The sequence below is a fragment of the Neoarius graeffei genome, chromosome 11 (genome assembly GCF_027579695.1).
Source record: "Neoarius graeffei isolate fNeoGra1 chromosome 11, fNeoGra1.pri, whole genome shotgun sequence".
Taxonomy (NCBI): domain Eukaryota; kingdom Metazoa; phylum Chordata; class Actinopteri; order Siluriformes; family Ariidae; genus Neoarius; species Neoarius graeffei.
Window position 1 is genome coordinate 55,040,039 of NC_083579.1, and position 144,179 is coordinate 55,184,217.

The 144,179-nt window shown below is 42.5% G+C and overlaps 1 protein-coding gene across 1 annotated transcript; it reads right to left on the reverse strand.

The window, feature by feature from the left end:
• Positions 1 to 628: 628 nt before the first annotated feature.
• On the reverse strand, positions 629 to 61,803 carry slc35f4 (solute carrier family 35 member F4). The gene is made up of 7 exons (XM_060933066.1): positions 61,587 to 61,803; positions 20,859 to 21,159; positions 16,647 to 16,866; positions 11,069 to 11,194; positions 10,752 to 10,944; positions 5,785 to 5,874; positions 629 to 870 (listed from the first exon to the last, which is right to left on the reverse strand). The coding sequence occupies exons 1-7, from the start codon at positions 61,801 to 61,803 to the stop codon at positions 629 to 631; spliced, it is 1,389 nt and encodes a 462-aa protein (XP_060789049.1).
• Positions 61,804 to 144,179: the final 82,376 nt, after the last annotated feature.

Here is a 144,179-nt window from a genome sequence, read left to right on the forward strand (position 1 = left end):
AGCCGTGTTCATATATATAGGGTAATATATTTCTCCTTCTTATTTACAGCATAATACCATCAGATACAATGTAAATAACATTTGTGTTATATACTCTTCTCTCTCAGACGCATGCATTTTAATACAGTGAGCCAAATTGGCCCTGATTGAGTCTATATTCACAGAATACAGTCCATGTGAGGGTTCAGCAGGCATAGCTGGGACGAAGGCGTGCAAACAGAAAAGGCTATTTACTCCATTAATCAAGAACGTTCATCTCCCTAAAGAAAATGTCCTCCCGTTAATGTGAACGTGAAATCCCAGCAAGAAAAACAAATACTGTAAATAAATCTTTCATAAAAGGAGATTTTCCTCCTCAGCACAGTCTGTAAAACGCTCCTCTGCCGTCTCACCGAAAGGAGCGAAAAATGATGCTATGATCCTCCGATGTTTAGCCCCTCCCACTTTCTACACAGTTGATATTGCGGCTGTTGTCACAGCATGTTATGATTCCAGTTCTTCTTTATCTCCACTTTTGTTTCTTCAACAATCTCCACTCATCCACCCAAAGTACCCATGACTCAGGCACTGCCTCATGGCGGATCTCTAGCACTCTTTAGCTCTACGGCCAAGGTCTAGAGGTCATAGGTCATGCCAAGGGGATCGAGACGGCACCGTTAGCTCTGCTGCGGCTGCGCATGTTGACACTGGACTCTGTGAGCTCCTCTCCGTGCTCCTCTGATTTCTTGTCAGCGAGTGTGGCAAGGAAGCGCAGCGTGACTGTGTCCCACTCCTCAGGAAGCAGCAGCAACAGGAAGCCCACGCAGATGATGCAGGTTGCAGCCAGACGCACCACACTGAAGATCACCTCATGCTTCAGCACATCAATAGCTAAACACAGGAATGTCGGAAAGCACAAGAATGGTGAGGAAGGACAGAAAGGAAGGAATGACTGAGAGAAATCAGACAGTATTTGTTTTTTAAATTCACTCGTGTTTTGCGATTCTACTCTCTCTGATTACTGAGGATACAGTGGGGCAAAAAAGTATTTAGTCAGTCACCAATTGTGCAAGTTCTCCCACTTAAAAAGATGAGAGAGGCCTGTAATTTTCATCATAGGTACACTTCAACTATGAGAGACAAAATGAGAAAAAAAAATCCAGAAAATCACATTGTCTGATTTTTAAAGAATTTATTTGCAAATTATGGTGGAAAATAAGTATTTGGTCAATAACAAAAGTTCATCTCAATACTTTGTTATATACCCTTTGTTGGCAATGACAGAGGTCAAACGTTTTCTGTAAGTCTTCACAAGGTTTTCACACAGTGTTGCTGGTATTTTGGCCCATTCCTCCATGCAGATCTCCTCTAGAGCAGTGATGTTTTGGGGCTGTCGCTGGGCAACACGGACTTTCAACTCCCTCCAAAGATTTTCTATGGGGTTGAGATCTGGAGACTGGCTAGGCCACTCCAGGACCTTGAAATGCTTCTTACAAAGCCACTCCTTCGTTGCCCGGGCGGTGTGTTTGGGATCATTGTCATGCTGAAAGATCCAGCCACGTTTCATCTTCAATGCCCTTGCTGATGGAAGGAGGTTTTCACTCAAAATCTCACGATACATGGCCCCATTCATTCTTTCCTTTACACGGATCAGTCGTCCTGGTCCCTTTGCAGAAAAACGGCCCCAAAGCATGATGTTTCCACCCCCATGCTTCACAGTAGGTATGGTGTTCTTTGGCTGCAACTCAGCATTCTTTCTCCTCCAAACATGACAAGTTGAGTTTTTACCAAAAAGTTCTATTTTGGTTTCATCTGACCATATGACATTCTCCCAATCCTCTTCTGGATCATCCAAATGCTCTCTAGCAAACTTCAGACGGGCCTGGACATGTACTGGCTTAAGCAGGGGGACACGTCTGGCACTGCAGGATTTGAGTCCCTGGTGGCGTAGTGTGTTACTGATGGTAGCCTTTGTTACTTTGGTCCCAGCTCTCTGCAGGTCATTCACTAGGTCCCCCCGTGTGGTTCTGGGATTTTTGCTCACTGTTCTTGTGATCATTTTGACCCCACGGGGTGAGATCTTGCGTGGAGCCCCAGATCGAGGGAGATTATCAGTGGTCTTGTATGTCTTCCATTTTCTAATAGTTGCTCCCACAGTTGATTTCTTCACACCAAGCTGCTTACCTATTGCAGATTCAGTCTTCCCAGCCTGGTGCAGGTCTACAATTTTGTTTCTGGTGTCCTTTGACAGCTCTTTGGTCTTGGCCATAGTGGAGTTTGGAGTGTGACTGTTTGAGGTTGTGGACAGGTGTCTTTTATACTGATAACGAGTTCAAACAGGTGCCATTAATACAGGTAACGAGTGGAGGACAGAGGAGCCTCTTAAAGAAGTTACAGGTCTGTGAGAGCCAGAAATCTTGCTTGTTTGTAGGTGACCAAATACTTATTTTACCGAGGAATTTACCAATTAATTCATTAAAAATCCTACAATGTGATTTCCTGGATTCTTTCCCCCCATTCTGTCTCTCATAGTTGAAGTGTACCTATGATAAATTACAGGCCTCTCTCATCTTTTTAAGTGGGAGAACTTGCACAATTGGTGGCTGACTAAATACTTTTTTGCCCCACTGTATGTAATAGTGGCACATCGGTAACATCAACTGCTTTTCATTTTCTCTTCAATGCCAATAATTCAGAGTTTAAATCAGTGGTGATTTAATATTCAATGCCAATAATTCAGAGTTTAAATCAGTGGTGTCACATAAAACCAACCTCTGTATCTGTTTAGTGCTCCAAATGATCCTATATATCTGTAATTATTTTATCCACATTCACTGGATATGAGCAATCGTGCGCTCTGATTGGCTATTCTACTACTAGGCTATCAGCTCATAGACCATAAGTAGAGAAAAACAAAATAGCGGCACGAATCAAGTCAGCTAGATCACTTTATCAAGTTTTTAAAAGAAACGGAAATGGCAAAAAGAATATTTTCCCCCCCAATATCTCCTGTTCCACACTCCAGCCCAGTCAGTGGCAGTAATGCACCATTAAGTTGGTTTGCCAACCGCAAAAAAAAAACCTAAAGAAGAACAAGAACAAAATGGTGGAGCGTGTTACTGAACCAACTGAGGACAAAAGAAAAATCATACTCAAAAACAAAACCCCCAGAAATACAAAAAAAATCCCCAACAACAAAATATGGAATGAAAGTATTTGATGGTAAGAACATATCTTTTTTTATTTTTCAAGAATTATTATTATAGCATTTTTCACAAATTGCTACTGTCATTTCGCCGGTTTGTTTACATTCTAAGCGGAAAATATTTTGTCAGATGTTTTGTATAAAGTTTTTATTTACTGAATCTGCAAAAAATAAAAATGCTCCGTTTCTCAAAATCCAGTGAATGTGGATAGAATAAAACAGTTATTCCACTCAATCTCATCGTACATGGCTTATAGCCAACTTGGCGCTACGTACCTCATTGACTATCAGTTCATGTACAACTCGACTTCGTGGAATAACTGTTAAATGTATTTGGATTTAAATCCAAAGTGTGCATTTCCTAAACTGGAAGGGATTTGTTTTTGTTTTTTTAAAATTAAATGTGAATATATTTCCCCAGAAACATTGCGAAACACTGGGGGAAAAGGCAGAAAGCGGGTGAAATGCCAGCACAGTCAGCGAGGTCTATGAATGATGGCGCTGACAGATTTTACAAATGTAATTGGTTCTCTCTCATCTCATCTCATTATCTCTAGCCGCTTTATTCTGTTCTACAGGGTCGCAGGCAAGCTGGAGCCTATCCCAGCTGACTACGGGCGAAAGGCGGGGTACACCCTGGACAAGTCGCCAGGTCATCACAGGGCTGACACATAGACACAGACAACCATTCACACTCACATTCACACCTACGGTCAATTTAGAGTCACCAGTTAACCTAACCTGCATGTCTTTGGACTGTGGGGGAAACCGGAGCACCCGGAGGAAACCCACGCGGACAGAACATGCAAACTCCACACAGAAAGGCCCTCGCCAGCCACGGGGCTCAAACCCGGACCTTCTTGCTGTGAGGCGACAGCGCTAACCACTACACCACCATGCCACGTAATTGGTTCTATTTCACAAATTATAAACAAACTACCGTAGTAGCTTCATTTTAACCACCACATGCTCACGACTGCTTATTTGTACCTATATGAAAATAAACCTTCTGCTCACACGACTTTCTAGGTGATCCCTGTGGGATCCCGATGTACACCTCTAATCTTAATCAGATGCCCTGTGGCCTCTTCTGACAACAACAACAAAGAAACAAAAACAGGAACACTGTGCCTACTATTCATACGTATCTATCTGTACTTGTACCTGTTTAGAACACATTATCTGTTCACTCTGAATAATGTATTCATATATTGAGTTACATTCCTAACTTCGATACTCCTTTTCAGAGTTAGAAAGAGTCAAATTCCTTTTAATAATTTCTACTACAGGATAGGAATCACGTTCATTTAATTCTACCTCTGCTTTAATGCTGTCATAATTCACTGGCCCTGACAGGAGAAAAACAGCTCCCAAATTATTCTCATCTCATCTCATTTATCTCTAGCCGCTTTATCCTTCTACAGGGTTGCAGGCAAGCTGGAGCCTATCCCAGCTGACTACAGGCGAAAGGCGGGGTACACCCTGGACAAGTCGCCAGGTCATCACAGGGCTGACACATAGACACAGACAACCATTCACACTCACATTCACACCTACGGTCAATTTAGAGTCACCAGTTAACCTAACCTGCATGTCTTTGGACTGTGGGGGAAACCGGAGCACCCGGAGGAAACCCACGCGGACACGGGGAGAACATGCAAACTCCGCACAGAAAGGCCCTCGCCGGCCACGGGGCTCAAACCCGGACCTTCTTGCTGTGAGGCGACAGTGCTAACCACTACACCACCGTGCCGCCCCCCCAAATTATTCATTAAATTCATTCAATTTGACAAACTCAACCCCAAGGCACTGTTCCAAACTCATAACACAAATGAAAACAAGGAAAACTCAAACACAGGATTAAAGACTAATATCAAGTCACTCAAATCTAAGCATAATATTCACCTAAGTTGAAACGAGCAATTCCTGGAACTTGAGTAATGACTGGATTATGAATATTTCCTGCCCAGTTGGCTAATGACTCTAGTAAATTAGGTCCTTGGAGATGAATTTCAGCTCCACTGGCTCTTGAAGCAGGAAAATGTAAAAAAAAAAAAAGTACAACTGCACCACAGCAGTTATCAGGCACAGATTTAAAAAAAAAAAAAAGTACTTGATCTTAGTGCTGCAGCCAGAACAAATAAGTGATGGGGTCATGTTTGCATTCTAAAAAGCCGAGCCTGAATTAACCTACTGCCCTTGGCAGGCTGCTTTTACAGACAAGTACCTTCATCAAGCATTTAGTGTCGCTTGGCAACGGGTTGTCTTTTTTATGATGAGCATTGCTGCTGGTCAGGATACACATCGCTGATCGGGTTTCTCTCTTTAGTGTCTTAAGGAAGGAGAGATGCTGTGGGAGGCTGGCAAATTTGCTGTGTAATGGTTTGGATGCTTTTAGCAGTCGAGAGGGTTGGGGAGGATGGAACATAAAAAACGTTAATCACTTGAGACATCGTGCTCAGGAGCGTGTGTGTGTGTGTGTGAGAGAGAGAGAGAGAGAGAGAGAGAAATGCTACAGAATGTGCTGTATGTGCTTGGATGGTAATTTACGGATATTTCCTGACAATTAAATGACACCGAATGTGTTTGAGCACACACACCTGCATTCCCTGGAACGCTGAGTAAGGTCCCGATCGATATGAGGATGGGGTAGGTGAGAACCACACCTACATTTACCAGGATATTGAATACTGTAAAATAGCACACACACAGAGGGAGGGTGAGAGAGAGGAGAGAAAATAATTTGTGACACCTCCTTTCAGTGGGAACGCTAAATGTGTGGAGAAAAGAATCGATGCTGCTTACTCCTCAGAGAATTAGTGCTCCACTTCAGTTTTAAAAGACAGTAAACAAGTGGATCTCTTACTATCAGGCCTACGCCTGCTGACACATCACACATCGGATAGCTGAGGTGATGAAATGCTACTTCAGAATGTAATTTGATGAGCTAAACCCCAAATTTCTCTTTTACAAAGCATTTTCAGCACTCTGAAAAGTTTGCAATAGTGTTTCGTTTAGTCCTCAGCAAATTCAGTATATAGGTCAGTGACGATGTGTTCCTCAAGTTGTTTGTTTTTAAATATACGGTGTGCTCCGTGATTATTGGTCCTTGTTCTAAAGATGAGTAAAAAGGGTTAGAAAAAAAATCCACCTTTTATGGCGTATTCACACCTACGTTGTTTGGTCCGGACCAAACGACCAAACGAACCAAATTTCCCTTGGTCCGGACCTTTTGGGTTGGTCTGAATACAAACCACCGAACTCTGGTCCGGACCAAACAAGCGGACCGAGACCGAGCTGCAAGGTCGGACTCGGTCCGGACCAAAGGAACCCTGGTGCGGATCTTTTGGAGGTGTGAAAGCAGACCGGACCTAATCTGACAGTTTTGCTTTTTTGTACCTCGGGAGCTTCCATTGTTTGTCGAGCATTATGGGAAACAGAGTCTTGACACTCCACCGCAAAGTGCAAACACTGTTTCGGTTGTGGTTGTCAAGGGAACCTTACGACAGTCGTTCAGTCATTCAGACCAGTGGTAGGCTAGACTACAGAGTACAAAAAATGAGTAGGGGGCAAACGTGGGCCGAGGAAGAAACGCGCACCCTTGTGGATATATGGGCAGATGTCCACATATCTGAGCTTTTGGAGAGAACACACAAAAATGCCGACGTGTTTGCTGTATTCAGTAAGAAAATGAAGGAGAAGGGGTTCACGCGCTCCCCAGAACAATGTCGGCTAAAAGTGAAGAAACTCCGTCAGACCTACATTAAAATCAGGGACGTTCTTTCAAAAAGTGGCGGTACTAGCGACGCAAAAAAGAAATTCATCTATTGCATGAAGAGCCAGAACTGTCACAACATGATGTGCGCTCATCAGCGCTATCCTCCGTACCCGCCTTGCCCTTTGTCGTCGTCGTTGATAAATTACTTGTACAACAGCATAGTAATCGCACAATTGTGAAAACAGTAAAAACTGGAAAAAACATATAGCTTTGATGACATTAAAAAGAATAACAGCACAGAAAGCCTCCATGACTACTTTTGAACTTAACGCTTTGTGCGCGTGTCGTCTCTGACCAATAGCTGAACGACCTCAGGGCGCGTGGCTTTGTTGACAGATTTTGGTCCGCTTACTAAAATGTACAGTGTGAAAGTGAACTGCACCAAAATGAAAAAATAAAAAAAACATTTGGTTCGGACCAAAGCAAGTGAACTATCGAACTATCCTGGTCTGAATACACCCTTAGTGAAGGAACTTGATCTCACATTGACCAAACTGAAAACAAAACAAAACCAACCTTTATTTGAAATAAACATATTCAAAGAAAAACAAATCTCTCATCAATGAATAATTATTTTAAACAAAAAAAACATGTGCCACTATTATTGGCACCCCTGGGAATTATAGTGACTACAAGTAACTGAAGCAAGTTTTCCATTTCAATTGTACATTTTTGGGTTGATTGGAGTGTGTAGGAACTTTTCAAGTTGCAATCCATGATTTCAGCAGCACTGTGCTCTGCCACATGTGAAATACATTCCTGATACTTCAGTGTGTCTGTGAAGGTTCTCAGGCTACATCCACACGACAACGGCAACGAGATTTTTTTTTTTTAAATATCGCGTCCACATGGGCAACGGATCAGTAAAATATCAGGTTCATATGGCAACGCAACGCTTGCTGAAAACGATGCAATACACATGCCACACCTCTACGTGCGCTGTAAGACGGTCCCATCGGAGACACCAGAACAATACAGTAGAAGAAGTAGACGCATGCGCATAAACCCCTTCTTCTGTAGCATCAGCCACAAAGTTCTGATTATTAATCAGTAGCGTAAAACGAAAGACGCGGAAAGAGGAATGAATGGGGGTAGATGGAAGCCGGTACGCCAACATTCTGATATCCTCCAGAATTCTTTAATGGTCCGGAATAGACTGAATGCTACACGTTGATGGATTACTTTGTTCTTCTACGCCCTTTTTGAGGAATGTATTGTCGGACTTAAACCAACATCTGAAGAGGTGAGATCGCTCCTTTTTTTTTTCCTATTTTAGCTGGCAGGATTGTTTTTGTTTTTGGAAAGCGCACGGGCGGTGCACGGTTTGGTTATACTCAGTACTTCCGCAGTGTTTGGACTAAAGACTCTGCCCTAAGGGCTATTCTCTCTCTCACTCTCTCTCACTTTGCACCATTACACAATAAATATTCACAGTGAAAATATTTTGTAAGCGCGTTTCATGAACCAAGTTCTAGGATTTGTTGACAACTCGCATCGAGTTCGTTACACTTCTACCCGGCGTGAAGCACTGACAGTCATGTGGTTGTGACATCATCGTAAACAAATCCGTTCTACTCATCCAGACGACTTCGCAACGGGGCCGTTGCCAGATTTTTCCACTCTGGAACCCGTTCTCAAAAGATTTCGTTTTGGGGCACCCAAAACGCCGGTGCCGTGTGGACGCCAGGCCGAAACGATAAACAATTTTATCAGATTCACCTGAATCCGTTGCCGTGTGGACAGGGCCTCAGTCATCCAGGTCCATCGTAAACCGTAGGTGCTAAGAAGGCAACTGGACTTGCTTGAAATCCTTGAAGACGTTTCACCTCTCATCCGAAAGGCTTCTTTAGTCCTGTCTGACTAGTGGGGAGTTCCAGGTATTTATTCTCTAGTGGACCAAAAGCAACCCTAAGGAGAGTTGTTGAGGTCACATGGGTCGTTTAAGTGTTAGGGTCAATGGAGGCCGGATGTGATGTGAATGGTGTTAGGTGGTGTTTACATTAGACCGTATCCGTCTCGTTTTCGTCGCGGATGCACTGTCCGTTCACATTAAAACGCCGGGAAACGACTCCACAGGCGGAACAACTTGAATCCGCCAGGGCCCACGTATTCAATCCATTACGTATCTGATCCGGTGCTGTGTAAACATTGAGGAACGAGGATACGCTGTGCTGAGCTCTAGCTGACGTCGTCATTGGACAACGTCACTGTGACATCCACCTTCCTGATTCGCTGGCGTTGGTCATGCCACGTTGGTCATGTGACGCGACTGCTGAAAAACGGTGCGGACTTTCACTTCCTGCTATTTGTCCCGAATCACTGCTCATGCGCTTCACTCGCGCGCTCTGTGAGCTGCGCAGGGCCGGAGTGCACACCCTCCAGAGGGCACTCGCTGTTCAGGGCGGAGTGATTTGGAGCGCAGGATGGCTGCGGAGCCAAGCGTATCCATGTATTGGCGTTGCTGTGTGCACGCGAATCGTGTATTGGCGTTGCTGTGTGCACGCGAATCGTTTTAAAAACATTAATCTGATGATCCGCTGATATGGTGTAAGGCCAAGTTTACATTAGACCGTATCTGTCTCGTTTTCTTCGCGGATGCACTGTCCGTTTACATTAAAACGCCTGGAAACGCCAGGAAACGGGAATCCGCCAGGGTCCACGTATTCAATCCAAATCGTGTCTGGTCCGGTGCTGTGTAAACATTGAGAATACGCGGATACGCTGTGCTGAGCTCTAGCTGGCGTCATCATTGGACAACGTCACTGTGACATCCACCTTCCTGATTCGCTGGCGTTGGTCATGTGACGCGACTGCTGAAAAACGGCGCGGACTTCCGCCTTGTATCACCTTTCATTAAAGAGTATAAAAGTATGAAAATACTGCAAATACTGATGCAAATACTGCCCATTGTGTAGTTATGATTGTCTTTAGGCTTGCCATCCTTCCACTTGCAAGTGGTAAGTGATATGCGCTGGGATCACACACACAGCGGCTCAGTCCCGAATCACAGCTTGTGCACTTCATTCGCGCGCTGTGTGAGCTGCGCAGGGCCGGAGTGCGCACCCTCCAGAGGGCACTCGCTGTTCAGGGCGGAGTGATTTGGAGCGCAGGATGCCTGCGGAGCCGAGCGTATCCGTGTATTGGTGTTGCTGTGTGCACGCAAATCGTGTATTGGTGTTGCTGTGTGCACACTAATCGTTTTAAAAACGTTAATCTGATGATCCGCTGATACGGTCTAATGTAAACATGGGCTGAGAGTGTCAACGGACCCATGTGACCTCAACGACTCTCCTTAGGGTTGCTCTTGGTCCACTAGAGGATAAACACTTGGAACTCCCCACTAGTCAGAGAGAACTGAAGAAACCTTTCGGATGAAAGGTGAAACGTCTTCAAGAATTTCAAGCAAGTCCAGTTGCCTTCTTTAGCACCTACGAGATACTTCAGTGTCTTCACAAGGCTGCTTGGATGGAAGTATAAAAAAGCTTTCAATCAGATTTCATCCTTTCCCTTCTTCGGATCTGCCCTGGAGACCGAGATGATCATGACAAATTTTTTTTCCAAAAATATTTTTTCTGTTTTGCTTCACATATTGGATTCTTGTCTTGTTGCAAGACACCTTTAATATCCACATTTAATTTGTAACATTTAAAAAATGTATTTGTTTGTTTGTTTTGGCATATAATTTGTAAAACTAAAAAAAGTCAATTGGTACTTTTTGAATGGAAAAAAAAAAGTGGGGGGCAAACTTTTGCATTTAACTGTAGAGTTTAAAAGGTTGTGTTTGCTCACCCAGCCACAGGCCAGCCACACCGCACAGGTAACCCCACGGCAAAGAGGACAGCGAGCCCCAGTGCTCCACCCTGGTGAAGTAGAGGATGAGGGGCACACAGGAGATGAAGATCAGGTTGAAGAAGCCCATGGTGGAGAAGAAGTGGGCGACCTCTCCCAGGTTGGCACTGCCCAGGAACATCTTAAACAGAACCTGGAAGTGAAGACATGGCAGGACACTAATTTCAAGTGGCTGTTCCGAATGTCCTCATATTCAGCAAAAGAACACATTTCATAAATAGTTATGCTAAAACAGCGTTGCTACTAATGCCACTAACCTTGTAGAGTGCTGAGGTGGAGGCCGAGCCTACGGCTAAAGCCACACCTATGATTGAGTCTCCATGGAAACCATCAGCATAGGCCATCATGACAATACCTGTGATGGCCATAATGGCAGCTACAATCTAAGGATTGAAAATAAGTGGAATGTTCAGAGGAAAGCTCACACCATGGCAATCTGAACAACCGAAAACATTCATGATCACTGGACAGAGATTTAATTTAATTCTTTGCACCTGTAGAATAGAGTACTAATTTGACCTTGAGTAAGATATTTTTTTATACACTTTTCTGATTAAACCGTAGCACAACAATTATCACGGTTAGGGCAAATTTTAAAAAGTGGTTAAAATGTTAATACAAAAAGTGGTTAATACATTATTAAACAGTATTAAAATTAGATATGTGTCAAGGAACTCCCAATTCTCAGCCATCCTGTACCCGCTTAATGAGTTAGCTGTAAAGTCATCAAAACGTCTCCTGTACACTGCAGGCTAGTGATAGCTGTAGACGAAGGCATGTTGGAGCTTGGGATCCGCAGGGGACCCGAGACTAAAAAGAGTTTGGAAACTGCTGTTTTTGAACATTGCCGTGTCTCCGTTCTTTAAGTCAGAGAGGTGCAGTTTGAATCACATGAAACTAGAGATGTAGAGAGCTGACTAACCATCCATTATCCATAACCGCTTATCCTGTACAGGATTGCGGGCAAGCTGGAGCCTATCCCAGCTGACTATGGGTGAGAGGTGGGGTACACCCTGGACAAGTCGCCAGGTCATCACAGGGCTGACACATAGAGACAAACAGCCATTCACACTCACATTCACACCTACGGTCAATTTTGAGCCACCAATTAGCCTAACCTGCATGTCTTTGGAGCACCCGGAGGAAACCCACACAGACATGGGGAGAACATGCAAACTGCACACAGAAAGGCCTCCGTCAGCCACTAGGCTCGAACCCAGAACCTTGCTAACCACTACTCCACCGTGCCACCCGAGAGCTGACTAGCCAATCTCATTTTGTCAATGTAGGCTCAGATAAAGGTATATAAAACAATTTGTCTTGCTGCTTTGTATATACATTTTGATCCACTGCCTTCGTTTAGATGCATTTTGAAATCTTTTGGCTGTTGTAGGACACAGCCAGTTGGAGTGTTTGTTTCTGAGCTGCAGGTTTATTATATTAGCTGTGGTAGGAGCAGCACACATCTATCATTCTGGCTGATAGAAGGAAATAAGTGTGGTTGGCTTTGTGATAATATACTGTAATCTGTCTGCACACAACTTGCAAACATGTCTCAATGTCTTATAGGTTTCAAAGGGTCCATGGAGAAATTGCAGCCTGAGCTTACTTTAAAATCAAAGGAATTGATACAACTTCATGCCTCAAGACAGCTTATGACCGGAGCTTTTTAGTTTTTTTTATTTTAATTTATTTTTATTTTCTCTTTTGTTTTTCTTTTTTGTGTTTGCGTAGTCTGATGTTTGTTTTTGTTTGAGTGTCTTTGTCCGCCGGTGGTGGTGTGGCTCCAGACCCAGTTTTGGTCGTCGGTTCCCTCCAGCCCATGGTTCGCCTGTGCTCCTTGCTATGGACTGCAGTGAGCTTGTTGCTCATTTTAACATCGTGGTTGTCCAGCCCTCTGTGCAGCAGTGCTTTAGTGCTTGGCATGATGTTCCGAGCAATGTTGCTCGGTGGCATCGCAGTGGCTGTGCAGGCAGTTTGGAACATACCAGTGCTCTGCGTGGCTGTGCGTCTGTGCTCGCTTTGTGGATCCATGACGCGGTGTTCCGAGTGATGTTGCCTGGCGGCGGCGCGGCGGCTGTGCTAGCAGTGTGGGGCTTGTTTTCGTGCGCCTTTTGGTGGGACTGTGGCTGCTACACCACTGGAATGACATCCTGACCTTTATTTGTTGGACTTTTTTTCCTATAATTGTAAAGCGACCTTGGGTTTTGAGAAAGGCGCTATATCATCTCATCTCATCTCATTATCTCTAGCCGCTTTATCCTTCTACAGGGTCGCAGGCAAGCTGGAGCCTATCCCAGCTGACTACGGGCGAAAGGCGGGGTACACCCTGGACAAGTCGCCAGGTCATCACAGGGCTGACACATAGACACAGACAACCACTCACACTCACATTCACACCTACGGTCAATTTAGAGTCACCAGTTAACCTAACCTGCATGTCTTTGGACTGTGGGGGAAACCGGAGCACCCGGAGGAAACCCACGCGGACACGGGGAGAACATGCAAACTCCGCACAGAAAGGCCCTCGCCGGCCCCGGGGCTCGAACCCAGGACCTTCTTGCTGTGAGGCGACAGTGCTAACCACTACACCACCGTGCCGCCCGGCGCTATATCAATTGAACTTAATAATAATAATAATATTATTATGACCTGATGTGGTGTTTATTGAACCAGTTTCTAACAAGAAAGCAAACTTTCTGACACTGTGCCACAATGAACTTTTCAGAGCGAGATACACTTACTGGATTGAAAAAAAAAAGTTCAGAATAAGTCTTATTATTTTTTTCACGGTCCAAATCCTGCGCTCTGATTGGCTGGCGAGCGGGTCCGTATCCTACGGTATGGACCCCAGTTACGGACCCCGGTTATGGACCTCTGGTGACTCGCTCGTTCACAACAACAACAAACATAGTAGCATTTTTTGTCAACATTTATTTTCGCATTTCTCAGGAGAATAGCATTAATTTTACATCATGGATAGTGATAACGACAGTCTTCACAGCGAAAGCGAGTTTTACTACCCTGAGGAAGAAGAAAAAAAAGAAAACATTTCAGGACAAAACTAAAAACCTAACTTGCTAACGCCGAGCAAAAACATGGCTGAATCCTGAATGACTCTTATTTGTATAAACAGGGGACTACATAGGCGGCAAAATGTAGTTTTTTTTCTGCCATGGAAGTGCACTTGTATACCGAGGAGGAAGCAATTTGCATTACAGCCGTGAATGAGGATTCAAAATAGCATTAATTTTACAGCATGGATAGTGATAACGACAGTGTTCACAGCGAAAGCGAGTTTTACTACCCTGAGGAAGACAAAATAAAATAAAACATTTCAGGAGAAAGCTAAAAACCTGTAACTTGCTAACGGCAAGCAAAAACATAGCTGAATCCTGAATGACTCAATTTTGTATAAATAGGGGACTACATAGGCGGCAAAATGTAGTTATTTTCCTGCCATGGAAGTGCGCTTGTATACCGAGGAGGAAGCCATTTGCATTACAGCCGTGAATGAGGATTAAAAATGGTGGCTCGGCTCGGTTTTCCCTTTTGGGCGCTCTCATTTTCTGTTCGAATTTGGTAAAGAAAAAAATCAATATATTATTTATCAGCTTAAAGTCGGTCCTTATGGTAAAATACCGTGACCTCGGCCTTGAATACTGACCTCGGCCCAGAGGGCCTCGGTCAGTACTTTCAAGACTTCGGTCACGGTATTTCACGATACAGACCTCCCAGCTGGTAAATAACATATATTTATTTTGCAGCTTTGTTGATGTTAGTAGGAAGTAAACATGACAGTCTTGCATGTTTTCTGACAAGTTTCAGGAAAAGTCTGTGGCTAGTCATTTACAGTGTGAGTCAGATGTCTTTTTCATGGTAAAATAGACAGTTCTTCATTTTTTTGCTAAAAAAATGTACCAGATAGCTTTAAAGGACACATAATATGAAAAGTTCACTTTTTTAGTGCTTGAGCATATGCATTTGGGTATCTGGAGTGCCCACCAACCCACAAACTTTGAAATAAGTTTCTTCTGGGCTCATATTTCAGAAAATATGTGCTTCAACAAGCCGTTTGGATTTGGCTCCGCTTTCTACGTCATAAGGAGCTCATTAGAATTATTCTGCCCCCTCGTCTGAACATCTCCACTCGTAGCTAGAGAAGTGCCTTTGCAAATGAATATTCATGAGGGAAGTGCTACCTGATTGGCCAGTGAGCAGTGGCTCATCATTTAAAGGAACAGGCACTCTAATCAGCTGTGTTGAACAGGGTTGTTTAGATAGGGTGAGAAGGGAGCTGATGAGTAGCATGCTATAGATGCACAATGGTGTAACATAGGGAAAAAAATTAAAAATTCAGGTTTTGATTTTATGTACTGAAATAACTATTAGGCAGAATTTTTACAATATCTATATAAATTAGTTGTTTTTACCCATTTTAACCTTGAAATCAGCATTTTAATGATTACCCATAATGCATTGTTTATCGTGCTAAAACAAGCAAAAACGTCATAAGACAGTGGAAATACTACCTTTACTACCTTCACGTGGCGTCTTTCTCGATCGCACGTGCCTAGAAGCGTACCTTCTAGAACATTCCTGGGTGGTCACGGACTGTCACGTAGCCTAGTTCGGTTGTGAAACTCGTTAGGATGGAGTATTTTCGCGAGTTTAGTGGCAAACTTTTGCGCTGCAATTTCTCTATTCTCGAAATTTGTAACCTGAAACCCTACAAGAAATGTTTCATAATGTTTGGGATTTTGAAAAATGCTTCTAGCAAGTTTATTTCGCTGTATTTTTCCGTGAAACTTGGCAGAAATCATCCTTAAGTGATGAGCATGACATTATTTTGGTCTGGGTCACGGAGTTAGATGGAAGCGGGAGAAATGAGAGTTTCTCAACTACAGCAGCACTTCTCACCATAGATGGCTGGCGTGTTTCACAGCGTTTGGGATTTACTAAATCGACTAAATCTCTAGATCTACTGAAGCTACGAGGATATAAATCACCAGGATTCTAATTTACTGGGTGAGAAGTATTATATATATTTCTGAAAGGTTTATTCACGCTACAAGTCCATGAAAGTTGGAATTGTTCGTGAAGGGGTTAGTTAGATTTTGGTAGCGTGACGTGCACAACAAGCAAAAGAAAAAACAAATTTTCTTCCGAATTTCCTTGCTTTATCAAAATTATTTTTTGATACATTAAAAGACTGTGTTTATAATATTTAAGCGATTTTTTATTATAGAGAATATTTGATCAAAACTTTCAAAACAGCATTCAAAGTGATTTTTCACGGGTGTAAATGTTACGCGTGACATCCATAATTACGTTAAATTTTAAGAACTAAAAATTCTGTTAAAAATTCTAGATTTGTGCTATCATTCTGGGGTTTTGCTGAATAATACTTTAGGGAGTTATCTTACAATGCTGAAAATTCAATGAGTTTTGGTGAAATTCTAGAAAAGTTATTTACATTTTAACGTGCCTGATAGCGATTGTGCTCACACAGCGTGCTACTCATAAGCTGTGGTGCTTTATCCTTGTGTTGTTTTTTTTTTGACCAAAGTATGTTACAGACATTACATTAAGACCTCAGGGAACTGTGTCAACTTATGCAAAATGGATATAACATGTCACTTTTAAATCTGATTTGTGAGACTAGGATAACTTTTTTTTTTTTTACAAGAATGAATTACTTTCAACCTGGCCCATACATTTTAAAATTGCTATTGTGTGGTAACGTTCTATGCATTCGCAAATATTGGTAGGACAGTGTACTGTGTCTCAAACACATTCATTACTGTTGGTTAGAGACGTCTTAAAGATACAGACCCGCACACCCATGAAGCGGTCTTTGAGGACGATCCAGGACAGGAGGAAGACAAAAGCCTTGTGGCAACAGTAGAGTGCTGAAACATCTGTGGCTGTGAGCTTCCTCAATGCCAGCACATACAGATAATTAGTCAGCGTCCATAAGATGGAGAAAGGTGCTGTTCTCTTCAGAAACAGCCTCAGCGTCATTCCTTCTTCCCCAAACAATCGACTGCACTCCCTACACAATGAAACACAAGGCAGATACAGTTTGCTTTCTTTTACAAGTTATAATATTAAAAAAAAAACTTTCTTTTATTCTTTCTTCTTAAGGCCAGGCACCACACCCTCACAGGCCTATCATAAAGAAACTTACATACATCAAATTACATACGTAATGCACACAATAGCCAAACAAAATGTTGTATTATGATTTTCTATTAAACATACAATACAGTATGCAAATGAGACAATAGATAATTATATGTGTGCTCATTTATGTATGTGTGCACATATACATATTTAAAACCATCTTTCAACAAATGCACCTCACTCAGAATGATTTTTAATACAACCAACAGGAAAAAATAGTCATATGTATGACGAGTGCACAGTTTTTATGGATAAAATGAGACTTAAAGTCAAAACTACTGAAGGTCTGTCCTAATTCTGGTTTTATAACCTGTGAGATTTTAGAAACCGTGAAATTATGTCAATCTACCTCCTTTAATGGCCGAGAAAGTGATCTTGGCTCCTTGGGAAATGTGTTATTTTGAGAACACGGACAATAAAAAGAATTATAGTAAACAACCAAATTGTTCAATTCATCTTTCAGCATGTATCATGTAGCACTTTATTTGAAGGTCTTATAACATATTCATAAGCATTGCATGAATCTTTTAAAAGTGCATGTAAAGGTACTAACCTTTATAATAGTACTAACCTTTAGGATTTGTTAGTGTTATTAGATGCTTCACAAAGTAATGAGGTCTGGTAAAGATACAAAATACAAACTAATACCAGTGTGAAAGCCAACACTAAGCCCATGTTTACATTAGACCGTATCAGCGGATCATCAGATTAACGTTTTTAAAACGATTAGTGTGCACACAGCAACACCAATACACGATTTGCGTGCACACAGCAACACCAATACACGGATACGCTCGGCTCCGCAGGCATCCTGCGCTCCAAATCACTCCGCCCTGAACAGCGAGTGCCCTCTGGAGGGTGCGCACTCCGGCCCTGCGCAGCTCACAGAGCGCGCGAATGAAGTGCACAAGCTGTGATTCGGGACTGAGCCGCTGTGTGTGTGATCCCAGCGCATATCACTTACCACTTGCAAGTGGAAGGATGGCAAGCCTAAAGACAATCATAACTACACAATGGGCAGTATTTGCATCAGTATTTGCAGTATTTTCATACTTTTATACTCTTTAATGAAAGGTGATACAAAGCGGAAGTCCGCGCCGTTTTTCAGCAGTCGCGTCACATGACCAACGCCAGCGAATCAGGAAGGTGGATGTCACAGTGACGTTGTCCAATGACGACGCCAGCTAGAGCTCAGCACAGCGTATCCGCGTATTCTCAATGTTTACACAGCACCGGAGCTGACACGATCTGGATTGAATACGTGGACCCTGGCGAATTCTCGTTTCCCGGCGTTTCCAGGCGGTTTAATGTAAACGGACAGTGCATCCGCGAAGAAAACGAGACAGATACGGTCTAATGTAAACTTGGCCTAAGAAACCACAAATCAAGAAGTGTGAGAGATGTAAGACAAAACAAGAAAAAAGACAAAAAGAAGCACAAATACATCCATTCATTCGATATGCTGCTTATCCATTGAGGGTTGCGGATGAGCGAGAGAGTGGGTGAGAGGCGAGATTCACCCTGAACAGGTCGCCAGTCTGTCACGGGGATAACACAGAGACATGTTCACACCGATGGGCAATTTAGAGTCGCCAGTTGACCTAATGTACATGCCTTTTCGCTGTGGGAGGAAAACAGAGCACCTGGAGGAAACCCACACAGACACAAGGACAACATGCAAACTGCAACACAGAAAGGCTTCAGTCAGTGGTGAGGTTTGAACCCAGAACCTTCTTGCTGTGAGGCAACAGTGTTAACTGCCCAGCACAAAGTAATGTTAATAGTAATGACAATCTACATAACCATCATTTGGTGTGGGTGGGTGTGAAGGATGATTGGTCTCATCTCATCTCATTATCTCTAGCCGCTTTATCCTAGGGTCGCAGGCAAGCTGGAGCCTATCCCAGCTGACTACGGGCGAAAGGCGGGGTACACCCTGGACAAGTCGCCAGATCATCACAGGGCTGACACATAGACACAGACAACCATTCACACTCACATTCACACCTACGGTCAATTTAGAGTCACCAGTTAACCTAACCTGCATGTCTTTGGACTGTGGGGGAAACCGGAGCACCCAGAGGAAACCCACGCGGACACGGGGAGAACATGCAAACTCCGCACAGAAAGGCCCTCGCCGGCCACGGGGCTCGAACCCGGACCTTCTTGCTGTGAGGCGACAGCGCTAACCACTACACCACCATGCCGCCCAGGATGATTGGTCATTCTTGTAATAGTGACCTTAGGGGGTCACTGAGGGAAGTATGTGATGAGTTGTGTCCAGGCAGGATCGAATTTAGTAGCTATCATGGCAGACAGTTTTCCCATTCATATAAAGTCAGTTATTACATTTTCCACTGAGTGAGACTGATGGTATTCTTCGATTTCCAATTCTTCAGGCTGTTTTTCTTGGCTATGCTGTAAGTAGTACTCTGCTGCTTTTCTAACTGATCTTGTGTCTCCAAGCAGATGTGGTGGCGTGGTTCAGGAGGAGGGATAATTGACTATTGAGTTGTTGCCAAACTGATTTAATGGGTGTGCAGTACCATATAACTCCAGATATGATTACTTTGTTAGTGTAAGGGCACTACAATCATTCATTAGGGTTGATATATGAGATTTCTTAAACGTTAACTTGTATTGGAATAATGCTTCATAATAGTTCTGGATGCAAATGAAGCACCAGCAGAAGAACATTGAAGAACAGCCAATTCCATGCTCTTCTAAGAGGCAGACACAGTAAATACACATTCCTACAGATAAGATGATGAACAAAAGATTCATGAACAAAAGATTTCACACCTGTGCTGTTAATAAAAATTAAAGAAATAAAAGTCTCAAACAGTTGAACAAAAATGGTATGAAGACCCAATTTTTATATATATATATATATTGTTATCATGAATTATTACTGTACATTATCATCATCTAAAGAACATACATGCCTATAGACCTACCTAAAAAAGTGAAAAATACAATTTTTATGTTTAGGATTAAAGTACAAAAATAAATATTTACACCAATCTGCCATAAAATTAAAAACACTGACAGGTGAAGTGAATAACATTGATTATCTCATTACAATGGAACCTGTCAAAGGGTGGGATATATTAGGTAGTAAGAGAGCAGTCAATTCTTGAAGCTGATGTGTTGGAAGCAGGAGAAATGGGCAAGTGCAGGGATATGAGTGACTTTGACAAGTGCCAAATTGACAAGCACAAGCTCCTGAAAAAGTTAATGCTGACATCTTTCTGTTTTTGCCAGCTCAGCAGTTTGTACTCCAGTAGCTCTTCTATGGGATTGGAGCATATGGACTAGCCTTCGACACCTATGATCCTGTCGCCGGTTCACCGGTTGTCCTTCCTTGGACCACTTTTGGTAGGTACTAACCACTGCATACCAGGAACACCCCACAAGATGTGCCATTTTGGAGATGCTCATAACCAGTCATCTAGCCATCACAATCTGGCCCTTGTCAAAGTCGCTCAGATCCTTATGCTTGCCCATTTTTCCTGCTTCCAACATATCAACTTCAAGAACTGACTGTTCTCTTGCTGCCTAATATATCCCACCCCTTGACAGGTGCCATTGTAGCAAAATAATCAATGTAATTCACTTCACCCGGTCAGTGTTTTTAAATGTTATGGCTGATCGGTGTATATTAGTAATGAAAGAGTTTTTTTTTTTAAATTGAAACATGTCCAAATATCTAAGAGTTGAATTGGAAGAAACTGGAAGCAAAATCAGAATACTGCCTGTGAGTTCTAGCCTGAATTCTATAAAATAGCTGGACACCAAATATCTTTCCTTTTCACTTCCCTTTTATTGCCTTCACAGTGCATATTGTTTTGATAAACTCACCTGAATTTCTGAATGGGCGTCTGCTTTTCTCTTGTGATGGCCACATGGCCAGAGTAGTAGAGAGGAAAGAAGAGGATGTTCCAATTGGTGCTAAACCAGGAGATGAAGAAAGGGCAAGAGAAGGACTTAAAAGTCCACTGGACAACCTGAGTGGTGCCCACCCAGGACGAGGACACACACAGCACCACCAGCAGGCCGCCTATGACCTTCAGAGCTACGTTAGCACAGGTCTGATAAGCGGTGACTTCGCCGCTCGTCTCACTGGCTGGAGTCTCGATGTGGGAGTCTGAACCTTCATCTCCTACAGATTGCACAATATTATTAATTAGTATAAAAATGGAAGTGATTGTAGAAAAATCACATGTGCCGACTGATCGAGGAATTCGGACTATTCTCGATAATCACCTTGAGTGACTCAGTAAAATAGTGGCCAATCGCTTTGTCATGGTAAGTGAGGAAGAATTACAAATTATGAACGAAAATGCTGTTCCTAAAAGCACTAAACATGCTATGAAGTTTGGTCTAAAACTATTCAAAGGTAAGGTGGAATTGGGATTTATTTTATCCCTTTCAATACAAAGTATTTTATGCGAGTCGGAATTGATAAGTGACACAAGCCTGCGTGCATTACATTTGCATGCTGCTTTTGAAGATTGAAATAAATTATTTTTAAAAATATATGATTTATTTATTTATTTTTTTAAAAAAAAAATCACCTGTGTATTTATACGAAAAGAATGACCTCAACTTCGTCTCAGTTATTATTCACCAATATTCACTTAGCTTTCAGTGAATAATTGTTAAAAGGCAAAATGGCAAGGCTCCACAAACCACTCTGTACTTTTATAAAGCAGAAAAATTCAAACAGTAGAGCTACAAGGTCTGCCATAAGAGAAGACTATGTAGTCCCTCTTAGGTCCAGTTCCTTTCGTCAACTATGTTTCTCTGAAACAGCTTCACATTATGGAACACATAACCAACTGAGATAAGAAATTGCATTTCCTACTCCACATTCACTCACCTTCTTAAGGACTGGCTTCTGAGCAGTCAGAAACGTGAGCACTTTTAACTGTATAGTAATTTAATCGTATTTTACCACTGTGGATACTGGCATCCTACCTGCTGATAATTTTCACCAAGTCTTCTGGTTGTTGCCAAGAGTGTCTGTTGATGTTTTCTGCTGCGCTTGTGATGGTTGAATGTTTTATGGTTTTGTGTCAGCCAATATGGTTGGTGTCTAGTCTTAGGCCCTGTCCACACGGCAATGGATTCAGGTGAATCTGATAAAATTGTTTATCGTTTCGGCCTGGCGTCCACACGGCACCGGCATTTTGGGTGCCCCAAAACGAAATCTTTTGAGAACGGGTTCCAGAGTGGAAAAATCTGGCAACGGCCCCATTGCGAAGTCTTCTGGATGAGTAGAACGGATTTGTTTACGATGACGTCACAACCACATGACTGTCAGTGCTTCACGCCGGGTAGAAGTGTAACGAACTCGATGCGAGTTGTCAACAAATCCTAGAACTTGGTTCATGAAACGCGCTTACAAAATATTTTCACTGTGAATATTTATTGTGTAATGGTGCAAAGAGAGAGTGAGAGAGTGAGAGAATAGCCCTTAGGGCAGAGTCTTTAGTCCAAACACTGCGGAAGCAGTACCAAACCGCGCACTGCCCGTGCGCTTTCCAAAAACAAAAACAATCCCGCCAGCAAAAATAGGAAAAAAAAGGAACGATCTCACCTCTTCAGATGTTGGTTTAAGTCTGACAATACATTCCTCAAAAAGGGTGTAGAAGAACAAAGTAATCCATCAACGTGTAGCATTCAATTTATTCCGGACCATTAAAGAATTCTGGAGGATATCAGAATGTTGGCGTACCGGCTTCCATCTACCCCATTCATTCCTCTTTCCGCGTATTTCGTTTTACGCTACTGATTAATAATCAAAACTTTATGTGGCTGATGCTACAGAAGAAGGGGTTTATGTGCATGCGTCTACTTCTTCTACTGTTCTGGTGTCTCCGATGGAACCGTCTTACAGCGCACGTAGAGGTGTGGCATGTGTATTGCATCGTTTTCAGCAAGCGTTGCGTTGCCATATGGACCTGAAATTTTACTGATCCGTTGGCCATGTGGACGCGATATTTAAAAAAAAATCTCGTTGCCGTTGTCGTGTGGATGTAGCCTTAGTGTTATTGCTGTCTTTTTATAGTGTCCTGAGGTATCCTGGTGTTCTGTTTCGTGTGTGTGCGTGTGCAGATGTGATTTTTTTATTTAAATTTTTATTTTTAATTTGGCTTTAAAGAACTAATCAACGGTTATCAAAACATCTTGCCAAAGGACTACAGTTGAAAATTAGCCTGCTGGCTCACACTGGCACATTTACAGAAATGTCGATTCATGTATGCTGTCCTTATTAATAAATAAATAAATGAAATAAAATGAAATAAATGACATCAGCTTGCACCAGATTTTGACATACTGTGCTCATTCATTTTAACATTATTTTCACAGAAAATAAGCCATGCTCATGAAAGTTATAAAACATGCGACAAGAAATCATTGCAAAAAGAAACCTCAAATTGAATCTATTGAGCATTTCAAGTCTTCAACACTGATCAGCTGCATCTGTCCTGGGTGTATCTCTGAGCTTGAGAAAGATGTGCTGATCAATAGATTGCAGTGTCAGTTATCTGCAGGTGAAGCACTAATGGCAAGTACCGTGAAAAATTGCTTACATGGCACAGTCCAAGCCCATGTCAAAAATAGCTCCACAGGGTTATGAAGCAGCACCACTACACTCTCCACTCATGCTACTTATTCACCATTTAATAAAGACATAAAGAAATGCTGGAGAGCAAACATGGCTTAAAAATAATGAAATGAAATGTTTCAACATTAAAAAAAATACTATAAACAGTAAGCCATAAAAGATGAAACAAAGTCAATATTTGGTGTGAGACGACCCTTTGCTTTCAAAAAAATAATAGTCTCAGGTACAATTAGTGCAGTTTTATACGGAAATAAGCTGTCGGTTTTACTGAGCATCTTGCAGAACCAGCCACAGTTCTTCTGGACACTTTGACTGTCACACTCACTTCTTAAAGCTAAACGGCCTTTCGATTTCATAAAATCAATAAAATTTAGTTCCCTCTGAAATTTGGTCACTGTGATATATGTTTATTCCTGTAATATCTAAAAAAAAACCCAGGCCATTCTGTGACTGGGAAGTTTTTTAATTTGAGGGGATTCCCAAGCAAATAAAGTGCATGAAATCGCTCGCTTTGCGCAGACAGAGGAAGTCCGTGTGCACATGCGCAGATTTACTTCTTTTGGGTTTTACAGCAGCTGGCATCCACAGTGTTGCGCTACTGCCATCTACAGGTTTACCGTACATTTGACCGTACACTGACAGTTACATCATTCTGTCGCTAAATGAACAGCTGATCACACCGAGGTGCTCGCTGACCGCCAATATTTATTAGTTTGGTCCTGCGGTTCCTTTCCTTCGCATCATAACGTCTTTTCTTCTCACTTTTCGTTACTGTAGTCGGTCTTTCACGTTTCATTCTCATACTCGCATCCTCCATTTTTCTCTCCTGTTTCAAATTTGTATCCCACAATGCCTTGCGTGAACAAGGAAAGCCCACCACGTGATGCATGACGTAGTATCTTGAATTGGGTCATGGTGAAGCAGGAAAAAAAAGCGGAGAATTTTGGGCCACGTGGCCTTAACATTACTTGTTACATTTAAAAAACCTAATAAAATTGGAAGTCTGTGATTTGGATTCAGTAGCTTTTGCTCCACTAAACAAAAATAATTGGATGTCAGGGAAAATTATTTTTATGACCTACACTTGAAAAATCTGAAAGGTACTCTAGTTTTAATTTTGCAGTAAAACCCAATAGCATTCATTATGTTTTCTTTTTTAATCTGAAAAGTGGTCTCTTATGTAATATGCTGTTCAGATACAAACTTTTTTCTGTAACTTCAATTTTGAGCTGGAAAACAAACGTTTGGAACTCTAAAATATTTTGTACTGACTTGATAATGTAGAAGTCATAAAATAGAAATCTATAACAAAGTTTGTCTGAAAACCCCCCAAAACAAAACAGGGGGCCTAAGACAGTATTGTAAATGTCTGTTTAACCAGGTCACATCCTACTAAACATAACCTCCTGTATGATTAGGCCAAAAAAAAAAAAAGATAGTGTGTTTCAGGTAACATGAAATACTAAAATAAGGTCGGTACGTAGGAAAATTTTCTTTTTTTTTCTTAATTTTTTTTTAATTTTGTTTGAAAAAATTAACACAAGTAAACATCTTACAAAATAGTATTTTGGCACAGAATCCTTTATACCACACATCATAATAAAATAAAAGTGTTTTAAATCTTTAAACGAATAAAAAAAAATATCGCAAGAGTTCGAGTTATGATCTACGGAAGCGTATTGCTGCCACACTCAAAAAAATTGGCTTAGAATCAAGTAATTACGTGAAAAGATATTGTTAACAAAGTTATCACGTTTTTACAATATATTTATCATGTAATAACATAACATCACGTAATTTCATGATACGAAATTATCACGTTATTTCATGATATTTTCATGTAATAACATGAAAACACCTTATCAAGAAATAACGTGAAAATAACGTCCTAGGCTAGGCTACTTCCATTAAAAGCAGACGGCCTAGCCTAGCCTACTGTAGAACTTGGGTCGAGCAAAAACGCCGAGCAAAAACATGGCTGAATCCTGAATGACTCCTATTTGTATAAATAGGGGACTACATAGGCGGCAAAATGTAGTGTTTTTCCCTGCCATGGAAGTGCACTTGTATACTGAAGAGGAAGCAATTTGCATTACAGCCTTGAATGAGGATTCAAAATGGCGACTCGGCTCAGTTTTGCCTTCCTCCTTCAGTATACAAGTGCGCTTCCATGTTTATGCAGGAGGGCTGATAGAAGTGGTGAAACATTTTACTTTTTATCGTTTCTTTCACAACTTGAATGCGTTGAAACAAAAAATTATGACAAACTAACGCCGCTTACACTAAAATATCGAGGGAAATTTGTAATAAAAACTTTACGGTCGGCAATTTCGCCACCGAAATTCTCGGTCGGTCGGGTTACCGGAAACACACTATTTTTTTTTTATTTGGCCTTATCTCTTCTCCTGCATTTAAACAAAACTGGTCACCTGGGAGCAAGGGGTGTGTGTGTCACTTTGACTCTGGGGACACAATAAGAGTGTTTCAACTCTTCTGAGCATTCTGAACTCAGATATGCTTTGCAATATATATATATATATACTGTATATATATATATATATATATATATATATATATATATATATATATATATATATATATACTACCGTTCAAAAGTTTGGGGTCACTTTGAAATTTCCTTATTTTTGAAAGAAAAGCACTGTTCTTTTCAATGAAGATCACTTTAAACTAATCAGAAATCCACTCTATACATTGCTAATGTGGTAAATGACTATTCTAGCTGCAAATGTCTGGTTTTTGGTGCAATATCTCCATAGGTGTATAGAGGCCCATTTCCAGCAACTCTCACTCCAGTGTTCTAATGGTACAATGTGTTTGCTCATTGCCTCAGAAGGCTAATGGATGATTAGAAAACCCTTGTACAATCATGTTAGCACAGCTGAAAACAGTTGAGCTCTTTAGAGAAGCTATAAAACTGACCTTCCTTTGAGCAGATTGAGTTTCTGGAGCATCACATTTGTGGGGTCGATTAAATGCTCAAAATGGCCAGAAAAATGTCTTGACTATATTTTCTATTCATTTTACAACTTATGGTGGGAAATAAAAGTGTGACTTTTCATGGAAAACACAAAATTGTCTGGGTGACCCCAAACTTTTGAACGGTAGTGTGTATATATATTAGTCGAGAGCCTACACCACATCATCACCATTTGAAAGGAACACCTGCACTGCTGCTCATTCATGCTTTTCTCCAATCAGCCAATCTGGCAGCAGCAAAGTGCTTAAAATCCAGCAGATACGGATTAAAAGCTTCAGTTACTGTTTAGATCAAAAATCACAATGGGGAAAAACATGATCTCTGTAACTTTGACTGTGGCATAGTTGCTGGTGCTAGACGGGCTGATTTGATTATATCAACTCTCGTGGGATTTTCACACACAACTGTCTTTTCAATTTATACAGAATCATGCAAAAATAAATAAATAAATAAATAAATAAAACAAAACAACAAAAAGCATCCAGTGGGGAGTAGTTTTGCAGGTGGGAAAATGCTTTTTTGGTGTGAGGTTAGAGGAGAATGGTCAGACTGGTTTGAGCTGCCAGGAAGGCTATGGTAATTCAAATAACCACTGTGGTGAGCAGAAAAGCATCTCAACACATTGAACCTTGAGGCAGAAGGGCTACAAAAGCTAGAGGTGTGACGATTAATCGATCCCCGGTCTATCGATCCATTTCAATCTGTGATTCAAAAATCGATTAAAATGTAATGAATCACGATTCACTGATGATTCACTAACAATACAACCTAATTTCATCCCGATAACCCTAGATGCATAACAAATTTTGACAAACGGCATAATTTTGATATTAAAAATTTGATTCGGTATCTGGAGCTGTACGTGGGCGCAGCCATGTTTGTGGTTGCTATAGCAATCTCGCGCGATCACGCGTTGCTTTGTGAACAACATGGTGGACGACTTGGAATTCCTGAAGCCACCGGCTTTTAAAAGCCCAATTTGGCGGCATTTCTTACAATCTCAGTGCTTTATGTCCTCTCTGGACAGTGAACGTTGTACCTCAAGAGGTGGTATTCATTTTAACACAAGTGACTGTATCTTTGTGTTTTAAAAGATTGAGACAAAAGCCATAAAGTTTTCATTGCTTTTTTGTTTCTTAGGCCCACTTTACACGGGGACGGTCTGAAACAAAAACGCAAAAGTCCGTTTTCGTTCTCACTTTTTTCCGCGTCTACACGACCGTTTTCAAGGAGGAAATCTGCGTCTATACGGTGACGCATAAATGTGTGGAATTCAATTGGATGTGCATGCCAGGCGGCTAGGTGGTGCTGTGAAAGACCTCCGCTATGTCTGCACACATGCGCAATGTCTTCCGTCTTGTCTGATCTGCACATCTGCGCCGCGAAAACTTTGACTACTTTGGCTATGGCTACTCGTGAGGTTAAGAAAAACTTCCTCCGACGAATTGGTGTATCCAAAAATTCATAAAGGTAATTGCATACCCGCCTCTGTTCATTAACGGTATATGTGCAGATTCGGTATAGATGTTCGAAGGACTCCTGGATGTTTATTAAAGCTGCCAGAGCAGCTTGAAGGTCCGTTGGATCGATGTAATCAGACATGCTCTTACTTTTTTACTTACTTTCTTACTTCCCGGGCTGGCATGTACAGTATATGACATATGTATGACGTAAACGCGTACCCGACGTGAGCAGATCCGAGCAGAGTTTCGCGTATTGGGTAGTTTAGACGGATATGCAACGGGGGCTGTTTTTAATTTATCCACTCTGGAAGGCGTTTTCAATTTTTTCCGTTTTTCAGCCTCGGAAACGCCGTCCCCTTGTAGACGAAAGGCACTTCTGATAAAATATTTAGTCGTTTTTACCCGACAGCGTCCTCGTGTAAACGGGCCCTTAGTGTTTTGCGGTTTGAAAATGAAAATGTGCCAAAAATGACTGAACTGTGATACATTCATAGTTACATTCAAAGTCAATGGAGTGACTGGAGTCTGAATAAAGACTACAAAGGCAACACGACTTGTTTGTTTTTAATTGCTCTACATTTCTAGGCTGACAGTTAACAGAATATTGACAATGATTTGCATCAGTTATAAAATAGAGGACAAAAAATGTGACTTGTGATTCAAATTGAATTGAATCGAATCGGAAGGTCAAAATCGTGATTCAAATCAAATCGTGAAAAAACTGAGCTTTATTAGAGGCGTGATGCGCTTTGTCGGCTATCAGCTCATATATGACTCGATTTCGTGGAATAATTGTTAAATATGTGGTGTGTCACACCTCTAACAAAAGCAGAAGACCACATCGTGTTCCACAGCTGTCAGCCAAGAAAAGGGATCTAAGGCTAGAGTAGGCACAGGCTCAGCCAAACTGGAAAGTTTAATTGAAGACTGGATAAACTGGTCTTTTTCCAATCTTCAGCTTTACTTAAGTTACCATAGTCTTACTTTTGGCTGGAACCAGTCTGGCTATTCTCCTTTAACCTCCTCTGATCAGCAAGGCATTTCTATGCACAGAACTGCCACTCGCTGGATGTTTCCTATCTTTGATGTGAAAATTAACTGAAGCTCTTGACCTGTATCTGCATGATTTTATACATTGTACTGTTGCCACATAATTGACTGATTGGAAAACTGCATGAATGAAGAGGTATACAGACTGTTTTTAAATGTTTAGTGAAGTAAGAAATGTTAGAAATGACTACTTTAGAAATGGCACTTTAGGCACACCACATATTTAACAATTATTCCACGAAATTGAGTCGTACATGAGCTGATAGCTGACAACGACAAAGCGCGTTGGGCCGAGTTGGCTATAAGCCATGTATGACGAGATTGAGTGGAATAACTGTTTTATTCTATCGATATTCACTGGATTTTGAGAAACAGAGCATTTTTTTTTTGCAAATTCGATAAATAAAAACTTTATACAAAATGTTTGACAAAATGTCCCCCCCCCCGGTCTGTCCCTCTGAGTTACATGTCAATCCTGAGATCAAGATGTTGACCTCTGTCTGATCCATCCAGATGCCCTACATCTGGTCGGAGTCTCATCACATTGCTCCTGTGGAGGACGGCCCCATATGGACAATTGAAAGTCACACTTGGAAGACACTCTGGACACTTACAGTAATGTTTTTACGGCTGAGGACTACAGTTGACTTGCTAACTTTAGGACTGGAGTTGTCATGAATAGTTTTGCACTCAAGTTTCTATCAATGAAGAGATATAACATCAACGAAACTGACTTCATGTTAAAACTGTTAATGTTATAGTCATGTTGTCTGTTGTTGCCCAAATGAGGATGGGTTCCCTTTTGAGTCTGGTTCCTCTCGAGGTTTCTTCCTCATGTCGTCTGAGGGAGTTTTTCCTTGCCACCATTGCCACAGGCTTGCTCATTGGGACTAGATTATGGATACAATTAGCTCATGTTTAAAGTCATTCAAATTCTGTAAAGCTGCTTTGCGACAATGTCTATTGTTAAAAGCTCCATACAAACAAACTTGACTTGACCTGAAACTTGAAAATCATTTCCGCTTTCGGCGGACTTCTTATAAACCTATCAACAACTGCACGAATGGACTTTGGTGTTGTTGTTTTTTTTGTAGAAAGTGCCGTCTTGCTGTCATGCCGAGGTATAAAATAGCTTTAGACATTTATTTAATTCTTCTTGGACATTTCAGTTATCTAATTTTCAAACTTCTTTGAGCTTTTGAGTCAGTCTAAAAAAAAAAATCAACAAATTTTAATGCTTAAAGGTGAAGAATGTAAACAAGCCAGTGAAATGACAGTAGCAACTTGTGAAAAATGCTACAGTAATAATTCTTGAAAACTAAAAAAAGATGCATTCTTACCATCAAATACTTTCATTCCATATTTTGTTGTTTGTTTGTTTTTGTTTTTTTGTATTTTTGGGGGTTTTGTTTTCAAGTAGAGTTTTTATTTCATCCTTGGTTGGTTCAGCAACACGCGCCGCCATTTTGTTTTTCTTTACTCACAATATATAAGCTGATAGCCTCATAGTAGAGTAGCCAATCAGAGCGCGTGATTGCTCATATCCAGTGAATGTGGATATAATAATTAGGTTTATACCAGTTATAACAGTTAATACCAGCACTGTGTATGAATCGATAGGCTTACCAGGTTTTCCCTCCAATTGTGTCTGCCTTTAATAAAGCACTCATTTAGAGTCAGTCAGATCTGAGAGGACGTAATTAATAAAGTTTCACAAAGATTTACATTTCCTTATTTAATAGCTAGGTTTCCAACCCTGGTGCTGGAATAACCCCTGTCCTGCACATCGCTACTCCCAGTGCACCCACTTCAGGAAGGGCTGTTAATTAGCTGATTAGTTGAAGTGGGGGTGTTACTAAACTGTGGATGGCAGGAGTTACTCCAAGACCAGGGTTAGGAACCTGTTGTCTATGGCAACAATAGCGATTACACTGTAATAAAACATTAGAAACTACAGGTGTTCAACATTTGGCTGGCACTGGATCTGAAAACAGCACAATGACACTTCCAGTTGAGAAATAGCTTACTGAAATAAATAATAACCCAAAGAAAAATGGCAAAACCAACACAATAACATTTTCCATGACATCCAATTCATCCTCCAATTTATACAATAAGAAGTATGCCTATTCACAGAAACCACATCATAACCCACAAACTTTAAGGGATTTACTTACAGTAATACATGCCCACAATGCTCAGTCATAAAAGATGATTACGCTCATGTTTTGGTTTTGTTTATACCTCCGTTTGGAGGTCAAGGGCAAGCTATCTGAGATCCTTAACCTCAGCATCTCTATATGCACCAATTACAGCATTACTCTGTGACATCTCCACATTATCAACACTTGAAGCCCTTCATATTTTATCACTAACTATTGATATTAATATCAACAGACTACATACTATTGGAAGCATAAAACAAAGAAACAAAGAGCCATAAATATATTAATTAAAAAGTACAAAAATTCACAGCAAAACTTAGAAACGATATTCAGCTCTGGGCTCTGCTTTTTGCTCTCTCTCATTATTTATCCAAACCTTTGGATTGGGTGGCACGGTGGTGTAGTGGTTAGCGCTGTTGCCTCACAGCAAGAAGGTCTGGGTTCGAGCCCCGTGGCCGGCGAGGGCCTTTCTGTGCGGAGTTTGCATGTTCTCCCCGTGTCTGCGTGGGTTTCCTCCGGGTGCTCCGGTTTCCCCCACAGTCCAAAGACATGCAGGTTAGGTTAACTGGTGACTCTAAATTGACCGTAGGTGTGAATGTGAGTGTGAATGGTTGTCTGTGTCTATGTGTCAGCCCTGTGATGACCTGGCGACTTGTCCAGGGTGTACCCCGCCTTTCACCCGTAGTCAGCTGGGATAGACTCCAGCTTGCCTGCGACCCTGTAGAACAGGATAGAGCGGCTAGAGATAATGAGATGAGATGAGACCTTTGGATTGTTGTTCTTTATTAATGTAATATACAGTTATTTGTACCTGTTTATCTCTGCCTTTGTTTTAACAATGAGAAACATAAGAACAAGAACAAGCCTTTATTTATCACATGTATACTCAAGCACAGACTTGAGCACACAGTGAAATTTCTCCTCTGCATTTACAACTCCAATTCCAAAAAAGCTGGGACGTTGTGTAAGCTGTAAATAAAAACAGAATGCGATAATTTGCAAATCATGGAAATCCTTTATTTCACTGAAAATAGTACAAAGACAACATATCAGATGTTGGAACTGAGAAATGTTATTGTTTTTTGAGAAAGATATGCTCATTTTGAATTTAATACCAGCAACATATTTCAAAAAAATTGGGACAGGGGCATGTTTACCACTGTATTGCATCACCTCTACTTTTAACAACACTCTGTAAACATTTGTGAACTGAGGAGACCAACTGCTGTAGTTTTGAAAGACAAATGTCCCATTCTTGCCCGATATACAGTTTCAGTTGCTCAAGTTTGGGGTCTCGTTTGTCGTATTTTGTGCTTCATATTGTGCCAAATGTTTTAAATGGGAGACAGATCTGGACTGCAGGCAGGCCAGTTTAGCACCTGGACTCTTTTACTACGGAGCCATGCAGTTTTAATATGTGCAGAAAACAGTTTGGCATTGTCTTGCTGAAGAAGGAAGGCCTTCCATGAAAAAGATTTTGTCTGGATGGTAGCATATTGCTTTGAAACATGTATATATCATTCAGCATTAATGAAACCTTCCCAGATGTACAAGCTACCCATGTCATGCGCACTAATGCACCTTCATACTATCACAGATGCTGGCTTTTGAACTGTGCACTGATAACAAGCCAGATGGTCCCTCTCCTCTTTAGCCTGGAGGACATGATGTCTAGGATTTCTAAAAATAATTTCTAATTTTGATTCGTCAGACCTTGGGACAATTTTCCACTTTGCCTCAGTCCATCATAAAAGAGCTTGGGCCCAGAGAAGGTGGCAGTGTTTCTGGATATTGTGTATATATGGTTTTAACTTGCATTTGTGGATGCAGTAATGAACTGTTTTCACAGACGATGGTTTTCTGAAGTGTTCCTGAGTCCATACAGTGATTTCCACTACAGACATGTCTGCTTTTAATGCAGTGTCGCCTGAGGGCCTGAAGATCACAGTCATCCAATGTCAGTTTTCAGCCTTGTTTCTTGCATACAGAGATTACTCCAGATTCTCTCAATCTATCAATGATATTATGTACCATAGATGATGTGATCCCCAAATTCTTTGCAATTTTACATTGAGGAACGTTATTCTTAAATTGTTGCACTGTTTGCCCATGCAGTCTTTCACAGAGTGGTGAACCCCTCCCAATCTTTACTTCTGAGAGACTGAGTCTCTCTGAGATGCACTTTTTATTCCCAGTCATGTTACTGACCTGTTGCCAGGGTTTTTTTTTAGCATTACACAATTTTGTCAGTCTTTTGTTGCCCCGTCCCAATTTTTTTGAAATATGTTGCTGACATCAAATTCAAAATGAGCATATTATTTTTCAAGAAACAACATCTCAGTTTCAACATTTGATATATTGTCTTCATACTATTTTCAATGAAATGTAGGTTTTCCATGTCTTTCAAATCTTCATATTCTGTTATTATTTATGTTTTACACAGTGTCCCAACTTTTTTGGAATTGGGATTGTAACTCATCTGAAGCAGTGAACACACACACACACACACACACACACACACACACACACACACACACACACACACACACACACACAAGTGAGCATTGAGCAGCTATGCTACAGTGCCCAGGGAGCAGTTGGGGGTTAGGTGCTTTGCTCAAGCACTTCAGCCCAAGGCTGCCCCATGTTAACCTAACCGCATGTCTTTGGGGAAACCCAGAGCACCCAGAGGAAACCCACGCAGACACGGGGAGAACATGCAAACTCCACACAGAAAGGCCCCTGTTCTGGGCTTGAACCCAGAACCTTCTTGCTGTGAGGCGACAGTGCACCTACACCACTGTGCCAGGATGGAATAACTGTGACAAATATTTATGCATAAGTTTTTCAAATTAAAATTTCGGCACGATGGTGTAGTGGTTAGCACTGCTGCCTCACAGCAAGAAGGTTCTGGGTTCGAGCCCAGTGGCCGAAAGGGGCCTTTCTGTGTGGAGTTTGCATGTTCTCCCCGTTTCTGCGTGGGTTTTCTTCAGGTGCTCCGGTTTCTCCCACAGTTCAAAGACATGCGGTTAGGTTAACATGGGACAGCCTTGGGCTGAAGTGGCCTTGAGCAAAGCACCTAACCCCCAACTGCTCCCCGGGCACTGCAGTATGGTTGCCCACTGCTCTGTGTGTGTGTGTTCACTGCTTCAGATGGGTTAAATGCAGAGGATGAATTTCACTGTGTGCTTGAGTGTGCATGTGACAAATAAAGGCTTTTTCTTCTTCTTCAAAAATCTATAAAAATATCAAACCAAGGGTTAACCTTAACAGCTTTGAGGGGGTTTACATTTGGAAATGTCAGGGTTTACTTGTGATATTTATTCTCTTATATGCAAAGCAGGAACAGAGACTCGTGACAGACTGAACAGAGAGGAAGACAGTTAGTAGCACAGAGCCAATTTTGCAGCAGACACAGAATGATCAATTTACACCAGGCCAGGAATAAAAGATGACATGCGCTAGACCATCATTGCTAATGCTCGGTCAGCACGTGCACTCACTCACACACACACACACACACACACACACACACACACACACAAAATGTGTGGTCGTGGCTTTCTGCTTTCTAGCAAAACTCCATGTTAATTTAAAGGCACTGTTATATCTGGTCACTTTTACAGTGTTGCATTATCCCCAGAGACTAAATGAATATTTTAGAGATTGTGGAGACATACAGTAAGATCCAAAAGTATGAGACCACATTCAATGGTGTCAGACTGCTTTTTTGTTGATGTTTTTTTTTTCATTTAAAATAAAATTTTTGCCGGAAATAAACAGAGTTTATATAATTTTATAAATTTACATTTATAGTAAAGAGAAATGTTCAATATATTGGATTAATTATTCAAAATTTCTTAGTCAATCTTTAAATTTAACCAAATTTGTGATATTGACCATGATAACTCCTTTTTATTTTTTTCGCGGTCCGGTTTCCATCAAATCGTGCGCTCTGATTGGCTCGTGAGCAGTCCGGAATCCTACGATACAGACCCCGGTTATGGACCTCTGGCGACTCACTCGTTCACAACTACAGCTAACATAGTAGCAATTTTTTGTCAACATTTATTTTCGCATTTCTCAGTATAATAGCATTAATTTTACAGCATGGATAGCGATAACGACAGTGTTCACAGCAAAAGCGAGTTTTACTACCCTGAGGAAGACAAAATAAAACATTTCAGGAGAAAGCCGAAAACGAGCTTGTAGCAGGTTTGTTCTAAATATGGTTTCCCTTTCGGGCGCTCTCATTTTCTGTTAGAATTTGGTAAAGAAAAAAATAAATATATTATTTACCAGCTTAAGGTCAGTCCGTATTGTGAAATACCATGACCTTGGCCTTGAAAATACTGACCTCGGCCCAGAGGCCTTGGTCAATATTTTCAAGACCTTGGTCACGGTATTTCACAATACGGACCTCCCAGCTGGTAAATAATATATATGTACAGAAGGCCAGATCTTTTTGAGTCTTATCGCTTCCATTGAAGCCCATATTCAGACACCAGTGGTGGACCTGGACTGATGGAGTTCTAATGGATTTGATGAAACATGGAGCATGAGGTTTTACACAAACCTGTAGAGTCCATGCCAGCTCAAGTTCCATATAATAGGAAATTCTGAACTTTATGTAAATATTTTTAAGATTACACTTTTCACTAAAGTTTTTGCCACTAATATAATTTGTAATGAAAATCTTTGCATGGGGGCGGCACGGTGGTGTAGTGGTTAGCGCTGTTGCCTCGCAGCAAGAAGGTCCGGGTTCGAGCCCCGTGGCCAGCGAGGGCCTTTCTGTGTGGAGTTTGCATGTTCTCCCCGTGTCCGCGTGGGTTTCCTCCGGGTGCTCCGGTTTCCCCCACAGTCCAAAGACATGCAGGTTAGGCTAACTGGTGACTCTAAATTGACCGTAGGTGTGAATGTGAGTGTGAATGGTTGTCTGTGTCTATGTGTCAGCCCTGTGATGACCTGGCGACTTGTCCAGGGTGTACCCCGCCTTTCGCCCGTAGTCAGCTGGGCTAGGCTCCAGCTTGCCTGCGACCCTGTAGAACAGGATAAAGCGGCTAGAGATGATGAGATGAGATGAGTAATTAATAGTGTCAGATTTGTGGAAAACACTATGTTTCTTGTGGGGACGAGACTCTTCTATTTAATTCCTCTAGTCTGACATAGAAATGTGTCTGAAACATCTATTTCTGTTCTAAGTGTCTAATTAACTACTAAGTACTGTAACTATGGAGAGGTCAGTATTGCTTGTCAGTTCAGGCATAAAAAAAGTTTTTCAAATGTTTTAACCTAACAAACTGAACACATTTGCTTTAAGGATGAAATTTTTACAGCAAACCTTATTTTTCACACTGCACTCGTCATTTATAAACACAGACATCACTGTCCTGCATGTGCCAGTGTTGTAAATCAACTGCATGAAAATTTGAATAGAAGGAATAGAAGAATAAATAAGATATATGTGTTTACTGAGTACTTCTAGTGGTTGCAAGTGAGGAAAAGCAAGAACTGTAAGTGGCTACAAAATAAATAGCAAAATTGAGGATTATTGAATCAATTAATGTAACTTTTAAAAAAGAACATTTAGGATAAAAAAAACCCCCAAAAAAACAAACAAAAAACTTCTTTACATTTTGCAATGTTGGGCAATTCTTTGGTCTGATGACAATGTTAACTATTTTAGCCTGAAGTTCATTCTGGACTGTTGGTCTTCTTAAGAGACTTCCTGCTACGCTTCCTCATTCTTTAACACTAACTCTACTTCTACCTTACATTCACTTCTTCTTTCTTTTATTTTTTTTATTCAGGTGTGCATTGGTGTCCACTAGTCCTGTTTGGAAGCTCATCATCTGAACCTTAAGTGTAAATACTTCATACCGTACATTATTGTGTGTTTTTCTGCATAAAAATAACAGAATTCTCCTAATAGTTTGTTCGGGTGTTCTCCATAAATACGGTAGTTTTGACCGAAGCTGCCAAAAAATTGTTCTATTTGAAATGCTTTCTCACAAGGAAACACTCTGTTGCATGATTCCATGTATAACCTTTAAGGTTTCTCCTGGAAAAATAACTATAACACCTGGAAGAACAACATTATTAGAGTAAAAACACTCATCTCTGACTTTCTCAGTCAGTAGAGAAGTGTACAGACATATAAAGAATTTTTTTTTATCTTTCTTTCACTGAAGTCAGTGTTCTTTCCTTGAATTTATATTCCTAAAATATGAAACGAGCAGCTCATGAAGCTGTAGTTTGGATGCAGGGAGCTGTGTGAAGAGTTTTGCAAAAAGTATGTCAGGAGTTTGTAATAAGATTTTCAGTTAAAGTGCTGGGTTTTGCACAAATATGTGAAGTAACAGTATGTAAGAAGTTGCTTAAAAACTGCAATTCTGAAGGAAGCCTTGAGTTGGCCTCCAGTTCTACCAATGAGATAACGTGTAAAGGGCTGACTTTGTTTTGCAATGAAATTGGGTTAATGATGCCTAACCTACACTCTTAGAAACCTATCCAAAGTCTTCTTTGGATGGTTAATGGGTCTAGTCTTCTAAAGAGGTTCTAATAAAAAACTTTTTCTGAACGGTAAACCATAAATTAGTGTTCTATAAAACCTCTATGTGTTCACCAAGTGGAACTTCTGCATGTTCACCAAATGGAACCTCTAAGTGTTCACCAAATAGAACCTCTGCATGTTCACCAAATAGAACCTCTATGTGGTCATCAAATGAAACCTCTGCATGTTCACCAAATAGAACCTCTATTTGTTCAACAAGTGGAACCTCTATGTGTTCACCTAATGGAACCTCTGCATGTTCACCAAATAGAACCTCTATTTGTTCAACAAGTGGAACCTCTATGTGTTCACCAAATAGAACCTCTGCATTGTTCACTGAATAGAACCTCTATGTGGTCATCAAATGAAACCTCTGCATGTTCACCAAATAGAACCTCTGCATTGTTCACCTAATAGAACATCTATGTGTTCACCAAGTGGAATCTCTGCATGTTCACTGAATAGAACCTCTATGTGTTCACCAAGTGGAACCTCTATGCGTTCACCAAATAGAACCTCTGTGTTCACTAAATAGAACCTCTGCATGTTCACCAAATAGAACCACTATGTGTTCACTAAATAGAACCGCTATGTGTTCACCAAATAGAACCACTATGTGTTCACTAAATAGAACCGCTATGTGTTCACCAAATAGAACTTCTGCATGTTCACCAAATAGAACCACTATGTGTTCACTAAATAGAACCGTTATGTGTTCACCAAATAGAACCTCTGCATTGTTCACTGAATAGAACCTCTATGTGGTCATCAAATGAAACCTCTGCATGTTCACCAAATAGAACCTCTATGTGTTCACTAAATAGAACCTCTGCATTGTTCACCTAATAGAACATCTATGTGTTCACCAAGTGGAATCTCTGCATGTTCACTGAATAGAACCTCTATGTGTTCACCAAGTGGAACCTCTATGCGTTCACCAAATAGAACCTCTGTGTTCACTAAATAGAACCTCTGCATGTTCACCAAATAGAACCACTATGTGTTCACTAAATAGTACCGCTATGTGTTCACCAAATAGAACCACTATGTGTTCACTAAATAGAACCGCTATGTGTTCACCAAATAGAACTTCTGCATGTTCACCAAATAGAACCTCTATGTGTTATTCTCTGAATAACAGACCGTTGCTATGGATCACATCATTAGCAGAAGCAATAAAATTATTTTTATATCAATATTTTGTGTCAAATTATTGATTTCTTTACTAAGTAGCCATGTAATAAGCAGGAAAATGTACAGCAAACTGATCACAAAATAACTCCCTTCAGGGTGATTCAAGACCCTTCCACCTTACGTGGGGGTCCTGCACCACACTGTCAGCATTTATTTTGCAATAATATCTGGCTCTCCGTACTACGTAACACATCAGCACGAGCAGCTTTACGTCCTGTTTGTTTCTATCCACAAATGAATACGTTCCAGTTGTTAAAAGAAGTATATTTCTGTGTGATACATAAAAGGCACTTCCCTAAAGCACTATCTACCTTAACCATAGTGATAAAAAAAATGCTGAAATAGTGATGAAACACTTTCTGCTGGTGTTATGACTAGTTCCTGCTTCAACTAAAGTGTTAACATATAATTTTAACATTAAATTATGCGCAATAAATCCTTTTAGAGCACCAAAGATTTGGAAGGATGATTCTACTAAACAGGATTATGCCATAACCAATAATAATGGCACAGAAATCAATGAACATCCTGCACATACTGTATTCCATTTAAAATACAGGTAAGCAACGTACCACCCAACTTCCCACAGGTCTTTAATATTCCAGCTCCTTCTTCAGTCTGCACGAAGTCCTATTAGCAAAGTTTCTACATGATTTGCAATCCAGTAGCAATGGATATTTTTTCATAAAGGAAAAGAGAGCCTATGTACACCCAACATTACATCATTTACATAAGCTTTTGGATCCCTTACACGAGCAACCTGCAGAAATGAACTTACAGGACAGACATCACAGCAGGTACAACATGGCTTCCATATTCTCAGCTTCCGCAGTACTCATTCATCACTCATTCATCTTCAGTAACAGCTGCCAACAGAGATTTGGTACGTCTCTGATATAGACAAGCAACCCTTTCTGCAAAAGTTCCACAATTCTATGCATTTAATAAATAAATAAATAAATAAATAAATAAATAACCTTTAGTCTGTTTGCCAAGTCTGAATCAGAGTGAAATTGATAATTTAGGTTTGTTTGTTACAACCCCGATTCCAAAAAAGTTGGGACAAAGTACAAATTGTAAATAAAAACGGAATGCAATGATGTGGAAGTTTCAAAATTCCATATTTTATTCAGAATAGAACATAGATGACATATCAAATGTTTAAACTGAGAAAATGTATCATTTAAAGAGAAAAATTAGGTGATTTTACATTTCATGACAACAACACATCTCAAAAAAGTTGGGACAAGGCCATGTTTACTACTGTGAGACATCCCCTTTTCTCTTTACAACAGTCTGTAAACGTCTGGGGACTGAGGAGACAAGTTGCTCAAGTTTAGGGATACATTCTTGTCTAATGTAGGATTCTAGCTGCTCAACTGCCTTAGGTCTTTTTTGTCGTATCTTCCATTTTACGATGCGCCAAATGTTTTCTATGGGTGAAAGATCTGGACTGCAGGCTGGCCCGTTCAGTACCCGGACCCTTCTTCTACGCAGCCATGATGCTGTAATTGATGCAGTATGTGGTTTGGCGTTGTCATGTTGGAAAATGCAAGGTCTTCCCTGAAAGAGACGTCGTCTGGATGGGAGCATATGTTGCTCTAGAACCTGGATATACCTTTCAGCATTGATGGTGTCTTTCCAGATGTGTAAGCTGCCCATGCCACACGCACTAATGCAACCCCATACCATCAGAGATGCAGGCTTCTGAACTGAGCGCTGATAACAACTTGGGTCGTCCTTCTCCTCTTTAGTCCGAATGACACGGCGTCCCTGATTTCCATAAAGAACTTCAAATTTTGATTCATCTGACCACAGAACAGTTTTCCACTTTGCCACAGTCCATTTTAAATGAGCCTTGGCCCAGAGAAGACGTCTGCGCTTCTGGATCATGTTTAGATACGGCTTCTTCTTTGAACTATAGAGTTTTAGCTGGCAACGGCGGATGGCACGGTGAATTGTGTTCACAGATAATGTTCTCTGGAAATATTCCTGAGCCCATTTTGTGATTTCCAATACAGAAGCATGCCTGTATGTGATGCAGTGCCATCTAAGGACCCGAAGATCACGGGCACCCAGTATGGTTTTCCAGCCTTGACCCTTACGCACAGAGATTCTTCCAGATTCTCTGAATCTTTTGATGATATTATGCACTGTAGATGAGGATATGCTCAAACTCTTTGCAATTTTACACTGTCGAACTCCTTTCTGATATTGCTCCACTATTTGTCGGCGCAGAATTAGGGGGATTGGTGATCCTCTTCCCATCTTTACTTCTGAGAGCCGCTGCCACTCCAAGATGCTCTTTTTATAGCCAGTCATGTTAATGACCTATTGCCAATTGACCTAATGAGTTGCAATTTGGTCCTCCAGCTGTTCCTTTTTTGTACCTTTAACTTTTCCAGCTTCTTATTGCCCCTGTCCCAACTTTTTTGAGATGTGTTGCTGTCATGAAATTTCAAATAAGCCAATATTTGGCATGAAATTTCAAAATGTCTCACTTTCGACATTTGATATGTTGTCTATGTTCTATTGTGAATACAATATCAGTTTTTGAGATTTGTAAATTATTGCATTCCATTTTTATTTACAATTTGTACGTCGTCCCAACTTTTTTGGAATCGGGGTTGTACTTGGTTTGGTTTCATTTCACACAGCAACGGAAAAAAAAAGTACTCAAATGCTTTCATTCATTCATCAGGAACTTTTTTTTTTGGTGGTAAAGCGTCCTTGGGTTTGTGAAAGGCGCTATATAAATTGAACTTATTATTATTATCTCATCTCATTATCTCTAGCCGCTTTATATTTCTACAGGGTCGCAGGCGAGCTGGAGCCTATCCCAGCTGACTATGGGCGAAAGGCGGGGTACACCCTGGACAAGTCGCCAGGTCATCACAGGGCTGACACATAGACACAGACAACCATTCACACTCACATTCACACCTACGGTCAATTTAGAGTCACCAGTTAACCTAACCTGCATGTCTTTGGACTGTGGGGGAAACCGGAGCACCCGGAGGAAACCCACGTGGACACGGGGAGAACATGCAAACTCCACACAGAAAGGCCCTCGCCGGCCACGGGGCTCGAACCCGGACCTTCTTGCTGTGAGGCGACAGCGCTAACCACTACACCACCGTGCCGCCCTCTTATTATTATTCATCAGAAACATGATGATGGAAGGAAAAACAAACTTTTGCCAAGGTTTGTAGAAATGCTAAAATAATCTGAGCATGGAGAACGAAGACTGCACCCAGGAGTTCACTAGGTAATTATATAAATTACCAGTTCATTTTGTATCATATTCATTTATTTCTGCAGCATTTTAGTTCTGTCCTTTGGCTTAGTTAGCAGATGAAAAAAAAAATGCTGCCTGTGTGCTTCCTTCAGTTGGGCCAATTCAGAGTTGAATTGCTTTCTCACCACAATCAAACTGTGTTAGAATTTTCTTGGAAGTGCACCAAGACCACAGACACCATTCACATTATTCTGGTTTTTCTAGTCTGCGTCTAAACACGAGTGCTGTTTTCACACCTGGCTAAAGCAATCACACGAAGGGAGAAAATGCACAAGGGTTCAATTCAAACAGACTAAACATTATATGCGGAGAAAACAGGCTATACGCACCAACTGCATATACGTTGATTATATTGTGTTGGATAAATCATGAATGTTGCATGAATTTTCATCATCTCCATCAGTATTTACTTACTGGCTAATTTTATGAGAATTAGCTTGTATTAAGACGCAGCAAACCCAAACAGAACTAAAATATGACTAGTGCATAATAGTAATGTAGAGTTTCTAGTTTAATGAGATTGTTAGCTCTTTTTTTTTAAACTGTTTTATTGCAGCCAAGTTCATTTCTTGAAGAACTATTTCAGCTTTCACAGTGACGTCTCAGCTCTGTAACAGCCGAGCACTAATCAGCCCAGCGTCTCGCTCTGTCTTCATTACACCTCTGGAATAAACACCAGTCTTTAGAGTGGCGAACTAGCCGACAAACTGCTTTTAATGCAGCAGACCTCTGTATCAGAGCCTGCTCTGTTTTGGACCCTGTGATGAAGCTACCATTCTCATCTCATCTCATCTAATTATCTCTAGCTGCTTTATCCTGTTCTACAGGGTCGCAGGCAAGCTGGAGCCTATCCCAGCTGACTACGGGCGAAAGGCGGGGTACACCCTGGACAAGTCGCCAGGTCATCACAGGGCTGACACATAGACACAGACAACCATTCACACTCACATTCACACCTACGGTCAATTTAGAGTCACCAGTTAACCTAACCTGCATGTCTTTGGACTGTGGGGGAAACCGGAGCACCCGGAAGAAACCCACGCGGACACGGGGAGAACATGCAAACTCCACACAGAAAGGCCCTCGCTGGCCACGGGGCTCGAACCCGGACCTTCTTGCTGTGAGGCGACAGCGCTAACCACTACACCACCGTGCCGCCAGCTACCATTCTACATTTTCCTATTTCATCACTTGTATCTATATCTCATCTCATTATCTCTAGCCGCTTTATCCTTCTACAGGGTCGCAGGCAAGCTGGAGCCTATCCCAGCTGACTACGGGCGAAAGGCGGGGTACACCCTGGACAAGTCGCCAGGTCATCACAGGGCTGACACATAGACACAAACAACCATTCACACTCACACCTACAGTCAATTTAGAGTCACCAGTTAACCTAACCTGCATGTCTTTGGACTGTGGGGGAAACCGGAGCACCCGGAGGAAACCCACGCGGACACGGGGAGAACATGCAAACTCCACACAGAAAGGCCCTCGCTGGCCCCGGGGCTCGAACCCAGGACCTTCTTGCTGTGAGGCGACAGCGCTAACCACTACACCACCGTGCCGCCAGCTACTATTCTACATTTTCCTATTTCATCACTTGTATCTATATCACTTTTTATTTTTCATATAGTTGGGAGTTTATATGAGTGTTCATATTAGTGTTCATTTGTGCTAGCTAGATTTATTGTGATTTTTAGCATTGTCAGATATCCTTTAGAGAGGAATGGACAAAACTTTTAGAAATGCAAAATACTGCAACTGAAAAATGTATTGACATAAAAGTCAGGATTTTGTATTTTACAGATGCTAAGATACCTGTACATTTTGTAAGGAGGACAGTAATAAAGCTTGAGGTAATGTTAGAGTTCTGGTGGATGAGCGCTAATGCTAGGTATCTTTCAAAACACATCTTAACCAGACATTTTATATGAATCCTGTGTGTTCATAAAAGATTAACACAGCTATGAGATGATTTAGCCTGCTAGCTAACATCCTAGCTTGTTAGCTAGCAAAAACATCTGTGCTCTTCCACAAAACCCCTTTACCTCGTCACTCACTACACCCTGACTCTACACACACACACACACACACATGCACAGAGAGAGAGTATGTAGGACCCAGCACAAATCAATACCCTTAAAACAATTTTTACTGCTGAAAATCACTTCAACCTGTGAACTCCATGGTGCTCGAATATTCAGCAAACAAAACATTATATGGTCGACGTACTTGTTTTATTCGAACGTCTCCATCAAGTTAATATCAAACATTATAAGCCAATCGCAAACATGATCCACACAACTAATTCATTTTGTCCATACTTTGAGTTAAGGGTTGTTTTACAATCAGGGTACGCAAGCTAAAAATCACATTTAACACTTATTATCTTCAATATCAAAAGGCTTGACTAAATAAACTTGGTTGTTTATTGTAGCCCTGTGATAGCTCTATTTACCATGCAAAAAAAAAATTGGTGATAACGTTATTTTTGGTGAATGTATGGCAATATATGTCATATTTAGCAAAATTACTCGTGTCATTTAGAAAAAGTGCGTTTTTGACCACAGGTAGCTCCAAAAGGGATGCACTTAAATCATTCTTTATACCATAAAACAAATATTTGGTTCCATATCATTGGAAACATAGTTAAGTTTTAATAGAATAGAATAGAATAGAATAGAATAGAATAGAATAGAATAGTCTTTATTGTCCCAAAGGGATATTTGTTTTCACATCAGACAAGTCAATGTTATCAGGTTCAGCATTAATCAGATCTTTGTGACTCACATCTCATAAACAAATACATACATACATAAACACCATTTACGTATACACCTCCACATACTTCCACATACATATACACATATACTCCTAGCTCCTACATACCCCCCCATATACTTTCACTCAAAAATGTTTCACTTTAATGTTGAATGCCAGTAAGTTTTCAGACTATTTTGATCAAATTAGGATGTAATTGTGTCCAAAAAATGTCCTCTCCGAGACAGCTAATTTTTCAATATAAAATAACATATCTAAAATGATTATTTTCATCCTAAAATGTGGTCAAGATATTGGGACATAAATATTAGAGACAACTAACACAAAGCTTACAGCCTTATATTTAAAAGCACTATGGAAGTAGTGGATTCTGAATTGTCAAAAAAAAAAAAAAAACGTCCTCTCCGAGAATCACTTCATTTGTTTCTCCCAGCCCTGCTTAAAGCTACACTTCATCTTCTTTATCTTATAGCAGATTACACAAAACTACCATACACATATGTCAAAAAATTACCTGAAATCTGTTCTTTAACTTGTCCTTCACTTAAAAACTGGTACAAGAACCAGTTTGAATCAATTTGAATTTTGGACCCCTGTGACACAAACTTTGTACCCTGATTGTAAAACAACCCTTAAATATTTGGCAGATCATTGAATAAATCCCAGATGATGTAATAGTGTGTGAAAATGTTTAACGCTGTAGTATTATTGTACACTCTAAACTCCAGTACATCCTCTTTTATTAATGAAAATTTGCATAACTAGTGTAGATAAGCAGAACTTTGTCTTGTTCAGAAGTAATTTTCACTTGTTTTGCTAATGCGGGGATTATATTTGGCTTTTCTATAAATGAATAAATTAAATAGTAATGAGTTTGATGAGTACTCATTCCCCCATCCATTTTGGCATATCACTACAGTGATGTGGCCACTCTGACAGCTTCAGCCATCAAAGTCTCTAGGGAACATTACAATAGTGGTTTCCCGTTGCCTTCTACTGGATTATTATAGAGGTTTTCTCCTCTCGACCATTCACACTCACATCTATGGACAATTTAGAGCCACCAATTAGCCTAACCTGGATGTCTTTGGACTGTGGGGGAAACCGGAGCACCCGGAGGAAACCCACGCGGACACGGGGAGAACATGCAAACTCCACACAGAAAGGCCCCTGTCGGCCGCTGGGCTTGAACCCAGAACCTTCTTGCTGTGAGGTAACCACTACACCACCGTGCCACTGAGTATGCATCGATATGTTGTATACTGAACAGTTTGCTCCTAGTGTTTATTAATTCAGATTATTTTTAAGGATGCAGTCTGAGTCAATTCAGAAACATTTCATGATTTTTGGAGCCAGAGAAATGATCAAATACAATCAAAAAGTCACTTGTTAAAGTACTGTAGTTACAAAAGTAGTCACGTTTCAGCAAATAACTCATGTATTTATTTCCTATATATTTGGGGGAAAAAACCCAACCCACTACAGTAGCAGTATTCAAGTCAGACTCCTCAGTACACTTTCCACCACCACCGTTCACATCAATGTCCCTGCACTCAGCATCTTCGCTGCCACTGAACAAATCCTACCTACTTTCTGTTCCTTGTTCCAGGTGTGTAAGCAATCCTGAACGCTATCTAAATCAGCAGAGAAACAAATTTGCTGTGTATAGATATGGAGTTAACTGTGTGCCACCACCATAGTTTTTCCAACACACTGTTAACACATGCTCATGTTCATACACGCACGTAACCTAAACACACACACACACACGCACAAAGGTCTTAATGTGTCTCACAATTTATGTCCGTTGCTCTCACTATGTTTTTTTCCCTCTCTCTTCAGTTCGCACAACCACACAACTGTTTACCTTCCGAGATGGGGCAGGTGAGGACCTGTGTGCTGTAAGAGCTGAGAGGAGCCACTCTAGCGGAATGTTTCTTCATCCTCCTGTGCGTCCCTGTTTCAGAAGTGTGCCCGGTGTGTGTGTGTGTGTGTGTGTGTGTGTGTGTGTGTGTGTGTGTGTGTGTGAGAGAGAGAGAGTTACACGTCTCAACTCTTCTGACAGATCGTCTTCACCCCTATGTGCATCTCTACTTTAACTCACTCTTTCTTTTTCATTTTCCTTATTGCATGTTCTCTCTCTCCTCCTCCAACTGTCAACTGACTTCCACCTGCCTTTCTCCAACTCTCTCTCTGTCTCTACATATAACCATAGCCTGCCTCGGTGCTCCCAGCATCACATCTGCACTGTCATTCTGTTATCCTGTGTCTCCTAGGGAGACTGGGCTTCAAGTGTGTGTGGTACAGTGCAATCATTCTCTCTCTCTCTCTCTCTCTCTCTCTCTCTCATGCTTCTCCTCTCTCCGCCTCCCCGGCTGCGCAATGGATCTATCGCTTTGTTTGGAAGGTAACCAAGCAGCTCAGGCTCATTATGATGGGTTTGCCCCTCTCCCCTCCTTGCCTCATGTCTATCGCCTACATTGTCATATGGGCCAGTAAAAAGAAATCATAGGTAATCGAAGAAGGTGCCATCTTTCTCTTCATGTCTCTTCTTCCCCAATCACTCTCCACCTCCTTCAGGAACTCTTGTCCTCAACTCGAAAGCTCTCCACCGTTACGTCTGATCGAGGTCTTGCTCTGATGTTGGAGCCACTGCAGCACTAGGCTTGCCAAATCCCAGGCCTCAGGGATGCTGCAAAATCTTCTCGATGAAACACTGCGCTTTTCACAGCGAATGCTATTTCTCTGATTACCTCAGGCAGGGTCGACTATGTTGTTCCTAATGTGTCAGTGCTGGACATCTGAACTACTGCTGTTGAGCGCTCAAAGATTCACAGACGAGTACAGAGATGAGTTTGGTTGTTTTTTTTAAAGATAGAGAGATTTTTCCACATACTGTACACATCAGGGGATAATAAATTGAGGAAATTGGTCCAGATTTCTGATCGTTTTGCTTGGCAGATCTACCTCTCTGCTTAGCTCTCATATGGCTGATAAAGGAAATGATCAATATTGCAAACTTTGATCATTTTATATTGAGCTAATTAGTTAAAATGCTGTTTCAAATTAGTTGGATGGAGTGGAATAGTTCAAAAACATACACCAATATCACTGTTGGCTTTTTTTTTAATCATGTCTGCATCATGATTTCATGATTATTAAAGAGGCTGGCATTGAATGATAGTACAGTATATAACACTACAGTGCAAGTATTAAATGACTGAGTTTGGGAAACTGCTTGAATGACGTTCTTGTTGTTTTTAAACTGACTAGTTTATATGGACAATGATTAATGTAAGCATCATAGTTGTGCAGTGTTACGTCACAGCTTTAGAGTCTCTGGATCCTGAGCTAAGGCTGAGATTTTAACTCTGAAACCTCTGATGAACAGACACTGAGCGACCACTACACTAATTTTGCTGTGCTTGAGTGTACACGTGACAAAAATAAAGACTTCTTCAAAGGCTTCTTCTAAATGAAGGCTGGGGATATGGTATTGATAACGTCACACACTGTCATCATTATACACTTTGATGAGCATGTGAGCGTCAGTGCTTAATATGTTTTTATAAACATCGAATATAATACTGAATTTATAGTTTTACATTATATAGTGCCAACCTTTCGTAGGCACCAGGTTAGCAATTAACTAAAGATCATGTACCATGAAGACGGCTTCAGGTATTGTAATACGTTACATAGACATGAGTGTTTTACTGGGAAATATGCCACTCATATTTTTCATACGAACTACAACTGTGACATATTTTCCAATATCCTCACTCATGAGGAAATCGATGAATTGTTGTGATAAATTTGGGTACTTTTTCTTTGTGAATGTGTCTATATAATAAAAAGAAAATCACACGTTGGCTTGACGACATGAAGTTTATCTTCTCATGTTGAAAAACTTGCACTTTTCAGATGAAATACGTCATGGATCTGAGTGATATATTTAAATAATATTGGCTGGCATTGAGTGGTATATCAGATATATCCCATTCAGCTAGCATGATACTGAATGAGTCAAAGATGAGTTCAATATCATGCTAGCTGAATGAAATATATCTGATATACCATGAAGAAAAGCCAGCCAATAATAATAATAATATTATTATTATTATTATTCATACACACTCTCTTCAAATCAGCATTCTTGAAGGCCTACGCTAGCCTAACCGCAAGTCGGCGCCGTCAGCACAGCAGTGGAGTCACCTTCCAGACGGTGTAGCGTTCATCAGTAGTGTTAGTGAATGCTAATAAAACAGTCAAGCCAGTGCTATCGAGAGCAAGTAGCATAGGCTAACGATCGAGAAACTAAGATTTCTGTCTCCAGACTCCTCTTCCACGCATGCTGGCTACAGTATTTTTCACTCAGACTTAAGTATTCATTTCCCTATGTAATTTACTTAGTTACTTTTAAAATCAACATCGACAACTATACACAAGGGAGCGACCTGGCAGCCAAAATTCTCTCAAAATCTTCCATATTTAACAAAGCAAACCTGGCGGCCATGTTCGTTTACAAATTGTCACAATTGCTCGCTAGCACAGAAGTTTTATGTCTCTGACTTGTCTCTTTTCCAGTTTTGCAATATCCATTGGTATGTTTTTCTTTTGTAAATATGCGTGAAGAATAATGAAAGTTTTGCTAGCCTTTTGGGTGTTCAGTGCGTCTTTCTCTTTCCCGGCAAACACAGAAATGATTGTGCACATGCGCAACAGAAAAGTTTCTCATTGGATATTCGTACTCTGATGTATGATGTCGTGTTGCCTTGACAATTCATTCTCCACTGGGTAGAGTGACGTAATACACGTAGGATAAGTGATATGATAACAATATTGCATGCTATCAAACCAAATGAATGAAACCGCTAGAAGGGAACAGAACAAATGTTTTAATTCAATCGAAAAAGTGTCCTGTATGTATAATAATTCCCGATATTTCACTCCGATTACGTCACTCCCAGTGTTTTCCCACTGACTAAACATGTGTTATCAAAATGGTGAACTGGTTCAAAATTAAAATTCTTTTGATTAACTTGCATTTTTTTATGGATGTGTCTATATAATATAAAGATCATTACACGGTGGTGTGAAGATATGAAGTTTATCTTCTTGTGCTGAAAAATATATCACTCGTCTGCTTCGCTTACTCATGAAATATACATTCATCACTCGAGTATAAACTTCATATCTTTGCGCGACTGTGTAATATCCTCTATTTATTTTTTTCACGGTCCGGTTTCCATCAAATCCTGTGCTTTGACTGGCTGGCAAGCGGGTCTGTATCCTACGATACGGACCCCAGTTACGGAACCCGGATACGGACCTCTGGCGACTCGCTCGATCACAACAACAACAACAAACATAGTAGCAATTTTTGTCAACATTTATTTTCGCATTTCTCAGGAGAACAGCATTAATTTTACAGCATGGATAGCGATAATGACAGTGTTCACAGTGAAAGCAAGTTTTACTACCCTGAGGAAGAAGAAATAAAAGAAAACATTTCAGGAGAAAGCTAAAAACCTGTAACTGTTGCTAATGCCGAGCAAAAACATGGCTGAATCCTGAATGACTCAGTTTTGTATAAATAGGGGACTACATAGGCAGCAAAATTTAGTTTTTTTCCTGCCATGGAAGCGCACTTGTATACTGAGGAGGAAGCCTTTTGCATTGCAGCCGTGAATGAGGATTCAAAATGGCGGCTCGGCTCGGTTTTCCCTTTTGGGCGCTCTCGTTTTCTGTTAGAATTTGGTAAAGAAAAAAAAATTATTTATCAGCTTAAGGTTGATCCATATGGTGAAATACCGTGACCTCGGCCTTGAATACTGACCTCGGCCCAGAGGGCCTCGGTCAGTTCTTTCAAGACCTCGGTCACGGTATTTCACGATACAGACCTCCCAGCTGGTAAATAACATATATATATATATATATTTTTTTTTTTTTTTTTTTGCCAGTATTGGATAGAACATATTTGCTTGGCCATATACTTTTATCCAAAGACATCTTTCATTGGAGCAGTCATAAGTTACACGCCTTGCCTCAGGAGCTTTCTGGCAGTCACAACCTTCTGACTCTCACTTTTTCAGAACTTTAAATGCGGTGCCACATATCTACACTGGTATTACATAACATTCACAAATAATTTCAAATTTCCTTATAATAGTATACTGCCATGCTGATGTACTGCATCATCATATCCTTTGTTTGCTTAAGGTTGAAATAGACAGCACAGCTAAAATAGGTTTATGTTTACTGAAGTGGAAAGTTTCCATTATGCGGTGTGGATTTCTCCAGCAGGGTGTGTCCCAAGACTTGGCTGTCCTAGCCCATAGCTGTCCTGTCAACTCAGGGAAATCCCATTAACACAGCATCATCCTAACACTGCAACACTCTGCGGTTTCAGAGTCATCCCTTCAATAGATCCACACTTGGTTCTTCAAACACCCACACACTCCTCCAACACACAGTTCCTAATCTCTCCCAGCAGACAGCACGACCACAGAGTGAGATATTCCTGACACAAGCACATGTCTCACCCTCCACATCTTTCTCTCTCTCCCTCATACAGTTGAAAACAGAACTGTGAGGCACACAGTAGAAATGTCTTTCTTCTTAAAATGCTTCACCTCTCAGAGTCAAGACAGACACCAAGAGAATAGACATCTTTCACAAATGTTTCACAGACAAATTTGGCTGGTTGAAAAAAAAACACAGAGAGAGAGAGAGAGAGAGAGAGAGAGAGGCCAGGTTTCCTTTATAGTTTTTCACAAAATAGAAGTGATATTTTTAACATTTCGATAAAAAACAGTTGCAAATGGTCTGTGTTTCCATTGAGTGGTGGAAAAGCTGGGTTTTCTCCTCTCGTGATAGTTTTTCCTCTTGCGATAACTCTTACAGAGCGCTCTTTTTGTTCAGAAAAGTGGCATTTCCATTTGCTTTTCATGTTATGCAAAAAAAAAGTTCCCATTTCAATTTTGTGAAATATTGCTTTATTGGATCATCTGAAAAACCACCTCATCCGAGTATGAAAACTTTTTTTGCAATATCTGAGGGTTTTTTTTCCGAAATTCAAGTTTCCATTACGCAACTTGATTTTACTGTAGTTCAAAATTTCAAACTGTGCATTAAGCAGGCTAATGGAAACACAGCTAGAGAGAGAGAGAGAGAGAGAGAGAGACAGACAGACAGACAGTTATCACATATATACAGTAGCACAAAGTGCTCTCCAACCTTATATTGCCTGCTTTACATCATTAATTTATGAATTCAAAGTATCTGTTATACTAAAACACTCGTAATCTGAATATGCCTGAGGGGACTAGAGTTCAAATTTCTACCATTTTGTGAATATTCCCACATGGAGACAAAACAGTCTTCTTCTAATGGCATGATTTTATGCACAGTGCTGCTGCCACATGATTGGCTGTTTGGATATTTGCATGACTGTGCAGGTGTGTGTGTGTGTGTGTGTGTGTGTGTGTGTGTGTGTGTGTGTGTGTGTGTGTGTGTGTGTCTACAGACAGACAGACAGACAGACAGACAGACAGACAGATAGATAGATAGATAGATAGATAGATAGATAGATAGATAGATAGATAGATAGATAGATAATGTAATATGCAATACCATGATCTGTATCTATGTCTATTCAGATTTAAAATCGGAGAGCATGGGTTAAATTGGTATAGGTTTTTTTTAATTAAATGTACATAAACCCTAATACAATGCCCCCAGAAATGAAAAGATAAGATAAGATAAGATAAGATAAGATAAGATAAGATAAGATAAGATAAGATAAGATAAGATAAGATAAGATAAGATAAGCTTTATTCATCCTTCGGTGGGGAAATTTACATGTTCCAGCAGCTCACTTATAGAAAGAGTCAGGAATAGGCAGTAACAAAAAATTAGAGTGCAATAAAAGTATAAAAAATAATAAGAATAATATAAAATAAAATAAATTAAGTAAAAAATAAAAACACGGGCCATGTATGTAATGTACACAACAAAATAAGAATGGAACTTTTAAAAATGACAAAAAAAAAGACAAAAAAAGAAGAAGGAAAAAACCCTCAGAAATTCCAGCATGGTCTGTGACTGGCTCTGACACGTCCTCAAACTGGAGTTAATAACTGGTCTCTACTAGAACTGTGCAAGAGACTGTTTATTATTATTATTATTATTATTATTATTATTAATTTTTTTAAAAATCCTGCTCACGCTGTTATTATTTTTGCTTGTACCAGCCTGTGATATATTCCAATGGACTTAATCGCTTCCATTTCTCAGAATATCAACAAACTAGTAGCCCTGACCAGGCAGTTATTAAGAATGAATGTGAGTGAGTGAGTGCGTGCATGAATGAATGCTGCAAAAGCATGTTAATGAAAGTGGCCCATTTTTTGTTCCGTGAGTTCTATATCTGACAACTCGCTCATGCCTCCATGAAAACCAAAACCACCTACTCGCACAGTTTTGGTTGCTTTCCGTGGGATCCCAGTTGCAATGAATATCTTTAGTCTGAATCTAATATACAGTAGATACAGATGTAACGCAAACCTTTTTTGCCTCCTCTCATATATTCATTTGTATCTTACAGAACACATTATCTGCTCATTCCGGATAATGTATTATATTTGGTTACATTCATAGTAGTTTCTTTTCTGTCTTCTAATTGACATCCCACCTGGGATCTCATTATCAGCACTGCTTTATAAGTCTAGCTAGCACTATCCATCCATCGTCATGGACTATGATTCTGAATGCGCCCCTTCTTTCCCCCTCCCTTAGCAACGGCCAAGCTCTGGCCTTCTACCCTGATACACTGCTGCTATCAGGCCTTTGTCATTTAGATCAGTGGCATGTTCCTCCACTATTGTCTACACACCTTGCCTGCCTTTTGTATGTCTCTAATACTCAGCGCTCTAGGAGACTAAAGAAAGAGAGAGCTGAGAGATATGAAAAAATGGAGGCAACACCCACACAGTGAAAGTGTTTTACACACTTCATATCCACTTATTCAACTAAGACCTCATAAAAGACCTTCAAGCGTGGAGGCGATGAGTGATTTGCATAGATATTTAAGCACATCTTTCATGAGCAGTCTCAGCTTGGAAATAAAATGGGTCTTTTTTTCTCTTGTGGACTAGAATCATGTGAGATTTTGAGATCTGAGATGGGTGAAATTAGGATGTGTTTATGACAGAAGGAAATTAGGATTAGTTTATAGTTTAAAAGTCAAGCAAACTGTAAACTATAGAAATGTATATGGGTTAAAAATGGTGAGGGTGACACCATGTGGATATGGCAAAGTGGTACAACATAACTACAGAAATCTAGCGTTACTATCATGATATTATATAATACGATCTTGTAATTATATACTACGATCTTGCTTCGACATACTCATCAGGCATTTGTGTTACACTAATCATCCATTCATTATCCATAACCGCTTATCCTGTGCAGGGTCACGGGCAAGCTGGAGCCTATCCCAGCTGGCTATGGGCGAGAGGTGGGGTACACCCTGGACAAGTCACCAGGTCATCCACATAGAGACAAACAACCATTCACACTCACAGTCAATTTAGAGCCACCAATTAGCCTAATCTGCATGTCTTTGGACTGTAGGGGAAATCGGAGCACCTGGAGGAAACCCATGCACACACGGGGAGAACATGCAAACTCCGCACAGAAAGGCCTCCATCGGCTGCTGGGCTCAAACCCTTGCTGTGAGGCAACAGTGCTAACCACTACACCACTGTGCCACCACACCTATCGTTACACTTTTAATTTTTCCCCCAGTTTTGTAAGCAGGGTGGCACGGTGGTGTAGTGGTTAGCGCTGTCGCCTCACAGCAAGAAGGTCCGGGTTCGAGCCCCGTGGCCGGCGAGGGCCTTTCTGTGTGGAGTTTGCATGTTCTCCCCGTGTCCGCGTGGGTTTCCTCCAGGTGCTCCGGTTTCCCCCACAGTCCAAAGACATGCAGGTTAGGTTAACTGGTGACTCTAAATTGACCGTAGGTGTGAATGTGAGTGTGAATGGTTGTCTGTGTCTATGTGTCAGCCCTGTGATAACCTGGCGACTTGTCCAGAGTGTACCCCGCCTTTCGCCCGTAGTCAGCTGGGATAGGCTCCAGCTTGCCTGCGACCCTGTAGAACAGGATAAAGCGGCTAGAGATAATGAGATGAGATGAGTTTTGTAAGCATGTAGCTGTACTGTGGCATTCATTATATCTAAATATTGTGGCATTAGTACGTCCCTAATCAGTCACTAAAAAACAATGCCACACATCAGTCTACATCTATAGAATGTGTAATAGTATGAAAATACCTGACCCTGGATTATTAATATGCCACCTCACTCCTCCATGTATTATGGCAAGACCATCAGGGCCTTAGAAGAGCTTTAAAAAGGGGGGGTGGGGGGGTGGCGCTGAATGCCTCTGTGGCTGGATGTTCCTGGCATAGTAAGTAATCAGTGTAAGTAGATTTGCAGTCATGGCGCCAGCAGTTATAACACTTTCTACTCACTCAGTCCCTCAGTGCAGATATGTTAAACAGCCAGAGGGGGCAGTATAGAGTACATAAATATAGACTATAGAAATGTAATACTGTATTTGACATGCTGTAATATAGGAAGAAACATTTTAAACAGCGTCTCTTCTCTAGGAGTTCATAATCCAATATGTCTTCTAAATACACATTTCTGCAGCAGAAAGAAGGAAAAACCCACAAGTCATACACACTCTGCACACACTACACATAATGCAAAGAATGTTTTAAAGGGATAGTTCGGGATTTTTGACATGAATCTGTATGGCATCCCCATCAATAGTGTCGTGCAAACACACAGACTTACCCCTGACAGCATCCTGTGAGTCCAGTTCTCGTCCAGTTTTGGTCCAGACGAAAGTAGTCCGGCAAGTTTGTTGGGGTCACGAAAGTAAAACGTTTTTCGTCTCAAAACAGTATGTGTTCAAAAGAGTGATATATTTGCATCACAAAACCGTTGCCAAATAAAAAAAGTCAGACCTCGAAATCGCTTGGCACTATTTTCTCTCCCTTCTTATCACTGCGCGCTGCCGCCAGGTGACAGCCACGGCTGTTTCATTCATTGTTTACTAGTGATGGGAATTTCGGCTCTTTTGGCTCTTCTTACTATAAGGAGCCGGCTCTTTCGGAAGATTTTTTATAATTATTTCTCATGACTTGTACGTTCACATCGAGTACACATATCAATGCAAATTAACACGAAGGGATTTACTAGACCAATTTATATCTGGAACTATTTTCAGCCACAGCACAGGCAAAGCACTGCTGCAGGCGCAAAGACACCACGCAGCGCCTGAAAACGGGTGCGCAGCACCTGAAGACCCATTTTCAGGCGCTGCGCGGTGTCTTTGCGCCTGCAGCGGTGCTTTGCCTGTGCTGTGGCTGAAAATAGTTCCAGATATAAATTGGTCTAGTAAATCCCTTCGTGTTAATTTGCATTGATATGTGTACTCAATGTGAATGTACAAGTCATGAGAAATAATTATAAAAAATCTTCCGAAAGAGCCGGCTCCTTATAGTAAGAAGAGCCAAAAGAGCCGAAATTCCCATCACTAGTAAACAATGAATGAAACAGCCGTGGCTGTCACCTGGCGGCAGCGCGCAGTGATAAGAAGGGAGAGAAAATAGTGCCAAGCGATTTCGAGGTCTGACTTTTTATTTGACAACGGTTTTGTGATGCAAATATATCACTCTTTTGAACACATACTGTTTTGAGACGAAAAACGTTTTACTTTCGTGACCCCAACAAACTTGCCGGACTACTTTCGTCTGGACCAAAACTGGACAAGAACTGGACTCACAGGATGCTGTCAGGGGTAAGGTCAGTGTGTTTGCACGACACTATTGATGGGGATGCCATACAGATTCATGTCAAAAATCCCGAACTATCCCTTTAACTGTCGGCCATATAGTGCCATCCTAACAATACGAAATAAGCACGCAAGTAAAAATCATCAGCTTGGACACATGCCACACAACATGTCTACTCCTTACCCAAGCTGTATTTTTGCCTGAACAGTGCTTATACCACAGGTCTCACGCCACATACAGACATATCATCACACTACAGGGGAGTGGATGGTATCCAAAAAATGCCATTAATGCTGGAATTTCATCTTTCCACTCCTAAACTTCGCTCTCTACTCTTCAAATCACACACAGTAATTCTACACACATGGACTGATGGTTGCAGGGTCAAGCATTCAAGTCAGCAGCCTGCTCTATCTCTATTGTTAGCGAGTCCGCAGCTAACAGTGCCTCTCTGGTTGTATAGCATCCCATTAGGCTTGTAGATAAAAATAGCCCACCAAGAGAGGAGGTCTCAGGAAAGCTGGAGATTTGAGTGTTGTGATTGGGCTGACTCTGCACTCAGAGTACTCAGCCAAAATGCTTAAATCATATCCAAATATATCTAATCACTTTACTGGGAATTAAATCTCTCTGAAACTCTTTTCCTGAATCAATTACAGCTGTACAATTTCCTTGCAGATTCACTGCAATATGTAAGGGAAGTCAACTTAGGAAGATTCGGAGTACATGCTCTGAAAAAGGGTTCTTGGATGGTTCTTTAGAGGTTTGTTGAATAGTTAAGGGTTCTTCGAAATTCCCCAGAGAGACAATCAAAGAACACTTAAAACCACAATCTGGTCACCTGCTGGTTCAGCTCTTGTAGCCTGAAAGGGTGGAGGCTAACACATGCTTCCTCTGGGACATGTGAATATTTTTTGAACTGCTGCTCATGCTGCATCCCCAGGCAGCATCTAACACACTTGAAGGAAAAAGCTATCTGCCATCTTTTTCATGCATTAACTCACAAGTGGTAGCACGGTGGTGCAAGTGGTTAGCACTGTCAGCTCACAGCAAGAAGGTTCTGGATTTGAGCCTAGCGGCTGACGGGGGCCATTCTGTGGGAAGTTTGCATGTTCTCCCTGTGTCTGTGTGGGTTTCCTCTGGGTGCTCTGGTTTCTCCCACAGTCCAAAGACATGCAGGTTAGGCTAATTGGTGGCTCTAAATTGTCCATAGGTGTGAATGTGAGTGTGAATGGTTGAGAGGAGAAAACCTCTATAATAATCCAGTAGAAGGCAACGGGAAACCACTACTGTAATGTTCCCTAGAGACTTTGATGGCTGAAGCCGTCAGAGCGGCCATGTCACTGTAGCGATATGCCAAAATGGATGGAACTCACAAGCATCCAGAATGGGCTAATGTCTGTGATTGACAGGGTAGAGAATAATGACATCCCTCCCACCCAGACAGCGTAGCCAATTTTGCTCTCTTGGCTCCTGGCTTTCTGTGGATTCAAACTCAATCTCCCAACAATAGGGTAAATGCTTTATGTTGCACCACTCAGAAGGTGAATTGCAAGGGTTTTTTGTTTGTTTGTTTGTTTGTTTTTTAAGTAAAGCTTATTTCTGGGGCACAGCAGGATAATTTCAGTGTAAAGTTAGCTGGCTCATATGTGTAATGTGTTCCACTTATTTACTTGGAGGGCTAAATCAGAATCAGCTGAATCGAAAGATGTTTCTTTCACAAATATAATATTTTTTAAAAATATACATGAAAGAAAAATACCATAAGAGATGCACCAATCCCTTTTTTCCTACCTTCAGTACAAAACCAAAGTCAGACTGTCAGCCAATACCCATGTGCAAGATATTTGTTTTAGTCAGTCGTTAGCACACGTGGCAGAAAAACATCAATAGATCAAATAAAATATGTCAGATCCAATCCAGTACCGGTGCAGGCTAATATCAGCAAAACCCTTATATTATACATCACACACTATATGTTATATAAATGTATAGGCATTTTTAAAAATCATTCTCTCTTATTATTCTAAATTCTTCTCTGTTCATAAAATTTTACTGTGATTGTTCTGATAAATAATGGCACTGACGTTGCTTAATAAATCAATATAGTTTAGCCAAATTAATGGAGGCCTATCTTTAACTGACACAAGTTTCCACTGCTATTGCAATGTGCCACAGTTTAATTACGTTATGCTAATTCTGACCATAAAACGCAGCCCTATTATTACTACGGAATATATATTTTTTTCATTTGTCAGTAATACAGTTACTGACTTGATGCTAAGTTTGGTCTGGAGTAAATAATGGATGTAGATTTGTGTATTTACAGTAACAGTAACTCTTTGCTTCCATTTCAGATCATACCACTCTCAGCCTTTCACACTTTTTCTATTTATATAACTGCCAACTCAGACTTTAACGGCTATAATAAGTGGGTGTAATTTCAAAATAAAGACCTGAAGGCGCTCAACTATGACCATTTAATCAAAATATGACTGTAATAATTATATAAGGTATGTAACGGTATAAGCTTCTGGATGTAGTTTTCACAAACCCTTTCCCTCCTCAGCATTCGGCTGGTAATAAAAAGCTCAAGCGGTATAAAAGATGTCTGAGAGAAATGCAATTTCTTTCCTCTATAAAGCTGTCAGAGCAGCAATTTCTTACATCAGAAGACACCAGCAGTGCAAGGATGTTCTGACCCTCCTCTTTGCCCTCTGTTATTTTGTCCGTTTTGAATGTTTTAATTATGGTGCACATAAGCGTTTAAGTAGTGCAGCAAATGGGCTGAAAGCAGAGTAGTAGTGTTGGATTACTAAACAGTAAAGCTACTGTTACACAAAGAGCTACAGAGCACAACATCTGAGTGCATTTCACACTGGTGGAGTTTAAAACGCTGCAGTAAAAGTCACAATAAATCCATCCATCCATTATCCGTAACCCCTTATCCTGTGCAGGGTCGCGGGCAAGCTGGAGCCTATCCCAGCTGACTATGGGTGAGAAGTGGGGTACACCCTGGACAAGTCACCAGATCATCGCAGGGCTGACACAGAGAGACAAACAACCATTCACACCTACGGTTAATCTGGAGCCATCAATTAGCCTAACCTGCATGTCTTTGGACTGTAGGGGAAACTGGAGCACCCACAGGAAACCCACACAGACACGGGGAGAACATGCAAACTCCACACAGAAAGGCCCTCGCCGGCCGCTGGGCTCGAACCGAGGACCTTCTTGCTGTAGGGCGACAATGCTAACCATTACACCACCGTGCCGCCCTGTACTACTTTAACTGGAACATAAATTCCACAGACCCTCATGGGACAAATTTGTTTCATTCTTTGTGTCATTATTAAAATATGCACAATAATATTTTTGTTTGTATTAGACCCATAGAGCTTTCTACACCTGAACTTTCCACCAACAGGGCACAATGACAAGTTGACATTATTTATAGACTTGTTCTTGAGTTATTGATGTTTGGATTAAACCTGTTCCATTCAAGGCACCAGTTAAATTTCCTGACTGAACGATGTGAACTCAGGAATAAATATATCATACTTTTATAATTATAGGATTTCCACCATTATAACTAAATTATATTTTTCAAAAAAAAAAAAAATCACAGAACCTCTGGCTGTGTTTGAACCCCTGTGCATCCCTGGACCACTGTTCTAGAGCACAGGTTCCCAACACTGCTCCTGGAGTACCCCATATCTTGCATATATATATATATATATATATATATATATATATATATATATATTTTTTTTTGCATTTTCCCTGCTCTAACCCCCCACCCACACCCACACACACACACACACCATCTCAATAGGAATTAATTAGATGACTAATTGGAACAGGGAGCATGGGAAACATTAATATGTGTCAGACAGGGGGTACCCCAGGACCAGGTTTGAGAAATCCTGGGTTCTAGAGCATACACTCTAAAAAATAAAGGTGCTTCAGTGGTTCTTCAAATCTCTGGATGGTTTCATGGAGAGTCAAAACTCTGTGATGAACCATTACATTATGCGAAAGGTTCTTCACATTGGAAATGGTTCTTCAGAGCCTGGCAATCTCTTACCATTTGCTGGTCAATGCACATAGGCTATGTTTACACAAATCTGTCTTCACTGCTCAAACAAATGGTTTAAATGGTTCTTTAAAGAACTGTTGCATGAACGGTTCTTTGAAGCTTTGAAAAAGGTTCTTCTATGGCATCGCCCTGAAGAACCGGTACTGGCACCATTATTTTTTAGAGTGTAACACTTGCATTGCATGTAAAGTTTGGCAGGAAGTTATGGCATGTGCTGCCTACCTCCAGTGCACAGCATGTGGTGCAGTGTGGATTTGGAATCCATCAGGTTTAAGAGGCAAACCCACACACATCTATAGAGCATCAGTGTACACCAAGCAAAATGAAATGGTCCATCCTGAAAGCTCCAGTGCACCAGTTTGGCAGCTTCAGTGGCATCATGGCAATGTGTTGGGAAGCAATGCCAGCCTTATTAACAGCAGAACGATCTGCCAAGTGCAGACTCAGTTCGAGCAGCTTTATTATTCCCTCGTATGTTACTTACTCCTGTGGCTGGAGTATCCTGGGTAGTAGCCATAGTAGCCCGTCATGCGTAAAATGCGGTCCTCGATGTCGTGCACGCCGTTGGCCGCCACGCGCGGCGCGTGCCCGTAGCCCGCTCTGGGAGATGCTCTGGTCGGTAGGTGCGAGCTCTTCGTGCTCTTGGCCGATTCGGGATGACAGCTCGCCGGTTCCAACACAACACTCTCTGTGCTGCTCATCCTCCTGGACAACAGGGGGAAAGGCGGCTCGGCTTCTAAGCAACAACCGAGAACCACGCGAGAGCCGCTGACAAAAGCATCACTCAGTGGCGGAGGAGACGCATTCCGATACTACTACACACATCCAGAGAGGAGGGGGACAAACTTGGCTCGGGAGCTTTCAGCAGCTGGACGCCAGGGGGCGCAACACCTGCGCCTAGCAAATCCGCATCAAAGCCGATTCAACAGTATGCCATCTCATCTCATTCTCTCTAGCCGCTTTATCCTGTTCTACAGGGTCGCAGGCAAGCTGGAGCCTATCCCAGCTGACTACGGGCGAAAGGCGGGGTACACCCTGGACAAGTCGCCAGGTCATCACAGGGCTGACACATAGACACAGACAACCATTCACACTCACATCTACGGTCAATTTAGAGTCACCAGTTAACCTAACCTGCATGTCTTTGGACTGTGGGGGAAACCGGAGCACCCGGAGGAAACCCACGCAGGCATGGGGAGAACATGCAAACTCCGCACAGAAAGGCCCTCGTCAGCCACGGGGCTCGAACCCGGACCTTCTTGCTGTGAGGCGACAGCGCTAACCACTGCACCACCGTATGCCAATTTATTTATTTTTTAATTTATCCTTTATTTTACCAGGAATATCCATTGAGATACATTATCTCTTCTTCCAGGGAGTCCTGGCCAAGGTGGCAGCAAATAAAAAGTTTCAATATACATAGACAACATACACATTGAACATGCAATATTAACACACATAAGCACACAGGCATTCCAAAAAATGGAAATAAAATAAACACAGACTAACAGACTAAGCACGTAGACATTCCAGACGTCAACATTCCAGATGTTATGGACAAGAAAGAATAAAAAATGAATTAAAGATATAAGGGTTAAAAATTATGAAAAACAGTGGCACTGTTGTGTGAGAACTGAGTTTAAAAGATTTTTAAGGACATTTAGGGAGGGTAGGGAGTCCTAATTTAAAGTATTTTGTAATGTATTCCACTCACGTGCTGCATATGAACTCAAGGCAGATTTGCCCAGTTCTGTCCGTGTCCAATGAAATAGTAGTTTATGCCGCAGGGAATTGATTTGAAGTTATGTGATAACATTCACACCAACACAGCGCACTTATACAGTCCCGACAGGGTTATAAGATTACATTCCCGAGAAGGTTATAAGCTCTCTATAATATTACAGGGCTTCTGCTTTTCATCAGGTCTTACCATGAAGCAGAAATAATGGTGGAGAATATTGCACTTCTCGTGGGAATATTGTTAGTAAGGAAGTACATCTGCACCCCCCCCCCCCCCCCCCGTTTGTTTCACTACTTCCATTGACATAATTGTTATTGCAGTTAATTAATGCTGTGCCTGCACCTCACCTTCACCTTAGTAATGAAATGGAAACTTTTTCTCTCCTTTTTTTAAAAATGTATTTATTTATTTCCATCCATCCATCCATCCATCCATCCATCCATCCATCCATTATCTGTAGGTGGTGTGGTGTAGTGGTTAGCACTGTCGCCTCAAAGCAAGAAGGTCTGGGTTTGAACCCAGCAGCCGACGAGGGCCTTTCTGTGTGGGTTTCCTTCCACAGTCCAAAGATATGCAGGTTAGGTTAATTGGTGGCTCTAAATTGACCGTGAGTATGAATGGTTGTTTGTGTCTCTATGTGTGTGTCAGCCCTGTGATGAGCTGGCGACTTGTCCAGGGTGTACCCTGCCTCTTGCCCATGATCAGCTGGGATAGGCTCCAGCTTGCCTGCAACCCTGTAGGACAGGATAAGTGGCTACAGATGATGGATGGATGGATGGATGAATGGTTGTTTGTGTCTCTATGTGTGTGTCAGCCCTGTGATGAGTTGGTGACTTGTCCAGGGTGTACCCTGCCTCTTGCCCATGATCTGCTGGGATAGGCTCCAGCTTGCCCCCCACGACCCCACATGGGATAAGCAGTTACAGATAAAACAAACAAACATTATCTGTAGCTGCTTATCCTGTTCTACAGGCAAGCTGGAGCCTATCCCAGCTGACTATGGGCAAGAGGCGGGGCACACCCTGGACAAGTCGCCAGATCATTGCAGGGCTGACACACAGACAACCATTCACATTCATACCTACGGTCAATTTAGAGCCACCAATTAGCCTATCCTGCATGTCTTTGGACTGTGGGGGGAAACGGAGCACCCGGAGGAAACTCATGCGGACACGGGGAGAACATGCAAACCCCACACAGAAAGGCCCTCGCTGGCCGCTGGGCTCAAACCCAGAACCTTCTTGCTGTGAGGCAACAGTGCTAACCACTACACCACCGTGCCGCCCACAAAGATGAAATTGTCAGATTTTACTATCCTTGTCGGGACATCTGGTCCCCAGTAGTACACACATCTTTGTTAGGACACTCCTTGACATAATGCATTCCCCAGCCCCTTACCCTAATCTTAATCATCACAACTAAATGCCTGACCCCAACCCTGATCCTAACAGTAACCTAAACCTAATTCTATTACAATCTATTAATAGGAAATACTAAACAGATTTATCTAAATTCAAGACATTTTCACTTGCTTATCATTTTTTGCAGTGTATTTATACTTTTGCAAATTTGTTTGCTTATTTGTTCACAAGACAATACTCTTGTGGAATTATAGTAAGAGAAACAGCTGTTTTTATAGCATTCTTTCTGAAAACTATGAGCAATGATAATGAAAAATATTGTGAATTATTTGTAGTAGGGTGGGGGTTTTAAAACTATTTTATTTTATTTTGTGAGAAAATACTTCTGTCTAGCTACCCTACCCCGTAGCCCAGGCAGAAAGAATACAAGAGATTGTTGTCACATGCAAGGAGTGACCAGTACTTTCCAGATATTCCTGCAGCTCTATTAATATTGCTACAGGTTTCTTGGCAGCCTCCCTGATGAATAATTGCCTTGTCCTTTCTACAATTTTAGAGAGATGTCCTGTTCTTGGTAATGGCACCATAATTCCCCATTTTCTGCTTGTTGATGACGGCCTTCACAATGTTCCAGGGTACAGCTAATGCTTTGGAAATGCTTTTGTTCTATTTTTTTTTCACTTGAATTTTGTTTTGTTGCTATATCACATTCAAGGTAGAAAAAGATCTGACATGGTTTATCTTGGGTTTATTTTTTACATCACAAAAACTTGCAATTTTAACAGGGTTGTGTAGACTTTATATCCACTGTATTTCTGTGTGAAGACACGTTAATGTAGACACACAGATTGCCTATATTGCAAGTAGCATGTAAATAGGTAACATTAGCAACTTATCTTGCCATTCTGTGTTAAACCTTTTTTCTTTCAGATTTTAAAATTTGAAACATATCAAATAGATTTTGTTTTCCTCACTTTGGACCTGTCAGACTTCATTCATTTGACAACCTAGCCCAGTTACTACCATAGACAAAATGATCACATATAATTACAAACACAAGAAAGAGAGTTTTACAATAACAAGTCTTGTTATTTGCTCATCTTGATTAGTGCCTGCTTCACATTTACTAATAGTCTTGTTTAATTTGTGCTTATTTGCTCATCACCTGACCATTAGCCTGCCTGCCTTTGAGTATTTCTTAGCCATTTCATTTGTTTGCCACCAGAAAGCATGTACTTGCATCCATTTGTTCCTTTCTTGATAGCTGAAGTGTGGATATACGTAAAATTGCTCATACAGCTTTCTTTCAGCTCAGAAACATTGCTAAACTAATAAATATGCTGTTATTACATGATTCAGAAAAAATAGTTCATGATTTTATTAATTGTAAGTTGAAGTTGGACTATTATAACTACTATTGTATAATGACCAATAAAGAACTGGGGTGGGTTTCCCAAAAGCCTCTTAACACTAAGAGCATCTTAACTAGAGAGAGACCGTTCATTATGCTGCTTGGTCTACCATTTAATGATGATCTTTGTGCTATGATGCTTTTGGGAAACTCAGGCCTGAATGGTCTTGACCCACAGTACCTGAACTTTGGGTCTCATTATGGTCCGCTACATCTACTTCGATCTTTATCAGTGCCAAGAATGATGAAAACTATAGCAAGAAGCAAAACTTTACCCTTCAAGGTCCTTCAGCTGTGGAATAACCTTTCAATTAAGACTCTTTATATCTAGGTTGAAAACCGATTTCTTTAGTCAGGCATTTTGTTAAATAGCTTTTCTTTTTAAATGCCTTTTCGTTTAGGGGTTTGGGAGGCTAGAGAGTTGTGGTAAACTTGGATGTTTTGATGTAAGCCCCCCCCCCAAAAAAAAAAAAATCACTCACTACTGTTGACGGTGGAATGGCAGGCTTCTTTCTGTGACAAAGTATGACCAAAAAAGTGACAAAGGGACTGAGTACTAGAGTGCCAGAGTAACTGCTTACACTCTCATCACACCATACAACCTTTTAAATCAAGAGATTACCTCATAATTCTCTCTCTCTCTCTCTCTCTCTCTCTCTCTTCCTGAACCTCTCTGAACATGAAACAAGAATTCAGAGTTACTGGAAATCCAGCTCTTTAACCGCAAGGGTCTTTTTTTTTTTTTCTGTGAGAATTTGCAGCAGCTTATGTTACTGACCAGCCACATTTAGCCACTGAAAGCAGAGTTGCAGCACAGGGTCAATAGCAGGCCACAACCGAAGCAGCTGTTTATCACCAGCTGCCACTGAAAGCAGTTCTAGGCCAAGCACTTGAAATACATCCATTTTCCACCACCCAGGACATCAGAGACCATTTCCAAATGGAAAGAAAAACTGTTGAAAGAAAACAGTTAAACAAGGTGGAAAAAGGAGAAAATCAGGAATTTTGAGTAACAGGCCATTTAAAGAGCAGGTGAAGTAAAAAGGGCAAAGTCTTTTAGATGAATACCTGAAAAATAAAATAGTCCTCTAAGGACAGAGAAGAAACAGTTTTGAGAAGAAAATAACTTTTAGGAACATCACAGATGAGTGCGGGACATGGGTTTGCAACACAGATCCAAAGAAATATACATTTTTGCATTTTTTTTTTGGCAAAAAAAAAAAATCAAAATAGAACTCAATTGTTAAAAATGTATTTTTGGATACATTCTAATGTGAAACTAAAAAATATAATCACTGTAGGTGCTGTACAACTTATAAGGAAATGTAAGCTGTCTATAAATGGTTTAGTGCTTCCCATACGAAAAAGAACAGTAAAGAACTTATAAGAATTTACCACTGTCTTAGTAGTAAATCCTTATAAATATAAAGATAAATCCTTATAAGGATTTATAAATATATATGCCATGTATGATTTACTCCTGAAAGTGGCCCATTTTGCATTTTCCTCATACAAATTTTTTATGAAAATCTAGTATGGGCCACTTTCAGGAGTAAATCATACATGGCATATATATTTATTTATAAATCCTTATAAGGATTTATCCTTATATTTATAAGGATTTACTACTAAGACAGTGGTAAATTTTTATGTTATTTACTGTTCTTTTTCGTATGGGTTTACTAGCTGCAGTGTTACAGTGGCTTTTCTACTTAGTTGCACATTAAACATGTTGAATTTTGACTAAAGTTAGCACAGTGACAGCATAAAATCCAAGCATTCTGCGTCCAAAACAGTGCTGCCATTTAGTAAACCAGCTCTCCATAGAAAAGCAATGTCCTTGCCAGTGCAAAGCAATTTTATGACTTAGTTCTCCAAATGCCAAAATTAGTTCATACCTATTTATCTCTGCTACAATTGTGATTCATGCGATTCTGACTTAGATAAAGTTAATTGAGGGTGTCAAATGACACTCTTCCATTTGAAGTATTTCGCTTATATCAGTTCAGTAGCAGTTACATGCTTGAAATTTGTATGTTAATTATGTTTCTGAACTTTTGAAATGAATTAAAGTTATTGCTACATTATTGAAACAGTTTGGTTGCATTGTCCATCCATTCATTATCTGTAGCTGCTTATCCTGTTCTACAGGGTCACAGGCAAGCTGGAGCCTATCCCAGCTGACTACGAGTGAGAGGTGGGGTACACCCTGGACAAGTCGCCAGGTCATCGCAGGGCTGACGCACAGAGACAACCAACCATTCACACTCACATTCACACCTACGGTCAGTTTAGAGCCACCAATTAGCCTAACCTGCATGTCTTTGGACTGTGGGGGAAACCAGAGCACCTGGAGGAAACCCACACAGACACAGGGAGAACATGCAAACTCCACACAGAAAGGCCCCCGCCGGCCACTGGGCTCAAACCCAGGACTTTCTTGCTGTGAGGCAACAGTGCTAACCACTACACCACCGTGCCACCCTGGTTGCATTGTCATGTTCAGTAAATAAAATTCAATGTTGCAATGAGTCCTATGATGTTTTTCATATGTAATCACATACACAATCAGAGCGGAGCTCCTGCGTGAGTGGAGCCCCATAGACATACAGTGGTGCTTGAAAGTTTGTGAACACTTCAGAATTTTCTATATTTCTGCATACATATGACCTAAAACATCATCAGATTTTCACACAAGTCCTAAAAGTAGATAAAGAGAACTCAGCTAAACAAATGAGACAAAAATATTATACTTGGTCATTTATTTATTAAGGAAAATTATCCAATATTACATATCTGTGAGTGGCAAAAGTATGTGAACCTTTGCTTTCAGTATCTGGTGTGACCCCCTTGTGCAGCAATAACTGCAACTAAACGTTTCCAGTAACTGTTGATCAGTCGTGCACACCGGCTTGGAGGATTTTTAGCCCATTCCTCCGTACAGAACAGCCTCAACTCTGGGATGTTGGTGGGTTTCCTCACATGAACTGCTCGCTTCAGGTCCTTCCACAACATTTCGATTGGATTAAGGTCAGGACTTTGACTTGGCCATTCCAAAACATTAACTTTATTCTTTTTTAACCATTCTTTGGTAGAACGACTTGTGTGCTTAGGGTTGTTGTCTTGCTGCATGACCCACCTTCTCTTGAGATTCAGTTCATGGACATATGTCCTAACATTTTCCTTTAGAATTCGTTGGTATAATTCAGAATTCATTGTTCCATCAATGATGGCAAGCCGTCCTGGCCCAGATGGAGCAAAACAGGCCCAAACTATGATACTACCACCACCATGCTTCACAGATGGAATAAGGTTCTCATGCTGGAATGCAGTGTTTTCCTTTCTCCAAACATAACGCTTATCATTTAAACCAAAAAGTTCTATTTTGGTCTCATCCATCCACAAAACATTTTTCCAATAGCCTTCTGGCTTGTCCACGTGATCTTTAGCAAACTGCAGATGAGCAACAATGTTCTTTTTGGAGAGCAGTGGCTTTCTCCTTGCAACCCTGACATGCACACCATTGTTGTTCAGTGTTCTCCTGATGATAGACTCATGAACATTAACATTAGCCAATGTGAGAGAGGCCTTCAGTTGCTTCGAAGTTACCCTGGGGTCCTTTGTGACCTCACCGGGTATTACACACATTGCTCTTGGAGTGATCTTTGTTGGTCAACCATTTCTGGGGAGGGTAACAATGGTCTTGAATTTCCTTCATTTGTACACAATCTGTCTGACTGTGGATTGGTGGAGTCCAAACTCTTTAGAGATGGTTTTGTAACCTTTTCCAGCCCGATGAGCATCAACAACACTTTTTCTGAGGTCCTCAGAAATCTCCTTTGTTAGTCCCATAATACACTTCCACAAACATGTGTTGTGAAGATCAGACTTTGATAGATCCCTGTTCTTGAAATAAAACAGGGTGCCCACTCACACCTGATTGTCATCCCATTGATTGAAAACACCTGACTCTAATTCCACCTTCAAATTAACTGCTAATCCGAGAGGTTCACATACTTTTGCCACTCACAGATATGTAATATTGGATAATTTTCCTCAATAAATAAATGACCAAGTATAATATTTTTGTCTCATTTGTTTAACTGGGTTCTCTTTATCTACTTTTAGGACTTGTGTGAAAATCTGATGATGTTTTAGGTCATATGTATGCAGAAATATAGAAAATTCTAAAGGGTTCACAAACTTTCGAGCACCACTGTAGCATAAAGAGACCCATCAAGTTGTTTTCTGATGGTTTCGGTCCTGTGTGTGTGTGTGCCTGCCACCACAGGAAACCCAACAACTAGTGAAGTGAGTAGTGAAATGTGAAGTAGAGTAGTAGTCGGGACAGTATAGTAGTGAGTAACTTGTTGCTGTTGTCGCCTGACCTTTTGTACAACATAAGGAAACAATATAGTAATTATAACAGTAAAGAAATAAAACAAAAGAGGCTGGCTATGATATAAGAAAAGTCTACAATCCAGAAACAGATGGGAGCTCCGTTTTTAGGCAGTACCTAAATCTATATATTAGTGATTACTTACGTTAAGCAGAACAAGAAGAAGAAGAAGAAGAAGAAGAAGCAGACTTATGTTAAGCAGAACAATGATGTTGAGCTTATTAAAAGTAAATAAAGTTAATTGGATTTTTGGACTGCAGCGTGCACATCAAACAAGACAGAAGCCTTAGCATTGAGGTCTACCAGAACACCCCCCCCCCCCCCCCCCCCGACACACACACACACACACACACACACACACACACACACACACACACACACACACAGACCAGTACCTTTCACCACCCACTGGAACACAAATTGGGGGTCATTAGGACCTTACATCACAGGACTCAGAACATGCCTACAATGGTAGTGGGAAAAGAGAAGGAGCAAAAACACATCAAGGAAGCACTTCAGAAGTGTGGGTATCCCAACTGGGCTTTCAAGACCAGAAAAAAAAAAACCATAACGGACAGGGAAGAAAACAGCAACAAATGCAAGAACACTGTCATTTCCTACATTTCTGGACTATCTGAGAAACTCAGGAGGATCTTTTACAAACACAACATCCCTGTACACTTCGGACACTTCCTCTTCAGCTGGAACAGGGGCTTTAGTCAAGGTGGAGGGAATTATGAACAGTTCTAAATACCAATCAATTTTGGCCCCAAACCTTCAGGTGTCTGTTAGAAAGCTGAAGATGAAGAGAAATTTCATCTTTCAGCACGACAATGACCCCAAGCATACATTGAAATCAACAAAAGAATGGCTTCACCAGAAGAAAATTAAAGTTTTGGAATGGCCCAGCCAGAGCCCAGACCTAAATCCAATTGAAAATCTGTGTGGTGACCTGAAGAGGGCTGTGCACAAGAGATGCCCTCGCAATCTGATAGATTTGGAGCATTTTTGCAAGGAAGAGTGGGCAAATATTGCCAAGTCTCCATGTGGCAGGCTGATAGACTCCGATCCAAAAAGACTGAATGCTGTAATTAAATCAAAAGGCACTTCAACAAAGTATTAGTTTAAGGGTGTGCACACTTATGCAACCAGCTTATTGTATATTTTTTATTTGTTTATCGTGGTCTCATTTTTCTTACATCAGAAAAACCTATCATTTTAACAGGGTGTGTACACTTTTTATATCCACTGTATGTTCCCAAGCTGTATATAAAAGGTACAGATAAATACCTTAGAGGATACTGCCCCAGTGACAAGCCTTTGTACCCATAAAGGTGCAATAACATACTGTATATTCTGAGAGTGTACCAGTCAAAGGGTTGTATATTCAACTCATTCATAGGCTATTCTGTATTTTGACTATTTTCTACACTGCAGAACAATACTGAAGACACAAAAACTATGAAATAACAAGCAGTTTCTGTTAGGGGTCACCACAGCAGATCTGTTCTGCATATTTGATTTGGCATAGGTTTTACACCAGATGCCCTTCTTGACGCAACCCTCACCAATCTATCCAGGCTTGGGACCAGCATTAAGTATGCACTGGCTTGTGCAACCCCAGTGGCTGGGTATTTGTACCTAATCTGCATGTCTTTGAACTGTGGGGGAAACCAGAGCACCCGGCAGAAACCCACACAGAAACCCACACAGACACGGGGAGAACATGCAAACTCCACAGAGAAAGGCTTCCATCAGCCATGAGGTTCAAACCCTGAACCTTCTTGCTGTGAGGCAACAGTGTTAATCACTGCATCACTGTGCCACCCAGTTAAGCTACGAAATAACATATGGAACAGATATGGAATTATGTGGTTAAAAAAGTGTTTAAAAAACAAAATATTTTAGATTATTCAAAGTAGTCATCATTTACCTTGATGCTTTGCACACTATTGGCATTATCTTAACCAGCTTCATGAGGTAGTCACCTGGAATACTTTTCAATTAACAGATGTGCCTTGTCAAAAGTTAATTTGTGCACTATCTTGTCTTCTCGGTGGTGTAGTGGTTAGCGCTGTTGCCTCACAGCAAGAAGGTCCTGGGTTCAAGCCCCGTGGCCGGCGAGGGCCTTTCTGTGTGGAGTTTGCATGTTCTCCCCGTGTCCGTGTGGGTTTCCTCCGGGTGCTCTGGTTTCCCCCACAGTCCAAAGACATGCAGGTTAGGTTAACTGGTGACTCTAAATTGACCGTAGGTGTGAATGTGAGTGTGAATGGTTGTCTGTGTCTATGTGTCAGCCCTGTGATGACCTGGCGACTTGTCCAGGGTGTACCCCACCTTTCGCCCGTAGTCAGCTGGGATAGGCTCCAGCTTGCCTGCGACCCTGTAGAACAGGATAAAGCGGCTAGAGATAATGAGATGAGATGAGATATTGCCTTGGATAAAGCGGCATTTGAGATCAAACAGTAAATAGTAAATAATAAAAATACAGTAAATAGCTCTATTCCACAACTGTAGTAATCCATATTATGGCATGAACCACTCAACTAAGTAAAGAGAAACGACATCCATCATTAATATATGAAGAGTCTTTTAATTAATAAAAACAAAGAAAAAACAAACAAACAAACAAACAAACTGAATTAGAAGGTGTTTCCAAACTTTTTACTGGTACTGTATATATTACTTGACCTATATTAAAAAAAGATGTGAATTTCTGATGTGTTAAGAGCTTATCTCCAACAGAAAATCAAACAAATAAGCAATAAATATTATTACCAATTAATCACAAAATATTTTCCTATTGCAAATTAATTGGAATAATTTGCACATATTTAGAAAATGTTTAAATGGTGAATACCAGTCTAATCTGTCTTATTATTTTGAAATAATTTGGAATGGTAGTAGATGGGTTGGGATGTAGCTGATGCCATCAGAATGACTGCAGCTGAGTGGGGAGATGATTTCTGAAAAGAATGTGGAGGAAGAATAAAGGAGGAGAAGGAGCGGATGGATTTCCACACTGTCGTCATGGAATTTCTTTGCCTCCTCATGATGTGTCTTCATGCCGTTTCCTCACCACAGGCCTGTGAGTGAGCCAAGGACAGTCCATATGGGTTGTTCTGTCAGTTTTTCATGGCAAAGAAACATGTACAGAAAACATACAATACAATATTATGCAAGATTTGTTCTCTACTCTAACAACTGAAAACAACTAGTTCAATAGTTGGGAAAGTGGATATTTAAAGTGTCCTTAATTTTGCTTTTAGAAAAGCTGATATAGCTACATATTTAATATGGGTTGGGACAGGGAGTTTGGACTCAAAGAGCCCATTAATCAGTTATGTAAAGTTTATTTTTGTGTTTGTTGAGGAAAATGTTGTACAAGTGCAAAATCCCAAAACAATCTCTTTCCTAGTGCTGAGTACAGGCTTGCTTTCCCAGCGTCTGCTTTACAGCGGCCTCCTGTTCCTGCACACTGTCCCCCAAAATGCGCTGATGCACAGGCCTTCTCAAATCCAATATCACACACTGACGTATTTTAGAGTCTCTGTCTCTGTGTCCTCACTTCTTTTGTGTCAAATTGATTTTCAAAGACCTAGGGGCAATTTTCCTGTAGTGAAAGACACATGCTGAGCTTCATGGTCACTTCTTCTTTTTTTTTATTGCCAAACTGTGTTAGCTTTTCCTCACCGTATCTCTAAACCTGTTAGTTCTACAGAGTATTTTCTCTACACATTGTTTTCTTTCTCTTGTTGTCCTTCAGGTTTATACCAGGGCTGTGAAATGGAAAAAGTAAAATCCAAGGTATATATATATATATATATATATATATATATATATATATATATATATATATATATATATATATATATATATATGTGTATGTTTGTGTGTGTGTATACAGTGGTGCTTGAAAGTTTGTGAACCCTTTAGAATTTCTAGATTTCTGCAGAAATATGACCAAAAACATCAACAAATTTTCACACAAGTCCTAAAAGTAGATAAAGAGAGCCCAGTTAAACAAATGAGACAAAAATATTATATTTGGTCATTTATTTATTGAGGAAAATGAGCCAATATTACATATCTGTGAGTGGCAAAAGTATGTGAACCTCTAGGATTAGCAGTTAATTTGAAGGTGAAATTAGAGTCAGGTGTTTTCAATCAATGGGATGACAATCAGGTGTGAGTGGGCACCCTGTTTTATTTCAAGAACAGGGATCTATCAAAGTCTGATCTTCACAACACATGTTTGTGAAAGTGTATCATGGCACGAACAAAGGAGATTTCTGAGGACCTCAGAAAAAGTGCTGTTGATGCTCATCGGGCTGGAAAAGGTTACAAAACCATCTCTAAAGAGTTTGGACTCCACCAATCCACAGTCAGACAGATTGTGTACAAATGGAGGAAATTCAAGACCATTGTTACCCTCCCCAGGAGTGGTCGACCAACAAAGATCACTCCAAGAGCAAGGCGTGTAATAGTCAGTGAGGTCACAAAGGACCCCAGGGTAACTTCTAAGCAACTGAAGGCCTTCCTCACATTGGCAAATGTTAATGTTCATGAGTCCACCATCAGGAGAACACTGAACAACAATGGTGTGCATGGCAGTGTTGCAAGGAGAAAGCCACTGCTCTCCAAAAAGAATATTGCTGCTTGTCTGCAGTTTGCTAAAGATCACGTGGACAAGCCAGAAGGCTATTGGAAAAATGTTTTGTGGACGGATGAGACCAAAATAGAACTTTTTGGTTTAAATGAGAAGTGTTATGTTTGGAGAAAGGAAAACACTGCATTCCAGCATAAGAAGCTTATCCCATCTGTGAAACATGGTGGTGGTAGTATCATGGTTTGGGCCTATTTTGCTGCATCTGGGCCTGGATGGCTTGCCATCATTGGTGGAACAATGAATTCTGAATTATACCAGCAAATTGTAAAGGAAAATGTCAGGACATCTGTCCATGAACTGAATCTCAACAGAAGGTGGGACTCATGCAGCAAGACAACAACCCTAAGCACACAAGTCATTCTACCAAAGAATGGTTAAAGAAGAATAAAGTTAATGTTTTGGAATGGCCAAGTCAAAGTCCTGACCTTAATCCAATCAAAATGTTGTGGAAGGACCTGAAGCGAGCAGTTAATGTGAGGAAACCCACCAACATCCCAGAGTTGAAGCTGTTCTGTACGGAGGAATGGGCTAAAATTCCTCCAAGCCGGTGTGCAGGACTGATCAACAGTTACCAGAAATGTTTAGTTGCAGTTATTGCTGCACAAGGGGGTCACACCAGATACTGAAAGCAAAGGTTCACATACTTTTGCCACTCACAGATATGTAACATTGGATCATTTTCCTCAATAAATAAATGACCAAGTATAATATTTTTGTCTCATTTGTTTAACTTGGTTCTCTTTATCTACTTTTAGGACTTGTGTGAAAATCTGATGATGTTTTAGGTCATATTTATGCAGAAATATAGAAAATTCTAAGGGGGTTCACAAACTTTCAAGCACCACTGTATGTGTGATCATGCTAAGGCTATCATGCTAAATGCATTTACTCAACGATCAGCATGGCAAATTAAAAATAAATTATAACACTAATAAATATTTAGTTAAACGTATCACGCATGAGCAACAGACAAATATGAAAACAAGATATAAATACCTGGTAATCTGTAATTTGACAGCTTTAATTTCACCAGTTCTGTGTGTTTCTTTCCCTGCACATGATTGACCAAGCGTGTTCTTCCTCCCAATCCATATTTTACATCCTGATGGCATAACCTGTAGTACGCCTTGCCTGGTTCCTTGAGCTTTCGGATGTGTTCATAAAGATATTCGTTTCCATCTTTAAATTCCAGCCACCGCCAATCCCACGGATTCTTGATACCGTTTTCCTTGTCTACTTTTTTCACATTGTCATTATCGCCATCATCCCTCTGTACAATGTCTCTCCGCGACACAGACATACTGAAAAAATCTTTTATTATCACTTAATCGCAAGCTATATTGTCAACACATGTTTGAAAAGACTAACCCGAAAATGGTAAGAAAGAAATGGCGCTGTATCGTAAAACGGTCTACAATGTTGTATATATAACTTGGACGATGTCGTAAAATACAGAGACACCTGGCGTTAGATCCCCCCCCATCTAGTAAACAATGTACTTGTTGGCGATTACGATCCCCAACCATTAGCAGAGTACTCCCACCCCCTACTTTTTTTTTTTGTAAAAATACACGATTTAGGGTGTCGCGGTGGTGTAGTGGTTAGCGCTGTTGCCTCACAGCAAGAAGGTCCGGGTTCGAGCCCCGTGGCCGGCGAGGGCCTTTCTGTGCGGAGTTTGCATGTTCTCCCCGTGTCCGCGTGGGTTTCCTCCGGGTGCTCCGGTTTCCCCCACAGTCCAAAGACATGCAGGTTAGGTTAACTGGTGACTCTAAATTGACCGTAGGTGTGAATGTGAGTGTGAATGGTTGTCTGTGTCTATGTGTCAGCCCTGTGATGACCTGGCGACTTGTCCAGGGTGTACCCCGCCTTTCGCCCATAGTCAGCTGGGATAGGCTCCAGCTTGCCTGCGACCCTGTAGAACAGGATAAAGCGGCTAGAGATAATGAGATGAGATGAGAATACGCTATTTACAAAAATGGTATTTTTGGGATCAAATCCACGGAATTTCGCAAATCCGTGGATTTTTCACAGCCCTGTTATACTATTCCTTTGTCATTTCTAGTTGATTCCTGCTTTTCCAAGAGCATTATCAAAGAATTATTAAATATCCACTTGCTCAACAACCAAATCCTTGTTTACTGATCTTGGTTTACTACATCACAGAAAGCATCACTTTCAGCACTCACCCTAACAATTAAGAAACTAACCTTAGCTTTCAGTGAGTTTGCTCTGAGAAAAAAGAAGAAACGAGTATCAATTAAACAGATATTTAACATTTTTTAATAAGTTTGTGATTTTACAAGTCATCCAACTCCACATTAATTCTATTTAACATTTCATTGCTTATACACAGCTTATCACACTTACATTATTTACATTGTCAGTTATGGAGCTAGCCTAATAATACAGTAGAAGAAGTAATACTGTGCCTCCATGATGGCTCATCAGCACTGAAATGTAAAGTAAGATGGGTACCTGAGGTGAACAATATTGTTGGATGAGAGTGTTGTAGTGGCCTGGCTGTCAGCCCTCTGAGTAGGCTGTTAGACAGATTGCCGTGGTGAGGAGGGCCTCTGCATGATAATAAGGGCTGGACCTGGGAGACCAGCTTCCTTCTCTCTTCTCAAGGCATGTGGCATGATCTGTTCCAGGCTTGAAAATGATTCTGCTGATAGAAAAGTGGATTCCATCTATTTCAATCCTATAAGCATCTGTCTCGTCCAACCCCCCCAACTCCCCAGATATGCTGGAGCGGGTGGTTGAAACCCAAGCCCATAATGAGAAGGAACAGACTGGGTTTAAATGCGTGGCTGGAGCTGCAGAATGACTGTCTGGCAGCTGATTTGCTTGTTTCGCCATTCATTTAACAGACAGGAAAAAGAGAATGAGAGAGAAGAAAGCAATGAGACGAGATGTAATGAGATGTCAGGGTGATATTGTATCAATTAGGCCAATGGCAGGAATAAAAAAAAAAAAGAGTGTGATTACAGAAGGGAGTGATTATACAGTTTTATTTAAATTTCTGTTTTTTAAAACAACCGATTTGCAGATCTTGTTGCAGCATTGTATTCTTTTCTTCTTCAAAATATATCCAGGCTTAGATATAGTGGAAAAAGACCAGGCGACATTTCTTCAATCTTCAACAGCCCAGTTTCAGAGAGCCTGTGCCCACTGTCGCCTCAGATTCTTGTCTTTACTTGACAGGATGGACTCTATATGATGTAGCCTATCTGCTTCACGGATTAAGATGTTTTGGGCTCTGTGGCACTTTTCTACTCACCACTGTTGTAAAGAAGTGGTTATTTGAGTTATTGTAGCCTTCCTGTCAATTTAAAACAGTCTGGCCATTCTCCTGTGACCTCTCTCAGCAAGGTGCTTCAGTCCACACAACTGTCAATCACAGGATGTTTTTTTTTCTCTCTCTCGCAACATTCTGTGTAAAATCTACAGACTATTCGTTTGAAAATCCCACAAGATAGGCAGTTTCTGAAATATTCAAAACAATCCGTCTGGCACCAACAACCATGCCACCTGTTGAAGTCACTGAGACCATACAGTATTTAAACCCACCCTGATGTTTGACGTAAATATTAAAAGCTCTTGACTTGTACTGCAAGCTATTATGCTTTGAATGTGGCCACATAACTGGATGATTGGATAAGTGCACGAATGAGCTGGTGTTCCTATTAAAGTGGCTGGTGAGTGCATATATATATATATATACAGTGGCATGCAAAAGTTTGGGCACCCTTGCTGAAAATGTCTGTTACTGTGAATAGTTAAGTGAGCAGAAGATGAACTGATCACCAAAAAGGCATAAAGGTAAAGACGGCACATTTCTTTTCAGCGTTTTCTGCGAGATTTGTGTATTATTTTTGTTCTGTACAATTAGAGAGTGAAAAAAGAAAAGGAACACCATGTGAAAGTTTGGGCACCCCAATACATTTGAGTTCTCAGGTAACTTTTACCAAGGTTCCAGACCTTAATTAGCTTGTTGAGCTGTGGCTTGTTCAAATTCTTCGCTAGGAAAGGTCAGATGATGCAGATTTCAAAGCTGTATAAATTCTCTGACTCCTCAAACTTGTCCCTAAAATCAACAGCCATGGGCTCCTCTAAGCAACTCCCTCACATCCTGAATAATAAAATAATTGATGCTCACAAAGCAGGAGAAGGCTACAAGAACGTAGCAAAGTGTTTTCAGGTAGCTGTTTCCTCAGATTGTAATGTTATTAAGAAATGGCAGTTAACAGAAACAGTGGAGATCAAGGTGAGGTCTGGAAGATGAAGAAAACTTTCGAGAAGACCTGCTCGTTGGATTGCTAGAAAGGCAAATAAAACCCGCTGTTTGACTGCAAAAGACGTCCAGAAAGATTTAGCAGACCCTGGAGTGGTGGTGCACTGTTCTACTATGCAGCGACACCTGAACAAATATGACCTTCATGGGAGAGTCATCAGAAGAAAACCTTTCCTGCGTCCTAGCCACAAAATTCAGCTTCTGAAGTTTGCAAATGAACATCTAAATAAGCCTGATGCATTTTGGAAACAAGTCCTGTGGACTGATGAAATCAAAATAGAACTTTTTGGCCACAATGTGCAAAGGTATGTTTGGAGAAAAAAGGGTGCCAAATTCCAGGAAAAGAACACCTCTCCAACTCTGAAGCATGGGTGTGGATCGATCATGCTTTGGGGTTGTGTTGCAGCCAGTGGCACAGGGCACATTTCATTGGTTGAGGGACGCATGGATTCAAATAAATACCAGCAAACTCTGGAAGCAAACATCACACCATCTGTAAAAAAGTTGAAGTTAAAAAGAGAATGGGTCCTACAATAAGACGATGATCCAAAACACACCTCAAAATCTACAATGGAATACCTCAAGAGGCACAAGCTGAAGGTTTTGCCCTGGCCCTCACAGTCCGCTGACCTAAACATCATTGAAAATCCGTGGATAGATCTCAAAAGAGCAGTGCATGCAAGACAGCCCAAGAAACTTGTAGAACTGGAAGCCTTTTGCAAGCACGAATGTGTGAAAATCCCCCAGGTAAGAACCGAAAGATTATTAGCTGGCTACAAAAAGTGTTTACAAGCTGTGATACTTGCCAAAGGGGGTGTTACTAAGTACTGACCATGTCAGGTGCCCAAACTTTTGCTTCAGGTCCTTTTCATTTTTTGGTATTTTATGCCTGTAAATGATGGAAATAAAAATGTAATCTTGCGGAAGATATTAAAGAAATGTGCCGTCTTTACCTTTATGCCTTTTGGTGATCAGTTCATCTTCTGCTCACTTAACTATTCACAGTAACAGACATTTTCAGCAAGGGTGCCCAAACTTTTGCATGCCACTGTATATCTCATCTCATTATCTCTAGCCGCTTTATCCTTCTACAGGGTCGCAGGCAAGCTGGAGCCTATCCCAGCTGACTATGGGCGAAAGGCGGGGTACACCCTGGACAAGTCGCCAAGTCATCACAGGGCTGGCACATAGACACAGACAACCATTCACACTCTCACTCACACCTACGGTCAATTTAGAGTCACCAGTTAACCTAACCTGCATGTCTTTGGACTGTGGGGAAAACCGGAGCACCCGGAGGAAACCCACGCGGACACGGGGAGAACATGCAAACTCCGCACAGAAAGGCCCTCGCCGGCCCCGGGGCTCGAACCCAGGACCTTCTTGCTGTGAGGCAACAGCGCTAACCACTACACCACCGTGCCGCCATATATATATATATATATATATATATATATATATATATATACTGTGCAAAGGTCTCAGGCACATGCAAAAAACAAAACAAAACAAAGACAACTACAGAAATAATGAAAATTAAACTTTTTTACATAAAAAAAAAAAAATCAACAAATACCAGTAAACACCAGTAGACTAACAAAAGCCAATATCTGGGACGACGATCCTTTGGGTTCTAAAAATGCATCAGTAGTCTCTGGTAATCCACAGTTATTCTTTAGACTGACTGTTGACTGTCATGTTTGCTTCTGTAAAACTTTACAAATACATTTAATGACATGCAAACCTTCTTTCACATTCAATTTTTTTGTTGTTGAAAAAGTCATACTCGGAAAAAGTTTTTGTTATGATTCAGTAAAGCAGAATTCATAAAAATAATCATCTATAACAAAATTAGCATTCAAGACTTTTGCACATTACTGTGCACTTTTGCACACGTTTTTGTGATGTACAGAAAATAAATAAACTAAATAAATCATGTCTGATTGTTTCCTACCTTTCATGTGATATAGCAACCAAGAAAATGTGAAAAACAAATAGAAATATTTGGGGAAAAAATAAAAATAAAAAACCTAATATCCAGGTTGCAGTGTACACACTCCTTAAAGGTAGACTGCCTTTCAGATTTTTCAAGTTTAGGTCATAAAAAGAATTTTCCCGACACCCAATTATTTTTTGCTTAGTGGACCAAAAGCCACTGAATTCAAATCACAGACATCCAATTTTATTAGTTTTTTTTTAAAATAGAACAATTAACGAATTTAGGGCTACTTGGCCTTAAATTCTCTGCTATTGTTTCTTGCTTCACCATGATGCAAATCAAGATACTACGTCATGCATCACATGGTGGGCTTTCCCTGTTCACGCAAGGCATTGTGGGATAAAAATTTGAAACAGGAGAGAAAAATGGAGGACATGAGTATGCGAATGAAACGTGAAAGACTGACTACAGTAACGGAAAGCGAGAAGAAAAGATGTTATGTTGCGAAGGAAGGGAAACGCAGGACCAAACTAATAAATATTCGCGCTCAGCGAGCACCTCAGTGTGATCAGCTGTTTGTTTAGCGACAAAATGATGTAACTGTCAGTGCACGGTCAAGGTAAACCTGTAGATGGCAGAAATGCAACACTGGATGCCAGTTGCCGTAAAATCCAAAAGAAGGAGGAAAAGAAGAAGTAGAAGGTAAACTTGTGCATGCGCACATGGACTTCCTCTGTCTGCTTGACTGCACAAAGCGAGCAATTTCAGGCACATTATTTGCTAAGGAATGCCCTCAAATTAAATAACTTCCCAGCCACAGAATGGCCTGGGTTTTTTTTTTTTTTGAGATATTACAGAAATAAACATATATCACAATCACCAAATTTCAGAGGGAACTAAATTTCACCGATTTTATGAAATCAAAAGGCCATCTAGCTTTAACAAATACTTTATGAAAGTATCTTTTGCTTGTAACAGCACTTCTTTTGGTGTAAGAGTCTACCAACATAGTGCATCTTGATTTGGCAATTTTTATTCCACTTTCTCATTCCACAGGTTTTTGATAGGATACAGATCTGAGCTCCAACTGGGCCATTCCAAACATTTCTCTTTTTCTTCTGAAGCCATTCCTTTGTTTACTTGGATTTGTGATTTGGGTCATTATCATGCTGAAAGGTAAAATTTTTCTTCATTTTTTTTAGGTTCATCAGAATATCTATCATACACACAATATCTCTCTCTCTCTCTCTCTCTCTCTCTCTATATATATATATATATATATATATATATATATATATAAATAATCTCATTATCTCTAGCCGCTTTATCCTGTCCTCCAGGGTCGCAGGCAAGCTGGAGCCTATCCCAGCTGACTATGGGTGAAAGGCGGGGTACACCCTGGACAAGTCGCCAGGTCATCACAGGGCTGACACACAGACAACCATTCACATTCACATTCACACCTATGGTCAATTTAGAGTCACCAGTTAACCTAACCTGCATGTCTTTGGACTGTGGGGGAAACCGGAGCACCCGGAGGAAACCCACGCAAACACGGGGAGAACATGCAAACTCCACACAGAAAGGCCCTCGCCGGCCACACGGCTCGAACCCGGACCTTCTTGCTGTGAGGCGACAGCACTAACCACTACACCACTGTGCTGCCCACTTATTGAATCAAATTATTAAAAATGAACTTTTTCATTTTAAGTTTGAGATGCACTAGTAGACAGATAGATAGATAGATAGATAGATAGATAGATAGATAGATAGATAGATAGATAGATAGATAGATAGATAGATAGATAGATAGATAGATAGCACACTGATCAATGAATGTAACAGGCATTGGTGAGCCAAGCTTAAACTTTGTTGTCAAAAACTTTACTTTTCTTTCATGTTAACCTAATCAGCATTTTGACAGTGATGTCAAGGAAGTATTCATTACCTTGCCCTTTCTTACTTATTTGTAGCCCTTGTCATCTCCCAACTTTCAAGAGATCCTACCATTAGCTGTTAAAAATACATCAAAATGTGCTTCCTGTCACACTGATACCTTGATCCAGTTTGAGGAACCTGTGAATAAGTGGACATGGACATATTGAGTAAGAAGGCCATGTCAGCTTAGCACTGCTAAATCTCTACTTAATGTGCTAATGAGTGAAATCTGGTATGGAGCAGCCTGTGCATTCATATTCAAGAGCGACAGAGCCAGAACACATACTAGTGCACCTCAAACGATTGGAATAACGTGAATTTTTCTTTTTCTTTTTTGTAAGTTAATTAAAAAAGGTTAACTTTTATATATTCTATATTCATTACATGTAAAGTGAAATATTTCAAGCCTTTTATTTGTTTTAATTTTGCTGATTATGGCTTATAGCTTATGAAAATCAGACATCCAGTATCTCAAATTATTAAAATACAGTGCTCAGCGTAAATGAGTCCACCCCCTTTGAAAAGTAACATTTTAAACAATATCTCAATGAACACAAACAATTTCCAAAATGTTGACAAGACAAAGTTTAATATAACATCTGTTTAACTTATAACGTGAAAGTAAGGTTAATAATATAACTTAGATTACACATTTTTTCAGTTTTACTCAAATTAGGGTGGTGCAAAAATGAGTACACCCCACAACAAAAACTACTACATCTAGTACTTTGTATGGCCTCCATGATTTTTAATGACAGCACCAAGTCTTCTAGGCATGGAATGAACAAGTTGGCGACATTTTGCAACATCAATCTTTTTCCATTCTTCAGCAATGACCTCTTTTAGTGACTGGATGCTGGATGGAGAGTGATGCTCAACTTGTCTCTTCAGAATTCCCCAAAGAAAATAATTTCTTTCCACCACAAAGGTGAAGGCTACAAGAAGATCAGCAAAGCTTTACTTATCAGTCAGAATACTGTAGCAAAAGTGGTACAAAAATTTAAGAAAGATGGAACTGCAACCATCTCACAGAGACGTCCAGGTCGTCCACGGAAGTTAACACCTTGACAGGAGCGTCTTCTGATGAGAAGGGTTGAAGAAAATTGGCATGCAACTTCACTGCAGTTATCTAAAGAAGTAGAAAGCCAAACTGGGGTGACTATTTCCCGTGACACAATACGGCGTACACTGCAGAGGAATGGCATGAATGGATGCCGTCCACAAAAGAAGTCTCTCCTAAAGCCCAGGCACAAAAAAGCCCGCCTAGAGTTTGCCAGGGCCCATGCTGACAAATATGAAGACTACTGGGACTCTATACTTTGGAGTGATGAGACCAAGATAAATGTTTTTGGAACTAATGGCTTCAAAACTGTATGGCGTTGCAAAGGTGAGGAATACAAAGAAAAATACATGGTGCCTACAGTGAAACATGGTGGTGGCGGTGTCCTTATGTGGGGCTGCATGAGTGCTGCTGGTGTCAGGGAGCTGCATTTCACTGATGGCATCATGAATTCACAGACGTCTTGCTCTATACTGAAAGAGAAGATGCTACCATCACTCCGTGCCCTTGGTCATCGTGCACTTTTCCAACATAACTAAACACACATCTAAGGCCACTGTTGGATTTCTGAAGAACAGGGTGAAAGTGATTCAGTGGCCAAGTATGTCTCCTGATTTGAACCCAATCGAACACCTATGAGGAATTCTGAAGAGACAAGTTGAGCATCACTCTCCATCCAGCATCCAGCCACTAAAAGAGGTCATTGTTGAAGAATGGAAAAAGATTGATGTTGCAAAATGTCACCAACTCGTTCATTCCATGCCTAGAAGACTTGGTGCTGTCATTAAAAATCATGGAGGCCATACAAAGTACTAGATGTAGTAGTTTTTGTTGTGGGGTGTACTCATTTTTGCACCACCCTAATTTGAGTAAAACTGAAAAACTGTGTAATCTAAGTTATATTATTAACCTTACTTTCACATAAGTTAAACAGATGTTATATTAAACTTTGTCTTGTCAACATTTTGGAAATTGTTTGTGTTCATTGAGATATTGTTTAAAATATTACTTTTCAAAGGGGGTGTACTCATTTACACTGAGCACTGTATTTCCTAAGATCAATTAAAAAAGGATTTACAATACAGAAAATGTCCAACTTCTGAAAAGTATGTTCATTTACACACTCAGTACTTGGTTGGGGCTCCTTTGCCACGAATTACTGCATCAGTGCAGTGTGGCATCGAGGCAATCAGCCTGTGGCACTGCTGAGGTGTTATTGAAGCCAGATTGCTTTGAAAGTGGCCTTCAGCTCATCTGTATTTTTGGGTTAGGTGTTTCTCATCTTCCTCTTGATAATACCCTTAGATTCTCTATGGGGTTCAGGTCAGGCGAGTTGGCTGGCCAAGCAAGCACAGTAATATCAGGGTCAGAAAACCATTTGGTAGTAGTTTTGGCACTGTGGGCAGGTGCTAAGTCCTGCTGGAAAGGGAAATCAGCATCTCCATAAAGCTTATCAGCAGATGGAAGCATGAAATGCTCTAAAATCTTCTGGTAGATGGCTGCGTTGACTTTGGACTTGATAAAACACCGTGGACTAACACCAGCAGATGACATGGCACCCAAAATCATCACAGATTGCAGAAACTTCACACTGGACATCAAACACCTTGGATTCTGTGCCTCTCCAGACTCTAGGACCTTGATTTCCAAATCAAATGCAAAATTTACTTTCATCTGAAAAGAGGACTTTGAACCACTGAGCAACAGTTCAGTTCTTTCTCTCTTTAGCCCAGATAAGACGCTTCTGACACATTGTCTCTGGTCCAGGAGTGGCTTGATATTAGGAATGCGACAGTTATAGCCCCCTTCCTGAAGACACATGGATTAAAGCAAAAAAAAATTTTTTGACAGAAAATTTATGGGGGGGAGTTATGGGTGGATTTCGATGAAATTCGCTGATGTCTAGGAGGGATTCATTGAGCTGCTTTATTTGGGTCTCCACCCCAGACTGCTTCCCTCTCATTACGCTGCAGTTGTCATGAAGAATGGACACAACTTGATCCCAGGACACATTATATGATTGCATAATATCTTGCAATGCATTAGTGAGGCTGGAAGCATCAGCTATGTTCACTGTTCTTGACCCAAAATGTTGCGTGACCACTTTCTCCATGTCATCATCAAAGTAACGAACAAGGAAATTTAAAATTTTGTCCATGTTCGCATTTGTTGCCTCATCAGCATTTAGAGAAAACATTTTTGTTTGCAGCTTCATAGACAATTCTTTTTTGAACTGTGCAGCAATGCCATGCGTGCAATATGAGGCATAAGCATTTGACAGTGACAACCTAGAGAGGGTGCTCCTGTCTTCCGAGACCGATCGCATCAAATCAACCAGTGGCTGCGACATGGTCAACGGCAGGTCATGCTGCGCTATAAAAGCACAGACACGTATTTTCTGTGCACAGACACGATCAGCCATAGATGGACTGACCTCCGTTGAGGTGAGACTTGCTCCTGGTAAAGAAGAGGTGTGCTGAAGACCCCTTACATTGGCCTTGTGGCTGGCTTCCAGTTGATGGCGCGACAGCACTTTCTTTCCATTGCTTCCGTATATTATTTTTTTGTGGCAAACCACACAAATGCAAGCACCTGGAATGTTTAGTTTTTTGCACCATGAACTAAATGGCTTTCCATTTTCACCTATTTCGTACAGCCAAGCCCACCTCCACTTGTTTTTTACACCTTTATCGATGGCAGACACATCAGTGCCTTCTTTCATGTAAAGCGCATCCATGCTGCCAAAACCAAAAGCAGAATGACATGCTCCTCTATGCTCGACGTCAATATAGAAAAAAGTTTGGATCTTCGCTTAAATTAAAATTGGGGTTTGACCTTACTTTGTGTTGAATACGACTTTAAAAACAATTCAAGATTTTATTAAGAGAAATATTGTGGCCAACACGAGTGTTAAGTTACCTAAAAGATCGCGTGAAGTTGGCTGCTATCTACTTTGCGTTCGTTCTCATTTTCCTCCATCATTTCATAGGCCAGAAACAGATGTTTTGACGTAATTTAACTTAGTAGGCTATGATTATTATTTAACCGTAGTCTTCTAGACATTTTGACTGTTTGGGGCTGGTGTATGATTTTCAGGGAATAAAGTTTAGCGCATGTCGGAACATCATTGCACTCGCAGCCTCCAACCTCAAACGTCCTTTAAATTGTGATATAACGTAGGCTATAAAGCACGGTTCTAACATACCTTACACATTGGCCTAACGAAAATAATAATTGTTGGGGCGTCTGCTGATTTGTTAGCTATAAATTTAGGTCTAATTACTTCTGACAGTCTGCAAGCATTGCACCGTCGGGTCTTCAAGTCTGGCTGAAGCAGAGGAGCGGGCTTTCCGGGGTTTATTTATTTATTTATTTTTTTAACATGCTCTATTTCTATATGTCCAAGTTTGAACTAAGTCATTTTGACAAGATTTAATTTAATACAAAACAGAAATGGTCAGACACAAGCACGCCAAGCACATGGGAATGTATTTTGCCAATTTTGACAGCGCATGTATTTTAATGCTGCATTGTAGACAGCGAACGTTTAAACATGATCAAACATAGGAAATGAACGACACAAAGCATGGCTCAAAAACAAAAAAGTTAAATAAACCCTGCTGATAGTTGATGGTGTTGCAACACATCAGTGTTATAACCCAATCTCTACCCAACCACCTGTCATTTTAATTCTCCTCGGACCAGCACCGACCTCACATTTGGCCCTGGGAGAGTTCAGTTGACAGAAATCCGTCACACAACGGAAAACTTTAATCCATGGAAGACATCTGTGCATGGTGGCAGTTGATACACTGACACCACCCTCAGTCCACTCCTTGTGAAGCTCTCCCAAGTTCTTGAATTGAATTTTCTTGACAATCCTCTCGAGGCTGCAGTCATCCTTGTTGCTTGTGCACCTTTTCCAGCCAGCCTTTTCAGCATTGATCTTCTGTGGCTTTCCCTCTTTGTCAAGGGTGTCAGTGATCGCCTTCTGGACAACTGTCAAGTCAGCAGTCTTCCCCACGATTGTAGTTGCATATACTGAACTTGACTAAGAGATACACGGTATTTATAGTGTTTTACTTGAACTCGAAATGAAATATTCAAAGATTTTGATTTTTTAAATTTTTTTGCGCTGCAGACCATAATTATCAAAGTTAATATTAAAAAAATGCTTGAAACATTTTAGTTTACGTTTAATGAGTCTAGAATATACTAAATTTTCACTTTCTTAAATAACTGATGGGAAATGTTGAACTTTTTCACAATATTCTAATTGTTTGAGATTCACTAGTATAATAGAAGACCAGAGGTGATTGCTTTTAAACAAGGTCTGTGCTTCTAGTGTACACTTCTGAACAATACAAAAGCAGTACTCTAACCTGTAAAATTATGAAATCTGATTAATACATCTTCACTATGAAGGGAACATGGTTGATAAGTATTGGATTTGCATTTTCTGGGTTGGGCTATGGTAAAGGAAGCAGAAGTCTGCTAAATCTTTTTTTTTTTTGAAAGCACGGGGTCATTTTTTTTTGGATGGAGACCATTATTCTCCCATAAAAACTTAAAAGATGGTTATATTTAATCTGTTGAATACGAGCCATCTTTTATGTGATACTGCATAAAAGAGCGTGGAGACCCATTTTCAGGCAAGATTTAAACCTTTTTTGCTTGTATAACATTGTCTCCGGAATAATAAAAGCCTCAAAAATATTTCTGGAAATGGACATAGAGCCCTCTGTCACTTCATTGATCCTGAGTTGCTCAGAGGCTGTTGAAATGTAATATCGCAATACAGGCGAGATATTAAGACTTGGGCTTGGGTGCTGTGCCAAAAAGAGAGCAGGGACACTTCAAGGGGATGAGCAACGTGACGAGTCTCTTTCTTCTGTGTCTCAGACATGCTTGGTCACCTTTGTGATCAGTTTCTAAGTCCCTCTGTCCTGGAAATATATCACGAGCTCTAAAGATAAACTGCTGCTCTGCCATCATATAAAGAAAGACAAGGGTGGCTTGTTTATGGGGGGGGGCAAAACCCCATCATATAAAAGCCATTCAAAAAATTTTAATATTCATAAAGTCCTCATACAAAACATGCAAAGAAATGCTGAAGAAAACACATTTTAAATGCACTCTTTTGAGTGACCAACAATTAAAAAAACATTGCTATTTAATAGAAATATCCACTGATTTGCTCATTGGCCCATTTAGCTTCATAGTCATTATTGCACCTAGTGGTCAATACTGGGAACTGCAATAAGCACTCAAGTTCCCTCTTTTTCACCAACAGGGAACAGGTTCTGTTCTGGGTCATGCACCAAATTTTGAACCGTTCAGAGCATTCTGACTACAAATAAATTGGATCAGACCTTGAAAAGTTGGCTTCCAACTAGAACCAAAATACAGGGTGTCTCAGAAGTTAGGGGGCACTCTGTAGACCAATAGACCATACACAGCTGCCCCCTAACTTCTGGGACACCCTATATAGCTGTTCTTTCCAGCATGAGCCATCAGTGGGTGTGTCATTAGTTTGGAGAGGAAGCAGAGTGCAGCAATGTAGAACACATTGTAGATCAATGTGCTCTGCCATCTTACTCCAACTGTATACTTCTTTGTGCATTGTGAAACACCCTCCATTCATGACGTGTCCTTGATTACAATGGTTCCACACAAAACTAGTGACCCTAGCTGGCACCAAGATTCAAAGAATCCTGAATGGAACTGATTCAAGAACCTGTTCCTGTTGGTCAAAAAAAGTAGCTATAGAGGCCTGCTATTTTTTGGGTGGCATGGCAGTGCAGTGGTTAGCACTGTCACCTCACAACAAGAAGGTTCTGGGTTCGAGCCCAGCAGCTGACGGGGGCCTTTCCGTGTGGAGTTTGCATGTTCTCCCCGTGTCTGTGTGGGTTTCCTGTGAGTGCTCTGGTTTCCCCCACAGTTCAAAAACATGCGGTTAGGTTAACATGGGGCGGCCTTGGGCTGACGTGTCCTTGAGCAAGGCATCCAACCCCCAACTGCTCCCTGGGCGCTGTAGTATAGCTGCCCACTGCTCTGGGTATGTGTGTGTGCTCATTGCTCACTTGTGTGTGTGCTCACTGCTTCAGATGGGTTAAATGCAGAGGATGAATTTCACTGTGCTTGAGTGTGCATGTGACAAATAAAGGCTTTTTCTTCTTCTTCTTCTTCACTGGGGAAGGAATCATGCTGCCCCATGCTCATTCTATGAACATTTTCAGTGGAGATGGAGCAGCTGACAAGACAGCTAATCACAGGGTAGCAGTTTATTACACCAGTTTGGGCTAGTTTAAAAATACTCTGTGCGTATGCCAAAATCTTGTTTTACAGCAAATAATCAGAATAAATAGAATAAATAATCAGAATCTAATTAATTTCCACAAAGGTAAAGTGTAAGTGCAGACAGGGTGTCTTTGAGGTAGTAAACGATTTCTATACGGTATGTTACATCGACTGGTCGAGGGACAGAGCGATTTTCCACACAATGGCTTGGAGAAAGAAACAAAATGTACATTTCCAACGCACATATCTTTTGCTCTAGTTTCAGGCCTTTTGTGTGATTTTTGCGATGTAGTTTTGCTGAAATCATGTAACTCTGGTTTACCTCATTTGTAAGCACCTCACAGGAGAAGGGAAACACACCTGCTGTATCAACGACAGTTGCAAAAAGGTTGCTAAAACTTCTCAAAATGATCTGCTCGACTATATGCTGGATGATTGTATATTGTCAGGTTGTGGGCTAGTCTCTGTTATAGGGTTACTCTAAATATTCACTTGATCACTTGATATAAAGCAAGTGTGATAGCCTTTCGACTTAATTTTGTTTGAGGCTATACTGTTATTACCTCACCGATGGAGTAAGCGACGAAGTAATCAATGTGGTTTGTTTGTTTGCTTGTTTGTTTGCTCGTGTGTGTGTGTCAACAATCTAGTGTTTAGACGGTTGCACCGAATGACTTCAAATTTTCAGGGCAGGTGGGTAATTTAATCAGGTAATCCATAGATTACCTGATTAAATTTTGAGGGTAATCGGATCAAGGTGAAGGTTAGGTCACCGGAAAGGTCAACCTTTCGCTCAAAATAACATATTTTCCATTATAACTCAAAAACAGTTGCCGATAGACAAATGTTTACAATTATGAGCATATAGGAGTGTTCAACGTCAGCTGGCAGGACCATTGGACAAACGACCACCTGTACGGTTCCCTAACATGCCTCTCGACCATAATCGCCAAACGCCGTCTGGCATTGTGCGGCCATGTGTTTCGTCACGACCAACCTGCCGCACAAGTTCTCTTGTGGGAGCCTGAGGCAAAGCGCAAAGTCGGTCGACCACGCACCACCCTGAAAACGGTCCTCGAGCGAGAGACGGGGTTGAAGGAAGAACAACTCAGAGCAGCTACCGGTATGCTCGACCGGCGGGTCTGGGATAGGATATCTTACCAAGTCACCGGCCCGCCGGATGACAGATGATGAGCATATAGGAACTCGCATATGGCCTTTCATTTGGCACCATGATCTTTGACCTTGAAAGGTCAAACTCAAGGTCACGGATTTTCAGAAGGCTGTAACTTGAAAATGGTTGATGGTAGACAGATGTTTACCATTATCAACTTATAGGAAGTGCCATATGGGCTTTCATTTGGCATCATGACCTTTGACCTTGAATGACTTCGAAATGTCAAACTCAAGGTCATGGATTTTTATTGAGAAATATTACCATTATCAACATATTGGCGGGTGGCACAGTGGTGTAGTGGTTAGCGCTGTCGCCTCACAGCAAGAAGGTCCGGGTTCGAGCCCCGTGGCCGGCGAGGGCCTTTCTGTGCGGAGTTTGCATGTTCTCCCCGTGTCCGCATGGGTTTCCTCCGGGTGCTCCGGTTTCCCCCACAGTCCAAAGACATGCAGGTTAGGTTAACTGGTGACTCTAAATTGACCGTAGGTGTGAATGTGAGTGTGAATGGGTGTCTATGTGTCAGCCCTGTGATGACCTGGTGACTTGTCCAGGGTGTACCCCGCCTTTCGCCCGTAGTCAGCTGGGATAGGCTCCAGCTTGCCTGCGACCCTGTAGAACAGGATAAAGCGGCTAGAGATAATGAGATGAGATGAGAACATATTGGTATAAAATAAGTGCTGCCGGCCGAGGATTGTTTTACCTGGCAACACTTGTTAATATTGTTAACACTGTCCCACCAAAATCTGAGTCACAGCTGGAAAAAGGCCGACATTTTAGGTGACACACCTAAATATTAGCGACACACACTTTCAGCAAAGGTCAATGAGAAAATAAGCTGTGGAATACTTAATATGAGTAATTGCTTACACACATAGGGCTGGCTAAACACATGGCTTTAATTAGATGGGTGGATTTAAAGAGCTGTCATGCTCTTGCTCCTGGTGGGCCAGAACACAGTATGATTGGGGCTATTGGTTTAGGAAAGCTACCTAAAAAAGTGAAGCAGTGGCTCTGCATTTCGAGATTCTGTTACAGCAACTGAGTAGTTACACACCATCTGACCATCTGATTTGAGCAAATGAGAGTATGGATTATCAGTCACGAATACATTCCAATAAATGAATAATTCGTGAGGATAGTGTTGGAGTGTTGTTTGACCTGTCAAGGCTGTGTGTATCAGCATATATGGAAGGTGCTCATACAGTCTTTTCCACTGAAATGGATTTCAGCGCACATTGTATTCACATAACTACATTACAGTGGGTGTTATGTAAAGCCTATGTACTGTAAGAGCTACCAGCCTCTCCTACTCACAGATCTCTTTCAGCAGTTTCCTCCCATCCACCCACTGTTTAATGTGGACCCCTGGGAGTCTCTTAAGCAAAACGTGTCTTTCAGTATCATAATACACCTTACTTTTTCTGCTAGTGCCTCCTTTTCTTAGGCAAGTAATTACTACATTGTGCTTCAAAATAAAAGATTTGAATTTCATGGTGTACTTAATAAAAGCTGTGACTGTATCACCGGGGTAGGAAGTCACACTAAAGTCAACTATTATGAAACATTACCGATGGTTAATATCAGGGTGAGGATGAAGCATTTCTTACAACTTCAATGGTGTAATATTAAGCAAAACTCACACAAATCTTACAAATGTTATGCAAAATTGGCTTGGCATGTATTTTCTATCGTCTACATTTAATAAATGTACTACAGCAGGGGTTCTCAAACTTTTCTACTTTAAGGCCCACCTATTCACACTTGTAATGAGTCGGGCCCCATTAAAAAAGATCCCCAATTATTTTGCCTCATCTATTCTATTAGAATCGAATAATCTATTGTAAAGTGTATTAATGGGATGCAACATAACTCCCTGTTACAGATGGGAGCCCAGGAATTAAATAAATGCAATAAAAACAAACTGTTTTTAATTGTTGGTATAGTATTTAAAACTGTATAGATGTGCCAGAAGCCAACATAAAACCATGCATACAGGGCATTCTCAGTCAAAAGGGATTAATGATCCAAAAGTGGAGTCTGGTCGATTAATACAAGAACTTATTGCCACGTTTGTGTACAGCAAACAAGAAAGTTATTAAAAAAAAAAAGTTATTCAAAAGAAGTGGATATAGAAATCACTCAATGGGATAGATCCTTACATGCTAGCAAAGAAGGATTTTTCCTCATCTCATCTCATTATCTCGAGCCGCTTTATCCTGTTCTACAGGGTCGCAGGCAAGCTGGAGCCTATCCCAGCTGACTACAGGCGAAAGGCGGGGTACACCCTGGACAAGTCGCCAGGTCATCACAGGGCTAACACATAGACACAGACAACCATTCACACTCACATTCACACCTACGGTCAATTTAGAGTCACCAGTTAACTTAACCTGCATGTCTTTGGACTGTGGGGGAAACCGGAGCACCCGGAGGAAACCCACGGGGAGAACATGCAAACTCCACACAGAAAGGCCCTCGTCGTGAGGCTGTGAGGCGACAGCGCTAACCACTACACCACCGTGCCGCCCCAGGATTTTTCCTATGAGTTGGAAAATTATTTATCCGTTGAGTTCCCCGACATCTCAAACTACCTGGTGCTGCAGACATAGTTCTACACGGACAAACAGAAGAAAACCTGGAGGAGCATGGAAGCGTACAACTTTTTATATGTGGCTGGGTTAAAGATCTGGGGATCAGGACACTACAAGACAGATGGCGGTAGACAGATCTAAGTGCAGGAAGAGTGTTTATTAGCAGGCGTGATATTTACCAAAGCAAAATACAAACAAAAGCAAAGCAGAATCATAAAGCAGAGTATTTAAACAGCATTATAAACATAGCTAGAAACAAATGTGACAGTGATAATGATAATACTTCGTAAAACCTCTGTGAAAACAGTGTCCACATCTGTGCATGCTGATTGCGCTCAAATCAGGATCAGGTGTTTCCCATAACGACCTGGTCCCAAGAGCACGCACAACGCGTTCTATGAGCTGCATCACACTCAAGTGCGCAAAGGCATGACAGTCAAGTGTTCACCTGCTGTGTGACCATAACTTTTAGCTCACATGTAGATCACCATGCATCCAACCAAAATGTCTCATTTTCATCAATAACCCATTGCAAAGCATCGCGAGCTGTAGTGTGACGTCATAATTTAATGAGGCGGATGTGACATTGGATGCAACCCAGCAATTGTATCCTCCTACGAGTAAAAAATTAGCTTCAACTTAAAAAAAAAAATTCGCAGCCCACTAGATGGTGCTTCTGGGCCGCGACTCAGTGGTTGAGAAACACTGCACTATAGCACAACTATTTCCTCTGTCCCTTATAATTTAATTTCATACTGTACATATTTGAGTAAACTGTGAAAGTGTTACATATTGTTTTAAATAATGTACATGAAGACTTATGCACTGCGGTTCTCCAGTCATCTCTCAGTTAAGGCCTTTACATGCCTGGGGCATTTTTCCTTTTTTTTGTGCAATTAATTCATATGTCGATATATTTTTTCAAACTGTTGTTTTGTCCTGAGGATCTTCACACATAATGCAAATATTATGCAGTGAAAAAGCAACATAGATTTTTTTTTCACACAGAGGTCGATTGTGCACTGTTTCACCCCTCTCTCTCAAATATCCCCTGCTCATGCTCAGACTGATTTGTGTGCTTGCAAAACTTCTGCTTACAGATTTCCTCTCTCTCTCTCTCTCTCTCTCTTGTTTTCTTGTTGGACTTAAAAGACAGGAATAAAACTCTATTTTTTTCATGGTCCGGTTTCCATCAAATCCTGCGCCCTTGATTGGCTGGCGAGCGGGTCCGTATCCTACGGTATGGACCCCAGTTACGGACCCTGGGTTATGGACCTCTGGCGACTCGCTCGTTCACAACAACAACAACAAACATAGTAGCAATTTTTGTCAACATTTATCTTTTTTATAAGATTTATTTATAAGATTTTTATCAAAAATCTTGTAAATTTTTGCCAGCATTTCTCAGGAGAATAGCATTAATTTTACATCATGGATAGTGATAACGACAGTGTTCACAGCGAAAGCGAGTTTTACTACCCTGAGGAAGAAGAAATAAATGAAAACATTTCAGGAGAAAGCTAAAAACCTGTAACTGTTGCTAACGCCAAGCAAAAACATGGCTGAATCCTGAATGACTCAATTTTATTTAAATAGGGAACTACATAGGCAGCAAAATTTAGTTTTTTTCCTGCCATGGAAGTGCACTTGTATACTGAGCAGGAAGCAGTTTGCATTACAGCCGTGAATGAGGATTCAAAATAACATTAATTTTACAGCATGGATAGCGATAACGACAGTGTTCACAGCGAAAGCGAGTTTTACTACCCTGAGGAAGACAAAATAAAAGAAAACATTTCAGGAGAAAGCTAAAAACCTGTAACTTGCTAACGCCGAGCAAAAACATGGCTGAATCCTGAATGACTCAATTTTGTATAAATAAGGGACTACATAGGCGGCAAAATGTAGTTTTTTTCCTGCCATGGAAGTGCACTTGTATACCGAGGAGCAGTGGCAATCCTAGAGTGATTTACTCCCCGGGCGAAACCCCCTGCTGGCACCCCCGGCCCAACCCGACAACCACCTCCCACCCACCACCTAAGAAAACACTAACTTCGTCCAGAACACACACGACCCCATACACAAACTCACAACAGCTATTTTCAAGAACAAATTTCTAGTTTTAATGACTAGTGCAATAAAAAATACAAAGATAAACAATAAAAGATAAACAATAAACAAAAAGACTCAATGACTTCGCATTACAGCTATCCACAGCTATTTAAGAAAGCACAACTGCACTACAGCACCACCTGATGGTCAAAACATTGCACAAGTCAGTCAGTTTTACCAACAGAGTGCACAATGAATTATCATAGAGTACCATTCACCATTATTATTAACAAGAAGACTTAAACCTCCATTAAAGTCGCACCATATAAATAACAAAAGAAGCTAAACAGTTAAACAATCACAATTACAGAATAAAATGAAGTGACAAAAGATCTAAAAATACGAAACATTAAAGTGGCAAAAATGGTAAAACGCAATCATGTATCATAAATAAATGAACTAACGACAGAGAAGAGGTAAATCCTATACATATTACTGTACACATAAGAAGAAATAAACACTATTGTGTATCATAAATAACAAGAAGTAACAAATGAAGATGTTAACACTCTTTAAAGTGGCAAAAATGGCAAACCACTATAATTTGTCATAAATAACAAGATGTGCAAAAGAAGTAAGAGGAAAACAGTCTACATACATTTAAGTGGCAATTATATTCAGGATGCAAAAGTGAAAGCACAGCCTAAAAGTTGGCTTTTCTGGCCTTCCTGGATGCAAATTCTTCCACAATGTCTTCATATGAGATTTGTTTTTTTTTTTCGGGGGTTTTTTTTGGGGGGACCTTTTTTTTTTGGGGGGGGGGACCGTTTTTTTTTCGCGCCCGCGCTCGTGCCGCACCCCCCCACGATGCCGCCCCGGGCGGCTGCCCGGTCGGACCGCGCCCAGGACCGCCCCCACCGAGGAGGAAGCAATTTGCATTACAGCCGTGAATGAGGATTCAAAATGGCAGCTCGGCTCGGTTTTCCCTTTCGGGCGCTCTTGTTTTCTGTTAGAATTTGGTAAAGAAAAAAATAATATATTATTTACCAGCTTAAGGTCGGTCCATATGGTGAAATACTGTGACCTCGGCCTTGAATACCTCGGTCACAGTATTTCACGATACGGACCTCCCAGCTGGTAAATAACATATATTTATTATTTAACTCATAACACTGTGAGCATTGCTTTCTAGTCTGGCTAACGCGACTGCAAAGCTCTACGAGCTATTGGTCTGGCCAAGATATTAAGCCCAACCGTTTCCCAGAGCCTGTGGTTGACCCGCCTCCCTGAAATGCCTCAGTTTGCTACTGGTCGAAGCCAGAAAAGGCTGTGATGAAGCTTAAACCAATCACATCACTCTTTCCTCTGATGTATGCAACGCGACGGGGCTAACTGGTAGATTAAACTCTTCTTTTTTTTTCTTTCGATTACATTCATTATGTCTTATATTAAATATAGTTAGTTTTTGTTTTTTTTCTTTTTTATCAGACATCTAATTTTTGGGTTTGTTTACCTGACATGTTTCGACGTACAACTTCCGTCTTCCTCAGAGTGTCACCGGATGTTATTGGTGACGCATCTTTTATCAGCTGCTGTTTCTGAAGGCGTGGCCTTCCTGTCTGGTTTGACAGGTCGGTCACGCCTTATACTGTGTGTTCGTCCCCTGCAAGATGTCACTCCAGGTATGGGAGAGCATGTATGCTCCCTCATCCCGGTTGATGGTCCTCGGGCTTCGCTTATGGATCTCCATGGCCTCCCTGATCCAGCGCTGATGTTTGTTATCTTCTGTGCGGATGACTCTGGCATTCCCCCAGTCCATAATGTGATTTTCCCTTTTGCAATGATCTGTTATAGCTGACTTATAATTTTCCTGTTGTGCCTTTTCTTTTATTGTTCGGGTTTGTCTTGTAGCTGTCTCCTTTTCGCACTCTTTCTTATGTTCATTTTTTCTTGTGTTGAAACTCCTTCCTGTCTCCCCAATATAAGTTTTATTGCATAATTGGCATGGAATCTCATATATGGTGTTGCATCTGTTGTCCGGATGTATTCTGTCTTTGGGATGAACCAGGATCTGACGGAGTGTTGTGTATGGTTTGACAGGTGTGAAACAGCAGCTGATAAAAGATGCATCACCAATAACATCCGGTGACACTCTGAGGAAGACGGAAGTTGTACGTCGAAACATGTCAGGTAAACAAACCCAAAAATTAGATGTCTGATAAAAAAGAAAAAAAACAAAAACTAACTAGATTAAACTCTTACCGAAGCCGGTTGGGAGCAAGGCGAAAACGTCCTTCCTTTCAATAAATACCTCCAGGGCTGCTCTTTGCTCCGTTTTCAGTAAGAACTTCCCGTTGAATGCTTTCAATACAGCATCTATGTGTAATAGATGCGGAAGCGTGAATGAAGCGCTTCTGGCATAGATTCTGTAAACAATCTATGGCTTCCGGTCGCAGTTCTACTACGTCAGTGCCTTGAACATGCCTCTACCCAGGGCTGTTGGAGATGCTCAAAGTTGATTGGTTCCCGATTTTTCGGGAGCTTGGAAGAGCTGTAGATAGCTTGCCTGGCCAGACTAAGCTCGCAACAGGCCCTCATGTTGCGTCACGCTTAGGATGGGCGGGCCCAGGCTAATTGCTTTCTTTCCTGTTGTCCTTGCTGTTCTTGTTGTTGTTGTTGTTGTCATCGTCTCTCAGCTTCAACTCTTTAATGAGGTTATGAAACTTTCCCTGTTGTCATTCGTACCCAAGACTTTCCCTTTCAGGGGCGTCGTGGCTCAGGTGGCTAAGGCGCCATGCCATAAATCCGGGGACCTGGGTTCGATCCCTCCCCATCTCTCATTTCCTGTCCTGTCTCTACACTGTCCTATCCAATAAAGGTAAAAAAAAGCCCAAAAAATATCTTAAAAAAAGTCTTTCTTGAGAGCATGTATATACTTATTGTTTTCATTACTGCTAGACGACTTCATCATTCACTCAGAGCACTACTGATAGTCACTGCGCGAAACCAGTGTGAGACAAACACAAAACAGAATGTGACATATTAAAAAATTCACATCGGACTCGGTGTGCATACTTTCTGTGTGAAAATTTCACACACAAATTTTCTGCATAGCAATTTTGTGTCATATCTGGTGTATAAAGGCCCTTAAGGAAAAATTGTTTTCCATTATCTTAAAGGACAGAGGAACATTTTAACAAAGACTAAGCCATGCCTTATTTATAGTCTTAGCCAATCACACTTACACCATCCACAGTCATAAAACATTCATAGAAAGCCGCTGCAGCATGAACCAGAGTGCTTGAAACGCTCCAAATGCATTATTTATAGATGAGAATTTAAGTTTAGATTATGATGCTTTGACACCCTGGTCTCATGCAGAACAGATTTAGCTTTAGCATATTGATGCATAATTAAACAATCAATTGTATGGTTTCTCATTAATCATTAATGAATGCAGAGTTTGAAGACAGACGTGAATGAAGACAGAATGAAGACAGTAGGGAACAGTATGTACAAATGTACAGCAAAAAGTACATTTTAAGTACTTTCAGTGTTTTGCTTCACCACAATAAACTGATAATAGCAGGAGGGTCTCCGAAAAGACATCAACTGACTCTCTACAGAAATAAAGTAAAATAAATAAATTATTTGGATGTCCTTGAATTATTAAAAAAATAAAAAGTCTAAGAACTGCATAATTGATAAATATTCACCCCCTTTCTTTTAGCAATCTAAATTACTGACTTACTTATTTTCACCTTCTACCCCTCCTGGAGCATAGGCCGCCAACAAGAGATCTCCAGGCATCTCGGTCTTCGGCTATCTGCTCCAGTTGGCTCCAGGTGTATCCCATTCTTTTGGTGTCAGCTTCAAGGTCTCGGCGCCACGTGTTTCTGGGCCGTCCTCTGTTCCTCTTGCCTTGGGGATTCTAATGTTGATTGCTCTAGTGGAGAGAAGGGTGGTCAGCCTTGCAGCTTCTGAGTTTCAGCTTTCACCACCCGGCATCATACTTCTTCTTGATGAAGACCCATCTCTACCCAGGACTAAGGTGTCTTTCTTTTTTTGGCATTTCTGTAAGATGTGACTTTTTACAGTGTGGGGTTGTTAGCCCTACACCCAACCCCCAACCTGGAGGACCAGGGTCATTTGTCTAGGGTCCAAAGTTAATGAGCCCTGTCTGCCCGGGTTTGACATCAGAGTTTCCCTTTTCTTAGATGGACCGTCTCCCAAGGCTACAAGCTCCATCTGCCCAGCATTTTAACCCATGGCTGGGGCAAGGTTGGTGCAGCACCAGGGCATGTCCACATGTCGGTGGGCCTGCGCACTGCACCTCTGGGGCCCTTGCTGCTCCGAGATCCCTCACAGTTTAGCCTGGGGTCGTAGGATGCCCAGTCACCATGTGTTGCCACGAGGAGGCACTATGAGAGTCTTGGTGGTGGAGAGGCTATGTACTGGCATGGAGAGACTTACACACTTGGCTCTCTTTTTCGCCAGTGGCAGTATCTGAAAGCAGATAGTTGCAAGCAAAACTACAAACTGCTCTACTTCTACCACACTTATGCATCACACACACCCTGTGGCATAGCCACCAACACACAATCTAAATTACGACTAATATTTAAAATTTTGAGAGCTCACATTAAACATGTTAAACAGAGTACACCTGTGTGTTTATTTTAAACCCACCTATGTTCAACTGTATGCTTACACAATAAATATCTCTGACTTTGGGAGGTCTCACAACTAAAATGGCAAATCAGATCACTCCTGCTGTCATGAAGACCAAGAAACTGCTGCCCGTGAAGCTTTGAGGTGAAGTTGTTTAGAGAAAAAAAAGCTGGAGAAGGTTATTAAAACATCAGCAAAGCTCTGAAACTTCTGAGGAGCATTGTGAAATCCATTAAACAAAATGAAAAAAAAAATAGACCACAACACAGACACCACCAAGATCAGGCCAAACTGAGTGCTTTGGCAAGAAGGGAAATTGTCAGAGAAGTGTCCAAGAGTCCAGCTATAACACTGAAGGGGTTACAGAACTCACTGGCTAAAATAGAACAACCTGTAGACCACAACAATATCATCAGCTCTTTACAGATCCAGCCTCTACAGGACAGTGGCCAGAAGGATGCCACTTCTGAGTAAGGCCACATTATAAAATCTGAAAACTTTTGTGAAAAGGCTTTTCTAGGCTACAGTTGAGGGATTTGGTTTGAAATCTGATGTTGCAATACAGTAGAAAGAGAAATAATCATTGGGGAGTGAATATTTTCTGGAGGCACTGTAAATAAAACCCATAAAGCTACAGGGCAAAATCATGCTGGAATGAACAATACAGAGCAGAGCAAAGGTAAAACAAAATTTATTTTATTTTCAGTTTTTGTAAGTTGGTTTCTAGTATATATTTTGTATAATACAGGCTTGTAGTACTTAAGTCCGACTCGTGCCCTAATTTTAAGGACTCGTGACTTGACTTGGACTTGAGCACTGATGACTTGAACTTGGACTTGGACTCATGCATTAGCTGCATTCGGACTCATAAATTGAAGACGATGACTGATTTTTTTCTTAATTTTTTTGTAACATGCCATAATAATTTGGCATCAGATATTTATATCTACATTAATTTTTATACTAATTTCATGCAAGAGAATGCACATTCAACTGTTCATATGTCATGTTCAGGAACAGACTAACATTAATGGCGCTAAAATGCCTGGAGAGAAGCCCCTAGGATTGTCCGCTTTGCTTATACAGACTTCTCGTGCAGTGGGAAAAAAATGCACTGCTATGTGTTCTATATGTAGAAGAACTATCGAGGAAACGACGGGGACAACCTTGAACTCCAATCGTCATTTGGCAAGACTTCACCCAGAGAAGTGAGTTACATGCAATGTTCATTACTCTGTTGATAGCAGGGCTTGCTGACCAATGAACTAGCTAGTGTTAACCCTCTCTCGTGTTATTTGCCCTGTTGATAGTGGGCAGGGCTTGCTGAGCAATGAACAAGCTTTTTATCTGGTGCCTATTAACTAAAATGGGGCAGTTGAGCAGTAACGTTAGTCCAACACAGTAGCAGAGATTCACATAAAGGCAGCAACAGCCACCGTCGAATGGTGCAGTTGGAGTCTTGTTCTCAGATTCAACTCGAAATTTTCTTTAATGACTTGGACTTGACTCGGACTTGAACACTGGGGACTCGAGACTGGACTCAGACTTGAGGTTTAGTGGCTCGACTACAACACTGGTATGATACAAGACTAGTCAGTGCGTTTACATGCACATCCAAATCGAGCTACTGTCGGTAATCGAGCTAAGGGTCCCAGCAGGGGTGCCAGAGAAATCCAATCCTACATGCACACAAGTTAATCGAGCTATTGTGTGAGGTACATTGTGCACCCGAGCCACAGGTGGCGCTACACGCCCCATCGTGTTGGTACACTTCCAGTTGTCGTCATGAAGAAGAGCTATTCAAGAGTATAAACAAAGTTATCAGCAGTGTTGCCAGATACTGCTGACGTTTTCCAGCCCAAAACATGTTCACATCCGCCAAAATGCACTTAAAACCGCCCAATCTGGCAATACTGGCAGTTCCGTGTTCACAAGTTCCGTGTTCAAGCTGTTAGGCTTGCTCTAACAGACTGTATGGCTACAAACTGTCCTGCGCAGACCACTGTTTTGTAAGACAACTTATTTTGCACAATTGTATATTTTTCTAAAGTCCATTTTTTGCTTACAAAAAAATTTTTTTTTTTGCTTACAAAAAATATTTTTCTAAAGTCCATTTTTTGCTTACAATTTAACTTATGTCTTAATAAACACACAAAAAGTTCAATTGTTTTGTTTTTATTGACATTCTTCAGATGTTGGACATATATATATATATATATATATATATATATATATATATATATATATATATATATATACACACACACACACACACACACACACACACACACAAATACAGTGACTTGTTTATGTACACAATTCACAGCTATGCAACAGCTGTACAGATGTATTTGGTGATACAGTAAGTAAGCTAAATTTTAACAGTGCAAACAGTGCCACAAAAAGAAAAGATTCATGCCGTTGTCATGCCGACCGAGGCTGTTGTGTTTCCTGCTTGTGGTCTCGTCACTCGTCACTTCCGGAAGGGGCAGTGCTGAAGTAAGTAGCTCGAATACGTAGCTCAATAGGGTATACATGCACTAAGTAGCTCGGCAGAAATCGCATAATCTAGGTCGTGTAGCTCGATTCCGAGAAATCAAGTTCGGTTCAATTTCAGCCGAATTAAGGTGTATACATGGCATTTTGAACTTCGATTTCAGTCGAGCAACGGCAGAAATTCGATTCTCTCTATGTGCATGTAAACACACTGAGTATTTGTTGGTACAGCCCTATTTACCCCTTCACTGAATGAACACGCAATAGCTAGATCACATAGTTACATACCAGCTAGATAAGTTAACGACCTAACTCGCTAAAATAAATAATAAGAAAAATTCTTCCATTTAAAGTTAACAACTTGACTAGTTTTCAAAAAATAATAGAATTTTTATTTATGATTTTTGTTGGAGTGTAAAAATGATGGCTATAGTATGACTTGTCTGGCTAGTCATATGCATCATATTTTGTAATTCAGCACAGTTGGTTTAACATTATCTAAATGCTACGTTTTAGTCATTGAGAATAAATCAACCAATTTTGAAAAGATGTCTAATATGATACCATAAAAACTTGTTTTGGACTTTGTAAAGATGTCCTATCTAGTGGATGTTAAGGCTATGTCTAAAGAAGACACCAAAAATTCTTGTTCATGCTACATATAGCGTATATCTTTTGAATGTCGGCCAGAAACATTGACACCACAGGACTGTTACATTCTTGAATTTAATTGGTCCCAAGGTTTTAATTAATTTTCTGTAACAGCTCCTCAGTCATTCAAATAATACATTTATATTAACATCCTTGTAATAATACATTATTGTTTCTATATGAACAATTAATTGGCAGATATTTATATGGTGGACAATCTACATCATCTAAGGCAGATCTTTTGTTATTGAAGAAAGAAAAAACATATCATAGTTTCTATAGTGAAGCTTGCTGTAAGGAGATGTTTAACATGTATAGAAAGAGTTTGATGAGTAAGAACGTAACAGTAAGTTTTCTGTGGTAACATCACAAACTATATTATAACATGAGTGATGAAAGGAAGTAACTTGTCTCATGGACGTTCCACTATAGTAACTTAAAAAAGCATGATGGGTCATTCATTAATCAATTAAATTCTGTATAATTTGATAAATTGATGTAGTATAAGAGGAACAAAACACTTTGGAATGTGTCCTGCCATTATTTAAAGACATTCTGGATGCGTCTTTGCTCTGTGGAACTCTTTTCCATTCAACTGGAGTTTAATTGTGTGAGCTAGTCAAGAGTAGGCAACTAAATTGTACTATAAATTGTGTGCTTTTTTTATTATTTGCAAAATGATCACAGCAGGGGTGGCACGGTGGTGTAGTGGTTAGCACTGTCGCCTCACAGCGAACTTCCTAAGTTTGAGCCCAGCGGCCGGTAAAGGCCTTTCTGTGCAGAGTTTGCATGTTCTCCCCGTGTCCGCGTGGGTTTCCTCCGGGTGCTCCGGTTTCCCCCACAGTCCAAAGATAAGCAGGTTAAGTTAATTGGTGGCTCTAAATTGACCGTAGGTGTGAATGTGAGTGTGAATGGTTGTTTGTCTCTGTGTCAGCCCTGCGATGACATGGCGACTTGTCCAGGGTGTACCCCGCCTCTCACCCATAGTCAACTGGGATAGGCTCCAGCTTGCCTGCGACCCTGTAGAACAGGATAAGCGGCTACAGCATGGGCGTCACCACCAGTGAATGTGAAGGGGACGTTTGGAACCCCCCACATTTAACATAAAATATTAGTTCACCCAGCACCGTTTCTATTGTTTCGTGAAAGAATCAATTCCACTTGATAGATAAGAGAATACACAGAGCACTGAAAATCCACTCCGGGTTTTCCGGGTGTTACCTACAACAACTCACCGCACACAAGTGAAGTGAATCTCAGTGCAAGCAGAGAAATTTTGGTGCAAGGTGCAGGCTGCTCGAAAGTGGAGGAGGTAATGTCAGCCCCATTGCCACCTCACAATGTCTAGCTTTTGCTAAAACCTTATTCTTTTGTTATATGCCCTCAAAATTAACCCTAGGCCACGTTAAATTAATGTTCAACTAAACAATGAAATAAGCTTAGCCTAATGAGGTATTCTTGGTTGATGATGAATTGTTTGCAATATTTGCTCCTTCCCCAGACACAATGGACATGAGGACATTCTTTACAAGGAAGCGGAAAGTAAGTCAAAATTTCCCCACAGGACAGGTTTTTTTTGTCCCAATGGAAATGTTAGTGCAGTTAGCTGGCTAGTCAATGTTAGGAGATGTATCAGCTAGCTTAATGTTAGCTATCATTTAATTCAAACCCAGTAGGCCTACCTTATTGACAAAACTGCACTTCTTCATTGTATGAAGTTCTCTTTTATGTGTCATTAACACAATTTAATTTTGTGTTATGAAGACTGCATGTCATTTTTGTTATGAGTATCACTAAATCGAAAAAAAGTAAAATGCACTCACTGGACGTCACTGTTGGTGGTTAACAAAATTGCACCTGTTCATTGTGTGAAGGTATTTTTTTATGTGTCACCGTTGCTTGACACAGTGTGATTTTGTTATGAAGTTTGCATGATGCCATGTCATGCCTGTTCATTGTGTGAAATTATCTCATCTCATTCATCTCATCTCATTATCTCTAGCCGCTTTATCCTTCTACAGGGTCGCAGGCAAGCTGGAGCCTATCCCAGCTGACTACGGGCGAAAGGCGGGGTACACCCTGGACAAGTCGCCAGGTCATCACAGGGCTGACACATAGACACAGACAACCATTCACACTCACATTCACACCTACGGTCAATTTAGAGTCACCAGTTAACCTAACCTGCATGTCTTTGGACTGTGGGGGAAACCGGAGCACCCGGAGGAAACCCACGCGGACACGGGGAGAACATGCAAACTCCGCACAGAAAGGCCCTCGCCGGCCACGGGGCTCGAACCCAGGACCTTCTTGCTGTGAGGCGACAGCGCTAACCACTACACCACCGTGCCGCCTGTGTGAAATTATGAATATTCTTATTTTTAAACATACAGTTGAGTGTCACTATTGCTTGGCCCAGTGGCATGTTGTGTTACATCTAAAACTAAATAAAAAAGGAAACACAAAATAAAAAGTAAAATGCACCCATAAAGCAGGGCTGCCGACTTTTCGAAATTCCTTTGAGTGAGATTGTTTTTTTGGGGGGGTTCGACGGCAAAATTTTTGCGCACACCATGCAGTAAGTGGGAATTTTGTATTCAGTTTGATATTCACTTGTCCCCCTGCATTCTGGTGTTTTGTTTGTGGGTCGTCCAGCTGGAGATGGACAATGGGGGGGTTTGAGATTTTGGATTTAGTAGATGTTCCTGCATTCTGGTGGATTTTTGGAGTGGCCTGCTGTGCCATACCTACATTCTTACACACCCTGACTTGCCAGGCCTTCAGCTTGTGGCCAACAAAAGCACCAAGTTTTGGCTTAAAAGCCCCCACACTAGAAAACTACAGATGACTGCCAGTGTTCCTGTAGCCCTATAGACCTGTGTTTCAGATTTAAAGGCAAGTTCATGTTTGAAAATATTTCATCAGCTAAGCCTAAACACCTTCTGAATTGAAACTAAATGTTAAGTTTTTAATAACTGTTGCAAAAAATAAGATTGTCCCTCACTGACTATTCATTATGCATTTAAGGGCTTTCCCCACCACTGGGTTCAGCAGAAGATTGGCATGGGGAAAAATATCAACAGCAAAAGAACAAATAAAATGCTTAAACAGTAAGCAAAATGTGCATGTGCTACAAGAAACATTAAAATGATTAAGTTTGAACAGTATTGAAACACAAAAAGCTGAACCTTGGCCATAGGTGGGAATGTGCACACAAAGTTGGGCTTAAAAATTTTGGTCATACTTAAATAAGCTATATTAATATATTTCTTATTAATTTATTTCTTATCTATGTTTCTTATTAGTAATAGAGCATTCATCAGGGCCTGTTATCTGACAAATATTCTCTACCTGTCTTGCCCTCTTTGAGACCCTGTCTCCTCAGTATATTGTTCTCTGTCTTTTTTTTTAATTATTCACAAGTTCAAGTTCTTTGATATTACAGGTGACCATGCTTTATTTACTTTAACTGAGCAATTACATATATCATAATTAATTAAAAATAAATACCCTGTAAATAAACAATAGGTATGGTGGCTAATGGCTCTTCTTGCATTTGTAATATTATCTCTTACTTGCTTTATTTTACAACATTTCCAGAATGGCTTCAAATAAAGTCATAAAGTATGATAACACAGTAAACAAACTAAAAATGCGCCTTAATAAACGTGTGCTAAGGAGGTGCTCTCCCGTGCTGCTTGTTGGGGAAGATAGAGGCTGTGGCACAGCAGTAGGCCTATAATGATTTAGCATGCCTAGTACACAGCTCTCAATATGGCATTAAATATTCTCACAACACTTATAGGCTAAAACGATTAAGAAACTTTATATAAGTTCATAATTACGCCAGTAACACCACACATTGGCGTGCATATGTACAAACCTGTCTGAGACACCCGTCTTCAACTCGGATACCTTCTTCTCTCTCCTCTTCCTCTAAATTGACGGTAGGCAATTATCCAACTTCCAGCGAGTGCAGCATCATTAGATGCGCTACCTACCATAGGGGAGTGTGTACAGAAGGGAACACCTCTCTGCCTGTTTAGCCGTGCGTAAGGCGTAATTGATCGATCGCAAGTGGTTGGCGCGACGCAATGGGTAGCCTAGATCAGATAGATAAACTAGATTTTTTTCTAGCATGAGAAATTGGAGGTATGACGTGTGAGCGTGTGAAAACAATCAAATGCGTGTGTCTCACGCTCATTGTGTGAGAGTTGGCAGCCCAGCATAAAGTCAGTGTTGGTGATAAATTGTGTCACAGTCATCTCATTATCTTAGGCAGAGCAGTGGGCTTAAAAACAGGCTGATGAATGTATGGACTAGTTGAATGAGGACGTATTGTTGAGTCTCTAAAATAGTCATTGAATTAAATGACTTTTGTAGGTAAAATTAGGTGTTTAACAACCTGTTAAAATACACCAGAATTCAGGAAATGGCATCTAATTAATTAAAAATTTTCTGGGGAAGAACCCCCAGACCCCCCGCCACTGTGTCCCCCCCACATTAAAAATGATTCTGACACCCCTGGGCTACAGATAATGGATGGATGGATGGATGGATGGATGGATGGATGATCACAGCAGGTTGGTGGTGCACAGGCACAGATAACTGACTGGCAGTAAGAAAGAAACTGTTGTTGAGAGGTTCTGCTCTTCTACTTGGTATTCAGCAGCCGTGACTGTCAAATTATTGTACGCAATCAAGTTATTATATTCTCATTAAACTTCTGTAAAATTGAGCACTCATGAGTACTTTATACGTAAGTACCTACTGTAATAAATGCCACTACACCTTTGGTGTCATGACTGTTTCAGTATACTATATAGTATGCGGTCTGGGACACCACTTTGAATTATGTCTAAATATGTGCACTTGCAGTTGTACAGTAAGATTAATGCACATATAGAGGAAGTATGCAGCACAAACCATGCGAGTAGCTTGCACTGGCATTTTCTTGCCCTCAGAGAGGGCAAAATTCCAAAATCTTATATCCTGTAACTTTAAATCTGTAAGATTTATTTTTCTCTTTAAGTGGTACACTATACACCAAGATGCATCATGTATTAAAGTAGAGGAGGAAAATGCCACCTTGCCCAATTCCCTAATAGGAAGCATGATGGGGGCCAGGATCTCCACTTTACTTTTCTGAAGTAACTCTGCTCTCCCTATTTTCTCCCACACCAATCTGAATACTTCAATAAAAGGGCAAGTTCATACTGGACTCAACATCCAAGAAATTATGATGTTTTTTCACAAACAGCATTATTTTACTCTGTATATGGTTTTTCACTAACTGCATTATTTTATGCTGTATAAGCAGTTTTTGTGAAGTAACTGACTCCTTTCGGTTGTAGCCTATAATGGTTCTCATTCACATCTTCTGACATTTTAATCCATCCATCCATTATCTGTAACCGCTTATCCTGTGCAGGTTCGTGGGCCTATCCCAGCTGATTATGGGCAAGAAGCGGGGTACACCCTGGACAAGTTGCTAGATCATCGCAGGGCCAACACATAGAGACAAACAACCATTCACACTCACATTCACACCACATTCACACCTACAGTCAATTTAGAGTCACCAATTAACCTAACCTGCATGCCTTTGGACTGTGGCGGAAACCGGAGCACCCGGAGGAAACTTGCGCAGACACGGGGAGAACATGCAAACTCCACACAGAAAGGCCCCATCAGCCACTGGGCTCAAACCCAGAACCTTCTTGCTGTGAGGCGGCAGTGCTAACCACTACACCACCGTGCCGCCCCTGATATTTTAATGTCACCTGAAATTACAATAGTGATACAGTGTATGTAAACTTTAGTAGCGCTGCTAACCTATAACAAATTCAATGTTCAAAAATGGTACTCACTGACACTTGTATGGATACAGTGAGCACAGTAGGTACAAGTCCATGATTGGAACATCACTCAATATGACTGCGGCAATACAAACCCAGTGTAATGGCACCACTGGGTCTGATATCTGGAATCAAGTATCTTACATCACTTGTTATTATAACTTAGACAGTTTAAGTTATTTGCAGAAGTCTATCTATCATAGAGACTGTGCAGTATGGCTGCAAGCTATAAAGAGTTATGAGTCCAGGCTGATACACTTACACTGAACCAATTTGAACACCCCCTGCTCTCCTGCAGCGGTAGTGATGTATGAGGAGGCTCTAAAGAGAGGGTCCTGGAGGTGGAAGGAGCCCACCCAGGAATAGACCAAGTTATAAAACATGGGCATATATATGTGTGTAACATCTATGATAAGAGAATAGCTGTAGGCTTAAGATATTATTTCATTTCCTTTGATATGCTAGACTACTGGACCAAAATCACTTATCCAGTTTTGGGTATGGGGCATTGAAAAAAGCACCCTATTAACTTTCTTACGTAAAATACAATAACCACAAAGTGGTAAAAAGGAAATGTATAAAGTTGTTTTTAGGACGTAGTGAGCATCAATATCAGATTCACTCCATTCAGTTCCACAGTGGCATAATACCAGATCCAGGAAAACCTCAATATGGACAGATTTGGGCCGAGGAGTTTATAACAGAATGATTTCAGTTTCATCTTGCCAGCTGAGGTAACAAGAGTACTCTCAAATGAAATCAGTCTCTTTCAGTAAATAATAGCAAGAAGGCCTATGTTGTTACATTGCCAGTCTGCAGTGAAGGTCATGGATGTTCATTATAGACACAGACAACCACTCACGGTCAATTTAGAATCACCAGTTAACCTAACCTGCATGTCTTTGGACTGTGGGGGAAACCGGAGCACCCGGAGGAAACCCACACAGACACGGGGAGAACATGCAAACTCCGCACAGAAAGGCCCTCGCTGGCCACGGGGCTCAAACCTGGACCTTCTTGCTGTAAGGCGACAGCGCTAACCACTACACCACCGTGCTGCCGGTCATGGATGTTATTTTGCACATTCTAACTTTGAGAAATGTGGCTATCTCGAATAAGATTGTAGCAGCAAGGGTGCAGTCGAGCGTCAGCTGTGAACGGTGAGGAGTCAGGTTGAACCAGCAGGTAACATGTGACGAGGCACACTTGTATCTAATTATTGGCTGTCTACTTAACAGTTATTCCACAAAATCGAGTCGTACATGAGCTGATAGCCGATGAGGTGCATAGTGCCGAGTTGGCGACAGTGGTGCTTGAAAGTTTGTGAACCCTTTAGAATTTTCTATATTTCTGCATAAATATGACCTAAAACATCATCAGATTTTCACACAAGTACTAAAAGTAGATAAAGAGAACCAAGTTAAACAAATGAGGCAAAAATATTATACTTGGTCATTTATTTATTGAGGAAAATGAGCCAATATTACATATCTGTGAGTGGCAAAAGTAGGTGAACCTTTGCTTTCAGTATCTGGTGTGACCCTCTTGTGTAACAATAACTGCAACTAAACATTTCTGGTAACTGTTGATCAGTCCTGCACACCGGCTTGGAGGAATTTTAGCCCATTCTTCCGTACAGAACAGCTTCAACTCTGGGATATTGGTGGGTTTCCTCACATGAACTGCTCGCTTCAGGTCCTTCCACAACATTTTGATTGGATTAAGGTCAGGACTTTGACTTGGCTGTTCCAAACCTTAACTTTATTTTTCTTTAACCATTCTTTGGTAGAACAACTTGTGTGCTTATGGTTGTTGTCTTGCTGCATGACCCACCTTCTCTTGAGATTCAGTTCATAGACAGAGTTCCTGACATTTTCCTTTAGAATTCGCTGGTATAATTCAGAATTCATTGTTCCATCAATGATGGCAAGCCGTCCTGGCCCAAATGCAGCAAAACAGGCCCAAACCATGATACTACCACCACCATGTTTCACAGATGGGATAAGGTTCTTATGCTGGAATGCAATGTTTTCCTTTCTACAAACATAATGCTTCTCATTTAAACCAAAATGTTCTATTTTGGTCTCATCCGTCCACAAAACATTTTTCCAATAGCCTTCTGGCTTGTCCACATGATCTTTAGCAAACTGCAGATGAGCAGCAATGTTCTTTTTGGAGAGCAGCGGCTTTCTCCTTGCAACCCTGCCATGCACACCCTTGTTGTTCAGTGTTCTCCTGATGGTGGACTTATGAACATTAACATTAGCCAATGTGAGAGAGGCCTTCAGTTGCTTAGAAGTTACCCTGGGGTCCTTTGTGACCTCGCTGACTATTACACGCCTTGCTCTTGGAGTGATCTTTGTTGGTCGACCACTCCTGGGGAGGGTAACAATGGTCTTGAATTTCCTCCATTTGTACACAGTCTGTCTGACTGTGGATTGGTGGAGTCCAAACTCTTTAGAGATGGTTTTGTAACCTTTTCCAGCCCGATGAGCATCAACAACACTTTTTCTGAGGTCCTCAGAAATGTCCTTTGTTCGTGCCATGATACACTTCCACAAACATTCGTTGTGAAGATCAGACTTTAAAGCAGGGTGCCCACTCACACCTGATTGTCATCCCATTGATTGAAAACACCTGACTCGAATTTCACCTTCAAATTAACTGCTAATCCTAGAGGTTCACATACTTTTGCTACTCACAGATATGTAATATTGGATCATTTTCCTCAATAAATAAATGACCAAGTATAATATTTTTGTCTCATTTGTTTAACTGGGTTCTCTTTATCTACTTTTAGGACTTGTGTGAAAATCTGCTGATGTTTTAGGTCATATTTATGCGGAAATATAGAAAATTCTAAATGGTTCATAAACTTTCAAGCACCAATGTGGATGGAATAATAACGTGTGTTTCTGTGTGTCTTTCAGATGGCCAGTACAGAGAGAGAGCTGTATCTCCCCACGTGTGTGTCTGTGTATGAAGATAAATCACTGAAAAGTGTAGATAAAAATAAAAAGCACACCTTGAATTGCAGCGTCTGGCTTCAGTTCCTCACTGCCCACCATCAAAGTTGTTACAAAGATATTTCTAGCCAACTAAGCCAGCCATCCGTGTGTTTATCCCAGTGCATGTGGCTTTGCTCTGCATGTAATCAAATTAAACATTGTAGTAAATAAATTTAAATCAATAATGAAATAACAGCCACAGCAAATATAATAACAACAAACACCAAGGCAGTGGAAATCTGATAATATTTCACCATACAATAAATTATTTGTCAGCTATGTGTCTTTTGATTAAACCTACCACAACATCAAGTACAAACATTCCTTTAAAGAAAAAAAAAAACACTCAAACATTTCAAACTCTCAGAGGTGATCTTAAAGTTATGCCTGATTAAAATCCTCATAAAATATTAAAGTATTGCATACACTGACACATAGTATGATCAGAGCATGTTCATGTTGTTCTACCACTGCATGCATTTCAGAGAAATACAAAATAATGTATTTGCTCCCAGTAAGAATCCATACATACTGTTACATACTACATGTCTGTGTCACTATTGGACCTGATAACTGTACATTGTTCATAAATAATGTATCTGCTGCTTGCACATTCTCAGAAAGTCCACCCACCTAGTCACTTTCTGGCTCAGATGGCCATACATCAGATATTCTTTCTATCATATAAGCACCAAAAAGAGCAGACAGACCTCAGGTGTTGTGAGCAGGGCAATCCATTCTAGCCTCTTTCCAATCAGACTTTATAACAGTCCCACAGGGATGGTTGGCATCCCATCAGCCTGTTGTTACTGTGGGTTCTGATAGTGAGCCAAATAATGAGAATGTCAGCCTCTTCAAATAAAAGTCTACCACAACTACTTACAGGATTAGATTATGAGAATAAATGATGAGCTCTGCACATATCTGACTCCTGAGAGCTGCTATCTGAGGCTCATTCATTGTGTTATACGGGATTAACATTCACAGCATGAAAGCTTTAAGAGAAGACTCATTTCATAAGTATACAGTGCTTGGAAATGTGATATAAAATAGCAATGTTTCTATTGTGTGCATAAAGAGTTATATACATTATATAGCCAAAAGTGTGTGGAAACCTGACCATCACACTTACATGTGGGCCTTCCCTAAATTGTTGCCACAAAGTTTGAAGCACAGAATTGTATGGAATTGAATGTCTTTGTATACTGTAGTACAGAGGTGAACTGTCAGGGCCTTCTAGGCCTTCAGAGAAGGCCCAAACGTATCAACATTTCAAATGTTATATTTAATTTCTTTCATTATAATTATTACCTTCTAATTCTAATTTGGCTTATTTTCTATCAAATTTGCTTCAGAAATGAAAGGGTTACTGTCTTGAAACGATGAAAATAGAGTTATCCAATGAGATTTTTTTTGTTTGTTGTCTCAAGGCTGAGAAGAGTTTCGAGCCGGCTCACTCATTGGTTAGGACCTTCATTGCCGGGACAGAAGGCCATGGCAGTGTATGTTTATGTAGGAAGTGACAGATGACTTAACCAATCAGATTTGGAGTTACAGTGGGAGGGACCAAAAATTTATTGCCCTAGGCCTTCTCGAAGGCCAACACGAGCTTAACCGTGAGTTGGCGCTATTAGCGCTGCAACGACAGCCGGTGTAGCGTTCATCAGTAGTGTTAGTGAATGCTAATAAAGCAGTCAATCCAGTGCTATCGGGAGCAAGTAGCACAGGCTAACGACCGAGAAACTTATGCCGCTTTTCCACTACCAACGCGGCTGAGTTGGGCTGAGCCGTGCCGTGCTGAGTTGGGCTGAGTCGAGCTGAGTGGGGCTGTTGGAGTTGCATTTCGACTACAACCGCGCTGAACCGTGCTGGCTGGAAGTGGGTGGACACATTGGGTGGAGTTAGCGAAAGTGGGTGGATGTCACATGATGTCGTTAGGTGGCGCAAACAGTGACATCAGTGACCTTTTAAGCAGTAGTCTCACGACCCGGATAGTAAACAATAAACATGGAGGACATGGAGTCGTTAGTGTTGCTGGTCTTGGTGCTGTGGCTTGTTGTCACTGACAACGCCAACAGATACTGGCAAGAGCGTATAGATGAGGCGAGGCGTATAAGGCTTCAGAAATTCTCGTAATTATTCTTCTTCCGGGTTTACGGTGTTTACAGATCCCAGCGTGCTCGCGGGGCGTGTGTGGGCAGGTGAGGACACTCTTCCTCACCAATCAGTGCACAGGGGAGTGTCTCCTCACGCCCCTCGCCCCACTCGGCTCGGTTTGGCTCGCTTCAGACCTACTCCAAAACCGTGCGAGTTTTGGGTGCTGAGTAGGGCTGAAGCGAGCTGAGTCGTGCTGCTCTGAGGTAGTCGAAACGCGAGCCATGTTGGGCTGAAGTGAGCTGAAGTGAGCTGAAAAAGGGTAGTGGAAAAGGGCCATAAGCTTTCTGTCTCCAGATTCTTCTTCCACGCACGCTCGCCACAGTATTTTTCACTCATACTTAAGTATTAATTTCCCTATGTAATTTACTTAGTTACTTTTAAAATCACCATTGATAACTACACACAATGGAGCTACCTGGCAACCTGCTGCTAATCCCTTGCAAAATCCTTTGCCCTGTTGCTTGTTTTTGATATATATATATATATATATATATATATATATATATATATATATATATATATATATATATATATACACACACATAACTATATATGTATGCACAGGGCGGCACAGTGGTGTAGTGCCCCGTGGCTGGCGAGGGCCTTTCTGTGCGGGGTTTGCATGTTCTCCCCGTGGGTTTCCTCTGGGTGCTCCGGTTTCCCCCACAGTCCAAAGACATGCAGGTTAGGTTAACTGGTGACTCTAAATTGACTGTAGGTGTGAGTGTGAATGGTTGTCTGTGTCTATGTGTCAGCCCTGTGATGACCTGGCGACTTGTCCAGGGTGTACCCCGCCTTTCGCCCGTAGTCAGCTGGAATAGGCTACGGGCGACTACGGGCTGTCTATAAAACAGCTGTGTGTATGTACACACACATACACACAGCTGTTTTATAGACAGTGTAGTCTTGCTGTAGTCCAATGACTAATGACTTTGTTTTTATTATGTCAGTATCTTCTGTGTGTCCTTTTTTGTCATTTACCTCCACTGCTATTCACCATACATGGGCACAGGTCTAGAAACCTACATGCTTATTTGCAATGTATTAATGGAAATTAGATTTCACCCTGATGGAACTCTACAAGTTCTTCACACAATCGATCACCTACTTCACCAGCAGTACATATCTGAAAACAGCCCACAGCACTGTTACACTGCTGCTCAGTAAAATTTAACCCATTAATCACTTTTCTCATGCCTCCTTCTCTCTCTTTACTGATTTATTTTGAACTACCCATGTAATTTAACAAGACTACAGTGGTGCTTGAAAGTTTGTGAACCCTTTAGAATTTTCTATATTTCTGCATAAATATGACCTAAAACATCATCAGATTTTCACACAAGTCCTAAAAGTAGATAAAGAGAACCCAGTTAAACAAATGAGACAAAAATATTATACTTGGTCATTTATTTATTGAGGAAAATGATCCAATATTACATATCTGTGAGTGGCAAAAGTATGTGAACCTTTGCTTTCAGTATCTGGTGTGACCCCCTTGTGCAGCAATAACTGCAACTAAACGTTTGTGGTAACTGTTGATCAGTCCTGCACACTGGCTAGGAGGAATTTTAGCCCATTCCTCCGTACAGAACAGCTTCAACTCTGGGATGTTGGTGGGTTTCCTCATATGAACTGATTGCTTCAGGTCCTTCCACAACATTTCCATTGGATTAAGGTCAGGACTCTGACTTGGCCATTCCAAAACATTAACTTTATTCTTCTTTAACCATTCTTTGGTAGAACGACTTGTGTGCTTAGGGTCGTTGTCTTGCTGCATGACCCACCTTCTTTTGAGATTCAGTTCATGGACAGATGTCCTGACATTTTCCTTTAGAATTCGCTGGTATAATTCAGAATTCATTGTTCCATCAATGATGGCAAGCTGTCCTGGCCCAGATGCAGCAAAACAGGCCCAAACCATGATATTACCACCACCATGTTTCACAGATGGGATAAGGTTCTTATGCTGGAATGCAGTGTTTTCCTTTCTCCAAACATAACGCTTCTCATTTAAACCAAAAGTTCTATTTTGGTCTCCTCCGTCCACAAAACATTTTTCCAATAGCCTTCTGGCTTGTCCACATGCTCTTTAGCAAACTGCAGATGAGCAGCAATGTTCTTTTTGGAGAGCAGTGGCTTTCTCCTTGCAACTCTGTCATGCACACCATTGTTGTTCAGTGTTTTCCTGGTGGTGGATTCATGAACATGAACATTAGTCAATGTGAGAGAGGCCTTCAGTTGCTTAGAAGTTACCCCGGGGTCCTTTGTGACCTCGCCGACTATTACACGCCTTACTCTTGGAGTGATCTTTGTTGGTCGACCACTCCTGGGGAGGGTAACAATGGACTTGAATTTCCTCCATTTGTACACAATCTGTCTGACTGTGGATTGGTGGAGTCCAAACTCTTTAGAGATGGTTTTGTAACCTTTTCCAGCCTGATGAGCATCAACAACGCTTTTTCTGAGGTCCTCAGAAATCTCCTTTGTTCGTGCCATGATACACTTCCACAAACACGTGTTGTGAAGATCAGACTTTGATAGATCCCTGTTCTTTAAATAAAACAGGGTGCCCACTCACACCTGATTGTCATCCCATTGATTGAAAACACCTGACTCTAATTTCACCTTCAAATTAACTGCTAATCCTAGAGGTTCACATACTTTTGCCACTCACAGATATGTAATATCGGATCATTTTCCTCAATAAATAAATGACCAAGTATAATATTTTTGTCTCATTTGTTTAACTGGGTTCTGTTTATCTACTTTTAGGACTTGTGTGAAAATCTGATGATGTTTAAGGTCATATTTATGCAGAAATATAGAAAATTCTAAAGGGTTCACAAACTTTCAAGCACCACTGTATACCAGCTTTGATTTATTTGATTTACCATCCATCCAGAAATATCCTGCACAGTCTACACCTCTAAAATAATTCACACTCACATCAATTCACTTTTGTCTTTCTAACACAACAGCTGCTTTTATTGTTGATAATGCTGCTTTAGCTAAGACCACGTTTTATCCACAGTCCATTTTAATTTCTAATAATACTCATAACTGTATTGTTGTGTTTTTTTAAAAGATCTGTCAATAAGTTTCTATAATGGATTGCTGGCAACAGGCCATAATATCCATCATGCTTCAATTCTTTTTTTTTTCTTTTTTTCTGGCTCTTTTTGGAGCCTAGCTTAAAATAGCTTTCTCATATTTCCATAACTGAATCGCAAAAGAAGCAATGATACAAATCATGTGACATGAGATTTTCAAGGAGTGAATTACAGAGAAATGTAAGGTTTAAAAAAGAAGACATTGCTGCAAAGAATGCTACCTGTACAATGCAATATAATTTTGAGTAAATATATGTAAATTGTATATATTGTATGAATATATATATAAATTGTAATCATATAACTTTGAAATTGTAAACATAAGCAACTGTTACTTTTGCTTAAAAGTTATAGAAGTTGACTTATATTTACATTTGCAACATTTAGCCCTCAATGCAGAGTGACTTACGGAAGTGTAGTCTCTATAAAAACATATCATCATGCTAATTTATGAGGTCAGGGACTAAGAATAACATCACACTAAAAACCATATTGTAGGAGGTTAGTCCAACATGAAAGAAAACACACAAGAGAAGGGATGTTTTAAAAGAAGTGTTTATTCAAGTGCTCGATGAAGAGGTAGGTTTTCAGTCTCCCTTTGAAGACAGTCAGTAATTCAGCTGTTTGAACAGCTAGGGGAAGTTCATTCCACCACCTGGGTACCGAGGCAGACAAGAGTAATAATTCATGTCTTTCTTGTATCTGGAAGTGCAGTGGATCCAGCTGAGCTGTGCTAGAAGCTCAAAGGGAGTATGGTGCAGAGCAGGGTGTGATCAAGCCTTAACAAAGCCGGGCTCTGGTCCATTTTTGGCTTGATTGCAAAGCATCAGTGTGTTAAAACTGATGCAGGCAGCTGCAGGAAGCCAGTAAAGGAAATATAGCAATGGGGTGGTGTGGGAGAAGTTACAAGTCTTGCAGCTGTATTCTGGATGAGTTGCAGGGATCAGATGGTGCGCAGAGACAGACCTGCACTAAGCATGTTGCAGCAGTCCGATCTTGAGATGACAAGGGACTGAACAGGCATCCGAGTGGCCTCTGTACTCGAAGAAATAGCTCGTTGAGAGAAATTGCACAATGGCCAGTAAATGATAACATGCTGGTCAGATTTCAAGTGTGACTCCACTGCCCTCCAGTGGGAGTCTGTGACATGATGAAGAAGCTTTAAAGTTCCCTCAGGGAAATTAAGATTCCAGCAGCATCATTACAGATAAATAGAGAAAAACTTCTAGATACATTAAAATAAATTAAGTATTTACATATACAAATATAAAAAGAATAAGATATGGGGAAGAGAGGAAGGGGAGCGAGAGGAGGAAAAAAAAGGAAAAGGGGGGGCAGCAGGAGAGATATTGCACTTTATATTGCACATTATCCGGTATTGCTTATTGTTAGGCTGGGCTACTGCTCCTTCCTGTCCTCTGTCCTCCTGTTACCCCTCCTCCCCCCCAGAGAGGAGTTATACAGTCTGATGGTGTGAGGGACAAAGGAGTTTTTGAGTCTGTTCGTCCTGCACTTGGTAAGGAGCATTCTGTCACTGAACAGGCTCCTCTGGTTGCTGATGACGGTGTGCAGAGGGTGACTGGCATCGTCCATGATGTTCAATAGTTTGTCCATAGTCCTCTTCTCTGCGTTACTGTATTTTCAACAAAGGAGTACTAAACAAACATATTGAATAGTACACACTTTTTCTGTGGGTCGATTGCGCTGAAACCATTTTCTTTTTCTTTTTTTTAATCTGGACAATCTCACCATGAAAATCTGAAGAATCTCATCTCATCTCATTATCTCTAGCCGCTTTATCCTTCTACAGGGTCGCAGGCAAGCTGGAGCCTATCCCAGCTGACTACGGGCGAAAGGCGGGGTACACCCTGGACAAGTCGCCAGGTCATCACAGGGCTGACACATAGACACCCATTCACACTCACATTCACACCTACGGTCAATTTAGAGTCACCAGTTAACCTAACCTGCATGTCTTTGGACTGTGGGGGAAACCGGAGCACCCGGAGGAAACCCACGCGGACACGGGGAGAACATGCAAACTCCGCACAGAAAGGCCCTTGCCGGCCCCGGGGCTCAAACCCAGGACCTTCTTGCTGTGAGGCGACAGCGCTAACCACTACACCACCGTGCCGCCCAATCTGAAGAATGAATGTTAGATAAACATATGTATGTCCATCAATAAGTTACCAATCTATCACAGGGAACACTAACACTGACAATCATTTGCACTCACATACACACCTATAGGGGCAATTTAGAGTAGCCAGTTAAACTAATCCCCATGTCTTTGTCAGTGGGAGGAAACAGGAGCACCCAGAGGAAACCCACGCGGGCACAGAGAGAACATGCAAACTCCACAGAGAAAAGTCTCAGCCGGCCTTCTTTCTGTAAGGCGACAGCGCGAACCACTGCACCACTGTGTCATCCCTGTTTGTGGCAGCGGGGGCGTGGTCAAGCACCGGTCTGTGACAGGAGGGCGGAGTTGGGGAAGGTAAGTGGCAGAATCGCTTCACCTGAGTGTCATTAACCTGTGTTTTGTGTGTTCTCCCCAGTAAACCGCCCTATTTAAGGAGGGAGAGCGAGAGCAGAGGGAGAGCCGGACGAGACGCTGTGTGTGTGTGTCTCTCTCGCGCTAGGGAAACAGTGTTGCAACTCTGAAAAGTGTGGCAATAAAGCCGTTTAACAAACCTGATCTCTGTCCTGCCGTCCTCTGTGCTCCACCCACACGCGATTCGCGCTACAGTGGTGCCGAAACCCGGGAAGTGGAGCACCTGTCCTGCAGCCCCATGGAATCCTCCCCGTTCGCGGACTTGGTCCACGCCCTCGCCACGGCCCAGCAGAGCCAGCACCAGGCGCTCGTCACACTCCGGAAGGAGCAGGAGCGCCGCTTCGAAGCCCTGGTACTGGCTCAACAGGAAGACCGTGAGGCGTTCCGGCGCCTCCTCGCGTCGGCGGGGTCCACCAGCGCCCCGGCCGCGGGCCCATCTCCCATCACCTTGACTAAGATGGGCCCGCAGGACGACCCCGAGGCGTTCATCGCATTATTCGAACAGGTCGCCGAAGCCTCGGGGTGGCCGATGGAACAGCGCGCGGCGCGCCTCCTCCCCCTCCTGACGGGAGAGGCGCAGTTAGCCGCACTACAGCTCCCCGCCGACCACCGGCTGGCCTACGCCGACCTTCGCCGGGCTGTCCTCCAGCGCGTGGGGCGCACGCCGGAGCAGCAGCGCCAGCGCTTCCGCGCGCTGCGAATGGAGGAAGTCGGCAGCCCGTTTGCGTTCGGCCAGCAGCTCCGGGACGCCTGCGGGCGGTGGCTGAGGGCCGAAGATCGCGACGCCGAGGGGATCATCGACCAGGTGGCGCTGGAGCAGTTCATCGCCCGCCTACCCGCCGGAACCGCGGAGTGGGTCCAGTGCCACCGCCCGGCGTCGCTGGATCAGGCCGTAGGACTGGCGGAGGATCATCTGGCGGCTGTCCCGGCGGCAGGACAACGGATGTCTTCTTCTCTCTCCTCTTCTCTCTCTCTCTCTCTCCTCCCCCTCCTCCCGTGTCCCGTCCTCGCCCCATTCCCCCACCACGGAGGCGGGGGCCGGCCCCACCCCAGCCGGCCCGCCGCACCCGTGGTGCCCTCCCGTTTCTCCCTTCTATGTCTGTCTCTCCCCCCCCCTCAGGTGAGTGACCCCCAGTCCACAGCTGCAGAGGGGAGGCCCGGGCCGGTTTGCTGGCGCTGCGGGGAACCGGGCCACCTGCAGCAACAGTGTGCCGCGATGGAGGTGGGGGCGGTGGTGCGGATCCCCGACGCGCCAGAGGCTGCCCTCGATCAGGCTGGAGCATATCGCATACCGGTAAGTGTACAAGGGGCGACCTATCAGGCGTTGGTGGATTCGGGTTGCAACCAGACCTCGATCCGCCAAAGCCTGGTGCAAGACGAGGCATTGGGGGGAGCACAAGGGGTGAAGGTGTTGTGTGTGCACGGGGATGTTCACTGCTACCCGTTGGTGTCAGTCCACATACATTTCAGAGGGGACAAATCTATAGTGAAGGCGGCGGTTAATCCTCGCCTTACCCACTCTTTAATCTTGGGGACTGATTGGCCGGGATTCCGGGGGTTGATGGCACACCTAGTGAAGAGTGGGTCCTGCCGGTTAGCCGGGGGGGGTCCCGGTGTCGTTTTGGCTGGAGCTGCGGTCGCAGGGCCGTCTACGTCATCTCCGCGACAGAGTGAGGGGCCCCCGGCTCCTCCTCTTTCTATTGGGGAATCCCTCGCGGATTTCCCACTGGAACAATCGCGAGACGGAACTCTGCGACACGCGTTTGACCAAGTGAGAGTAATCGATGGTCAAACGCTCCAGCCGAATGCCACCCCGACCTTCCCCTATTTTTCCATTTTAAAAGATAGGTTATACCGAGTGACGCAGGACACTCAGACGAAGGAGCGTGTCACCCAGTTGTTAATTCCAAAGAGCCGTCGGGAATTGGTATTCCAGGCGGCTCACTTTAATCCCATGGCGGGACACCTCGGGCAGGATAAAACACTCGCCCGGATAATGGCCCGATTCTATTGGCCGGGGATTCGCGGCGACGTCCGTAAGTGGTGTATGGCGTGCCGCGAATGTCAGTTAGTAAACCCAGCGGCCATTCCAAAAGCGCCCTTGCGCCCCCTACCATTAATCGAGACCCCGTTTGAACGAATTGGGATGGATCTCGTCGGGCCATTAGATCGGTCAACACGAGGGTACCGCTTTATATTGGTTCTGGTGGACTATGCAACGCGATACCCGGAAGCGGTGCCTCTTCGCAATATCTCCGCACGTAGTATTGCAGAGGCCCTCTTCCACGTCATCTCCCGGGTCGGAATCCCGAAAGAGATTCTGACTGATCAAGGCACCTCGTTTATGTCACGAACACTGGCCGAACTGTATGGGCTACTGGGTATTAAGCCGATCCGCACCAGCGTGTATCACCCACAAACGGACGGTTTAGTCGAACGGTTCAACCGCACCCTCAAGAATATTATCAAAAAATTCGTAAGTGAGGACGCACGTAACTGGGATAAGTGGCTCGAACCCTTGTTGTTTGCAGTGTGAGAGGTCCCCCAAGCCTCCACGGGGTTCTCCCCATTTGAATTACTGTATGGGCGTAAGCCGCGCGGCATCTTAGATGTACTGCGGGAAAATTGGGAGGAGGGACCTTCGCAGAGCAAAAATGAAATTCAATACGTTATGGATCTGCGCGCAAAACTCCACACGCTCACCCACTTAACTCAGGAGAATTTGCGGCAGGCCCAGGAACGGCAAACCCGCCTGTACAACAAGGGCACGCGCCTTAGAGAGTTCACTCCGGGAGATAAGGTACTCGTCCTGTTGCCCACGTCGAGCTCCAAATTAATCGCCAAGTGGCAAGGGCCCTTCGAGGTCACACGGCGAGTCGGGGATGTCGACTATGAGGTTAGGCGAACGGACAGGGAGGGGGTGCTACAGATCTACCACCTCAATCTGCTGAAGCTCTGGAATGAGGAGGTCCCCGTGGCGTTGGTGTCGGTAGTTCCGGAGAAGGCGGAGCTGGGGCCGGAGATCCAAAAAGGGTCATTGGCATCTCGCACCTCTCCGGTCCCCTGTGGAGACCACCTCTCCCCGACCCAACTCACGGAGGTCGCCCAGTTGCAGGCCGAGTTTTCGGATGTGTTCTCGCCCCGGCCCGGACGCACCAACCTCATAGAACACCACATAGAGACGCCCCCGGGGGTGGTAGTGCGTAGCCGACCTTATAGATTACCCGAACACAAAAAAAAGGTGGTTCGGGAAGAACTTCAGGCCATGCTCGAAATGGGCATCGTCGAGGAGTCCCACAGTGACTGGAGCAGCCCGGTGGTCTTGGTTCCCAAGGCCGACGGCTCGGTCCGGTTCTGCGTGGACTATAGAAAAGTCAATGCGGTGTCTAAATTCGACGCGTACCCAATGCCTCGTATTGATGAGCTGCTTGATCGACTAGGCACGGCTCGCTTTTACTCGACACTGGATTTGACGAAGGGATATTGGCAGATCCCCTTGACTCCATTATCCCGGGAAAAAACGGCCTTTTCCACACCGTTCGGCTTACACCAGTTCGTCACACTTCCGTTTGGGCTGTTTGGGGCGCCCGCTACGTTTCAGCGGCTGATGGACCGGATCCTCCGGCCCCACGCCACCTATGCGGCCGCTTATTTAGACGACATAATCATTTTGTTAGGGTTTTGCTGGGATTCGAACCTGGTTCGTTGGTGTGATAATCCAGCAAACCCCCACTAGGCCACCAGGGGGATGACTCAAATGCAGAGGCGTGAGGCGGAAGTAGAAAAAGAATCAAAAGGTTTATTTAAACTATATACACTATATACAGGGCAAAACAAAAGACAAAAAAAAAACCAAAGAGTATAATCCAAAAGAAAAGCAAAGTGCAAAAATTCAAAAGCTAAGAAGATCAAAAAACACAGTACAAAGGAAACTGGAGATAAACATAACAGCACAAAGACTCCGTGACAAGAGGACTGAACTCAGGGGTATAAATAGACAAACTAATTAAGGACACAGGTGAAGATAATTAGGCAATTAACACAAACACAAAACACAGGAACAGTGGCGGCCTCTAGAGGCCAAAATAAACACGACATGAAAAGGAAATAACAGCGGCCTCTAGAGGCCAAAACAGTCCTAGTCCTGACAGGACCCCCCCCTCTAGGAGCGTCTCCTGACGTTCCCAGGGCGATCCGGATGGGCCGAATGGAAGTCCCGACATAGTTCTTTATCAAGGACATCCCGAGCAGGAACCCAGCAGCGCTCCTCAGGACCATAGCCCTCCCAGTCCACCAGATATTGCAACCCGCCGCGGACCCGGCGGGAGTCAAGCAGGCGATTCACAGTGAACACAGTCTGCCCCTGGAAGATGCGGGGGGGTGGGGGGTTCCTAGGGGCAGGGGCATACGTAGACGTCAGTACGGGCCGTAACAGGGAAACATGGAAAGTGGGGTTGATCCTCAGAGTCCGGGGCAACTGGAGCCGGTAGGAGACAGGGTTCACCCTGCGCACCACCTTGAAGGGGCCAATGTAGCGAGGAGCAAGCTTGCGGTTCTCCACCCGCAGTGGAAGGTCCTTAGTGGACAGCCAAACACGCTGCCCAGGGCGGAAAGCGTGTGCAGGTCTTCTATGGCGGTTGGCCTGAGTCTGGTTGGTTCTGGAGGTCTGTATGAGGGTCTTCCTGACCTTGCTCCAGGTCTTGCGACACCGTCTCACATATTGGTTGACCGAGGGCACCCCCGCGTCCTCCTCCTGGTCCGGGAACAGAGGTGGCTGGAACCCGAATTGGCACTGGAATGGCGACAGCTTGGTGGCCGATGACTGCAGGGTGTTGTGGGCGTACTCCGCCCATGGCAGCCAGGTGCTCCACGATGTCGGGTTATCCATAGCCAGGCCTCGCAGGGTGGTTTCCAGGTCCTGGTTGAGCCTCTCCGTCTGACCATTGGACTGTGGGTGAAACCCAGAGGAGAGGCTGGCAGTGGCTCCGATGACCTTGCAGAACCCGTGCCACACTCGGGAGGAGAACTGGGGCCCTCGGTCTGAGACGATGTCCTGTGGAAGACCAAAGAATCGGAAGACATGATTAAACAAAAGTTTCGCAGTTTCAAGAGCAGAGGGGAGTTTGCACAGTGGTATGAAGCGGCAGGCCTTGGAGAATCTGTCAACTAAGACCAAAATGACCGTGTTACCTTGTGACTCAGGGAGACCCGTGATAAAGTCGACTGCCACGTGGGACCAGGGACGCCGGGGAATGGTCAGAGGATGCAGGAGACCCTGGGGACGCTGTCGTGGGTTCTTGGTTCTGGTGCAAACCTCACAGGACAGGACAAATGACCTTACTTCCTTCTCCATGTTAGGCCACCAGAAGCGTCTTTTCAGGAAGTCCAGGGTCCTCCGAGCTCCCGGGTGGGCGGTGAGAGGGGAAGAGTGACCCCACTGGAGAACCTTGGCCCGGGCTTGATGTGGGACGTACAAGAGGCCTGGTGGCCCCGTCCCAGGACCGGGGTCCTGGCGTTGGGCTCGTCGGACAGCCTCCTCAATACCCCAGCGGACAGGGGCCACAATCCGGGACACAGGGATAATAGGCCCGACTTCATTCTCCCTGTTAGTGGCAGAGAACAGTCTGGACAGTGCGTCAGGTTTGGTGTTCTTGGAGCCGGGGCGGTATGAGAGGGTGAAGTCAAACCGACTGAAAAGCAGGGCCCACCTAGCCTGTCGAGGGTTCAGTCTCTTGGCTTGCTGGAGGTACTCCAGGTTCTTGTGGTCAGTCCAAACCAGGAATGGATGTTGTGCTCCCTCCAGCCAGTGCCTCCACTCCTCAAGGGCCAGTTTGACCGCTAGCAGTTCTCGATCCCCCACATCGTACCGGGACTCAGCAGGACTCAGGCGGTGGGAGAAGTAAGCGCAGGGGTGCAGCTTTCCTTCCGAACGTTGAGAGAGCACCGCGCCGACACCACTGTCCGAGGCGTCCACTTCCACGATGAATGGTTGGGAGGTGTCCGGGAGAACCAGAATGGGTGCCGTGCAGAAGCGGTCCTTGAGGTCTTTGAACGCCTTTTCTGCCTGAGGAGACCAGCCATAAGATCCACCTGTCCCTTTGGTGAGGTCTGACATGGGTGCTGCCACAGAACTGAAGTTCCTGATGAACTTGCGGTAGAAGTTAGCGAATCCTAAGAACCGCTGAACCTCCTTAACGGACTTGGGAGTAGGCCAGTCCCGGACGGCCAGGGTCTTGGCAGGGTCCATTTGGAGTTGGCCTGTCCGTACAATAAATCCCAGAAAGGAGACCTCGGGAACATGAAATTCGCATTTCTGGGCCTTGGCGAACAGATTGTTCTGTAGCAGCCTCTGGAGAACCTGGCGGACATGGTGGCGGTGCTCCTGCACGGTCTTGGAAAAGATAAGGATGTCGTCGAGGTAGACAAAAACGTATAGGTTAATCATGTCCCTTAAGACGTCGTTGATTAGGGCCTGAAAAACAGCTGGTGCGTTGGTGAGTCCGAAGGGCATCACCTGGTATTCGTAGTGCCCAGACGGGGTGTTAAAGGCAGTCTTCCACTCGTCTCCCTGTCGGATACGGATGAGGTGGTATGCGTTCCGTAGGTCCAACTTGGTGAAGATGGTGGCGCCTTGGAGCAGGTCGAAAGCTGTGGACATCAGCGGAAGGGGATATCGGTTGCGCACAGTGATCTTATTCAGGCCCCTGTAATCAATACATGGTCGGAGCCCCCCATCCTTCTTGCCGACAAAGAAGAAGCCGGCTCCAGCAGGTGAAGTGGAGGGTCGAATAAACCCAGAGACCAGGGCATCTTTGAGGTATTCCTCCATGGCCTTGCGTTCTGGCTGAGAGAGTGAAAACAGTCTGCCACGAGGAGGGGTAGTCCCAGGGAGCAAGTCGATGGCACAGTCGTAGGCCCGGTGCGGAGGAAGAACGGCGGCCCTGCTCTTGCTGAATACCTCCTTGAGATCCCAGTACTCTGTGGGAACTTGAGATAACTCGGTGAGATCAGGGGGCTCGACAGGAGACACAGGAGAGCTAGAGAGCAGACAAGAGGCATGGCATGCAGGGCCCCATTCCACAACCTGGCTTGTTACCCAGTCTATGCGAGGGTTGTGGCGAGTAAGCCAAGGAAGGCCTAGAATAACTGGGAACTCAGGTGAAGGAATCAGGTGCAGGGATATTTCTTCCTTGTGACCTTGAGACTGGAGGAAAACTGGAGAAGTAACTTGGGTGACTCTTCCATCACCTAACGCTTGGCCATCGAGGGCAGACACAGACAGTGGGACTTCAAGAGGTGCAGTCGGAATATTGATGCTTTGGGCAAAGTGAATATCCATAAAGTTCCCAGCCGCCCCTGAGTCTATCAAAGCTTGACAAGAGTGGACAGACTCACCCCAGGAGATGGAGACCGGGATGTAGATTCCTTGGCCAGGGAGTCCGGGAGAGAGGGTAGGCCCCGTCACAACCCTCCCTCGGCTGGACGGGGCGGTCCTTTTCCCAAGAGTTCGGGACATGATGCTCGGAAGTGACCAGGCTTGCCACAGTAGATGCAGCACTTGTCCCTCCTTCTGCGCTCCCTCTCAGATGCGGAGAGGCGAGTACGACCCACTTGCATGGGTTCTGGACAGTCACTGAAGGAGGTAGACAGTCTCCAGGTAGAGGTAGGGAGGCTGGGGGGGCTCAAGGCTTGGTGGCGTTCTCTCATCCTGTTGTCCAGACGAATAGCATGTGAGATGAGGGTTTCGAGGTCACTTGGGCATCCAATAGAGGCCAGACCGTCCTTGATGGGGTCAGACAGACCATGGTGGAAGGCTGACACCAGGGCAGTCTCGTTCCATCCACTTACTGCTGCGAGTGTTCGGAACGAGATGGCGTAATCTGCGACGCTTCCTCCTTGCCGGATGGACATGAGCTTTCGGGCTGCGTCGGTACTGATGTCTGCCTGATCGAAGACCCGAAGCATCTCTTCAGAAAACAGCTGGAAATCAAAGCACTCAGGTCCCTGTCTTTGCCAGATAGCAGTAGCCCAGGCTCGCGCCTTACCAGCTAATAAGGTGATCACAAAGGCAATCTTGCGGCGATCCGTAGTGTAGGTGGTAGGCTGAAGCTCAAAGGTGAGTTGACACTGGGTAAGGAACTCTCGGCACTCACTGTGCTTGCCGTCATACCTCTGTGGTGCAGGAAGGCTGGGTTCGCGAGGTGAAGAAGGCAGCATTGCAGGAGGCACTGGAGCAGGAGTGGGAGCTGGATCAGGAGCAGGAACTGGATCAGGAGCAGGAGATGCAGGCAGAGATGTCAGCTGTGCCAGGGTTTTCCCAATTTGCTGAAGCAGTTCCTCGTGGCGAGCGAGGGCCTCACGTTGGCTGGTGAGCGTACGTCCATGAGCGTCCATGGTCGCTCCGAAGCGTGTCAAAGCTGCCATAATTCCCTGAAGGTTGGCCGGGTAGACAGTTGAAGCAGCCTCTGCTGAGTCGGTCATGACGGAGTCTTTCTGTTAGGGTTTTGCTGGGATTCGAACCTGGTTCGTTGGTGTGATAATCCAGCAAACCCCCACTAGGCCACCAGGGGGATGACTCAAATGCAGAGGCGTGAGGCGGAAGTAGAAAAAGAATCAAAAGGTTTATTTAAACTATATACACTATATACAGGGCAAAACAAAAGACAAAAAAAAAACCAAAGAGTATAATCCAAAAGAAAAGCAAAGTGCAAAAATTCAAAAGCTAAGAAGATCAAAAAACACAGTACAAAGGAAACTGGAGATAAACATAACAGCACAAAGACTCCGTGACAAGAGGACTGAACTCAGGGGTATAAATAGACAAACTAATTAAGGACACAGGTGAAGATAATTAGGCAATTAACACAAACACAAAACACAGGAACAGTGGCGGCCTCTAGAGGCCAAAATAAACACGACATGAAAAGGAAATAACAGCGGCCTCTAGAGGCCAAAACAGTCCTAGTCCTGACACATTTATAGTAATGACTGGCAGCGGCACCTGCAACACCTGAGGGCCGTCCTTAGGTCGCTGAGGCGGGCGGGGCTCACTGCCAACCCGAAGAAGTGTGCGATTGGGCGGATGGAAGTACGGTATCTGGGCTTCCACTTGGGTAACGGGCAGGTGCGTCCCCAAATTAATAAGACAGCAGCGATTGCGGCCTGCCCGAGACCCAAGACCAAAAAGGGGGTGACAGTTCCTGGGGCTGGCTGGCTATTATCGTAGGTTCATACCTAATTATTCGGACGTCACCAGCCCGCTGACTGACCTCACTAAAAAGGGGGCGCCAGATCCGGTCCAGTGGACGGAGCAGTGCCAGCGGGCTTTCTCTGAGGTAAAGGCTGCACTGTGTGGGGGGCCACTTTTGCACTCCCCTGACTTCTCTCTCCCCTTTTTGTTGCAGACGGATGCGTCGGACAGAGGGCTGGGGGCCGTTTTGTCCCAGCAGGTGGGGGGAGAGGACCGCCCAGTGTTGTACATCAGCCGGAAGCTGTCAGTGCGTGAGGGGCGCTACAGCACTATCGAGAAGGAGTGCCTGGCCATCAAGTGGGCGGTCCTCGCCCTCCGTTACTACCTGCTGGGGCGCTCTTTCACCCTCTGTTCGGACCACGCGCCCCTCCAGTGGCTCCACCGCATGAAGGATGCCAACGCGCGGATCACCCGTTGGTATCTGGCGCTCCAACCTTTCAACTTCAAGGTGGTCCACAGGCCGGGGGCGCAGATGGTCGTGGCGGACTTCCTCTCCCGTCAAGGGGGGGGGGAGTCGGCTGCGGGCCGGACGGGCGCCCGGCCTGAGTCGGGCGGTGGGGGTATGTGGCAGCGGGGGCGTGGTCTGTGACAGGAGGGCGGAGTTGGGGAAGGTAAGTGGCAGAATCGCTTCACCTGAGTGTCATTAACCTGTGTTTTGTGTGTTCTCCCCAGTAAACCGCCCTATTTAAGGAGGGAGAGCGAGAGCAGAGGGAGAGCCGGACGAGACGCTGTGTGTGTGTGTGTGTGTGTGTGTGTGTGTGTGTGTGTGTGTGTGTGTCTCTTGCGCTAGGGAAACAGTGTTGCAACTCTGAAAAGTGTGGCAATAAAGCCGTTTAACAAACCTGATCTCTGTCCTGCCGTCCTCTGTGCTCCACCCACACGCGATTCGCGCTACACTGTTATTTATGTTTTTCTTATAATATTTAACTGTCACAGGAGGGATGTTAAAGAAAAATCTGATTTTGCTTAGAGGTCTTATTGGAGACTTTGCTACGGGATATATTATAATTAGGTTAACGTGGGGCAGCCTTGGGCTGAAGTGCCCGTGAGCAAGGTACCGAACCCCTGACTGCTCCCTGGGCACTCTAGTGTGGCTGCCCACTGCTCTGGGTGTATGTGCGTGTGTTTACTGCTTCAGATGGGTTAAATTCAGAGGATGAATTTCACTGTGCTTGAAGTGTGCATGTGACGAATAAAGGTTTCTTCTTCTTCTAATTATATATAATAATGTATATATTACTATATTAATATAGTATACTATATTAGTATATACTGTAATGTATATATTACTTACGTATAAATACACAGGTGATTATAGGAAATCACGCTCTCTGATTGGTCAAGAAATTCAGACTATTTCTCGATAATCACCTCGAGCAACTGGACAAAAAGGCAGCCAATTGCTTTGTCACCATGCGTGAGGAAGAATTACAAATTACAAAATTTTGTCTAAAACTATTCAAAGGTAAGGTGGAATTGTGATTTTTCTATTTCAAAAGAAAGTATTTTATGTGAGTCAGCATAGATAAATGACACAAGCCTAGGTACCTTACATTTGCATGCTGCATTTGAAGTTCGAAATAAATTATTTTTTAAATATGATTTTAATTTAGGGGCGGCACAGTGGTGTAGTGGTTAGCGCTGTTGCCTCACAGCAAGAAGGTCCAGGTTAGAGCCCCGTGGCCGGCGAGGGCCTTTCTGTGTGGAGTTTGCATGTTCTCCCCGTGTCCGCGTGGGTTTCCTCCGGGTGCTCCGGTTTCCCCCACAGTCCAAAGACATGCAGGTTAGGTTAACTGGTGACTCTAAATTGACCGTAGGTGTGAATGTGAGTGTGAATGGTTGTCTGTGTCTATGTGTCAGCCCTGTGATGACCTGGCGACTTGTCCAGGGTGTACCCCGCCTTTCGCCCGTAGTCAGCTGGGATAGGCTCCAGCTTGCCTGCGACCCTGTAGAACAGGATAAAGCCGCTAGAGCAGGGGTGTCCAAACTGATCCATAAAGGGCCGTGTGGCTGCAGGTTTTCATTCCAGCCATGCAGCAGCACACCTGACTTGGCTCATTCAATCAACTGAACTGTCTTCACACAGTCAAATACTTGCAGCCACACCCACCCTTGATTAAAGGGTGGGTGTGTCAGTTGATTGAATAAGCCAAATTAGGTGTGCTGCTGCATGGCTGGAATGAAAACCTGCAGCCACACGGCCCTTTATGGATCAGTTTGGACACCCCTGCGCTAGAGATAACGAGATGAGATGAGTTATCTGCCTCTGGCTCAGTGAATACTGGTGAATAATAACCTCGACTTCTTCTCGGTTATTATTCATCGATATTCACTGCGCCTTCAGCAAATAATTGTTAAATATTTATTAGTCACTATCTTTAAATAATAAAAACAGTAAGCCCTTTGCCATAACTTTTCCCAATTTTTCTTTAGAGAAATGACCAGTGAGTAGAAAACGTGTTTCATACGTGTTTCACTGAAAACATGTTTCCATGTGGGAATCTTGTAGAGTCTGTAATGATTAACACTAATCTCTAAATCATGCAAGCATTTTTCACTTCAGTATTTAGGTCAATGCCTAATACATTTACTCTCAGACTTTTATGCTATTTACCCACTAAATAGCTTTGGTTAAGTAACCTCAAGCCTGTAGTAATATAGAAAGCTCCTTTTCTCAGGTTTAATTCTCTTGTAAGAGGCAGATTATTTTCTGTATACAGTATCAAATTTCTGTCCTGATACTCTATCAACAAATAGTTTTCTGTTGTTCTCCTAGCAGCAGCTCCTGACCCTGATAATAATCACATTTCCCAAAGCACAGTTTTCCATCACCACGTGCATCTGCATATGCAGAGTTGCATCCAAATGAACAACCTTTTGACTAAGATTTTTTAAAAATGTAATTGATGAAAAATTAAATTGATGGTGAAAACAGAAGAACATTCTCACTAAACCTCAGCATGTTATGTGGTAGGATTATTCCTATAAGTATGATTAGATGCAGGTGAGAGAGCAGATCTCAATCCCTGAGTCCGCAAGAGAGGAAATGAGGATCTGGTAATTCACAGTGTCAAAGGTAGCAGACTCCTTGGCTTGTAAATCTTCAGTGATTGCAAGCAGGGCAGTCTCCATGGAATGCATAGCCTCATGACCAGACAGGTTATTATCCAGAAAATCATTCAATTGAAGATATGACAAAAGCTCTGCGAGAACTACACATTCAATAATTTTGAATAAAAATGGAAACAGGGAAACAGCTATTGCATAGGCTAATGACATTGGCTCAAACCAAATTAAGTCAGGAGGATATCATATTTGGGGTGGCATGGTCATGCAGTGATTAACACCAACCTTGCGGCCAACTGAGGCTTTTCTTTGTGGAATTTGCATGTTCTCCCTGTGCGGGTTTCCTCCGAGTTCTCTGGTTTCCTCCCACAGGCTAAAGGCATGTGGATTCGGTCAACTGGCTACTCTAAATTTCCCATAGGTGTGAATGTGATTGTGAATGGTTGTTCATTTCTGTGTTAGCCCTGTGATAGACTGGCAACCTGCCCAGGGTGTACCCCACCTCTCACCCAAAGTCAGCTGGGTTTGACTCCAACATACCTGCAACCCTGATGGATTAAGAGGTGTAGATAATGGATAGAAATATTTGACTCATGATATAGATCATATGTCAGTATGCTATAGCCATAATGAATTTCTACACTCACCCTGTAACCATGCAGACTATTTATAAACTAGATCAATTTGGTATAAAACTATGACCCTGGGGACCTATATTGTCTTGTCCATTGCTCCTCCACTGAAAATGTTGATCAAATTAGCATGGGGCAAGCGTGACCTTCTGTTGGCACTTGTTGCAGTTCCCATTTTTGAACACTAGGTACAATAATAACTCATCTCATCTCATTATCTCTAGCCGCTTTATCCTGTTCTACAGGGTCGCAGGCAAGCTGGAGCCTATCCCAGCTGAGTACGGGCGAAAGGCGGGGTACACCCTGGACAAGTCGCCAGGTCATCACAGGGCTGACACATAGACACAGACAACCATTCACACTCACATTCACACCTACGGTCAATTTAGAGTCACCAGCTAACCTAACCTGCATGTCTTTGGACTGTGGGGGAAACCGGAGCACCTGGAGGAAACCCACGGGGAAAACATGCAAACTCCACACAGAAAGGCCCTCGCCGGCCATGGGGCTCGAACCCGGACCTTCTTGCTGTGAGGCGACAGCGCTAACGACTACACCACCATGCCACCCACATTAATAACTCTCTGGATCTAAATGGGGCAGAAAGTGTACTGCCCCTCTATTACACAACATCTAAAAGGTGACTGAATCAACGTACACTGGCTTATATCTGTTGAATCGCAACATTTTCAAATCACTGGTCACTCAAAAGAGTTTTTTTTAAATATATGGCATTGTGAATGAAGACTTTATGGAGATTTGTATCTGTTGAATAGCTGATATACAGTATATGGTGCCCCACCTACCCCTATTGATAAGCTGCCACTGGGTTGTGCATAGCTTTTGTTTTTTAGGAGAATTGAGCAGACATGAAAAATGAAGGACCCAGACTACTTGATAGATATGCACTGATCATAGTTATCACTCACAGTGTGAGGTCACTGGAGATTGGAGAATTTTAGCTGGTATCAGGTCAAGAAAGCAGGTCATCAACCAATTTGTGGCCATTAGCATCACCACTTCTTTGTCAGAATCAAATGTGTGGAATGTCAGACTCACATTGGGAGTCTGAATAATAAGTCTGCAGCCTGTGAGATCTACCAAAGATGGATGACTAAAGGATGCTAGTGACATTCTGAGAAATGTGTGTCTTGCGATCATCGGCGAGAGCAAGAAGGGGATGGTTAAGTAAAGAATGGAAGTTAGAGAAAGACTTACATGGTTCAAAGAAGCATGCATTAATGTTAGAATAAAATAAGGCAGTCTTAGTAGAAGCAGCAGTGTAAGATTGTATGTGTGTTCTCGTGCATAGCTGTACTGAACTTATGACCTGTTCACATCCTGGTAAACGTGCATAGCCGCGAGAACATACTCTTCTGCTCTTCTCTGTACCTTCTAGTTTCGCTGAAACCACATTCCTGGACCCTCCTGTTCTAGGGGGTGTACATTCTGCTCTTTCATGTATAATAAAAACGACTCCTTATCTGGCGAGTTCACCTTGTGCCCCCGGGCCCCTTACCTATCTTGTCACGAAAGCTTCTGATGTATATAAACCCTGCTCTTTTTGTGTATCACTGAGCAGTGCCTGAATAAACCAGATTGATTTCATTCGTGTGGTTTGTTTTCTCCCTGCTCCAGAGCGCTCTTACGTCAACGCATCTGAACTGAGACAGACACAGGTTCTAACAATTTGGTGACCCCGACGTGATACTCTCAATCAGGTAAGACATGTTTGATTGACTACCTGGTTGGCAGTAGTTTCGTAGTGTCCTACGGAGGACAGTTTTCCCTGGTTCGAGTCCAGGAAGAGCGCGCTATACAAATTTGTACTATATTTGTTGTCTGTTCCTCTTCAGATCCGTTTGTTGTCATTGTACGATGGGAAGCTCGTTCCCTAAGCCTGCGCCAGGGGAAACCCCGGCCGAATGGATGACTAGGTGCGGTTTTGCTTATTATGTTTCTCCCTGGCTCGATAATTTGGCAGGTTGGACTGAGGCCAACCCTCAAATTCCTTCCTATCCTCGTCAAGGTACATTCGATCCTGGTTATCTTGCATCAGCCTATCGCATGATTTATGAGGGATTAGGGGACCCCGGTTGGGATCGCCCGTATATGCGGGAGGGTTACGCTAAGTGGTATGACATGAAAAAGGTATGGGATAATTTTAAACAGGCCTATACTCCCCGTTCAGTCTTGAAGTCCATCCCGAAGCCTCGATCTGCGCCCGTTACTACAGAAACGGTGGAGGCGGCGTTGGGAAAATCTAAATCTCCTTCTGCTCCTCCAGCCTCGTTAGACAGTAAACCTCCGCCTTACAGTAAGACCGGAAAAGCTACTGGTAAATCGTCGTCATCTGTAAAAACGATTCCTAAAATTTATCCGTCCCTGGCTGCTGTGTCTGCGTGCCCCCCCCCCCCCACGGTTGACAGAGGGCAGCGCCCTGGAGGGATAAAAGGTGCGCCTGCACCAGCCAAGACCGGCAAAGACGAAGAAAGCAGTGACGACACCGATGATGACACTGATGATGATGATTGGGATAATCCCGATGGTGTGGGTCCAGACGCCGGCTCGCGTCCTTATCCGCCACAAAACGCTGCTTGTGTATGGGTTGCAAAGCGCAGTGGTATTGATATAACTCCTCCGTCCCCGTCGGCTCTTAAGGACATCATCTCACTTCTTCCGTCACCCGACAAGCCTCTGCTCTTCGTTGATCAGTTAATTAATGTTTCTCGTAACTGTCAGCTAACGGGAGCCGACTACCGGTTTATTCTGCAGAATAAATTAGGAGGCGCATACGATGAGACGGCCCTGTTAGAAAACGTACAGGTCCTCCGCCCCGTCAACGATATTGCTGTTAATGTTAAGGAGGAATTGCCTCCGGTAGGGGAAAACGGTCGCCCTCGCCAGCGCACCGTGTCTACCTTCTTTTGGAAAGACACGCCGGACGCGCTGCAGCAGCTTCGCGAGCAGTTGACGCGATACCTGCTCGCCTTAAAACAAGCAAATAGAGACCTGTCACAGGTCACTAATTGCAAACAGGAGCGTTCTGAGCTGACGTCGGCTTTCTGGAAGCGCTTTGGGGAAGTTTGGCAACATTTGGGAGGTCTTGAACTTGATTTGGCAAACCCGAACCCAATGTTCTTGTCCACCTTTCTGTCTAATTGTCGCCCCGAAATACAGAGCGTATTAAAACATCACTGGAGTGACCGGAATAATCTGGTCCTCCGTCAGGCCGGGGAGCGGGTGCGCACGTTGGAGAGCGATGGTCTTTTAGACTGTAAAACGAATAAAGCATGTTTATCCGTCGTGCCGGGCGGACGAGCGGAGGGACGACAGGAGAGGGGTCGCCGAACGGGACCGCGCGGCGGGGGAGGGAGGAGAAATGGAAAGTGCCACTATTGTGGAAAAGAGGGGCACTGGATAAGAGAATGTCATGCGAAACAGCGAGATGAGCAGGAACGCGAGAAACCCGTCATGCGCGCCGGTTCAAGCCCCACAGGGCAGAGAGATCCTGCCCGCCCATAGGGCTGCCCTCAGAGCGATGAAACCCCGACCGTTGCTATGTTAAATCTTTTATTCAGCTCCCCTCTTAACGAAGATCTTCCCACTATTGTTTTATGCCTGGCAGGGACTGAATATCCTTTTTTACTCGACACCGGGGCTACCATGTCCTCAGTGGGGAGGGAATATGCGGGTCCTTTATCTACACGGTCTGTAAGCTCTGTGGGAATAGAAGGGGTTCCTTTCCATTCCAGTTGCACGCCCCCCCTTTCTGTTACTTGTGCCCTTGATCCTTTACTGAAGTTTTCTCACTCCTTTGTTTGCATGCCTGATTGCCCTTTTAACCTGCTTGGACGGGACCTCATGAGCCTCCTAGGGCTCTCTATTTCTTTTAGTGGCTCACACATGGTTGTTGACATACCAGACGACACTTCGTCGGCTGCTCTTGCCCTCACCTCCCTTTCTCTTCCCCATAACCTTCTCAATGCTGCTTGTGCCGTTACCCACCTCACACCCTCTCTTTCTGACCTTCCAGCTTCTCTTTGGGCGGAACATAAGGACGAGGTGGGCTTTGTTAACTGTACCCCTTACGAGGCGGTCATTAAACACTCTTCGCCAGTATATGTAAAACAGTACCCCCTTTCCCCAGCTAAACTGTCTGGCATTGATGATGTTCTGTGTTCTCTCCTAGAGCAAGGTGTGGTTGTTCCCTGTGTCAGCCCTTATAACACCCCAGTGAACCCGGTGCAGAAGCCCAACGGCACGTGGCGTTTCACCCAGGACTTGCGTAAGATTAATGAGTTAATTATCCCAGTCGCCCCATTAGTTCCAGACGTTCCCTCTCTTATGGCCTCGATTCCGTGTGAACATGCGTTTTTCTCTGTGATTGACCTCTGTTCTGCCTTTTTCAGCGTCCCTGTGGGCTGTGAGACACAGCCCCTGTTTGCTTTTACGCATAGGGGTATGCGGCCTTGTGCGTTCCTCTCTAAAACTCTTGATTCTGTGGCACAGGGTCTCCCTGCTTGCCTCAGGGCGGTGGCTGCATGTGCTGTCATGGTCACGGACGCTGAACGGCTGGTTTTGTCTCACCCGCTCGTTCTCCACACCTCACATGATGTAGTGCACGTTTTAAAGAACCTCAGTACCCAGCATTTATCTGCGCAGCGTCGCTCTGGATACGAGTCTATTCTTTTGGCCACCGAAAACCTTACTGTTAAGCCCTCCTCCTCCTTTGATTCTCTCGCGCACGCGCTTCAGCGCCTCCTCAATTCACAGGATGATTTTCTTCCTTCTGAAACACACGACTGCATTTCTAGCATTCTTTTCGAGACAAGTATCCGCCCCGACTTACGCTCCACCCCGTTACTTTCAGGTGATTCGCTGTTTGTGGACGGCTCGTGCTCACGCCCCTCTGACGGCGTTTTCGTGTGTGGTTATTCTGTGTGCCGCCTTCCTGATGAAACTGTTGAAGCTTTTTCTCTTCCTTTCTCCTCGGCTCAGGCTGCCGAACTATACGCTCTAACCCGTGCATGTGTTATTGCTCAGGACACAGACGTCACTATCTACACTGACTCACGTTACGCTTTCGGCGTTGCTCACGACTTTGGTCGGATTTGGGCTTCGCGTGGGTTCACCACTGCAGACGGTAAGCCCATTTCTCATTCTTCGCTTGTTACTGATCTTATTACAGCGTGTCTTCTCCCGCGCTCTTTAGCCATTGTTAAGACTCGTGCTCATTGTATTGGGGACTCTTTTGAGATCAGGGGAAACTCTCTCGCCGATCGCATTGCCAAAGCCGCGGCTGCCTCCGGTGTTTTTCCGCCTTCGCTTACTCTCTCCCTGGTCTCATCCAGCCGTATGATTAGTGCCGTTCTTCCGGACATTGACTTGATCTCCCTCCAGGCCTCCGCTTCGGCCTCAGACAACCATTTCTGGGACTCATGCGGCGCGCAGCCGTCTGACGGCGTTCGGATCGATGCTCAGGGCCGCCTTTGTTTGCCTAGACATTGCACTCCATTTCTCGTCCGCGAGTTTCATGGTCCCACTCACCGCGGACGAAGGGGGGTAGTGGAGGATTTATCCAAAATATTTTGCATCGACAAAATACACACCGATGTACATCACATTCTAGACAGATGTTTAACGTGCGCCCAGAATAATCCATCTAAACCAGGCGCGGTACATCAGCACCTTCCCATACCTGACACGCCGTTCCAGGAATGGCAGATTGACTTTACTCACATGCCAAAACAGGGCCCCTTTAAGTATCTCTTGGTCATGGTCGACAAATTTTCACGATGGGTGGAGGCTTTCCCTTGCGGGAAAGAAGACGCTCGCACGGCGGTAAACAAATTGACGCAAGAAATCATTCCGCGTTATGGTCTCCCGGTAGGGATAGACTCTGACAAAGGTACGCCGTTCACCTCTAAGGTGACACAAGAACTGTGTAAAGACTTAAAGATCCATTGGCGTTTCCACATCCCGTACCATCCGCAGTCCTCCGGCATTGTGGAGCGCGCAAACAGAACAATCAAGGGTAAGCTGCGTAAAGCCATGCAAGAAGCTGGTACTAAAAATTGGGTACAAGTTTTGCCTTTAGTTCTCGCTGACATGCGAATGACCGCTCAAGTGGCCCTCGACAACCTGTCTCCGTACGAGCTCGTGATGGGCCGGCCTTTTCCTACACCCTGGCGCAGAGGTGTGCAGGCTATAGGAACGAGTGATCTTGATGTACATCTCAGTGAGTACGCCGTGGGTCTCATGCGGGTGTTGGATGAGTACTGGACGAGACTAAATTCCAAAAAGCCTCCCATTCCTGAGGCACCCACTCACCCCTTTGAGGTAGGGGATAAAGTGTTGGTAAAGAAATTTGCGAAATTAGGCGCTCCTTTGGAGGAACCGCCCTACAGTGAACCCACGGATGTGCTCGCTGTAACTCGAACGGCTGTACTAACTGACCTTTTTCCACAGTGGATCCACGCCAGCCGAATCAAGAAGGCTCCAATAGTAAATTGAATCTATGATGATGATGTCTAACAGGTTTTTGTGTTACAGAAGGTTGTTGTGACAACAGCTGACGGCCTTTTCAGGGATCCTCTCCCCAGCATCTGGAATAATCCGGTTTCGGCTGATCTACAAAGAGGGGATGGTCGGTGAGTCCTGCAGACTTCTGGGCTAAAGAATCTGAAAGACACGTGAGCCTGGGCTACCTTCAACTATCTACATCCTGTGGACACAGAAAGAACAAAGTCAGTGACCAGTATGACTTTCCTTCTGGTATTGGTCTTAGTGCTTGGAGCAGGGAATCCCGCTCAAGCCAGCCACGAGGACAACGTTTTTTGGCAATTTGCCAACTGGACTGCTAAACAACATACTAATGAATCATGTTATGTCTGTCATTTAATGCCTGTGAGCTCAGCATCTGTGTCTCTCGCTCCTAGGTCGCAGAACGGCTCGTTTGGCGCCTTATAACAGTTAGCTCGCTCATGTTTAACTTTGGTGTGTCTGGGAGGGTATACAGTTAATCAAACACACACTCATTCCGAATTCTCTAACCACTCGCAGGTAAAAGGCTTGCACAATTGTCACAAGAACACGTCGAATAACCTACACCCCTATGTCTGCCAATACATTAGAGTCTAAACTGTAGTTATACTCTGTAAACAAAGTATAAAAGAGGGGATTGTAAGATTGTATGTGTGTTCTCGTGCATAGCTGTACTGAACTTATGACCTGTTCACATCCTGGTAAACGTGCATAGCCGCGAGAACATACTCTTCTGCTCTTCTCTGTACCTTCTAGTTTCGCTGAAACCACATTCCTGGACCCTCCTGTTCTAGGGGGTGTACATTCTGCTCTTTCATGTATAATAAAAACGACTCCTTATCTGGCGAGTTCACCTTGTGCCCCCGGGCCCCTTACCTATCTTGTCACGAAAGCTTCTGATGTATATAAACCCTGCTCTTTTTGTGTATCACTGAGCAGTGCCTGAATAAACCAGATTGATTTCATTCGTGTGGTTTGTTTTCTCCCTGCTCCAGAGCGCTCTTACGTCAACGCATCTGAACTGAGACAGACACAGGTTCTAACAAGCAGATACTGGAGTGTTGTTGAGGATCAGTAGAAAAGAAAATGACAGTGGAGGAGAATATCTTCAACTGTTGTCAGAAACCTTGGAATATTGCTTGACCCCTCACTCAACTATGATCCCTACATTAAATCCCTCCCTACATTAAATCCCCTGCTTTCTTCCACCTCCGGAACATTGCCTGCCTTTGCCCCTTTCTTTCCACTAATGATGCTCAAACTTTGATCCACTCCTTCATTATGTCCCACTTAGATTATTGAAACTCCCTTCTCACTGGCCTCCCTACTAAATCCCTTCAAAGACTGCAATACATTCAGAACTCTGCAGTGAGACTCATCACCCATACCAAATGATCTGCTCATATCACTCCCATTCTTTCTCAGCTTCACAGGCTACCTGTTCTGTCCCATATTAAGTATAAAATCCTACTACTCCCCTTCAAAGCTCTCCATAACCTTGCTCCTTCTTACATCTGTGACCTTCTGACTCTTTACACTCCATCCCACTCTCTCAGATTCTCAAACCATAATCTCCTTGCTGCCCCCCACACCAGACTCTACCCTGGGTGGCAGGTCCTTCAGTGCCATGGCCCCCAAGCTCTGGAATTCCCTCCCTCAACCCCTCCGTGACTGCTCTTCCCTTCCTTTTGTCAAATCTCATCTCAAAACCTTTCTGTTTCATGAACACTTCTCCTCCACCACTGTATAAACTTGCCACTCTTTAGCAACTTTGTGTGTGTGTGTGTTCTGTTTCCTTTGATCCATGTAAAGCGACCTTGAGTTTGAGAAAGGCACTATATAAATGTAACTTATTATTATTATTATTATTATTATTATTATTATATGACACAAAGAAATAGTCTAATACATGAAAGGGAGTTACTGGTGAGGAGGAGTTCTTGGTGAAGAGGATGTTAGGGGTCTTGTTTGATTTGTGGGTTAATGCTGACTGAGTGATACTGTAAATGTTGAAGTATCTAAGATGGTGGATGCCAGTGGACGTAGTGCTGAGGGATCAAGCAGAGCAAGACGGGTCATTTTCTGGAAATTCAGAGAGAATCTGTGAAGTTTCCAAGAGGACATGGAAGCCAATAAACCACAATGATATGAAATTTTCAAGGTTTCCAGACTAATGACATGAAACAGCATAATTCAAGACTGGATGTGTAGGCTGAGATGAGGTCAGCTTTGTCCACAGCTGACTGGAAGTCAGAGGTCTCTACTATTGAGGTGTACTGCAGCTGCAGATCTGGGAGAATAGATGGAATGGGCGAGGCCACATCTGCACATATAGCCCTGTTAGTAATAAGGATCAGTCAGAATCAGAGTTCTCCAGAAACTCATGTTTAACAGTTGTGACAGGGTGAAAGGATGATGTGCTTCCTCATTTTCCTTCCTCCTACTGTATCTCTATACATTTGAACTCCAAGCCATGATACAAAAAAAGTTCATTTTTGTTTTGTGTTTACTACAAAATATTACAGTAATACTTATTGTAATATTTTGTGACACCAGGGGGAAGCAAATTTCCATTTTATTTTGGTTGACATTTGCACATCAGTTTTCTTTTCTCATGGAAAGAAACAAAAATGAAGTGAGTTCCTCTCTGAATGTTTAACTTGGTAAGTAATAATGCACTTTATGAGTGAGCCTTTTCAGTTTTAACAGGGAATGCTACTGTATTCTTCTGAACGCTATATAGATCCATTATACACTTCAGCAACCTCTCTTGGTCACATCCAACCTACACCTGGTAGTTTGCTACATCAATCAGTATAGCCAAATCTTTAGGGCACCATAAAACTCCTGTGGGGGCGGTACGGTGGTGTAGTGGTTAGCGCTGTCGCCTCACAGCAAGAAGGTCCGGGTTCGAGCCCCGTGGCCAGCGAGGGCCTTTCTGTGTGGAGTTTTCATGTTCTCTCCGTGTCCGCGTGGGTTTCCTCCGGGTGCTCTGGTTTCTCCCACAGTCCAAAGACATGCAGGTTAGGTTAACTGGTGACTCTAAATTGACCGTAGGTGTGAATGTGAGTGTGAATGGTTGTCTGTGTCTATGTGTCAGCCCTGTAATGACCTGGCGACTTGTCCAGGATGTACCCCGCCTTTCGCCCGTAGTCAGCTGGGATAGGCTCCAGCTTGCCTGCAACCCTGTAGAACAGGATAAAGCAGCTAGAGATAATGAGAGATGAGATGAGAAAACTCCTGTGGGTCAAGAAAGTCTTCAACACCATTTCCATCATTTGCATTGTGAGCTCTTAATTGACAGACTGGGATGTAAATGGAATAACGTGGGGGTGTTTGAACTCCACCTCCTTAAACACACCTTTGTGATGCATAACTTTCATAATGATGTAATTTCAGTCTGATTATAGTCATGATTATAGGATAGACACTGCTTAAATGGACAAATGCTTGGTAAATGTGTGGTTGCTTCTTCTATGACTGCTGTTATGAGTCACTGATGCTCTCTGCAGGACAATCTTATTGCTGGTGAATTGGGCACTGTGCAGTCAGCAATGTAAGAAATAGCAAGTTTTACTGCATATTTTAAAATAGCTAACTACTGTACTTTAGGGAAAACAATAATTATAGATCATCATCTCTCTTAAATGAGATAAACAGTAACAAACAGTGAGCCACAAAGGACATTCATGTTAAGACTATGGGTAAGAGGAAGGAAACATTTGCCTTCTGAACCTTAGTATCCATATATACATATAAATCATTATTAAGCTTATATATTACAGAACCATACAATATATCGAATTTAATGAACTAAAAATGATCACAGACCTGTTTCTTAACATTGCATGCTACAAGGCTTTGAGAAATTTAAGGGCAGAGTGAAAGTTTGCCTAAGCCTGAGGGATTAGTTTATCACTGTGTGAAGTAGACTGGAATTTCATAAAGAGCAAAACCAGGGTTTGCTTACACTCAGTGGGTTGCCAGAGGACCGGGTGGCCGTTGAGGATTGAACTGGTTTCTTTAAGAAATACATGGCTGAGCATTAAGGCTATACCTAGACTTTTGAGGATTTTCTTAATATGCTGTGTTATGAGCTGTGTTATGAATACAGATCTGAAACATGGCACGCTGAGTGCAAACTGGAAGATGTAT

What these genes read in the sequence shown, in the direction of transcription:
- slc35f4 (XM_060933066.1), bottom strand. Translation starts at nt 61,803, where the DNA reads ATGAGCAGCACAGAGAGTGTTGTGTTGGAACCGGCGAGCTGTCATCCC. An exon ending in AGGATACTCCAGCCACAGGA is followed by an intron (nt 21,160 to 61,586) that starts GTAAGTAACATA and finishes TGCAATCTGTAG; the next exon opens with GAGATGAAGGTTCAGACTCC. An exon ending in TGTGGCTGGCCTGTGGCTGG is followed by an intron (nt 5,875 to 10,751) that starts GTGAGCAAACAC and finishes GCTATTTTACAG; the next exon opens with TATTCAATATCCTGGTAAAT.